This window comes from Ceratotherium simum, chromosome 34 (genome assembly GCF_057802395.1).
Source record: "Ceratotherium simum simum isolate JZ-2026a chromosome 34, ASM5780239v1, whole genome shotgun sequence".
In the NCBI taxonomy this organism is placed as follows: domain Eukaryota; kingdom Metazoa; phylum Chordata; class Mammalia; order Perissodactyla; family Rhinocerotidae; genus Ceratotherium; species Ceratotherium simum.
The window spans coordinates 12,417,462-12,556,630 of record NC_141933.1 but is presented as its reverse complement, the minus strand read 5'-3'; the positions used below and the strand labels follow the sequence as shown (position 1 = coordinate 12,556,630).

Below are 139,169 nucleotides of genomic sequence, written 5' to 3'. Positions count from 1 at the left end.
TGGGTACATGTTTGCTGAGGGGCAGGATAATTACATAGTCTCAAGTATCTGTGCTTAAGATACTTACTGTTGCAGAGACAAATGTGGTAACTTCACAGTGGAGGAAACTGACGACCCCGTCTTACCCAAGTGATCAGGTTATAGGTTATATCAGCAGTCAGAGAACAAACCAGGATGATGAGCCTCCAGATAGAATTCACCGAGAAGGACACAGCATCACTTCTGGGGTATTCCTGCCGGTTATGGATTGAACTGTGTCCCCTCCCCCACTCATATGTTGAAGCTCTAACCCCCAGTATGTCAGAATGTGACTGTGTTTGGAAACAGGGCCTTTAAAGGGGTTAAGTTAAAATGAGGCCATTAGCATGGGCCCTAATCCAATCTGACAGGTGTCCTTATGAGAGGAAATTTGGATACACAAAGAGACACTAGGCATGTGTGTGCATGTGGAAGACCACGTGAGGACACAGTGAGAAGGTGGCCATCTGCAAGCCAGGGAGAGAGGCCTGAGAAGAAACCAGACCTGCTGACACCTTGATCTTGGACTTCCACCCTCCAGAACTGTGAGAAATTCGATTTGTGTTGTTTAAGGCAGCCAGTCTATGGTATTTTGTTATGGCAGCCCTAGCAAACAAACACACTGCCAGAGATGCATAACTCTGGGTCTGAGCAGAAGGAAGCACCAGACAACCCAAATAAGGGCCATTCTGCAAATTGGCCTGCACTCCTCAAATATGTCAAGGGTGTGAAAGACAAAGACTGATAGAGGGAGCGTCCCAGATGGGAGGAGGCTGCAGAAACAGAATCCTGATCTTGGCCTGGATCCTGGACTAGGGAAAAAAAACTTTACCCTTGGCTATAAAAGTCATCCTTAGGAGAACTGGTGAATCGCATAAGGTTTGTAGACAATTGTATTATACCAATGTTAATTTCCTGATTTTGATCATTTTACTGTGGTTACTTGTTTTTTAGTAAATACACGCTGTAGTGTCCAGGGGTAAAGGGGGAATCACTCATGTCTGCAGCCAGCCCTCAAATGGTAGAGAAGAAAGTATGTGCGTGTACGTGTGTGTGTGTGTACAGAGAGAGAGACACAGAGCTAAAACAAATGCAAAAACATGTTAACAAACAAAATTCAACTGAGTAAATATTTACGATCTTATTGGCTTTATTCTACAATTCATAAATAGGCAGCATCCTGTCCAGCAGATGGAAAGGAGCTCCGAGAAGCTGTAGGGAAGGAAAGACTTTTATAGGCAGAAGGGAGCTGGAACAAGGAGCTACACTAGGCAAAAAGCGGGTTGGTTATGGCACGGTCACTTTCCTTTAGGGGACGGCAGGGGTCTCTCAGGCCGATGACCTAACTAGTGCTGATCAGGAGACTCCTGACGGACTAGTGTACGATTCCATGGCTGGGAGAGCTGAAACTGTAAATTAAGTCTTGGTTTGGTGATGTGGGGCTTAGCATAAGCAACTCCATTTTGGGCCGGTTATATGTGCATGTCCGTCCTGTTTTTAACAACAGTTAATATTTGAGGAACCTGGGTGAAGGATGTACGGAAATTCTTTCCAATAAGTCTGAAACTATTTCAAAATAAAATGTTTAAAACCCCCCTTGTCCCTCAGGAAAAATTGACCTCACTAGCCTCTCCCGCCCTCTAGCTGCATCTCCTCCCTGTCCCCACCCAGCTCTTCCCTCTCCGGCAACCCCAGCCAGCTTGAAGTCCACAGTTTCCAGCCCTTTCTATGCCTTTCTCCACCTAGATTCCCTCTGCCTCAGCACAATATCCCCACCACCACCCCTGCACGCACGGCTCCTCACACTTCTGCTCAGGCACCCTTTCCTCCAGAAACACTTCCACAGCCCCCACCCCACTGCTGGGTTCCTGCCTCAACCTGCCCGCCCCCCAGGGCCACCCCGCCAGCATCCCCCGTCTCAGTTCTAGTCACAGTGAAAGTTATTCGTCGCCAAGCAGGAAATCATCACCACATATAATTTATCACACCCACTGTTTGTCACTTGCAGTCTTCTGTCCCCTCTGCGAGGTAAGCATTATCTCCCCCAGTTCACAAATGGGAAACTGAAGGTCAGGAAAATGAGGTGTCTGGGTCACAGCTGGGAAGCGGTCGGGGGGAGTTTGGAACCAGACTCTTCACCACCAAGCCCCATGCTCTCCTGCCGCTGCAGATTATGCTCACCAACGATCACCAACACCTGCTGAGCTGGACTCCGCCAGGCCCTGGACTGAGCGCTTCCAGGACGCGGGGACGGTGACAGCACCTCCCTCAGAGGGTGGCGGTTGTGAGCTAACACGGGCAAGGCCTCCGGACTACGCCTGGCACGTGGGAGGCGCTGCAGACCGGGAGCCAGGCTACTTGGTGTTTTTAATAGACTTTCTAAGGACTGTTCTAGATGTACAGAAAACAGGAGAAGATAGCACCGAGTTGCCACAGACCCCACACTCAGTCACCCCTACAATTACCATCTTACCTTAGGACGGGACATTTATTACAATTAACGAGTCAATGTCGATTCGTTGTTATTAACTAAAGTCCATTTCCTTAGCTTTTACCTAATATCCTTTTCTCGTTCCAGGATCCCATCCAGGAGGCCACGTTATATGTGCGTGTCCATCTTGTTATTTTTTATTAGTAATAGCCAAAGTCCTATTAATCGTTTTAATGCTCAGGAGAGCTAGCTCTTTACTCACCCATCGCCCCCATCCCGCTGCGAGCTGCTAGGGCAGGGGCAGTGTCTCCCTGAGCCCCTAAAGCCCATCCTGAGGGGGGTGATGAAACCTGGCCTGCTGCAGACTGCCATTGTCCTTGCAGCTCCTCGCAGGCAGGGGGCCTGGAGAGCCTGACTGGGCAGGGAGGTGGTGATGAGGGACTTGGGAGACAGGGTGGTGGGCCCATGCCTCCCAGCCGTGGATCCAGCCGCACAGCCCACCTGCAGTCTCCCCTTTCCTAGAAAGCTCCCTCCTCCCCAGCCAGAATCACTCAGCTGATCCAGCATCACCGGCCAGCTGTGAGGCAGGAAGCCAGGGTGAGGGGCAGCTTTCCCAGCAGCCCCTCAGGGCCCCGGGCAGGGAGGGTGCCTTCCCTGGCCATCAGGACAGGAATTTCACCAGAGCCCCTGGTGGCCATACAGGTGCTCCCCCAGGTGGGCCCCCTTCACCCATCGAAGTTTCCACTTGCCACCTCCCCCATATAAGGCCTGGGCCCTCACCTAGTGGTGAGAGGTAGGGACTACGGTAGGATCTGCCGGTGTATCTTATGGCAGGAGCCTCGGCCATGGGCTGGGGTCTCTGCGTGGCCCTGCTGCTGCTGCTAGCGGCCACCCTGGGGCTGGGGCAGCAGCCACACCTTGAGCCTGGTCTCCTAGGCCTATGGCACAGCTACGACTGTGGGATGAGGGGCATGCAGCTGCTGGTGTTCCCTCTGCCAGGCCAGACTGTCCGCTTCAAGGTGGTGGGTGAGTGCCGGCTGAGTCCCGGACCCGCCTCCCAGGGTTGCAGTGGGGAGCTGGGATCCTGCCCCTGCGGCAGGAACAAGAAAAGCAGGGGCCTCCATCCTGCCTGCAGGTGGCTGCGCCCACCCCCTCACCACATTAAGGAGGGGGAGGAGGAGGGCCAAGGCCAGTTCCCCACCTGGATTTCCCTGGCCACCCAGGGCAGCTTCTCCCCGCTCAGCGTGCACAGGGATCTCTTGGCCGTCTTGCTCAGGGGCAGGTCCTGATTCGTAGGGCCCAGACTCTGCATCTGTAATCACGCCCAGCTGATGCCCAGGCTGCTGGTCGAGAAACTCCCTGAGTGGCAGAGCCCTAGTGGAGAAAAGGGGGGTGGGTTTGGAGTGAGGATTTGAATCTGCAGCTTCTAAGCTGTGTGATCTTGAACAACTGACCTGACCTCTCTGAACCTGCATTTCCTTATCTGTAAGATGGGAAAGATGACCCCAACCTCACCATGTAGACTGAACAGGAGCGCAGGGGTTGTGCCCGCACCCAGAGGGGCCCTGGCTGTTCTGGGCTGACCTAGCAGGTGTCCCCAGGTGACGGCAACAGCCAGTTAACCTGGCAGACAGGCTCAGCTCTTTCTACAAAACCTCAGGTTTGAATCCTCATCCTGCCCCTCGTTGTGTGCGCCCGAGAAAGCTCGCCATCTGCGCCTCAGCTGCCTCCTCCACAGAAGGTGATAATTAAGCTTAAATGAACTGGTGTACAAGAGCTCAGTGGCTGAGACCCTACTTATCTTTTCTCCACCATGTGTTCATTCCTGTTTGCTGCTGTGTGCTGGCAGCAGGGAACCATAGCTAGAAAGATCTAAAAGTAGCTAACGTCATTTCCTTACAGATGTGAAAACTGAGACCAGAGAGGGAAAGGGGCTTGCCCAAGATCATACAGCAAACTAGTCGCAAAGCTAAGGCTGGAACCAGTCTCCTGGCCCTGAGTGGGAGGGAGTCTTCTCAGCAGACCCCAGCAGCCTCTGGCTTTACCCTTCAGCACCACTGACCCCTGCCCTCCACCTCTCTTTCCCCTCCCCCCACCCCAGATGAATTTGGGAACCGATTTGAAGTGAACAACTGCTCCATCTGCTATCACTGGGTCACGGCCAAGCCCCAGGGTCCTGTGGTCCTCTCTGCTGATTACAAAGGCTGCCACGTGCTGGAGAAGGTAGGGACTCACTGCTCTGGGGGAGAGCCCCACAGCTGGGAGCCAGCTTGGCCTAACACCGTGTCGGGCTAGGGAGGCCCCTTATGGACCAGGGCGCATCTTTGCTCAAGCCCACTCAGTGAGCTGGTGGGTGAGGGGGACTAAGTCGTGGGCGCAGGCACCTCCTGGGACCCGCCCACAAATCCAGCTCCCTGCCTAAACCCAGCTGGTTCTCGCTGACCCCTCCTCTGCCTGGATGCTGGGTGGCCTCACCCAGCTGCTCTCCTGTCGCCCTCTCCCCTGCAGGACGGACGTTCCCACCTGAGGGTGTTCATCGAAGCTGTGCTGCCCGATGGTCGTGTTGATGTAGCACGAGATGTCACTCTGATCTGTCCCAAACCTGACCACACCTGGACTCTGGACTCCCACCTGGCGCCCCCCACCGCATCCTCACTCTCTCCCCTGCATACTCGTCCCCTCCACCACACCCCAGAGCATGGCTTTGTCCATCCAACTCCTGCCCCGCCATTCCTTGGACCTGGACCCACCCACCCCACCCTGGGTCCACCCCAGTGGGGCACCTTGGAGCACTGGGAAGTTGACAGGCCAGCTTCCATAGGTATGTAGGGCTTCTCTGTGGGTACACTCCGTGTCTGGGGCCTTCTAGGGTATGGGGTGGCCTGATAGCCCTCTACTGGGCTCTGAGAGGCTACCTCCCTCCATTTCCCTGGAAGTCTGCTGCCCACTTGGCTCCTTATGTCACCCCTTGGCTCCCCCGTCTTGTCACCAACCCTAGGTACCCATCTGACCCAGGAGCAGTGCCGAGTGGTCTCTGGGCTCATCCCCTGCAGAGTGAGAAGTAGTTCCAGGGAAGCCTGTCAGCAGGCTGGCTGCTGCTATGACAACAGCAGAGAGGTTCCCTGTTACTATGGCAACACAGGTACAACTTGCCACACCAAGCATGGTCCCCGTCCTCTGAGTCCTGTAGCCATATGAGGGCTTCCTCCCCGACCCACCCCCGACGCTGCAACTCGGCTTCCCACCCTGTTCCGAGGAGAGGCTGATCCCAGAAGGGACTGCAAAAGAGACCTTTAGATGGGCGGTCACACGTCCCAGTTTCCCTGATAATGATTGGCCCAGGGAACAATTAACAGATCTACCTTTACATGTACCCCTACCTTTTAGATCGAGAACATCCCAGTTTGGATGATAAATTAAATAAGATCCCAGAGCATAGTTCGACTGTTTTTTTTTTTTCCATGCATGAGAATCTGGGTTGGCAAAGGGTTTGCTCCACACAAGCGGAAAGTAAGAATCAGGTCTCCCGTCTCCCAGGCCCACACTTAAATATTTACTGTCCCCCAGTCCACCCACCCTGGGTCTGTGCTGCAGGGACACTAAACCCCAAGGCCCTGATCAGCCTCTTTGATCCGCCTTTGTCCCAGCGACTGTCCAGTGCTTCAGAAATGGCCACTTCATCCTGGTGGTGTCCCAAGAGACAGCCTTGGCACACAGCTTCACACTGGCCGATGTCCGCCTGGCTTACGCCCCTGCCAGCTGCTCCCCGACCCAGGAGACGAGGTCCTTCGTGGTCTTCCACTTCCCCCTCACCCACTGTGGCACCACAGTCCAGGTAGGAGCGGGGGCAAAGGGCCGGTGCCCAGGGCTGCCCCCTGGGAGGGCCTCACCCAGCTGTCTCCTCCCACAGGTGGTTGGCAGCCAACTCATCTATGAGAACCAGCTGGTGTCTGATGTGGATGTCCGGGTGGGGCCGCAGGGTTCCATCACACGGGATGGCACCTTCCGGTGAGGGGGAGCCTTCCTCAAACAGGCAGGGCTGTGGGCTTGGGTGGAAGGGAGAACAGGTGCACTTAGAGCAAGCTTTGGAGCCATCTGGGTTCATGCCCAAACTCGACTAGCAGCTGTGTGACCTTAGAAGAGCTCCTTACCTCCTCCCAGCCCACCCTACTAGGCAGAGGGAATGCCCGTTAATCAGGGCTAGTGGGAGCATTAAGTGGGGTCTGCCCACCCGTGGCAAGGAGAAGCCACAGCAGTGCCCGAGAGGGCCAGAGACCTCAAGAACACTTGCCTGTATCTCTCCAAGAACTAAGCTCAGAAACTGAGCACCAAGAATTAAGCTGACAGCTGCCCCTTCCAGGCCCCAGGAAGAAGCCGAGTCTGAGGCTATTGCCGCCCCCTGATCCGAGCTTGCGAAGCCAAGATGAGGCAGAAGACCCCTGGGGCTGCAGCTCTCCGAGGGTGTGGTGGAGGGAGGACCCGAGGGCGACCCCCTCGCAGAAAGGGGCCCCAGGACCTGCTGACTCGGGCAAAACCACCCCAGGTTCCCAGGATGTCAGTGGGGGTGCCCCCGAGGGAATCTGCTGCTCACACCTGCCTTTGAACTCCAGGGGCTGGGCACCCAACCTCAGCCTGTGTACTGTGTCCAGTGGAGTTCATATATGAACATGGGTTGTAGAAATTCTGTGCCTGGATGCCCAGGTGTCCTTCTCACCCCTCTACCTGCCATGAGGGCTGGGGCAGATGCCGGCCTCAGGGTGCAAATGTCTTTTGCTTTAAAATGCCAAGTACCTACTGGCCGGGGGGATGGGGGACAAATCTGTCATGGCTTAGACCCTTGGATTTAAAAGCTTTGGGAGCTAGCAAGAATTCAACACAGCGCCAGGATTCCCAGAGGAAGGGGAGGCCAGAGGAAGGGGAGGCCAAAGGAAGGGGAGGGGGAAGGGAAAGCAACTGCAGCCCATCAGGAGTAAGAAGGAGGGCTCCTCAGACAAAAGGCCTTCGGATTAGGGTGGGATGGCTTATGCCTGCTGGCACCTAGGTTGTGCCAGGCCCCAGGCTCCATCAGCAGCATGCCTTCCCCCAGGGCACCCAGCCCAGGCTCAAACCCAGGGCTCTGTCTCAAGTGGAGGTGGAGGTAGAGTGCTTAGGGGCCGGAGGTGAAGGTGGCTGGGCTAGGGTGGGGTCAGCTACTTTTGCAGAACACCTCCGGGGGTCCGGGCATGGGCCCCCGCTGAGAGTGTGGGGGGATGCTGAGGCTAGTGAGGGACACTAGACCCAGTGGCCGACGAGCTACGGCTGTAAGGACAATGATGACACTGGGGCGCTATCTCGTGACCTCACTCAATCCTCACCTTCGGGGGGAGGGGTCATCACCATCTTACAAAACTGAGGCTTGGGTTAAACCACTTGCTCGTGGTCCCATGGCCAGTAAGTACTAAGAAGATTCAAACCCGGGTCTCTCAGAGGATACAGCTCCCAGACCTGCCTCCAGGCTCAACTGTCAGGCTCCAAGGGAGGGCCTCAAATGCCAGAACAGGGCAGGCAGCTGTCAGCCCCATGGGGTCCCCCCATGTCTCCATCCTGCTGCACCCCTGCACTAGAAGAGGGCCTGGCATGGCAGGCTCGAGCCATCCTGGGAAGATGAGGGGGCAGAGGACAGGCAGGGGTGCGCGTTACCCTAGCAATGGCTCAGGTGGCGTCCATCCGCCATGCTGGACCGCACCCTGTTTGTTGCATCCACATGGCTAGTACCTGGTTTCTTAAGGAAGCAGGATGTGCTGATTCTGTATCTTCTTCCCCATTCTCACGCACCTGGACTTCAGGCTTCACATGCACTGTGTCTTCAACGTCAGCGACTTCCTTCCTCTCCAGGCGTCCATCTTCCCTCCCCCATCACCAGCCGCTGTGAACCAGTCTGGCCCCCTGCGGCTTGAGCTGCGGATTGCCAAGGGTACTGTGTCCCCATACTTTCTCTTCCTGCCCCCACTTCCCAGATGTGCAGCCCACCGAGGCTCACGAGCCCCTCTCCCTGTAGATGAGACTTTCGGCTCCTACTACGGGGAGGAGGACTACCCCATCGTGAGGCTGCTCCGTGAGCCCATCCCCGTGGAGGTGCGGCTCCTGCAGAGGACAGACCCCAGTCTGGTCCTAGTGCTGCACCAGTGCTGGGCCACTCCAGGCGCCAACCCCTTCCAGCAGCCGCAGTGGCCCATCCTGTCGGACGGGTGAGTGGCGCTGGGTGCTCCAGCTTGCCCCATCGCTCCTTCCCCTGCCTCCTCTCCCCTCAGAGTGGCCTCCTTGACTTCTCTCCTTCCCAGGTGTCCTTTCGATGGTGACAGCTACAAGACCCAAATGGTAGCCTTGGACAGGGCAGAGCTTCCCTTCCCGTCTCACTACCAGCGCTTCACTGTTGCCACCTTTGCCCTCCTGGACTCAGGCTCCCAGAGGGCCCTCAGGGGACCGGTAAGACACGCCATGTTCCTCATGTCTGGTCCCCGTCTGTTAAGGGAGATAAGCCAGTCACCGAATCCCTCCAGCACCCTGCAAGCGAACTCAGACAAAGGTCCCCAGACCGGGCTTGGTTTTACCAAGTGTCATGGAGGGTGGTGAGCCCAGGTCCTGCCTCGGATCAGCCCAGAGGTGACCCGTACACACCTCAAGAGGGAGGAAGGAAATGCCGAGGGTGGATGCCATCAACCCTAAATCCGAGGGTTGGTCACGGGGTCCTAGAGTGGCCTTGCTTCTGACTGTGTTCAACGTGATTCTGCTTTGAATGTTTAAAACCCAGCAACTTCTCCAGAAGGTAAATGTGGATAAACTTAGGGTATATTTAGGTTTTCTACATAGCATACCAATGGCACCATAGGCCTTATAGCACTGTCTAACTTTTATTCTACTGAACAATATCTTTCACACTAATACGTACAGGTCTCTGTGTATTTTTAATAGCTGCATGTTATTATGTCAGATATAGACAGGCTTCACTGGTTAGCACCTGTTAGGGTGGCTTCATTCTCATCTCAGCTGTGTGCCTCTTCCTGAGCCGAGAGACCCTACCCTGCTGGATGAAGGGGCATCTGTTGGTCAGGCCTACTGGGTGGCCCAGGTCAGGTCAACTCCTCCTGCTTCTACTGCTTTTGGGAGTTGTCCCCGGCCTTGTGTTCCTGGGAGCAGTGGTAACCTGTCCTCCCCTCTGTTCCCAGTCGCTGATCACAGAGTAAGAGAGGGCAGCAGGCATCTGCTCTCCTGCTGCCTGGTCAAGGCCCACCCCTTCAGAATTCCCTTTCTCTATCAGCTGGGCAGCAAAAGGAGCAGGCCAGCCCTCCCAGGGGGACTCTGCCACCAGCGGCTGCACTGGTGGAGCAGGCCGAGGGCCGGGACTAGACCAAGTGCAGTGGTCCTTGCCTGTAAGGTTCTCTCCTGCAGACTAGGGCCATCAGAAAGGAGGAAGGCACGGGTTCCGAATTGGGAAGCAACACACATGGCTCTGTGCCTCATCGGCAAGGGTTGCTTCTCAGTCTTGGTCCACACGCCCAGATTTCAGCCTGCCTGCCTGGCCGGCAGCAGTGTGGACTTGGCCTGGGTCCTTTATCCCACGTCCCTGCCTCAGTGCTTCCTGCCCAGGGCACCAAGCCAGCCCCACACCTTGACCTGATTCTCTTCCCCCCAGGTTTACTTCTTCTGCAGCGCCTCTGCCTGCTCCCCCTCGGGCTTGGAGACCTGCTCCACCACATGTAGCTCTGGGACTGCCAGTGAGTCTGGGGTGGGGACCGGGCGGGGGGTGTTGTTTGTTCTTTCATATGTCTGCATGTGCGTTCCTGGCTTCTGGGCCACTAGGGGCTGGTGACCAGCCCTAGATGCCACTCCTCCCCTGGGCAGGACTGCGACGATCCTACAGTCACAACGACACTGCAGTGCCCCAGAACATCGTGAGCTCTCCAGGGCCAGTGGGCTTCAAGGATTCTTATGGGCAGGAGCCTACGCTGAGGCCGGCAGGTACCAGAGTCTGTGGAGGGGCCCCCAGGCCTTGTCCCCCACCCTCCACGTGCTAACAAAACAGGGAAGCTCTGGCCTTAGTGAGGGCAGGGGATGGTGTAAGTGTCTTCAGGGGGGAACTAAGCAAAGATAGACACGGTCTACCTTATCTGCAGAAGGGCGGCTTCAGCTCTGCCCGTGTGATTACAAAGGTCTGGTGTGGCGGAAAGTTGGAGGGGGCCTTGCCCAGCCCTGCAGTCCTTCACAGCCCTTCTCTCCGGCAGGCTCCACCAGGAACGCCAACCCGAGGCCTGTCCTCTGGATGGTCCTTTCGCTGGTGGCTGTTGCCCTGGTCCTAGGGGTCGGCGTCTTTGTGAGCCTGAGCCAGGCCTGGGCCCAGAAGCTCCAGGAAGGCAACAGAGGGTGAATGGGCTCAATAAACCATCATTTCAAGCCTACCGAAAGCAGGTGTGGAGAAGCCATTTGTCATGACTAGAACAGAATATTTCTTGTCTTAGAAACTTGTTCCTCAGCGTCAGCTCTGCTCTTTCAGAATTGTGGCCTCTGTTAACAGACACTGGGTGGAGTCCAGTGTCTCCCAGACTGAATTCAGGAGACTCTGCCTCTCAGCAAGGAAAGGTGGGGTTCCAGGCCGAGAAAGCAGGCCAGGCAAAGGCCGAGGACAATAAAATCAGAGCAGAGTCACAGAGAGGCACTAGCTGGGCATTGGGAACCTGGCAGGGCTAATGGCCTGTGAAGGCTGGTCACCTTCCCACGGACACAGGAGTTCTACTGGGCATGCTCAAAGCAGGCTGCTCGGCTGCCGTCGTGGGTAAGGGGAACCCCAAGTTCCAGGGGCCAAAAGCTGTGAACCCAACTTGAAGGAGCTCTTCATAGTCCCGCTCTGGGCCCCCCAGTCTCCCACTAAAGGATGCCGGGCTACGTTTCCGATCACCAGCCTCCCCTCTCCTCCCCTCCCTCGGCCCCCTAGGACTAGTCCACGCGGGAATAGTGGGCACAGGCTGAACAGCAGCCTGCTGGCCCTGATGCTGCCTGCCGCAGCGGGCACGGCCACCAGATGGGTCAGTCCTGGCGCTGGCTGTGCTGCTGACCTTCGTTTGCCCGTGTGTGACAGGGGCCTCCGTCTCTGACTTGGCAGCAAAGACCTTTCCAGACTGACATGTGGGTCTTCTAGGCTGGGAAGGAGTAGCGGCTGCGGGCTGGGGGTGGGTAAGGTTCAGCCTCTGGTGGATAGAGAAGAATCTGGTGGGAAGTCAGAACTTGGCTTCAGACACCTTTCTGAGCCTTTGGCAGGGCATGAACTGAGAGAGCTGGCGCAAAGGGAACTACAGTGGCCTTGACCCTACGATGGGACGGAGTAGCTCCGCCTCCTCCATCTTTTCCGTCTTCAGGACACTGGTCAGCTACGGGGACTCCAGAGCCAGGCTGTGTGAGTTACATCTCTGATAGCCGTGGGATATTGTTACTAAACTTTTCTGAGCCTCAGTTTCTGCATCTGTAAAATGGGAATAATACCCGTCCCCATAGGGGTGTTAGATAAAATGAGTTAAGAGATCAGAATCCTTAGACTAGTGCTTAACAGTTAGCCAACGTTTACTGAATGGTATTAACCACTGGAATTTTTCTTCCCCTTGCCCCTAACCTAATGCTTACCTAACTTTTTTATTGTTGTTATGAGGACAAGTTTACAGCCCAAGATGAGGAGGGGCTAGGGGAAACTGTTGCCTTCAGGATCTTCCAGCTGGATGCAGCAGAACAGAACACTTGGCAGGAAGATCCAGACGCTTACTATGGAAGTTAATAAAATTGCTTCCCCTACTGGAGCCTGTCTTCCCAGCTGTGGCTAGGATGACCAGTCCTGTCCAACTTCCCAGCTTGCACAGGGGGCTCTCGGATCTACTCTTCAGGGTCATGTGAAATCGGTGACCATTCTTAGCTTGGCTGTTGGGAGGAGCCAGGCTGACTTGCTCTTAGGGGTCAGGGTTCTGGTTCCATCCAGCGTCACCTCTTCCTTCTTACCACTGCCTTCATCATACAAACTCATTAAAAGCATTTCAAAAATAGCATGGAAGGGTGGTTCTATGAATGGCAGCGATGAGGTGTTTCAACAAAGCATGAGTCTCTAGATAACCAAATTGGAATCACATTATGTAACTGACTTTTTTTAATACAAAGGTAGACATCTCGTGTCATTTCCTGTCATTTTTTTTTAAGCTTTATTTATTTATTTTTTTGTGAGGAGGATCAGCCCTGAGCCAACATCCATGCTAATCCTCCTCTTTTTTGCTGAGGGAGACCGGCTCTCAGCTAACATCTATTGCCAATCCTCCTCCTTTTTTTTCCCCCAAAGCCCCAGTAGATAGCAGGATGTGCAACTATGACATACAACTAGCTGCTGCATGTGGGATGCAGCTTCAGCATGGCTGGAGAAGCGGTGCGTCGGTGCGCGCCCGGGATCCAAACCCGGGCCGCCAGTAGCGGAGCGCACGCACTTAACAGCTAAGCCACGGGGCTGGCCTCTCCCATCATTTTTAATAGATGCATTCTCCTCCATAGTGTGGTTGAAGTGTAATAAAGTTGATCTCCTTTTGATGGAAACCAAGTCCATTAAGAATAACAAGTGGTGAACACAATTACGTAAGCATGTAATGCTTTGTATACTGTTTCCTTGGAAGAAATTCTTAGGTAGAACTGCTGGGTCAAGCCCTACGCACCTTCTGACTGTCGGGCTCTAGGGAAGTATGGGAGCCTGTCCCCACAGCCTTGCCACCGCAGATCAATATCATTCTGAATCTTTCCTTATCTGAGCATTCTAGGGCAATCAGCATTGCTGATTTAAAATGGACCCCTTGATTAGAAGCCCTGCATCTTTCCAGCCACGTGTCTTATCAATTGCCTCTTTGTGTCTTTTATCTACTCTCTGAAATTTGTTTCTTTCCTTGTCTGTAAAGAGCTTTCACAAGTCAAGGGGTCAACATCCTCACTTATCAATTTCCCACTGAGTTGGCTGTTCGTTTTTCTTTGTGGGATCTTCCATCTTGCTGTTCAATAGGATTATGTAACAATGAGTATTTTTTCCCTCATATTTTTATTTTGGAATATAGCAAAGACCTTCCCCTCCCCTATAGAATCATAAAAGTATCCATTTACTTTTTTGTGATACTCCTGTGACAAGGCAAGTGTTTCTCTCCTACTGGTAGGGTGTATGCAGGTACAAGAGTTCGGATAGGTAACTTTGGCAATTGATATCTAAATGGCATGTAGATTTTGTCGATACTTCTAGGTCAAAGGATTCTGGTTACAGGGCCGGCCCCGTGGCTTAGCGGTTAAGTGCGTGCGCTCTGATGCTGGCGGCCCGGGTTCGGATCCTGGGCGCGCCCCAGGGCACCGCTTCTCCGTCCAACGCGAGGCCGAGTCCCACGTGCAGCACTAGAAACTAGAAGGATGTGAACCTATGACATACAGCTATCTACTGGGGCTTTGGGGGGAAAAAATGAATAAATAAAATCTTTAAAAAAAAAAAAAAAAAGGATTCTGGTTACAGAAACGAATGCACAGAACACATGAGCAGTGAAGGTCATTGCAGCCCTAGGTCCCTTGTGCTCTCCCTGGAGGAAGCAATCGAAGCTTTGACTTTCCTAGATATCAAAATCTAGTCTAAATTTTACCTACCCTAAAACTTCTTCCCTAAAACCACTTCCTAAGCCCTGAGAACAGCCGAGTCAGACCTGATGGGGATGATGATAAACCACTGTTGCTGACCTGTGGCAGGAAGCAGAGCTGCTCCGGGGCCTGTCAGGTTTCCTCTCTTCCTGCCCTTTGAGGAAGGGGGCAGGGGCTGCGGCTGCCACGAGGTGTAAGACCCCATGGGACCCCCTACCTCTCCATCTGCCCCCACGCTCCCTCATCCTTACCCTGAGATCCTGGTGCTTTGCCTGAAATAGAGGAGGAGAATACCTCCCAGCCTTTACTTCAGCTTAAGTAAACTTAACTCCTTGAAGGTGGCTGCATGCCCAGACGTTTCCTACGAACCAGGCGGTTCATAGGAAAGGGCCACTTCTGTTCCAGCAGTAGGAAGACTAGAGACCCAGATCAACCTACTGAAGTAAACGACTGAAATGCCAGATTATTTCATATATAGGCACATTTTAAAAAGATGTTGAAATGACTGCTAACATGGAAAAAGAAAAAAAAGCAGTCACGTAGGCCAAAGACAAAGTAAAAGCAAAATCTCCGGGAAGTAAAACCAGCTTCTATTCTGGGACCTTCCACAGAACCCTGGAGACCTTGACATCCCACTTTGATGAGTACAGGGGACTGAGATCAGTCCCGGAGCTGCCAAAGGGGAGGAATCTGGATGCGGCCTCCTATGGAAGCAGGGACTCCAGAGGGCTTCGTCCTCGGGGCGGAGGGAAGGAGACATAAATCCACTGCCCAGAAGGGGGCTGCAAGGGATGTCGAGTGGACATCAGGATCTTGATCTTGGTGCTGAATGGATGCATGGGAAAAATCTCCCCTGAGAATGAAAAGTGCAGTTTCGACTGGGGCAGGGGTGGGGACTCGGGAAGGTTCAATCTGGAAAAACCTCAAGGGCTGGATTTAATTTAAAATGATCCCAGGGTGACAAAGTGATCTCCGGGCTTCAGGCAAAAGCAAGTGCAAACCCTGTCTGAAGAAATGTGACTTCAGCCGAAGTCGCAAAGAATTCTCCTTGAACAAGTCACAAATAAAACGAGCATTTCACAAGCCAAAACCACAGGACACCATAGGGTGAAAAAACGAGGCGCAATCTGTGAAGATAGCTGCGACCACACGGACCACACTACCCAAAAATATCTATTTTAAAACTGCTATAATCAATAAAAGACAACCCAATTAGGAAAACAGGCAAAGGGCACAAAAGGCATTTTGTAAAAGATAAACTGAAATGGCCTGGAAGGGGGTGAAAAGACGCCCTACCTCACTAGTCATCATGCAGGTGAAAATTAAACTTTGAGACACTATTAGATATCCACCAGATGGGCAAAACTTTAAATGATCAGAAATGACTAAGGGGCGGTGAGGGTATGGAGACAGGAGCACTCATCACTGTTAACCAGAGGGTAAACTGCTACAACCATGTTGAAAAGCAGCCATTACCTATAATATTATCTAGTGAGTAAATCCTCTCCTAGCTTAATATCTCAGGAAAAACTCTTACACCCGAATGTTCACTGGAACATTGTTTTTAATAACAAAAAATTAGCAACCACTCAAGTCCGTTATCAACAAGAGGACATATAAATGGACCTATAATGGAATTCTACAATGAAGGACAGGTAAGGCTCGGCCTGTCAAGGTTTATCCCTCGCAGGCTGGCCTCCCAGAAAAGGAGTTGGCCTCTTACAAGGCTGCAGGGACTGCGGCCATTGCCAAGTGCCTAAGGCACTGATCAATTACAAAGCTTGGGGCTCAGCCCCCTAATTATGTCAGAGGGGCTGGTGCTTCTCCAACCATGAATGCAACGCGGTGGATCCTCCTGCCGGTTAGCTGCAACAGCACAGTTTGGACCCTAGATCCATGATCGAATCAGAGGAAGAGCGGGTGCAGCCCCCCCAAACACACACACTGAGCTGGCAGATGAGGGCTGGAACCTGGGTTCTGCCACATCATGTTGTTATTGGGTCCCTTCCCCTGATGAGAACGAAGGAGGGGCTGTGCTCCCTAATCCTGCAGCTCTAAAGCCCCACAGCCCAGTGCTGGGGACCCCTCTCCCGGAGCGCACTGCCCTGGGGTGAAGGGGCCACGCAGGACCCGCCCGTCTTCACTGCTCCCATCTCCAATGCCTGCTCTTCCAACAGCCTCGTGGGAGTTCTGCTGGACCATTTGCCTTTGTCTGCACAACAGTGAGTGAACCACAGCTACGTGTGTCGATACACATAAACTTCAAGAACATTGAGCAAATGAAGTGAAAGCAAGATGAATGATTTCATTTACATAAAGTTCAAAGATAATTTAAAAAAAAAACCCAGTATAGTGATAAAGCTATAAAGAAGAGCGAAGGAATGATCAACCCCAATTCTAGGGTAGTGGTTTCCTCTGCAGGGGTGAGGGAGGTGTTCACGGAAGAGCACACAGAGGACCTCCAACACTGTCTTTCTCAGGCTGGGTAATATGAGGGTGTTTATTAAACTGAAAGGGTATGTTTTAGACACTTTTGAATGAATGTTTCACAATAAAAAACTTTTTTTTTTTTTTTTTTTTGCTGAGGAAGATTCGCCCTGAGCTAACATCTGTGCCAATCTTCCTTTATTTTGTATGTGAGCTGCCACCACAGGATGGCCACTGACAGAGGAGTAGTGTAGGTCTGTGCCCGGGAACCAAACCCAGGCATGCTGCACTTAACCACTAGGCCACTGGGGCTGGCCCAATAAAAAACTTTTATTTATTTATTTTTTTGTGAGGAAGATCGGCCCTGAGCTAGCATCTGCCAATCCTCCTCTTTTTGCTGAGGAAGACTGGCCCTGGGCTAACAGCCATACTCATCTTCCTCCACTTTATATGGGATGCTGCCACAGCATGGCTTGACATGCAGTGCGCCGGTGCGCGCCCGGGATCCAAATCAGCGAACCCTGGGCCGCCACAGCGGAACACGTGCACTTAACTGCTTGCGCCACAGGGCCAGACCCCTAAACAAACTTTTAAAATGTTAAAGACCTGTTCTAGGGGCGGGCCCCATGGCCAAGTGGTTCAAGTTCCGCACACTGTTTGGGTGGCCCAGGTTCACAGGTTCAGATCCCAGGCACGGAACTACTCCACTCATCAGCCATGAAATAAAAATAAAAAGATCTGTTCCAAATTTTGAAAATCTTCAGGTGAGACCTTAGACTTCACACTGCTGGCTGAGACCAGCTGCCTCCTAACCTGCCCGACTAATCTGTGGGGCACTTCACCAGCCATCTCGCCCCCCCACCCTCCACACTGCCCACTTCCCCTCCTGGCTTTTCCTCGACTCTGCTCTCCTTCCGTCTTGCTTGGGGCTGCCGGGTCCTCTCCTTGCTCCAGCCACTCCTGCTCTGTTCCTCTGCTCCGTGTCCATCTAGTGAGTGTTTACTTCTCCAAGACATGCCTATGTCACCTTTCCCCAGACCCACTTGACTTTCAAACAGCCGCACACGCCATCCCCTGTGCTGCCACCTCCATCAGAACTCTAGTCTAGTCCACACGCCCACCTCCCTGCCTGGGTTGTGTTCCCAACACCTTGTGTCATCAGAACCCTAATGTACATTAGGATTGTGAATGAAGAAGGCAGAGGCAGACCAACCTCTATAACATGGGTCTTGAGCGTCAAGGGCCACCAGGCCCCCTGGCAGCGCCATGGATGCCAGTGCAGACAGAAGCAGGGAAGACAGCAGCCAACTGTGGAGTGCTTCCCCGTACGCATTAGCTCACTGAACCCTCATCAGTCCCATGAAGCAGGCGCCACTCACTCAGTTTCTCAGAAGCAGAAACTGACCCAAAGACACAAGTCAGAGAGGTGCAGAGCTGGGATTCAAACCCGGGCTTCTGGCTCCCAGAGCCCACCCTCAAGCACCACACTACACTCCTAGACACGTGTGGAGCGGGTCATCAGCAGCTGCTTCCCGTCTTAGCTGATCACGGGAGGTCAGCCTGGTCTCTGCAGCCAGACGGCTTACACTCCCAGCTCCACTACTTACTGGGTGGCCTCCAGCCAAGGCCCTCTGGAGCTCGCGTCCTGGCTGTAGAACGGGAGCACAGCGCCTGTCTGGCAGGTTGCCCTGCGGTGCTGAGAGCTGTCCTGGAGCCAGTGTTAGGGGACAGCAGTGTAACGACAGTGCCCCCAGGTGGCTGCCCTGGTCAGCGCTCCAAAGCCAGGCACAACAACGTAGCCGCCCCGCCCCTTCTCATACCCGGAGCCAGACCTTCAATTTGGTACTCTGACTGGCAAATGCTGGAAACTTCTGTGTGTTCCAAACACTGCCTCATTGCCCCACTCTTGGAAAGTTCCCATAAGAACTAACCTAAACCAACAAGAGGCTGCACGCTCCCAGGTGTTCACTGACGCGCTGTTTACAGCTAACACTTGGTATGTTTTCCAAAAGGCGAGTTCATGGACAATTAATAGGGGTTACAGATACACAGAGTCCCCTCATCAAATATTTGAGGAAACCGGGTTAAAAAGTGAAATGGGTTTCTTTCCTGCAAAAGTTTTCAAAGGTTTTACCAGCTAATAAGCATCCTGACCTGCCAAGGGAGATACAGCATCCCCAAACTCACCTCACCGCGAACACCGACCCAGCAGCACACACGTGCAGGTCTTCTGCTGCATCAGTGTGGACCACTGTGCTTTGACCCGCAGCCCCCCTCCAGGTAACACCCTGGTTCTTAGTGCCCCTCCCTGGCACAATTCCTTGTCTACACTCACAGACCCCTACTTTCTCACCTCACATTCTCTTAACCCACTCCATCCTGCCTCCGGCCTCAACACTATGGGGACTGGTGTTGTCACGGGTGCTAATTATCCCCCTGGGCCCCACCCAGCAGTCACCCACCCTCGGCCTCCACACTCCAGCCACACCGGCCTCCTTCCTATCCCTCTCACACCTTGATTGTTCCAGCCTTAGAACCTTCCCTCTGCCTGCAATGCTCCTCTTCCCTTTTAGCTCCTGTCATCCAGACTTCAGCTTAATTCTCACCACCTCAGAAAAGCCTCTCCTGAACCCCAATCTAAAGTAGCCACCCCACCCTACTTAAATTCCCCACAATGCACTTTCGTAATCTGATCTTTTTCATTTACTGTTTATTGGCTGGCTCCCCTGGAACCACCTCTACATCAAATTTTCTTTTTTTTGTTTTTTCCCCCCTAAAACCCCAGTAGATAGTTGTATGTCATAGTTGCACATCCTTCTAGTTGCTGTATGTGGGATGCGGCCTCAGCATGGCCGGAGAAGCGGCACGTCGGTGCGCGCCCGGGATCCGAACCCGGGCCGCCAGTAGTGGAGCGCGCGCACTTAACCGCTATGCCACGGGGCCGGCCCTACATCAAATTTTCCAATGGCAGTGCTACAAAATTCTCTTTTCTGATTTAAGCCAGTTTGGGACACGTTTTCCATCACCTACAACCAAGAATCCTTATAGATATGCTCACAGGTCCTCACCAGCATGAAAAGGCTACTGTCCCCTGCACTTCTCCCTCCCTCCCGGGCTCGTGTGGAAGCCAAGCCCACGTGGCAGGTGGCAGCACCAGTGACAGGAGACCCTATAAAACACAACATCAAGGCCTGCAGGGACATGGAAGATTCATTCTGGCAAATGGCTTGTAGATTTTTTTGTTTTCCTTTATTTCTGTTGTGCAATCAAAAAAAAAAAAAAAAAGCTAAGAGAGCTGTGAGGGGACAAGAATGATGGGCTCTGGGCTCCCTGGGAGCCAGTGTCCCGCTTTGTGCTCCTCCCGGTGACCCACCCAGCTCGGGGGTTCCTGCTACAGACACACACGGGGAGGTGGCTATGTTTATTATTTTCTTTTTTTAATGAAACTAGATCACTGCTTACAAAAACCTGCGTGAGCCCTCATGCCCACCCCTTCACAGTTCCCTGGGCTCAGCCTCTCCCCATCTCCCAAGAACTGAAACAAGCTGGGGGTGGAATGGCCACCACCACCAACTCAGTGACCGAGACGAGGGGAGAGCCCTGGGCTCCGACCCTGAGCCTTCAGAGGGTGGCAGTTCTGCCTCCCATGTCCACTCCCGTCGGGCCTGGAGGCTGCATGGGTGAGGGTGGTCCACACCTCCACGGCTCTCAGGCCACCACCCAGACCAGAGTGAAATGATGTGAATGTCCCGCCCCACAGACCCCCCCCAGTAGTCTCTCCCCTTCCTCCCCCCACCCCAGCCCTAACTCTACCCCACTACTGAGATGAGGCCCAGCTCCTGACAGAAGGGGCAGGGCCTACAGGCTGTAGAACTTCAGGCTCCTGTCCATGCCTGTTGACGCGATGAACTTGGCGTGGTGCCCAAAGGCCACCCCCGTGGTCAGGCCGCTGTGCTCTGGGAAGAGAGACAAGAGGCCCTGGTGAGAAGGCTTTTCCTCCTCTGGATCTGAGCATCGACCCCCGATGATATGCTCCCATCCGTCCAGTCCTTCCCCGGTCAGTGTTGATCACACAGCACGTTACTGCTTATCTGTCTGTTTCCCCAGTTGACCATAAACTCCCGAGGGGAGGGCTCCAGTCTGCCCTGCACCTTCATCTCCAGGGCCTCACTCAGTGCCTGGCACACGCAGACACTCAAGTTTTTGTTAGTGGGCTGAGTGAACAGTGGACTGTCAGAACCCCCTCATCTAAACTTTCAGCACAACTAAAACTCTGCTCAGCTCAAGTCCTAGAAGTGAACGTGAGCTACACAGGGGGCACTGAGAGACAAAGCACAGAGTCCTGTTCTTCCACATGTCACAATCTGCTAAAAAATTTAGCTGAATTTTCAGTTCAGTTTAAAACCTCAGTGCTCAGCTTGCTGGTATAGATTTAGTTCTAACTCCTTGCTTGTAACTGAACAGTCCACTGGCTTGTTCTAGCTCATGGTTCTGACTCTAGGGAACCTGGGACCCTGATACAGGGCAGGGCTGGGCAGAGGAGGCTGGGTAACACTCTTCACTGGACTCTTCATGAGCATCAGTGCAAATTCCTTCTAGGTGAAGGATCACACCTGGAGTCAACCAGCTCCCCCTTATGTTCCAGCCTGCCACTCGACCCAACTCTGCTCCAAATGAGAACGCCAGGGCCCAGTGACGGGTTAAAACCCATGGGCCACACAGTTAGGCCTGGACACCTCTGTATCACACACACTGACCGGGCTCAGGAGAATATGGGGGCAGAGGTATCTTGTGTCCTTCCCACAACCTGCTAATGAGGACAAGAATTTCACCAACAAAGACAGTAGCAGCTGCCACTCATGTAGCTCCTGAGTGTGCAGCAGGCACGCTGTCACCATGCGTGCCACCTCCACGTCACCAGCTGGCACAATGTGCAAAGCTGCGCCAATATGTCCATTTTAAAGAGGGAGAAGCTGCAGCTCTGAAAGGGAAAGGCTCATACCCAGGGCCACACGACGATGAAGAGGTTCACCACCCTGTTATCCACTGTCTCAGCATTTTATACTCTTCCTCTCTAGCACGTACCACTGCAATTAAGTAGCTATTGGGAAGTCACCTTCTACACTGGCTTCCTAAACCTGACTGGAAATCCCATTAGTACAGACTGGATCTGTCTTACTCACTGCTCCAAGCCCACAGCTGACTAAGACACAACACACTGAACAACAACAGCCAATCCTTACTATGCGCCAGACACTGTTCTAACTATTTATGTATAGATTTAGATATATGCATAATATTATATATGTGTTATATATATACAGCTATTTTATGTATATACATATAAATATATATTATGTATAAACATACAAAATACATACGTATTTATTTATATATATAAATATTTATATGTATATATACTCATCTAAACTTCACATCAACCCCACTGGGTATATACTGTTATCATTCCCCAGAGAGGTTAAGGAATCGGCCCAATGTCACACAGCTTGAAGTGACAGAGCCAGCATTTAAAGCCAAGCAGTCTGACTCCTGAGTTCGTTTTCTTAGCCACTAAACTCTACTGCCTCAGGTTGTGATTAAAAGCTGCCTTATAGGCAAATTCATGCCCACCCCTGGAAATTCCTAACCCGGTGATATTTCCCCTCTTCCCTCTGGGCCAGGGCGCCCAGAGATCTCAGGATCCCAGGGCCAGCCTGTACCTGTGAAGTGCAGGATCTCCGTCCACTGTTTGCAGATGTAGATCTGGACGTCTGTGCCGCCAAGGGCCAGGTAGGTACCACTCTGGTCAAAAATCAGTGACTTCACCTGCCAGAACCAGGAGAGAGTCACACGAGGGGAAGAGAAACCATGGGGGAACTGAGGATAAGCAGAAGCAGTTTAGATTAACTCAGTGAATAACCAACAAATGAAGAGGAGAGGCAACCGAGAGAGCTGGGGGGCGGGAGGGGCCACACCTCAAAGTTGTTATCCAGCTGCAGTGTCTTAAAGTTCTTAAGCTTGCGCAGATCCCAGAGCTTGACGGAGGAGTCGTCGGCCGCTGTAGCCAGGTAGTAGCCATTCTCAGAGAAGGCAATGCTGGTGATGGGGCCCGAGTGGCCAGGGAAGTTGGCCACGTTGGTGCGCTCCTACAGTTGGGAGTGGGTAGTAAAATGTCACCCATGAACACAAGTGGGAGAAGACGGAGCTCACCAAACTCCTACCTCCAAGACATCCTCCTCCATCCTTCAGGGAAGGACCGCTGGCAGGAAGCGCAGGGATGGATGGCTAGGCCCAGGGCCCCCAGACCACACCCAGCATGTCACACACACAGCAGCACTGTCTCTCTACCCTTAGGACACCCCCACGGTCAGGGCCACAAGCACTTCATTACACTGTGTCGTCACAAGAGCTCCAACCCTGGGCCTCAGACAGAGGCCACCATGTCCTACCTTCAAGTCCCAGATCTTGATCTGAGAGTCCATGGTTCCTGTTCCAAAAATGAGTCCATCAGGGTGGAACTGTGCACAGGTGAGAGCTGTGGAGAAGGGGAGAGAGACCTGTGTCAGAGCCCACTGGGAGAGACTAAGCACTACAGAAGGTGGGTGCCCTGTTCTTCACATTCCTCACCAGGCCCCGCACAATGGCCAGCACTCAGCAGGTACTGGCAGTAAATGTACTTTTAGAAGAACAAATGAGCAAATAACTCAATAAAACATAAAAGTAAATGATAAACAGTAGATGAAGAGAAAGAGCCCAGCACCTCTGAGGCAACTTACAGCAGCCAGAGGTCTCATCTGTCACCTTGGTGAGCACACGCCCTGTCTGGATGTCAGAGAAGGCCCAGTACTAGAAAAACAGACAACGGAGCCAGTAAGAAAGCAGGTCCCAGGTTCTGGCAGCCCTTCAGGGAGGCAGAGACCCTGGTTCAGCAAACCCTGGCAGAGCCAGCTCCTCTCAGCAGAGAGGAGATGTTCCCCTTGGGGTTCCGGGGACCTAGCTGGGGTAGGTAAGATGTTCCCTCCTCCCAGGATGTTCAAGCTCGGGGACCAGCAGGCCTCTTCAGGGCCCTGGCTGGGACCACACCTGGTCATCAGAGGAGCTCAGGAGATAGTCACCAGTGGCATGGAGGCTGAGGCCTGTCACAGCACTCTCATGGGCCCGAACAACCTGTACACAAGAGGCGTTCGGGACCGACCAAATCCTGATAGTGGCATCTGGGGAGGCGGAAAACACCAGCTCCTACAAGGAAAGCAAAGAGGCAGAATATCAGGGACAGAAGAGACGGACCATGACAATCTTAGAAAAGGGGACTGGGGATGGCCACACCCCAACAATTGCTTCTCCTTTCAGCCTTGCTCTGCCTGGAACCATCCATTCACCCAGTGATGCCTAAGAGGACCAAAGGTACATGCCATTAAAATGGTAAATCAAACAGCATTTGGCCTAGGGGAGGAGGCCTCACCACTCAGTGGTAAAAAGGATAACTGAAGCAAAGCACAATTTCCCACGCCTTGTTTCCAGGACCAGAGAAATGTGGCTAGCGCAATTGAGAAACTGATTTTTTTATTTTATTTTATTTAAATAGCCACGTGTAGCTAATCGCTACCGTCCGGGATGGCACAGGTCTGAACTGTACCAGGTCCGGAAGGGGCTGCAAGGGGATTTTCCAGTGCATCCCACACTTAAGGATTTCGAGGCAAGTTATTTACCAGAAAAATAGGGGGCAGCGAGAGAACTTACATAGTGTCACCAACCAATTATTTGGGTTAGTTATGACATTAAAAACTTTAAGGTAAAACCAACTACCATCTTTCATCAATGCAATTTCATAAGAGAAATAACATATTAACTCCCAGTAAGCAGGAGAGGAGTGCTTTCAATGTGAATAAATTTAATTTACGAAGAATTTACCATGTTATTCTTCCATTTCTAATTTCCTGAAGGTACAGGGAAAAGGCCGGCTGACTGGGAAGCAGGGATCCAGCCACCATCCTCCAGTCCCAGACCCAAACTGTTCTAGACTTACAAACTCAAATCCCACGATGTCATTAATCTGGTCCAACGAGCCGCCACTACCCTCTTAACCAGCAATTCTCCATCTCTTTTAAACCACACGGTTTTCAATAGTCACCATCAAGTTCTGATCCCCTGCCCTGGAGGACCATGGGAATAAGGATACATCTGTCTTTCTCAGATACGTGAGTCAAGATTTTGTTGAGCTTTGTTTACTTGTATTAAACACTGTAGGGTTTTTTCCTTTTCCTAATATGAAATATGTCAATGAATATGCTTTTCTGAGCTATACATTTCCCGTCTCCCTGTTTTTTTCTTTCTTTTTTTTTTGGTCAGGAAGATTGGCCCTGAGCTAAGATCTGTGCCCATCTTCCTCTATTTTGTATATGGGACACTACCACAGCATGGCTTAATGAGTGGTCCTCAGGCCCACGCCTGGGATTTGAACCTGCAAACCTGGGCCCGGAATGCGCGGACTTAACCACTATGCCAGGAGGTCCTAAGTAAAGTGCAACCCCATGACTCTAAACAGAGGCCCCTAAATGCCAACTCTGGAGAATCAGCTCTTTCTCAGGCCCACTTCACTTCACCAAGGAGGCAGCAGGGGACTAGGGGACTGGTTCTGGGACCCTACACCTCTGAAACAGGGCTCAGGAATGAGGGTCTGAGGGTGTCTAGGAGAGCCCCTTACCTGGGAAGGGTGAAACACCACACTGGTGACCTTCTTGGTATGGCCTTTGAGGGTGGCCAGGATTTGCTCAGAACTCTTGTCGAAGACGACGACATTTTTATCCGCCCCACCTGGAGAGAACCCAAATGAGATCCAAAAATGAGTCAGGCCCACCAGGTCCCTTTGCTGAAGAAGGTACTCTTGTCCCCAGCCCACGCTGAGGACAGGAGCATGCACCCTCCCCGCCGCCCTCCCCGTCTTACTCGGCCCGCTGGGCCAGGCCGGCTCTCACCAGTGAGGATCTTGTTGGTGTCGGAGGGGCAGAGGTCCAGGGCAAGGATCCCAGGAATGCTGGCACTGTGCAACCCCTGTGCAGAGAGCGCCACACCAAACCCAATCACGGCCAATAATCAAGGCAGGCCACAAAGCCATGCAACTCCCCCATTCCCATCCCCAGGGAAGGGGAACAAGAGTGACTTCTGTTCCTTATCCATTGTGCTTGGCTTTGTGCCTGGACGCAATAACTCCCTCACTGCATGACTGGGAAAGCCAGGGCTGGGCTGGAAGAGAAGTCCTGACCACTTAGCTGCCACCAAGGCTAGAAACAGGGCCAGGGGTCCTGGATAGCTCTCCACCCACTGCTCTCCATGCTGGCCTGCCTACCCCAGAAACAGCACGGGCCGCCCTTGCCTCCAAGTCAGTGGGGACCAGCCACTCACCACGTGGGAGGCCACCTGCCGGTATTTGCTGAGCTCTTCTGGCTTCACCAGCTCCTCAGGCACCGTCTTCCCTCTCTGAGAAAAAGAAAAAGCCCCGCAGGAAAAATGGCAATGAGTGTAGGATTCACCTGTCTCCCTTTCTCCTAGGGTCAACCGCCTCCCACCAGCCAACTCTCTCCCGGCTCTGGGAGAGGACTCACCTTCTTACGCTCCGTGGTTAGCACAGTAGCCTTGTCTTGAAGCTGGGAAAGAAGAGGGGAACAGGCTCAAGGCGAGACAAATCGTTTGGCCATGACAATGGCACACTGGACACTGGTCACAGCTATGCTTTGAGAGTCAAGAATTCATTATCTGCCAAGTTCTCTGCTAAAGGCTTACGTGCATTCTCTGTTTCTACTTTCACCCCAACCTTCTGAGGTGGGTGATGATGACCTTATTTCACAGAGGAGGCAACTGAGCCTCAGAGAAGTGAAGTCACTTGTCCAAGGCCACAGAGGTGACACATGGCAGAGCGAGGACAGAACGAGGTCTGCAGAGCCCCCAGACCAGGTCTGCTCCACTAAGACGAGAGCTGAGATGCATGTCGACAATCTGAACTGCTGGGAAAAGACACAAACTATCAATTCCTACAAAGGAGGATCTGTGCGTACAACAGAGCACTGGACCCGGAATCAGGGGCCAGCTCTGCCTCTTGTGAGCTGAGCCTCTGAATCTCAGTGTCAGACTCTTCATCTGTAAAATGAAAATGCTAACTCCTGTCACATCTCCCTCAGAGAAAGAAACATGAAGACACGTAATGAAGTGTTTTAATATCTGCAAAGAACCCCAATAACAATAAAAGCTACACAAGTTGCACTTATCAGTAATTAAAATCTTTTCAATTCCTACAAGTCTATAAAGTAGATACCGTTATTCTCATTTTAGAAGCAAGGGACACAAGGCACAGAAGGGTTGGTTAAGGCAGCCCAAGGTCATAAAGCTCCTAAGTGGTGGCAGCAAGATACAAAGCCAGCCAGTCTAGTTTGAGTCTGTGCTGGCACTGCTCTGCTTTATCCTCATATGGATACAATTCTTTTCTTTTTGGTGAGGAAGATTGGCCCTGAGCTAACACCTGCTGCCAATCTTCCTCTTTTCTGCTTGAGGAAGATGAGCTCCAAGCTAACATCTGTGCCAACCTTCCTCTATTTTGTATGTGGAACGCAGCCACAGTATGGCTTGATGAGCAGTGTGTAGGCCCACGCCCAGGATCGGAACCGGTGAACCCTGGGCCGCTAAAGCGGAGCATGCGCACTTAACCACTATGCCACCGGGCCGGCCCCCAGATAGGATTCTTATTCACACTGGACTCAAGGGAGATGGTGAAAAGTGAGGGCCCTCAGCATTCCCATCAAGTGAGAGCAGGACATACCTTCTGGATAATCTCGGGGGTCATTCCCACAAGCTCGCCCAAATCCATTGGCTCGCCTGCACCCTGAAGAGAAGAGAGATGAGGGTAAGAGAGGCATAGACTGTCGAAGACACTTGCACAAGGAGGGCTGCTGGTAGGGAAGGGGGACACACTCACCACGACACTTGGCTGGGAGCTTGGCACAGCCTGGGGCACGATGAGACCCGCCTGCGGCTTCAGGGTAGCCAGAGCTGAGAGAGAAGATAATGTTAGAAAGGGGATATGACAAAGGTGGACCAGCCCAGAGTGGGAGTGACGGGGGAGAGGCTGCACCTTCTCGGGCCGCAGTGACTTCCTTGGTGAGACGGGCAATGACACGGCAGGCGGCATCGTGCTGGTACAGAGCATGGGACAGCTCCTGGCGGGTTGTCTGCAGCTGCTGGCGCAGAGTGAAGCTGTGCAGCATGACCGCATCCTAGGAGAGGGAGACACCAGTGTGAGGGGCTGGGGAGGGGCAGGGAGCATCCAGCAGAAGAGCCTGCCCTTGATAAGAGGACACTGCCTCCTATGCCACAGCCTAGACCAGTATCAGTGATGCAGGCAGCATCTGAGTGACCCTGAATGCCAGTGCTGGCAGCCACTCCCGAGCTCCTAGCTCACACCAAACACCAGGCACACAGACAGGAGTGGGAGCCAACTCTTTTCCATCCCCATCGTCTTTAATTTACCAGCAAACCTCAGATGGCATGCTGTCACCTCACCAAAAGGAAATAATAATGCCTCTGCTGCTATTTATTGAATGTCCTCATTGTGTCAGGCACTGTCCCAGACAGTCCCTCAAGATGTATGCATTCATTTATTCATATTTTAGAGCACCTACTATGTACCAGGCGCTGCTCTCGTGCTGAGGACATATTGATGAATAAAACAAGTCCCTGATGTCACAAAGTTTATACTCTAATCTTATTCTGATTCTCCCAACACCCTAAGAGGTGGGCACTAATCCATGTCACACAGTCAGGAAAATCAAGACTCGGATATGAGGCACATGACCAAGGTCACACGGTAAGGGAGCAATGGAGCTATGCGTGAAACCCAGATCTGTGTGATTTCAACAACCGGGCTCCTCCTCTGCTATCATCCTACCCCTCAAAAAAGAAACTAATGCTCCATCCCTCCCACCCCCTGGTCCTAGTCCAGTGATCCATTCTCTTCGAGTGGGGAAGACATCAATTCTCATCCAGGGACTCACCCACTCATCCTGCAAGGCTTTCAGAATGGCTGGGATGCTGGTAGCTGAGGGAGGTTTGGGCCGGATGGGGTGAGCAACTGCCAAGAGAGGGAAAGCAGGTATGAAGATCCATAACCCGGGGACTCTTCCTCTCCACCAGTCTTTTCTCTTTTGCCTGCATTAACACACAACCATCTCCTCCTCCAGTGCACTGGTACCACCTCCCACCCTCTCAGGCTCTGAGCTAAGATGGCCCTGGACCGAGGCCAGCCACTGGGCACCTTTGATGTCGATGAGCTGCTCCTCGGACAGAGGCTGGTTGTTAATGGGGTCTGTGCCATTCTCTGCAATATACTTCTCAATGAGCCGCCGCTCGTAGACATGGTGAGAGACAGGGGACACGCACGGGTGCTCTGGCACTTCATTGGAGACTGCAGAGAAAAGGCAGGCAGTGAGCAGGGGTGGTGAAAGGGACCTTGGGCCAAAGAGATGCCTCACTCACTACTGGCCCCCCACAAGACCATGCATCCCCACACTCAACTCACAGGAATCAAGACATGACACCAAGCCAGTTTTGTCCTGTCTCCAGAATGCTTTCCAGCTACATAACTGGCTTCTCCATCAGTCTCCTGACACTCAGATAGTCAACAAGTAATTATTGCACAACAACTACGTACGAGACACCTAAAGAGCAGTCAATAACCCTGCCCATCTTGTTTTTGAACAAAGATGCTTAGTCACCCCTTATACTCCAGGACATGGAGATACACATGAAGCCACTCAAATCTCAGTCTAGAGCCTAGATGGATTATTAGACAAAGAAATTACAAAGCAATATGACAAGTGCTATAAGAATAAAAAACATTTACATGGTGTTTACTACGTACCAAGCACGATTGGAAACACTTTCCAGAGATTTAATTCATCCTCACCACAACCCCCAACAGAGGTATCATTTACACGCCTGCCTCAGTAGACTGTGCACCCCTTAGCATAGGGATTACAGCCGGTCTCTGACTTTCAGGACAATGCAGATGCCCAGCAGGCACTGGGTTAACATCTAACATGAGCGAATGAGAGGAAGGATGGTGGTGGGGAACACAAAAGAGAGGTTCTTCAAAATACAAAAGAAACAATGAATGGGAAAATACTGTGCAACCTGTAATTTTTTCAATGCGAAGGTTCCTCTTTCTAGACATCATTTTCCTTCCTTCCTTATTCCCTCCCTTTTTTTTGATTTATGGAGAGGTTCTGAGAAGAGTCAAGGGCTTGACAATTAGGACGCAAATAGAGAAAAGGATGAGAGACCAGTCACGGGATGAAAACAATGAGAACGGAAAACATCTCTATGCCACAATAAAATACCAAAAGGAAAGACAGTACAAGGCATGAAAAAAGCACGGATTCAGGGTCAGAGAACCCAGCTCCATCACCCAGCTCTGCCAATTACTAGCTGTGCAGCTTTAGATAAGCCACACTCTCCTGGAGCCTTACACCCTCATCCGTAAACCCGGCCCGGACCTTTATTCCTGCTTTGGAGAATTCTTGGGAGGATAAAATGAGATCACCGACTTGGAAGTGCGTTGTAAACCAATAAAGGCTTCATAAATGCACGCTGTTTTTATTAGTCGTGCAAGATGAGGTTGGGAGCCGGAGACCTGGCTTCCAGCCCTGTCACTGCCTCCATCTCACTGCGTGACCTTCGCAATCTGCAGAAGCTCTGACTCCAGGGCGGGACCTCAGACAACATCCAGTGCAAAGCCCTCATTTTGCAAATGGGGTAACTGAGGCCCAGAGGCTTAAGCCAGGTCACAAAGCCAATCTGAGGCGGCTCCTGCACCAGCCCTCGGGTTCCCCGATTCCTGCACCAGCTCCCCCCGTCCAGGCCCCAGTCCCCACTGCGTAAACGAGGTGGCTGGCCCCAGGGATGCCTGCGACCATAAACTTGAGGCGTTACGTAAACTGTGAAGCGCTGCGCAAACGCACCCCCAGCTGAGGGGGAGGAGAAGGACCCCCGTGCTGACAGGCCGCCGCCCGGCCTCCCGGGAGCCCTGCTTTCACCTCCGCCCCGACCCCAGATCCTCCCGCTCGGCTCTCCGGCCTCCTGCGACCCGCGATCGGCCGCCGCCGATACTCACTCGAGCAGATCAGGGACATGGCGCCGTCGCCGCGCTCCGAGGCGCCTCGCACCGGGCTCCGGGATTAGCTTCTGAGCCGCCGCGGGCCACTTCCGGTTCCCGGCGGCTTCCGGAACGCTCCGCGGCGAGCGGGGAGCGACCCGCCGAGCGATGCTCGCGTCGCGCTTCACGTGGGACTGCGGCCGGTCGCGCGCCTCAGCCTCCAGCACCTAACGGAAACTGCCCTTTCCCAGAATGCAACCGTGCAGGAAAGGGCCCGCCAGGGAGCACTCGTCTATTTCCGGACTGACTCGGCTCCTTCCGTAAAGCGGTCCCGCGGCGAGGGGAGAGGCGAGCCGAAACTACATTTCCCATGATGCAGTTGGAATTTAAAGCCAAAGCAATGCAGCAACGCTTTTCTGAGACTGGCCCTCTGCCGGGCCATGGGACCCTAGTCTTGCAGTCTTTGGTGTGCGTGAGAATTTCCTAACGAACTTGTTAAAATGCGTATTCCTGGGCCTGCCTTGGAAAGTCTGCATTTTCAGTGCATGCCCCATGTGATTCTGAGACAGGTGTTTCTCGGACTACCCAGGGACACTGCTGGGTGACACGGTGAAGAAAGTACAGATGCAGACAGGTAGAGAAACTAACACGGGTCAAGAAACTGTTCTGGTCCTGCCTTTGCTACCAATTTGCTCTGTGATCTTGGGCAAGTCATCAGCTTCTCTGCCCCTTTCCTACATGGCTTCTAGGTCCCTTCCAGCTCAGATGGTGTGGGATTCTTTGTGGATATCTATAAGTGATAAATAAATGGCAAGCAATAGGATATATTGGAGCATATGAGGAAGCCATTTGGTGTAAAACTAATTAGGCCTGAGTTTGTTTTTCCAAAAGGGCCTGTCACCTTTAAACATGCATTGTGTATCTGCTTTACCATGTCCCAAAGAGAAGAGTAAATGTCCTTAAGATAAAGATGCAACATCCCCCACATTGGCATTTCCTTAAGGATAAGCATTTCTCCTTAGGCTAGGATTTGATTGCTGCACTCATCCTGTGACCACCCAACTTGAGAACAGACCTGCAACCAGCCACGCCCATCGAGACAGCAGACCTGCCACGCTCTGTGTCCATCAATAGCTATTCTGGCAGGGCAATCTGGCAGGGCGATCTTGTGGCTATTGTAAAAGGGACATTGCAATCATATGTGATATGTGCTCTTTGACAGTATATAACTGCTCTGTACACCCCACTTCTCTGGTGCCCTTCCTTCCTTGGGGAAGGAAGGTCCCAGGCTATGGTCCTCAAAAGTTGGCTCGTAATAAACCCACCCCAATTTTGATTTATAGATTGATTACGGATTATTTACATCGACAAAGATAAGATACTTTCAGGAATCATGTACAGAACATGTGGTGTGGGATCCAGACAAAGCAGCAGGAGAGACAGGTGTGGTCAGTGAAGTCTTCTTCGCTGGAGAGGTGTGAACGAGCTGGACTTTGACAGATGGGCAATATTCAGATAGAAGAGAAGGAGAATAGAGGGCAGCTCAAGAGCAGGTACAGCATAAGCAAAAGCTTGGAGAGAAGAAGAAAAGTTGCAGGTATGAAAGGCAGACAGCATAGTGGCTAAAGGCGTGGACTCTAAAGTCGGATTGTGTTCTAACCCCAGCTCCACTCAGCTAGTAAGCTGTGTGAACTTCTCTGCCTTAATTTCCTCATCTGTAAAATGGACGGAGTGATAACAAGGGTTGAATTAACTCACAGGGTTGTTGTGAGGAGTTAATGTTTAAAAAAATGCTTTGAACTAAGCCTGACACATAGTAAGTACAATATAAATATTCATGTTTGTTATCATTATCCCTAAAGCCAAGCAAGATTGTCCAAACTACTATCATCTCTCCCCTGCACCAATAAAATAGCATCCTAATTGGTCTTCTTGATTCCAGCCTGGCCCCCTTCTAATCCACTTTCCTCAGAAGAGCCAGTGATCTACTTTCAATGAAAACTCTATTCCTGATACTCCCCAGGCTTTTCATTCATTCAGCAAATACTGGTTGGGTGCCTCCTAGGTGCCAGGCCGTGTTCTGATAACTGGAGATACAAATGATGAACAAGAAAGACAAGGTTTCTGCTCTCTTGGTGCTTACATTGTGTTTGGGGGGTGGGGGAGCATAGACAATCAGCACATAAGAAGAAAATTCCAGAGAGTAAGTGCTAAGAATAAAACAAATCAGAGTAAGGTGGATAGGAGGTGCTGTGGATCAGAGGGATGGACTATTTTAGGCAGGATATTCAGGGAGGGCATCTCCGAGGAGGTGACACTTTTGCTGAGACCTGAATGAGGGGGAGTGGTTCTGGCAGAGGAAACTCACCCCCACGTCCTGCACCATCTGGCCCATTCTGACCCTCACAGTCTCACCTCAACTTCTCTCCTGCCATACTGGCCTTTCAAGTCCTCAGACTTACCCACTCTGGCTGGTTCCAGTATTTTTGTCTGGAACACTTTCCCCAACTCCCTCCTTTCTTCTCCTCCCCTCCCATCCCCTCCAATGTAAACACCAGTCTCGCCTTAAATGGCACTTCCTCTGGAGCGTTTTTCTTGACCCCTGACTGAAGTTTGGTCCCCACAGCACGCTGTAATTTTCCTCTGGGCCACTCTGGATAACTATAATCATTTAATTATTTACAAGTATCTGTTCGATGTCTGGGTTCTCCATTCAACTGTAAACTCCATGATGGCAGAACCATAGTTGTTCTAGCCACTGTTGTTTCTGAGAGTCTAACATGGTGCCTGACACATAGGAGGAACTTCATAACTATTGTTGGTTGGATGACAGGCTGCCTGACAGGCCAGGCATCTTCCGTACTTGGATATGGTAGGAAATAAAATGGATCCATTTAGGTGGAGCCTTGAACCAGAGGTGGTTAGACTTGATTGGGCTGGCAGCAGAAGAGCAGTTGAGCTATGCAGTGATAACCACACATCCAGAAGATTCCTCTGGAAGACACTCACTGGATGGGTTGGAGGACAGACTGGAAGGAGAGAGATGCAGTGGTTCATTTATTGGACAAATCTTTATTGAGTACCCATTGTGTGCCAGTAAGGCACTGTACTAGGCATTGGGGATTCCACTGTGAGCAAAACCAGAGGAGTGTCCCTATACTGGGGAGCTTATGGCTGTGACAGAAGAATGGAGGAAAAAGGGAGTCCTTTCAAGCCTTCTGAGTTTCAAAGCCAGCCCCTCATGGAATAGAAAGGATTCAGGGCAACTGATTTTGGAGTAAATATTACAGGTAAGAACTCAATCTCAAGCCAGGGCCAGCCCCGCGGCTTAGTGGTTAAGTGCGCACGCTCTGCTACTGGCGGCACCGGGTTCGGATCCCAGGCACACACCCGATGCTGAGGCTGCGTCCCACATACAGCAACTAGAAGGATGTGCAACTATGACATACAACTATCTACTGGGGCTTTGGGGAAAAAAAAAGGAGGAGGATTGGCAATAGATGTTAGCTCACAGCCAGTCTTCCTCAGCAAAAAGAGGAGGATTAGCATGGATGTTAGCTCAGGGCTGATCTTCCTCACACACACACACACAAAAAACCTCAATCTCAGATTTCTCCCAGTCTCCCCCTAGAGGAGATAAAGATTCCCTAGGCTGGGAAGGGAGACATAGGGGATAGCTGTTGGTGGGTCCCCAAGACAGGAACTCTATGCCCTGCTCCCCCCGCCAAGGCTGCTGCTGCTTGGGAAGCAAGGGGACACATTGGCCAATAACCCAGAAGAAGCTCTATTTCCCAGGAAGATTAAATGGCAACCTGTGTGGACAAGTGACGGAGGATCAGGCAGGACGATATAGCTCAAACAACTGACACTGTGGATTCAATGAATTCCCACCCCCACAACCTTGGCCCTAATTAATTTTCCAAAAAGTGTGTACAAGCTGAAAATCAAGGGTAGGAAGAACCCTGAACTATCTGAGGAAGAACCCTGAACTATCTGAGATTGTTTCTACAACACTTAGATGGAAAACAGAGTTGAACAGAAATGAACTCCTTATAGGAAAAAAAGAAAATTATGTTTCTTGCACAGGGAAGTCTGTGATTTGAGATTGGTAGTTCTACAAATCACAAATCTCACAAGCAAATGTAAAGTTGCAACTGTTAGAAAGACTGGAAAGTGAGGCTCAGAATGCTACCAGAGCCTGTTCTGGAACAGAGACCCTTCGCTGATGCAGGAAGTGATGAGGGTCCAGAGGAGGATGGATGTGTCTGAGAAACATCTGAAGGAAAGCAACAACTGGAAGAGGTGACAGACTGGATGCTACTAGAGTGTGCAGTCTGGGAAGAAGGCAGAATTAGAAGGCTGATTCAGGAAGCGGGGGACAAAAGAGTTCCGCTTTAGAGTGTTGGGTTTCAGGAACTGTTTTAACATCAAAGGGGCAGCCTCCCTATGGCAGTCAATGTGATCAAAGCATTCCCAAAGCATCTTGGATGTTTTTTTAAAATGTTCACTCTCGTTATTTCATGAATCTCCACACCTACAGTGGAGCGAAATGGTATTTTTAGAACTTTATAATACTTTATAGTAAAGTTGAAATAACTGAGACCCAGAGAGATGAAGCGGGATGCCTAGAATCACAAAGCAGGCAAGGGATCACCTTTTGCCAAGTCCCTGGTCGTTCCCCCTGGTACTGCTTGCTGCCTTTTTATAGAAATGGGGTCTGGGAGTTGGTTCCTTTTCTTTAAAATTGAGTGAACGTTTGGGAGCTATCTGCAGAGTGCTGGTGTGGAATTGCTCTCAGAAGGAGCAGATGCATTTTCCCAGCGTTGTGTGCCTCTAACTTCTTCTCTAACACCTTTTTCCTTTGTGCCTTTTTAGCGCGAAAAGTTTCTCAAAACACCAGGTCCCCTCTGGCGCCTCTTCGTTAGAACTACATTTCCCACAATGCCCCTGGAGGCATATGTAGCTCGAGAACTACATTGCCCGAAATGCCGAGGGCCTGAAGAGGCGGATAGGCTTCGATCCCAAATTCAAAGATCCAGTTTACTCACTTTACAGCCCAGCTATACAGTAGTCACTTCTTCTCCTTTCCTGCCAGAGACTTCCGTTCCCAGCTCGAAATTCCGATCTCACTCTTCTCTCGGGAGGAATGCTTGGGGGAAAAAAAACGTAATCGAGAGAGTACGGCGCATGCGCCCACTGCCGTGGTCTGAACCGTGGAGGAGGCCGGCGGGTCCTCGGGCTCCTCCAGCCTTGCGCGTGCGCAGACGATAAACCAACGCCCCAGTATTGAGGCGCGGGTTTGGTGGCGCGTTTTAGCGAAGTTGCACGTGAAGGGCAGCAGTAGCTGGAGCCGGGTGAGTGCGAGCCGAGAGCGGCGCTCGGCGGCGGCACGAGGGACGGGGAGGCGGCAGCCCCTGCAGGCCGGAGCAGGGAGATGCCGCGAGGCCCTGAAAGCATGACTGGGGAGGGGTCCTACGTCGGGCGGCGGGGAAACAAACTGGGGACCCGGATCCTCGTTGCTATGCAACAGGGGGCGTCGTTACTAGGTAACAGGGGAGGCATGCGTTTCCGCGGAGAGGAAGGTTCCGAGCGCTGCTCCGAGGTTCGGCCGAGCGGGGAGCGGTTGCCAGACTGGGGGGCGAGATTAGCGCTGAGCCCCTAGTCCCCGCCTCCTGCCCCGCGGCCCAGTCTCCCGTGGCCTTGCTCTGAGCCCTTTGGGGTACCCCGAACCTATGGGCTACGCCGTGTCCCTTTCCAGCGACGCCACCCAGCAGGGCTTGGCAGGGGACACGCTGTTCGAAATAGCACATGCCACTGACACCCTGTCTCAGGGAGGCTGGGCCCTGGGGAGAGCCCGGCGCGGCTGGGAAGCTGCCCCTTTGCCCGTCGCCCTGCCCCCAAACAGTTGCTGGGCAGCAGCTGTCAGGGGTTTAGCGGGGGCCGCCCCCACCTGCCAGGACGCTGACTTTATTCTCCTCAGTGGCAGCATCGCCTCATCTAGGAGCTTCCCTTTAACGCAGCTGTTCTGTTCCGGTGGCCGCTGCATATTTAGATCCACTGTAAAATAAGCCCCCTCTCCCTATCTCTCCATGGCTCCCCATTGCTACCCTCACGGCCTCTTGGCGGACCTGTAATACTCATTTAACAAGCATTTACTAGTCATGGTTCTATGCTAGGCGCTGGGGATTCCAAGAAAAGTTAGTGTCAGCCGGACCAGCAGGTGCTCAGTCTCATGGAGGAGGCAGGCATATAAACTAACTAATGCTACATTGTAATGAGTTAGGTATATTGGCAATTTGTGTACTGCAACGTTTCTATAGATGTTTACAGTTTACAGAGTTCTTGCAGAAACGTGTTAACTTCTTGCAACGACTTTTTGTTTTTTTTTTTTTTTTGGTAACAAACTTTATTCCTATTCCAGCTTGGTATTTTAGAGTTGTTAGCGTCTCATTAAATTAGCTTAGTTTGGTTGTGAAATATTAAGGTTTAAATTCAGTAAATTGTAATATTAATTTCTTTTTTTTTTATTTTTTGTTTATTGCAGTAACTGGTTTATAACATTGTAAAAATTTCAGGTGTACATCATTATACTTCTATTCTTGCAAGGACTCCTAACCTCCTTTTACATTTGAGGAGACTGAAACTCAGGTTAAGTGATAGGCATAAGGTAGTGGCTTCTAGTTTGTGGCGGAATTGAGCCTGGGACGGAAGTGGAGGGTCCTTGGTACACTGCTGCACTTTTATTTTATTTTATTTTTTGACTTTTTTTTTGTGAGGAAGATAAGCCCTGAGCTAACATCCATGCCAATCCTCCTCTTTTTGCTGAGGAAGACTGGCCCTGGGCTAACAACTGTGCCCATCTTCCTCTACTTTATATGGGACGCCACCACAGCATGGCCTGACAAGCGGTGCGTCGGTGCACGCCTGGGATCTGACCCTGGGCTGCCAGCAGCGGAGCGCGCACATTTAACCGCTGCGCCATGGGGCCGGCCCCATACTGCTGCACTTTTAGACCTTTGCCTAAAGTAGACTTTTCCCTGTGCTGCTGATCATTTGTGGCAGCTGTCTGGTTATGCATCAGAAATCCCTGAAGAGCTCTAAAAACAGAAGCCTGAAAGCCCCTCTCTGGGAGAGTCTGAGTAAGTTGGCCCCGGATGCAGACATTCTTGCTTTAACAGGCTCCCCTGGCTGTTCTGATGGGTGACCAGAGCTGAGAACCACTGCTCCATAGGGGCAGCTCTGAGCAATGATGGGAAAATCAGGGCCAGCAGAGGGCACCAAATCAGTTGCCCCTCCTGCCACGTAGTGATTCAGAGTGTGAAAGGAAACTAATCAGAGGAACAAGCCTTGGCAGAGGGTGTGTGGACTGCCCCACCCTGCCCTCTTAGCAAACCACAGCTAAACATATAGTGCCCATCACCACCAGAGTAAGTGAAGCAGGCTCCCCAGCTCAGCCGGTTTCTCCTGGCCCTGCCTGGCCCTACTGCAGCTGCCTGAACAGAAGTGGCAGGTCTCGTCCCTCTTTTTGCTGCCCTCATACCTCTTGGTGCAAAACCATGACCAGCAGGTAGGTCATCTCCTGGTGTGTGGTCTCCTCATGACAGTCTGAATGTCCTCTCCCTTTGAGCTGGTTGATTTGGGGCAGAACCCGAAGCGCCTTGAGGGCAGGGACCATGTCTTATGATCAGCAGCGTGGGGGTGTGGAACAAGCCAAAGGATAAGATTTAGATCCTGGGTTCTGGAGTCAAGTGCCAGTTCTGTTGGTGAACTTGAACAAGTCACTTGATCTCTCTAAGCCATAGTTTTCTGAGTAAAATATGGAGAGTAGCAGTACCTTATAAGATTGTTGTAAGAGTTAAATGAGATGGTGACATAACAAGCACTTGGTAAATTATAAAGCAACACAAAAAATATGTGTGTGTGTGTGTATACACACAATTTGTTGTTGTTGTTGTGTGCATACTATTTGTCCGAGGCTGGGCACTGCGGGAGGTGAAGACCTTTAAGACATACTTCCTCTCAGAGCAGGAGACTGCTTAGCTCTTGACTACATGGCATCTCTTTATGAAAAGTATTTGATTGGGACGAAGTGAGGAGGTGTAATGGCAGTGGGTCAGGTTCTTGCTGCCTGAGATTAACCTGGAAGAAATGAGAAGGAATCCTGTTAAAGAAAACAACTTCAGAAAAACGGACCAGCCAGTAACCTGCACTCTTATCTGCACAGGGCACATTCCAGAATCCTGTTAGATTTGGTTTCCGGTGCCTTTCAGAAGGTCAGCTAGCAGGGCAATGCCAGCCTCACTGTAGAGAGTTATTTCACAGTCCCCCAGCTCCTCTCGACCAGGGCAGATGGCCGCTTAAAAGTTGAGGCTGGCACAGAATGCAGGAGGCTGCCATGGGGGAAGCAGCTCACATCACCCTGACCTTTTAGAATGGAGGAGAAGACATCTGATTCCTCTTGGTGGAGGTCCTTGGATATAGAATCCAGCCCAAGATAGCAACCCTGCTCTTTAGTCCCCAGTGTGGTTATGACCCAGATAGCTCAGGAACTGACCTGTGCTGTCCTCATCGCCGACCACTGGCAGGCAGGAACCATCTGGTTCTTGATTTGTGCCAAAAAAGAGTAGAAGGCTTCTCAGCCTGAGCTCCTTCCACGGGAATTGTGTATTTTGCAGCCCTGCTTCCACGGGAATTGTGTATTTTGCAGCCCTGCTTGATCCTACAGGTCTCTGGAGGGACTTAGAAATCCAGAAAGTGGGGCCGGCCCAGTGGCATAGTGGTTAAATTCACATGCTCCGCTTTGGCAGCCTGGGTTTGCAGGTTCGGATCCTGGGTGCGGACCTACACACCCCTCATCAAGCCATGCTGAGGTGGCGTCCCACATAGAGCAACTAGAAGGATGTACAACTATGACATACAACTACCCACTGGGGCTTTGGGGAGGAAAAAAGGAACATTGGCAACAGTTCAGGGCCAATCTTCCTCAAAAACAAAAAGAAATCCAGAAAATGCCTGAATGTGATATTTTTAGATTCCTTTCTTGGACCTTCGTTCTTCCCACTAAGCAAGACTGGGAACATCTTCTCTTCCGTCTCCTCCATCCTGGTGGTTCCAGATCTCTATCCAACTCCCTAAAGTTGCAAAACTTCAAATACTTGGCTGCTCCTGCCTCTGGGATGGCTTAGCCTCTGATCCTTGGGTCTGAATCATGGAAACTCCCTGGAGCTACAGGTTCCTTTCTGAGCCTGGAAGAGAATAGGAGATTTGCTGGTGCTGTTTGCCATTTCTCAAGCATGGTGGCAAATAGAAGTCGGAATTGAACACATTTTTCTTGGCTGATCCTCATCTGCTTCAATGAGTCCGTACCTGTTGGGTCTTAACTTGCCTATAGCATCCTGTTACAGATGAGGTCAGAGCACAGAGTGGTTAAGTGAATTGTCATCAGTAATTCACAGAGATGATTGGGACATCCCAAGTCTATTTACCTCATGAATAGTCCATTGTATGACTGTCTAAATCATTTCAGAGGCTTAAGTTGGAGATGATACAGCAGTGTGGTGTGTGTGAGGGGGTCTGGCGCCAGAGGCACCTCGATTCAAATCTTGGATTCCTCACTTACTGCTTATCCTGTCTTGGTTTCTCCATCAGTAGAATGGGGGATAATAGCAATACCCACCTGCTGGGTTGTTGTGAGAATTAAATGAGATAGGTGGCACGTGGTTAGCTTTTTATTAACAATATCTTTCCTTAAAGGTTGTGTGTTAACCCTTTGCCTACACTGGGGGCTGGAGAGTTGAGCTCACTCTGTGTCAGTGGGTCTCGACTTTGCACAGTGGCATCACCAGGGAGCTTTTATAGGTCTAAGCCTGGGCCACACCCAGATAGTGACATCTGAGCCTCTGGGCTTGGGACAGAAGCGTCAGTATGTTGTGAAGCTCCCAGATGATTCTAATGAGCAGCCACAGTTCAGCTCCGCTGCATTACTTTCACTCCCAACGAGTATGCGATGGGGAAGCAGAAGTTTGGCTTCAAATTCTGGCTGTTCTCCTTAACCTTGTGACCTTGGCAAACAACTCCTAAGTCTAAGTTTCTTCTCATGTGTACAGTAGGGGCGAGGAGGATAATAGCACCCCTCATGATGGTCCTGCAGAGCAAATGGCATCTGTGCAGTTATAGTTTTGCTGGAGCAGATAACTGAGCACTTTTCTTTACATAGTTATACAGTGGTAATCCTACTTGTGTGCTACTTTTTAGTTTTTTTTTTTTTTTAAGAGGAAGATCAGCCCTGAGCTAACGTCCACGCCAATCCTCCTCTTTTTGCCGAGGAAGACTGGCCCTGAGCTAACATCTATTGCCAATCCTCCTCCTTTTTTTCCCCTTTTTCTCCCCAAAGCCCCGGTAAATAGTTGTATGTCGTAGTTGCACATCCTGCTAGTTGCTGTATGTGGGACGCCGCCTCAGCATGGCCGGACAAGTGGTGCGTCGGTGCGCGCCCAGGATCCACACCCTGGGCCGCCAGCAGGAGAGCGCGCGCACCTAACCGCTAAGCCATGGGGCCGGCCCCTAAGTTGTTTTATATCAGCCTTATCTTAAGTAGGTTATAACCTCCTTGGTGACAAAGCCTTAGATTAGAGTCTTATCATTTTTTTGTGCCCATAGCACCTAAGACACAGAGACGGGCTTTCAGATTTTTAGAACTGGAATAAGCCTTAGAGAGATCTTCTCATCTACCCTAAGGCGTTGAATAATACTAGCTGGCTAATTAATATGCAAGTGGTAAAGAATGTGGAAGAGAAACCCGTGAATCAGATGGTTGTGCCCAGCGTTAGTCACAAGTCCCAGTTCTGCCTTTCTCAGTTAACAGGGTAGGGGAGGACGAAGGTGTTGGAGCAAGTCCTAGCTGGGACAGTGGGTTTCTATGCCACTTCTGGCTCTCTGCTCACTCTGTGCTTCTCTCCTAGCAGACCCAGCCATGGCAGGCACAGGCAGCAGTTCGCCACGGGGCAAGCATCTGTTCAAAGTCATCCTGATGGTCCTAGTGGCCCTCATCCTCCTCCACTCAGCGTCATGCCAGTCCCATCCAGACTTTGTGTCACCAGGCCAGCAGAAGAGGGAGGTCCCGGTTGATCTCTTGAGCGAGATAGGTCGATCTGTGCGGGGAACACTGGAGGCCTGGATCGGGCCAGAGACGGTGCACCTGGTTTCCGAGGTAAGGAGGGTGGTCCTGCTGTGACGACACACACTGAGGAAAGATAAAAGAGGAGACGTTGTTCACGGCCACCCCGTCCTGGCCCCATGTCCTCTGTGTGTCATAACCCCTGGTGCAGAGAGCCCCACATTCCACAGAGGGAAGCCAGACAGTACCTGCCTTTTGCACTCTCGTTGTTTGCATCCTACCCTAGGGCCTTTAGCTCCACCCACATCTTTCCCATGGTCCTGACCTTTCTTTGCCAGAAAGGCTGGGAAATGAGCCATCTTTATAAACCCATGCCACTGGGTGACTACAGAGCCTGACTTTGGTCTAAATCTGACCTTGAGTCTTATTTTAGCAATCAAGACCTGAGTGCATTCCTCCACCTGTCGAGGTGGGGGTGGGGCTGACTCAGGGGCTTCAGGCAGGCCTGTCTCTTCTACCTGATGGCATCCTAAGCATGGTGTCGCATACTTTTGATAGGTTGTACTAAATGGCTGAGCCGATCCTTTATAAAATCCATAATAGAGTAGAGCTGATTAACTCCTTTTTCATTAAAACATCCTAGACAGATTCTTTATAGATCTTTACAGGTGTTACTTCACACACCTCATGATTCCCTTGGAGCCTAGGGGGACCCCAATTTTATAGGGTGACTACTACAGGATTTGATGATTCCCCCCCACACACGTACACCTACTACTACCACCAAAGTATTCTAGCAAATCAGTTGAATGAGGGCCCAGATGTCCTGGGTTCCAGTTGAGGAAGGAGAAATGGCCTGCCATCCATCCCTGTCCCCTGGAAGGTGGCTGTGGAAGGGACCCCTTAGCCAAGCCCGGGTGGGCAAACCTCTGGCTGAGAAGCAGGTGAGACACCTTCCAGCCGAGCCTTGCCTGGGCAGTGGTGGTGAGGCTTGGAGGAGAAGAGCGTCGTTAATTATGAACTCATCTCAGCCCTGCTCCTTCCACAGACCTTGTCTCAGGTGATGTGGGCCATCTCGTCAGCCATCTCCGTGGCCTTCTTCGCCCTGTCTGGGATCGCTGCACAGCTGCTGAGTGCCTTGGGGCTAGACGGTGAGTGGCAGAGAACTGGTTGGGTCGGCTGGAGCTTCGCCGGTCACTTCCTGTTTGTGGGAGTTTATGTTTTCAGGGTCTAGACTTTTCCGCAGCTGCTCGACCCCTCCTGGGTCTCCCCAGAGGCACGCTGGGGAGCAGGCTAATTACCACCACCTCCCAGGCCTTCGCTTCATGTCAGACTAAGCAAGGCACCCGTAGTATCTCATTTAGCTGTTACCACAGCCCAGAGCTTTACCCCCATTTAGTAGATGAAAGAGGCTCAGCCAAGGGAAGTAATCTACCCACAGCTGGCAGGAAGCAGAACTGAGATTCCTGCTCACGTCTCTGTGACCTGTGGGAAGGGGTCTTCCTTTGCAAGGGGGTTAGTTCCTCCCCCTTTTTTGGTTCCTGCCCCCCGGTCCCCTCACTACTCCAGATTGACTGATCCTGCGATTCTCCTCCTTCCAGGAGATCAGCTCACCCAGGGCCTGAAGCTCAGCCCCAGCCAGGTCCAGACCTTCCTGCTGTGGGGAGCTGGGGCCCTGGTGGTCTATTGGCTCCTGTCCCTGCTCCTCGGCTTGATCTTGGCCTTGCTGGGGCGGATCCTGTGGGGCCTGAAGCTTGTCCTCTTCCTGGCCGGCTTTGTGGCCCTGGTGCGGTCTGTGCCCGACCCTTCCACCCGGGCCTTGCTCCTCCTGGCCCTGCTGACCCTCTACGCCCTGCTGAGCCGGCTCCTTGGCACCCGGGCCTCCGCCCACCTTGAGGCCAAGGTGCGTGGGCTGGAGCGCCAGGTAGAGGAGCTGCGCTGGCGGCAGAGGCGAGCGGCCAAGGGGCCCCGGAGCGTGGAGGAGGAGTGAGAAGGCGAAGTGACAACGCCAGCCACCTTGGTTGTACCAAAGAGCTGTGCCGCTTCTGGGTCGCACAGCCCTCCTTCCAGCCCTCCTGCCCTTTTCTTGCCCTCTGACCCTTGAGAACCTTTATCTCTGCGTCAGACCCCCTACCTGAGACAGAGGAAGACCGGTCCCCCTGCTGGTCCTCTGTCTGGGGTTGGTTCTCTTAACCCTTCCTCTGCTCCCAGCCTGTCCCGGCCAGTGAGAGTCGGAGGGGCCTCCCCTCCAGCTTCTGCATCTGCTCTCAGCGAACGAACATCACTGCCATCTCCCGCAACTCCGCCACTGCCTTGCCTTCCTCGGATGGTCTTGCTCTTCTGTCTTCCAGCTCCTCCTCTTTGAAGTCCTCAGTTCCCTTCCTGTTTGTCTCTCTCCAGCCCTGTTCTCCCACCAACCCCCAGTCCCTCAAGGCGTGCTCCTGTCCCCTTCATTGCCCAGCCACGGGGAAGAGGCTTGGGAGCTGAGGGGATGGGAAGGGGGGAAGTTCTCACGTGGGGCTGGGGCCGAGGATGTACACTGAGTCCCTTACAAGTGCCTTAATCCGAGCCAGCGGGGCCCTCCGCTTGCCCGCTCCTGTACTGAATGTAGGAAGGTGCACTGTGGCTGCTTTGTGTCAAGAAGAGAGTGGTCCCTCTCAGAAGCTTGATTCCCCTTCAGCAAAGCAAAAGATGACCGCTTCCTAGGCTTGTGCCGGCAAGTAGGACCCTGCAGTGGCCATCAGATCCCCTGTGGGGGTTTCAGAGACCCTGAAGGAGGAAGGAGGACTCATCTCCTTGTCTGCACAGCTCCAGGCCGTTCTCCACCATCTCCCTCCCTCAGTGCCACCAGGGAGTTGCTGATCAGGACCCACCCCAGTGGCCTAGGAAGCACAGAGCAGACCCACCAGAGATGCGCACACAGCTCTTTCCCTCCACTTGCTCTGCGGGGAGCAGGGGAGCCTGCCGGCTGACCCCTCTCCATCAGGACTCTTATTCTTCCTTTGAGGCTCTGCTGGAGGTGAATGTCCTCCTCTGCCAGGCCCAGCACATGATATGAAGAATAAACGCCCAGTGCTTACTGTTCAGGTTTGACATGGAATCACAGCTACGGTGATATATATTTTTATCAGCGCTTGGTTGGTTTTAAATAAAATGCACGCTATTTTATTATCTTGTTCCGTATAAAATGTATTTACTCAAAGTCCGGATTGCTTTGATTTCTTGCTCTACAGCTAAACCCACTTCTGTGGAGCCGCCTGGCTTTCTAGACTTTTCCCTACATCAGGCAATGTGAAGCTAGGAGAAAGGGGGGAAGGGAGGGAGCACAAAGAAGGCCTCCAGGAGTGAGGAATGAGGAAGGCATGCCCTCATTACAAAACTTTCAGGAACTGACTGGCCCGGAGCTGTTGGAATAGTGTGTATGTGGGGGAGGAAGGTACCCCTTTCACCATTGGAGTGCAGGAGTGTCAAAGGCTGGCCCATAGCCTGGAGACCTGCCTGCCCCCCGCCCCCCAGGAGTTTCCTGCACTGTGGTTCTCAACCAGGCCCATAGATTGGATTGGTTTTGTGGAGGGGCCTGGGGCATGGCTTTTTGTTTTTAAGCTGCCCAGGAGATGCTAATGTGCAACCAGTTGCCTTGCTCTGACCTGTCCCACACTGCCTGGCAGGGACGCTGGGCCTGGAGGCCAGGACCTGGGAGACAGGCCTGCTCTCAGGAGCAGAGACCAGCCCCCACCCTTCCTAGGCCCACAAGCCTCTCCCTGGGATGGGGCTGGACAGGAAACTCCAGCTGCCTGCACCTGGAGCCCTTCCTCCACAGGAGTGGCCCAGGGCTCTGTCAGGCAGGCCCAGGTGGCTGTCACCTGGCCCTTTGGCCCTCTTTCATCCCCTTTACACCCCTGCAGCTCAGTTCCCCATGTCCTTGAGTTCTGGTTCTGATGCGGATGTCAGATGCCTTCATAGGTGAGCTGCTTGTGGGGTGGGAGTGAGGCAGAGGAAGTGGCTTTTTCCTCCTGGGTCAGGAGCCTCCGAGAGGGAGCGAACAGAACCTGTGATGTCTCTCTTGGCAGAGGCGGGTCGGTTGCCTGTTGTTCAGTCCTCAGGGAAGTGGCCTGCTTCCCGACCTTGAGCCTAGGGGTGCTGTGGGGCTCGGGATCCGCAGGGCACTAGGACCCGGCGGGGCGGAGGGGCAGTCCATGTGCGGCGCCCGCTCGCTCCCACCCCTGCTCCGGCTCCGGCTCCCGCTCCATTGTCTGCGAACTGCGGGCGCGGGGCGGGCGGCGGCGCGGACCCAGGCGGCCGGGCGCGGAGAGGGCGCGGGAGATGCCGGGCGGACCGCGGCGGCGTGAGCCGCTCGCCTAGTTCCCGCCTTCCGTGGGAAGGATGTGCGCCCGGATGGCGGGGCGCGCGGCAGCGGCTCCCCGGGGGCCCCGCGGCCCCTGGCTCTGCCTCCTGGTGGCCCTCGCCCTGGACATCGTGAGAGGTCAGCGGGAGGGGTGGGCAGGGGCGGGGCGAGGGGTGACTGGGCGGCCAGGAGGGATGCCCGGAAGCCGGGAACCTGCGGGTTCTCGGACTAAACCCCGAGCGGGTCGCCCCGCAGCGTGCCCCGAGGGCTGGAGAGGTCTCACCCCCGGGATCGTCCCCCAAGCCGCTCGCCTCTGTTGCTTCACTCACTTGCATAACCCGGCAACTCCTTCCTGACCCAGGACCAGCCGGGTCCGCGGGCTCTCACCGCCTTCCTCCCACCCATGCCCGGTCCCGCACCTTCCTTGAGCTTCCCTTCCAGCCGGGGCGTCTAACCCGGCTGCCCTGCCCCGGGCGCACCAGCTCCCTAATCTGCGGTCCATGGAGCTGCACCCCGTATTCTCTTCCCTCCACCATCAACCCACTCCCTACGGGAAGCAGGCCCTTTGCCTGGGAACTGGGAGGTACACAGCCACCCTCCTCCTGCTCCAACGAGGTCTCTGACCTGGGAGTCTCCAGGGATCGCCCCATCCGTGCCTTCCTGAGTCCTTATGGGGATCAGGAAGGAGCAGCGACTCCCCTGTGCCCCGGGTTGGGGGTCAGACCGCCCTTGGCATGGCCTGTGGCTGCTACGTGGACGATGCCACGGAAGAGTGGAGGAGAGTGAGGCATTCTCTCCCGGCCTCACCCCCCACCGCTAGAGCTGAGCTCTGGGTGATGGGAGTCCGTGAGAGTCAGGCCACAGAGCATCTTGTAATTATGGAGGCAATGGAATAGGAGGATGGCAGGCCAGGGGCTGCCCCCACTGAGCCATAGTCACTCACCTGTTGCTTGGGGGGGCGGGATGGATGGAGCATCTCCAATACACGCTCCTTGGTGGAGACGGTCTTCAAGGAGGGTGAAACCATCAAATCCCCCTCCCAGCAGTGGAGCTGAGAGGGAGCTGGCTCTAGGGCTGCTTTCAGCCACCTGCTCCCCTCCCCAGGGGACCTGGCAGGAGCCCTAATAACCCCTTACACAGAGATGAGGAAAGCCTTGTCACATCCATTAGCCAGCAGCAGTAACCCCTCCCCCAGACAGCGCTCCACTGTTTACAAAGCCCTCCCCTGTCCACAGCCTCACTAAATGCCTGTTCTACTCGTGAGGAAACTGAGATGTTAAATGACTGACCCAAGCTTCTTGGACGCAGAGTTAGGACGTAAATGCAGGTCTCCAGGCTCCCCGGACATCCTCTCCAGGGAGAGCTGCCCAGCTTGGGGGATTCTGGAATGAGTAAGACAAGTCCCCCTGTTGATAGATAGGAAGATAACTACTTCAGAAGAGGCAACCAGGGTGCAAAAGACCGAGGGGACTGGTGGGAGGGCAAGCAATCAACGAGGGCTTCCTTGAGAAGGAGGCCGGGAAGGAGGGGAGACCCACAGTCCAGGGACTGAAGGCTACAGGATTACCGTTGCCAGCAGCGCAGAGTGGAGAGAGAGGTGGAGGGTAGAGTAGTGGTTGATGCCTGGGCTCTGACTACCAGCTCCACCACGCTCTAGCCGTGGGACCACAGGCCACTACCTTAACCTCTCAGCCTCACCTTCTACATCCATAAAATGGGATTAATAGTGATACAGCCTAGTTCTCAGAGTTATTACAAAAACTGAAAGAGTTAATACATATAAAGTATTTAAAATAGTAGCCTGCATATAGTTAGTGTTAAAAATTGTTATTATTATTAGAGCTAATTAGTAGTCACTTGGTAGAAACCATGGTCTTAGTGTTCCTTTGTCCTTCTAATTGTTGAATATTTGACTGTTTCCCCAGGCTCATGGTTCCCATCCCCAACCCACCCCCCATCCCACTCTTGCACTCCAATACCCAATTGGGACAGGGAAGAAGGGAGCAAGTTTGGGAAACCAGAGCGAGGTTGCCATGGTGATGATGTAGGGGGAGGGAGGGTGGATGCCCAGCCAAGTTTGGCCAAGGACCCACTGGCAGAGAAAGGGTCTCTACCTGCAGCTCACCTTGTTCTCACCATCTTTTACCATATAGGCCCTGTCTGGGGAGAGCTGTACCCCACAAATGCCTTGGTGTCAGGGGCAAGTAGATAGGAGGCAGGAATGGGGAAGGAGGAGACATGGAGAAGGTTCTGCGGTTCTGCTGGAGGGAGGAAGGCCTGGATCTGTGGGAGGTAGAAGGAATGGCTCGGAAGATGGCATCTAGTCCTGGCCTCAGATTCAAATCCTGGCCCTGTTACATACTCCCTGTGTGAGGCTCTCTGTGCTCCAGTTTCTCGTCTGTGAGATGGGGAGATTCCCCCCACATCCTGGGGGGAGGGGACATGTATAACCCCTCTCTCCCTCCACTGCCCACCACCACTGCCCCAGGATGGCACTCAGCTCAGCCCCTGCTGGCTCTGGAGCTGTCACTGCCTCTACCCCTTCTCCCTCTTCAGTGGACTGTGACCAGGACCCCCTGGACCCCGTCTACCTGCCGGCTGCCCTGGAGCTCCTGGATGCCCCTGAGCACTTCCGTGTGCAGCAGGTGGGCCGCTACCCACCTGCCAACTCCTCTCTGGGCTCCAGATCTGAGACCTTTCTGCTCCTGCAGCCCTGGCCCAGGGCCCAGCCACTTCTCCGGGCCTCCTACCCACCCTTTGCCACTCAGCAGGTAAGGAGGGGCACCAGGGACTCCCAGGCTAAAGGACTCAGAGGTCTGCTGTATGTGGCTCAGGGGCCTTCCGCAGTCCCAGCTGTGCTCCCATCTTCCAGAGGGAGAAACTGAGGCCCATAAAGGCTCTCTCCTGCCTGCCTGGGATGGGAAGCCTGGCGTCCCATCTTCCATCCACCCCCTACTTTGTTGAGCATCCCCATTCTCCCTCCAGGTGGTCCCTCCTCTGGTCACTGAGCCCCACCAACGGCCAGTCCCATGGGACGTGCGGGCCGTGTCCGTGGAAGCAGCCGTCACTCCAGCAGAGCCCCATGCCCGCGTCCTCTTCCACCTCAAAGGGCAGGATTGGCCGCCGGGACCTGGCAGCCTGCCTTGTGCCCGGCTCCATGCCAGACACCCTGCGGGCACTACTCACCGAGCCTGCCGCTTCCAGGTGAGTGGGCCAGCCCCACCTAGGCTGGCCTTGCTTTTGTGCCAGCCAGAGTGTGGTCCTGGGGTAGGGAAGAGAGGGCTCACCACTCCTGGGAAGTTTGAGGTTCACAGACCACCTGACTCCATTCCTGCTCTGCCAGCTTTCACAGGGCCCTATGAAGGGTCATTTAGGGCCCCATAAAGAGTTCAGTCCATTGTATATGACTTTGGGTAAGCTACTTAATCTCTGAGACTCAGTTTCCTCATCTGTAAAATGGGGTAATAACAATTCCTACCTCATATGGAGTTAGAATAAAGAATCAATGAGATGAATGCAAGAATAGCTGTTAGCACAATGCCCTGTACAGAGCAATCCCTCAGCGAGTGTTTGCATTATTGTTCGTATTACTTTCATAATCGCAATTTCCACTGTGTTAGAGCCTAGCACAGGCATCCGCTGGCGAGAGGTATTTCACAGGCTTTGGGATTCTGAGAAAGCTGAGTTGTAGTCTGAGCGGTCCTGAGGCACGGGTAGGGAGGCGTGGGGATTGGCTCACTTTGGAATGAGACTGTCCCCAAAGGTGGAAGAGTGGTCTGTGGACATGTTCTGAGACCTAGCTCCAGCCCTGTTCTAGTTGGCTTTGTCACTCTGCTCCTTGCTGGTCCCGCCTTTCCTGGACCCCTCCAGCTCTGGGTTTCCTGCCATGGATGCTAGCCACTGCCATTGTGTCTTTGCAGCCGTCCCTGGGCGCCTGTGTGGTGGAGCTGGAGTTTCCCTCACAGTGGTTCCCCCAAGGCTCCCCAACACGGGCCGAGCTGGCCTACACACTGGAGCCCGCAGCCGAGGGCCCTGGGGGCTGTGGGCTTGGCGGGGTGGAGGACCCCGGGGAGCAGGCCCTCCCAGTGGGCAGCGTGGAGCTGCGCCCGGCGGACCCCCCACGATACCAGGAGGTGCCCCTGGATGAAGCAGTGACTCTGAGGGTGCCTGACGTGCCCGTGCGGCCCGGACAGCTCTTCAGTGCCACCCTCCTGCTTGGGCACAACTTCACAGCCAGCGTCCTGACCCTGCGGTGAGCACCAGGCCCCTGGGGGTGGTCGGAGGTGGGAACCTCTACAGAAAGACTGGGCGAGTACCTACTCCTCTTGGGGTCCTTACTGGAATCCTTGACCTCTGCAAAACATGGGTCCACCAAGCCCCATCCAGGCCAAGCGCTCTGACTGCCCTGGCAGCAGGCAGGACCGGCGATGAACTTGGAGTCAGAAATAGGAAGCCCCCCCTCCTGGCACCTCCCTGAGACTCCTTTGTGGGGCTAACTATGCCCGCTTCATAGGGCAGCTGCAAGGCTCCAGGGAGGGGAAATAGGAAAGGGCTTAGAAACTGGAAAGTGCAGTACCTGGGGGTGGTTAATGCTCTAATGCCCCAGGACAGATATCTGTCCCAGTCACATTCATCTGCATGTTCTCCCACTTGCCACCCTCGCCACGGGTCCCTAGCCTTTGGACAGGGCCTGCTGCTCCTCACAGGAAGGCCCTCCTCTTTGTGGCCTTTTCTGCAGGAAGTCCCCCCAGAGCAGCCCCCACCCCAATCCCACGGATAAGGATTTGCAGAGTGTGACTTGCCTCTTTCATATTTGGGTTTGTGTGTGTCCTGTCCTGTCTCCCTGTCTCTCCCGCCCTCCTATGCTCACTTGCACACTCATTAGATTTTTCCTGGACATTTAAAATATGCCAAGCCCTGTGTCTCCACCCTGGAGCTACGAGAGGAGCAAGGGTTGGTCCCCATCTGGCACTAAGGGGCCCCCAGGGTAGGGAAGGGAGCTGGATGGGCATGAACTGGATTATATGCTCTGATGAAGGTATAAAGTACTGCGGGGGCTCGGGTTAGGGGGTGGAAGAGGGGGAAATTCATCCTGCCACAGGAAAAGCTTTCTAAAGGAAACAGTGTTTGAGTTCCTGGAGGCTTGAAGAATGGGCAGATGAGGAAAGGAAGGGCAGACCAGGCTGAAGGCACAGCCTGAGCAAAGGCGTAGAGGCATGAATGGGCTTTGTGTATGTGGGGAAGAATTTTGGGTGTAGCTGAAGCCAAGAGAGATGGAGAGACGTCACAGCCGAAGATGAAACTGGACCAGACCCTGGAGGGCCTCCACCGCCAGGCTAAGACTTGACCTTGTGGGCAGTGGGGTGTCATAAGTGATCTTTGAGTGGGGAGAGCTGTATGGCACGACCTGCATTGAGATGGGGTCTTTCTGGGTTGGAGGATGGTGAGGAGGAGATTCAGACCGGAGTAGGGGAGGCTAGACAGGAGGCGTCTTTAACCTCTTGTCTTCCTTGTCCCATCCAGTCCACAGTTCAGTACCCACCTTGACAAACTGGACCTGTGTCCTCTCCCCCAGGATCAAAGTGAAGAAGGGGCTGCATGTGACGGCTGCCCACCTAGCCCAGCCCACCCTCTGGACTGCCAAGCTGGACCGCTTCAAGGGCTCCAAGCACCACACCACCCTCATCACCTGCCACCATGCCGGGCCCACAGGGCCGCACTCCAGGTAGGCAGCTCCCTCCCCTGGTGGGCAGAGGAGGGAGGGCTGGTCCTAGAGTGCTAGTGAGCAGATTGATGGGACCCCAGGGTTGGGGGCTGCCAGGCTGCCTCCATATTCCCATGCAAGCAGGCCCGAGAACAGACTCCTTCAAGGAAGCAGCACAAAGCAGATAACACTGTTCATTCATTCACTCATTTAGCTACTACTGACCCATCCCCAGCCACGTGCCAGGTACGGTGAGTGTCTGTGAGTCTTATTCCAGGGGATGCCAACCTCTCCTGGTCACCCAAAGACAACCCTCACAGCCACTACCCCACCTTTTTCTGGGCCATTAACATTCCCCAAAAAACCCAGCTATAGTTCTTAACATTTGTGAACTCTTCTTATTCACGCTCTAAGCCTGGTCAAGGCCATGGGCTTTGTAGCGCCTGTTTGAATCCTGCTTCGGACACTTTTTGGATGAATAACCTTGGGCAAGCCAGTTAACCTCCCTCCATCCCCCCACACTCCCCACCAGAGCCTCAGTTTCCTCACTTGTAAAATGGAGATGACAATGCATCCCTTAGGGTTTGTGGAAATAAAATAAGATGGCACATAGCAAGCACCCAGGCCAGTTCCTGGCACATAGCAGGTGCTTGATCAAAGGAAGCTGTGAGTGTTATTAATCAGGGGGTCGAGTACCAGTCCCGGGGCTTGGAAGTACATCTTCCTCCTTGGTAGAAATTGACATCAGGTGCTGTATGCCACCTTGATGGCTGTGGAAAGCTGAAGTCCGAGTAGAGGGTCTCAGGAAGGCAGGAGAGCCAGCAACCATCTTGGGGAGTGGGTGGTATTGAAGTGGCTACACGGATCTTGTCAAGGCCAAGAGTGGACGAGAGCTTGGCTCTAGAGCCGGGATGCTTGGGTTCAATCCCAGCACTGCCACTTTTCACTGTGTGACCTTGGACGAGTTATAAAACCTCTGTTTCCTTATCTGTAAAGTGGGGATAACCATAGGACCTATCTCATGAGGACAGGAGGCGCTTACAACAGTGTCTGGCCACTAGCAAACACTCAGTTTCTCTCTCTTCTGGCCAGCAGCCCCCTTGAGCTGTCCGAGTTCCTGTGGGTGGACTTTTTGGTGGAGAATGGCACTAGCGGGGGCGTGGCGGTCACTCGCCCTGTCACCTGGCAGCTGGAGTACCCAGGCCAGGCCCCCGAAGCAGAGAAGGACAAAATGGTGTGGGAGATTCTGGTGTCGGAGCGGGATGTAAGAGCTCTCGTTCCACTGGCCAAGGTAAGGGGTCCCCCCGCTGCCCGGCCGCGTAGGGGGCCAAGTGAGGTGAAGAGCTTGGGGCTCAGCTCCTCCTGCTGCCCCCCCTAGACCGAGGAGCTGGTGAATACGGCGCCACTGACTGGAGTGCCACGGCGTGTCCCTGTGCGCCTTGTCACCGTGGACAGTGGGGGGGCTCTGGTGGAGGTGACAGAGCACATCGGCTGTGAGTCAGCCAACACACAGGTCCTGCAGGTGAGTGTGCATTAGTGTGTGCAGTGATGCCCAGCTTTCCCCCTTCCCCATTTAGGTCTCCAAGAGAACACCTTCTTCTTGACACCAGAAACCTCATGAAGGAACCACAGCTTCAACTTCTTTCCCGCCACCTCTCTCCAGAGTCAAGTGGCAGCCTTGTAACCCTAGTAGCCCCCAACTGAGGCACTTCCATGGTCATTACTGCACTGGCAAATGAACTGACGTGGGAGAGTTAAGAGCATGTACTTGGAGATCAGAAGGTTTTAGTCTGAATCCCATCTTTGTTATTAACTAGCTGTGTGATTGTGGACAATCTCTTAACCTCTCTGAGCCTCAGTTTCTTAAGCTTTAAAATGGGAATCTATTTTAGGGCGGTTGTAAGAATTAAAAGCACCCTAAGACAGTATTTGCTAAAACAACAGCAGCTACTGCCGTTATAATAACAATACAATACAATAATTATATAATGATAAAAATAATGATAATTATTGTTATTGGAGCCTCATAATGACCTGGGAGGTGAAAAAAAGGGCAGGACACCTTTCCATTTTGAAGTTCAAAGAGGGGAAGCCTGGAGCCCGCATTTGCACAAATCCTGGCCACCTGAGTGGAGGAGGTGTCATTCACCACTTGGGGTGGCATATTGCCCCTGTGTAAGTGGTTCCTACCTGAGGGCCCTTGGGTGGGTAGGTTTGCCTTGCCCCTCCACTTCTGCCGAGCTGCCAGTTGCCAGGTGCCTCCAGCACGGAAGTCAGAGCCCAGCACAAAGGAGGAGCCAAATTTGTGGGTTCAAATGCTCCTCTGTCAGGAGAAAGATTTTGCTGTATGCAGATAGCCAGTTTCTCCAACTGAGCCCCAGGTGAACTCAGGGAATGGCTGGTTCCTCCAGGGGGAATGGATCTGGGATGCATGGTGAGAGCTTCTTAATATAAAGACATGCATTACAGTAAGATACAGAACCAAATTTCAGCTGTGCCCCTTCTTATGGCATGGGATCAGGGCTGTCCTCTCCCATCCACACCTGTCTTCTGTGGCTTAGCCCACCCCCTGCCCTCTGCCCTCCCACAGGTGTCCGAGGCCTGTGACGCCGTGTTTGTGGCTGGCAAGGAGAGCCGGGGCGCCCAGGGGGTGCGGGTGGACTTCCGGTGGCGCCGGCTACGGGCCGCGCTGTGGCTGACGGTGTGGGCCCCTCTGCTGCCCCTGCGCATCGAGCTGACCGACACCACCCTCGAGCAGGTCCGAGGCTGGAGGGTACCCGGCCCAGCTGAAGGGTGAGTGGAGGCCTGGGGAAGCGGGCAAGCCCTGGCAAAGTCACTCTGGGACTGAGAGAGGGTACAGGGGACACAGCCATGGGCCCGAGCTGGGATCTGGAAAAGTGCCCAGTTGCTTGCGGTTCCTTCTACCCATCTCCGGCCCCCACCCCCCGCCGGCCTCTGTCCACTTTATTTGAAATTGCCCACCTCCACCCTCCCTCTCCTCCTTCCCTGCTCCTCCCCTACAATGTAAGCCCTTTAAGTCAGGGGTTTTTTATTCTGTTCACTGCTGGGTCCCCAAAGGCTAAGATGCCACCTAGCTCAGCAAATGTTGAGGGGTCCCACCAGAGCCCAAGGGGTGAGGTGGCCTCGGGCCTGGGCAATCTGAGCTCCCAGGCCCTCCAGGGAATAAGCATCCCTAGGTCGCCCGCATCAGAGGGTCTCCTGGCCTCCTCTGTAGCCACAGAGTTCCAATTAGGAGCAAGAGGAGGGCGAGAGCGGCTTGATGGATAGGCACAGGCACCAATCAGAACGGGGCTGGGGCGCAGCGCCGGCAGGTGAAGGGGCCTGACCCCAAGAGGTGCGGCTGTGGGCGGAGTTGGAAGTAGTGCGCGGGTTGGGAGCCCCGGGGGGTCGTCCCCGGTGGCTGGGGGCGGGGCCTGCGCTGACGCCCCGCCCTCGGACCGTCCCTCCCCACAGGGCGCCGGAGCCCGAGGCTGTGGCGGTGGCGGAGGAGGCGGAGCGGCGCGCCCGTGGCTGCCGCCTGCAGTACCAGCGCGCTGGCGTGCGCTTCCTCGTCCCCTTCGTGGCCCACCCGCTGGACGGCGGCCGCCGCCTCACCCACCTGCTTGGCCCCGACTGGCTGCTGGACGTGTCCCACCTCGTGGCGCCGCACGCCCGCGTGCTGGACCCGCGCGTAGCCTCGCTGGAGGGCGGCCGCGTCCTGGTGGGCCGGGAGCCCGGAGTCACCTCCATCGAGGTAAGCAGCCCCACTGAGAAAGGTGTAGGTGGCCCCCAGAATGTTCTTGGGCAGGTGTGAAGAGTGTCGGAAGGGCCCAGGGTGTACCTGGGGAGATATGAGCCCCATAGGATTGGGGATTCGGTGAGAATAGGGTGGCCAGGGTAATAGGGGTATAAAGTTTGGGTATGTGGGGACCAGATCTTGAGAGAGGAGGGATTGTGGTCCAGGTATGTATAGGGCGGATGGTTGGGGTGCAAAGGGTGGGGGAGAGCAGCCTATGTGGATGCTGGGAGCAGAAAGCAGATCTCTTTGTGGGGTGCTGGGGTCTCAGGAGAGGCTGTGTCCACGGTCCCCCCCACCTCCAGCTCCCTCTCACCCTCAGGTGCGTTCCCCGCTGTCTGACTCCATCCTGGGGGAGCAGGCACTGGCCGTGACGGATGACAAGGTCTCAGTGCTGGAGCTGCAGGTGCAGCCAGTGATGGGCATCTCACTGGCCCTGAGCCGGGGCACTGCCCACCCCGGGAAGGTCACAGCCACGTGCTGGGCACAGTCAGCCCTTCCCGCCCCAAAGCAGGTGACAGCTGGGGGTCAGGGGGACGCGGTCAACATCTCCAGATGGGGGCTGATGACAGGGGGATGGGAGGTACCTCGACCCTACACCTTAGAGTTCTCAGAATGAGGACTGACTGCCCTGTAAGGTAGTGAGCTCTCTGCAGCTGGAGGTGATCAAGCAGTGGCTGGCCTGAGTGTGGCAGTGGGAGGTTGATTAGATGGCTCTGAGGACACTCCCAATGACTCAGACCCTGGGGCTGAGGGGCAGACAGGTAATTGACACACGTCCCCTCTCTCCCTGTGTTTTTGTCCATCTGCCTGTGTCTGTGTTCTCTCTGGTCTCTCCTCCTCCGTGTGGCCTGTCTCTGTGGGAGTGGTCTCTGTGTGCATGCGTACGTGCCCTCGCGTGTCTCTTCCTGTGTCCGTGTGCCCCACAGGAGGCTGCCCTCTCCCTATGGCTGTCCTTTTCTGACCACACCCTGGCGCCCGCTGAACTTTACGACCACCGTGACCTGGGACTATCCATCTCCACCGAGGAGCCTGGCGCTGTCCTGCCAGCCGAGGAGCAGGGCGCCCAGCTCAGGGTGGTGGTGAGTGGGGCGGGCACGGAGCGGCTGCCACTGCATGTGGCTCTGCACCCGCCTGAGCCCTGCCGCCGGGGCCGCCACCGTGTGCCTCTGGCTTCTGGCACCGCCTGGCTAGGGCTGCCCCCTGCCCCCACCCCAACCCCTGCCCTCCCATCTAGCCCTGCCCGGAGCTCACCAGCCAGGGAGGCCAGCATGGGTGGTGAGCGCCAGGTGGCGGGCAGTGCGGGGGACAGTGGGAGTGTGAGGGCCAAGTTTGAGCGGGCAGAGGAGGAGGCCAGGAAGGAGACAGAGGCCAGGGAGGAGGAGGAGGAGGAGGAAGAGGAGGAGATGATCCCTGCCCCTCAGCGGGTCACCGACCTAGAGCTGGGCATGTACGCCCTGCTGGGCATCTTCTGTGTGGCCATCCTCATCTTCCTGGTCAATGGTGTGGTCTTCGTGCTACGCTACCAGCGCAAGGAGCCTCCCGAGGGTGCCACTGACCCTGCCTCCCCCCAGCCCCACAACTGGGTCTGGCTAGGCACTGACCAGGAGGAACTGAGCCGCCAGCTGGACCAGCAGTCCCCTGGCCTGCCCAAGGGGGAGGGGAGCTGCCCCTGCGAGAGCGGGGGCAGCGGGGAGGCCCCGTCCCTGACCCAGGCACCCGCTGGGGCCACCACCAGCTCCCCGAGCACCCTGGCCCGGAAGGAAGCCGGGGGGCGGCGGAAGCGCGTCGAGTTTGTGACGTTTGCGCCAGCCCCCCCAGCCCAGCTGCCCGAAGAGCCCGTCAGGGCCCCTGCTGTGCAGTCCATCCTGGTGGCGGGCGAGGAGGACATCCGCTGGGTGTGTGAGGACATGGGGCTGAAAGACCCCGAGGAGCTGAGCAGCTACATGGAGAGGATCCGGGGCAGCTCCTGACCCCTCCCCGCCGGCCTGGTCCAGCGTCGTTGGCCACGAGCCCTGGCAGCCTCCTGCTCATCCTCTGGTGCTTGTTGATCCAAGTCCCCTGCCTGGTCCCTCGCAAGGACTCCCACCCAGGCCCCCTCTGCCCTGCCTCTTGTCACGGACTATGGTCGCGAGGAAGGGCTCATGCCCCTTATTTATGGGAACCGTTTCATCCTAATGTTGGGTACAAAATAAACTGAGAAGGAAACTCCAGCCTGGATTGCTGCTGTCTGTGTGCCGGGGGGCAGAGAGGTGAGGAGGTGGGGTGGGGGCGTGTTCAGCCCCTGTCCCTGCTGGAGCTGCTTTGGGACACTGAGGCCTGAGCCGCCCTCTCATAGCGACGAGCAATCCAGATAAACAGGAGGGCCGTGGCGGCCTGAATGCCGGCCAGCAGGAAGAAGTAGTGGTCCATCTGGCAATTGTTGATATTCCCTGGGGAAAGGAGGGGTTGGCCTTTGGGTCAGGGTGGGGCTCCCCTGGGGCAGGCAGCTGAAGCACTGTGGGCAGTGGGTGGGACCTGGACACTGGGCAGAGAGCCGTCTAGCAGCTGGCTGCCCTGGGTGTCTCCTGTGGTGTCTACCATTCCCTGTGAGCTGGCTGTTCTTTTGAGGGCTTGAAACACAAATACCACAGGGAAAGGTGGCCCTTCAGCTAGAATGGCAGAGTTCCAGAAGCTGGAAGGAGCCTTGGCAGTCTGTTGAGTTCCACGCTTCCTTTTTTTTTTTTTTTTTTTGGTGAGAAAGATTAGCCCTGAGCTAACATCTGTTGCCAATCCTCCTCTTTTTGCTGAGGAAGATTGGCCCTGGGCTAACATCTGTGCCCATCTTCCTCTACTTTATATGGGATGCCATCACAGGATGGCTTGACAAGCGGTGCGACAGTCCGCACCCGGTATCCAAACCTGTGAACCCCACGCCAGCAAAGCGGAGCGCAAGAACTTAACCGCTATGCCTCAGGGCCGGCCCCTCATGCTTCCTTTTTGACAGTTAGGAAACTGAGGCCCAAGGAGGGGAGGCCATGCTGTGGGTGTTTAGCCAAATTTGGGCTAGAACCCCATTCTGAGTCCCGCCTGCTACTTCATTCTGCCTGGGGCCAAAGCCCTTAGCAGTTGCCGCCTCCTTTCCAAGCCTCCCTCCACCTGTGTCCCACCCCCAGGGAGGCTCCCACACTCACCGAAGTCCTTGGGGCAGTACATCCAGCCCCCAGGCAGTGACAGGAATGCCACCAGGCTGGAGCCCAACAGTGAGCCCACGCCCGAGAGGCAGAAGAAGATGCCCATGATGGCGCCCTGCATGGACCGTGGGGCCTCTGAGTACGCAAACTCCAGGCCTGCAGAGAGGGAGTGGGGACAACCCAAGGGGCTGGTGGAGGAGCAGAGAATGGGCCCAGGTGCCAGCCTGTTGGGCCACAGCCCCCACCCTGCTCCACCAAGCCTCCATCCCACTTCCCCTGGATGGCCGCCCACTCCGTTGCCATGACAACACTGGGCACCAATGACCTCTCACCTCTGCCCTGCTCATCCACCTCCTGATGAGCACCTCCACCTGGATGCTCCCACATTGCTGTCTCCCCTCCTCCCCTTCCTCCTGGGTCTCCACCTCTGAGCCATCTTCACTCTCTCTCTCTCCCCTACCCTCTCTGCCCACTTTCAATGTCATCACCAAATCATTCTGATTCAACCTCAGAAATCTGTCTGCCTCCTCTCTGTTCCCTCTGCCCTCGGCCAAACCCCAGGCCTGTCATTTCCTGCCCGGCCCTCGCAAATGCCTCTTAAACTCCCCTGTCTCCTGTCGTCCTCCTCAGACAGCCAGATGGGTCTGTCTAAAGCATCTCTGATGGGGTCCTTTCCCTGCCAAAAACCCCTCGGAGGGGCCCTTGCCCTCAGGAGAAACCTCAACATCCAGGCTGGGCCCACAAGGCCCTGGCCTCTCGCCTCCCCCCCACACTTCCCATAAGGCCTGGGGCTTTGCTTATGCTGTTCCCTCTGTCTGTGAGGTCCTTCCTGCCACCCACTGAATTCTGCCTCTCCAAACTGGCTCACCTGCTCTCTCCCCGCCTTGGGCTTCCCCAACACCCTACAGTCCCTTCTACAGCACTGCCCTGGGTTTATTGTTTGTGGGAACATTTAGCCCCCACCTGAGTGAGTCCCACCCAGCCTAGCCCTGCGCCCCCAGCTAAGTAAGCCTCTGCTGCTTGGCTGATTGACGAGCCGCCCCAGGCCTGCAGCTCTGGCTCATGGCCCAGCGGGGAGGCAAACATATGACTGTATGAGTGCATCATTACAACACAGCAACCTGTGTGCCGCGATAGAGACAAACAAAGGCAGGAGAGGGAGGGCCCCCCTCTGTCCAGGGGCCTTGGAGAGAACCTCAGGGAGGAGATGGCATTTAGGCTAGAACTGAAGGAGACATAGGAGTTCACTTTCACTCTGAAGCAGAGGGAGCAGCAACAGCAAAGATACAGGGCGTGGGGATCCCGGCACAGGGGGAGTACGTGGAAAGTTGGTATGGGAAGTGTCTTGTTCACTTCCAAATCCCCAGTGCCGATCCTAATGCCTGGCACAAACCAGATGCTAATATATCCTCATTGGGTGAATGCAGCCCCACTCAGAAAACCCTGGCTTCCTCCATGAGGATGAGCCCTGGAGGCTGTGCCCGTGACACCCTGGCTTCGAGGCATCACCAGGCAGAGCCCATCTCTGGCACGAGAGCAGGGGAGGTGTCCAGGGATGCAGGTACCTGGGATGCTGGCAAAAATCTCACTGATCCCGATGAGCAGGTACTGAGGGATCTGCCACCAGATAGAGAGGGGTGCTGCGTAGTACACGTTCTCCCCGATCAGCTGGGACACTGTCTGGTTGTTCCTGATGTAGTCTAAACGCTCCATCTCCAGGACTCCTGGGGTGGGGAAGGGAGGGAGACTACATCCAGGCCCGCTCTAGGCAGCTTAGCCCGTGGCAGAGCTTGGCATGTGGTGGGTATTCACTAAGTAGTCAATGATTGACTGGGCAGCAGGTAAGGAAAAGAACACCAGTGGGGGTGAGGTGGTCAAGATTTGAATTCCAACTCTTCCCTTTTTGCCTTGGCTGCTAGGAAGCTCAGAACTAGGTTTTGCACTCAATAACAGTAACAACTCTTATTAGTTGAGAGCCTGTTATGTGCCAGGCATTTCATATGCATTCTTGCAAATGAAGAAAGATCAATTGAGGTTAAGCAACCAGCCCAGAGTCACACAGCTGACAAGTAGTTGGGGCTGGATTTGAGCCCCAGTGGGTCTGGTTTCAAAGCTGGCCCAGTTTCCATGACATCACATGACTCTATTGCAGCATCAAGTATTACAGTAAGGTTTCTAATAATTTTATTTATTTATTTTTTCCCCAAAGCCCCAGTAGATAGTTGTATGTCATAGCTGCACATCCTTCTAGTTGCTGAATGTGGGACACGGCCTCAGCATGACCGGAGAAGCGGTGCGTTGGTGTGCGCCCGGGATCCAAACCCAGGCCGCCAGTAGCGGAGCGCGCGCACTTAACCGCTAAGCCACGGGGCCGGCCCTACAGTAAGGTTTCTAAAAGTTGATTTTATCTCCTTCCCCTTCATTGTTTAGGAGACAGCTGTGCTCTAGAGGAATGAACCCTGGATGTGGAGTTAGGCTTCTTGGGTTCCAATCCTGGCCCTGCCACTGGCTAGCTGTGTGACCTTGGGCAAATCACTTAACCTCTCTGAGACCCAGTTCCCTTATGCAAGAAGTATGAATAAAAATCCCAGGATTATTGTGAGGATGAAATAGGACAAAACCACATAGACAAAAAAGCATCTAATTTGGTTTTCATCCTGGCAACACAATGCTATTTATTGAGCTTTAATTTTTCTGGCTCTTACGGTGCTGGGCGCCTTACAGACTTCATCTCCTTTAATCCTCACAACACTCCTGATGGACTTCATTCCATGAGAGCAGAGCCCGGGCCCTGCACCGGGTCTGAATGAATTATCGTCCTCATTTTAAAGATGACACTCAGAGACTCTAAGTAACTTCAGGATCATTGAGTGAGTAAGTAAAAGGGCTGAGGTTTGTGCAATAGCACAAAAGCCTTCTTTATCAGATCCTTTTTCTATAAGTGGCTTCAAATCCTTTTGAAATGGAAGAAGAAAGAGAATAAGTAACACGTATTTTAAAAAGTCCCCATTTGCCCCTAAGTGGCTATGTGTCTTGGGAAAATTATTTCAACACATTTTTTGAGTGCCCACATGCATGATTCATAGCAGTGAATAAAAAAGAAAAAAAATCCCTGCCTTCAGGGAGCTTTTAGCCCACTGGGGAAAATCATTTTTACTCTCTCGGCCTGAGGTTTCTCATCTGTCAAAACGAGGGGAAGCTAGACTCGAGGAGGAGGGTCTCCTTCTGGGAAGCCAAGACCGGCACCCATGGGTGGAGGGTGTACTTGGCCCAGGCCCACAGCTTCAGCATCAGCCCATGGTAGAGCCAGCCTCCCCTCCCCCTAGACAAAGGCCAGCCTCCCTCCCCACGCCCCTCCACCCAGGCCCACACACCTGCCACAATGACGGACATGAAACCAAAGAACATCCCCAGTGCCATCTTCTGCAGAGCTGAGGGAAGCAGCTTGCACCGCAGCAGTAGAGGGTCAAGCAGGTGGTCCTTCACGGGCACCAGGATCAGCACCATGATGACGTTGGCCAGCAGAAGCCAGGCTTCCGGGATCTGGGCAAGACGGAGCAGAGAGGGGCAGGCTAGCAGAGCAGAAGGACCTCTGGGCTGGTGTCGGGAGACCTGGACTCCAGACTGTCCCCAGGTGACCCAGCATCAGCCCCTTCCCCTCTCCGGAACGCACGCTCCTCGGCTGTGTAACCAGGGGCTGGGAATAGATCAGGGATGGCAAATAGGTTCCTCTAACTTCTACCAATCAGTAGTGGCTGCCTGGAACATTTGTGGGATTAGTGTGAAAGAATGTCGTGATTGATTAGTGATGTCTGCCATGGGCAAGGAAGGGAGGCATAGTAGCAAATACTTCATTTATCTGCTGGCTCTGAAAATCTTTGATTTTATGAGTCTCGAAATGCCAAGTTTCTGGTTTGGAAAGTCCTGGTGAAAGGCAGAGATGTGGGCATGCAGGGGTCCCAGAGAGGGAGGGAACAGAGGGACCTGAGTGTGCCTGATCTGGGGGCCTGGTGCAAATTGGGCAGTGAGGCCTGCTCCAGACCAGCAGCGGGTAGGAGTGAAGCTGGCCTGAATTCTTTTAAGTCGTTGAGCACTGCAGCAGGATGTCTGGGCTGTGGCACAATTCGCCCACCCTCCAGGTGCTTATCCTGTACTCTGAGGACGCCCTGCCGCTGGGGGCGGGGAGTGTGGAGGCAGCTTCATTTCCTCCTCTTCTCACAGGAAGCCCCAGCCCGGCCTGAGGTGGGAGCCGAAGACATGCGCTGTCTCTCACCCTGTAGCTGCTGGCCTGGGCTCCCAGCGCCACGGACCTGTTGGCAGCGTAGCCTGGGAAAATGTTCGGGATGTGGAGGTGAAGGCCTTGCAGGACGTATGTGGACTGCATCTGCCAAGAGAGATGGGGGGGAGGCTGGAACAGAGCTGGCCGCCTCACCTCCAGCCCCAGGAGGCTCCCAGCTCCAAAGCAGGCATTCCTCAGCGTAGCACAGGGCAGCTGGGCAGCTAGCTGTCCCCTCTCCCAGCCTCAGAGGGAAAGTGACCTTCCTACCCTCCTTCCCCCTTGGCAGCTAGGCTTGGCCGGGGGGCTTCCCTGACTCTGCTCCCAGGCCCATAAGCTGTGCATGCAGCCTTATTCCAGAGCGCAGGCACAGCTGGTCTGACTCACATTTGTGTCTCCAGGGCCTGACACAGAGTAGGCATGGATAAATGTTTGTTGACATGGGAAAGATAATGACATGGCTGTCCCCATGGGGAGCGCTCATTTGATACTGAGGCCAAGCTGAATCCCACAGGTTGACACAGCCAGCACTGCATAAGCACTGACCCACCAGCACGGCTGTGGACACAGCAGCAGGAGCAGGCTCCGGGGCCCCACCCTACCAGGCATTACCCCTTCAGTTGCTGGATAATGGAGAGGGACCCAGGAGAGTCCCACAGAAGGGTCTGCCCAGGGGAGGGCACTTGGGTTGCTCAGGGCAGCGGCTGTTTAGCAGCTGAGATGGAAGGATGTCAATATTCTGACAACTGGTATAACTGGGAATCAGCCATGGACACACACCCCGCCCCATGTCCCTGTCCCATCATGGACATCTTCCACCTCTGTGCCACCCCCACGTAGCAGCCTGGCCCTACATGACCCTCATCTGCAGCTTGTAACAAGGTTCCTATGCCAGGCGGATGGGAGGCAATGACCTTGTTGTCTGGGGATTAGGGGCCGGGGTGAGACTGCTGCCTACCCTAGACACACACACACCCACGTGCGCCCAGGCACGTGCATGCACATGCACACAGGCACTCACACGCGCAGCCCGATAACCTTCCCCTTAAGGTGTGGTGGGACGCAGCAGTTCTGAAACCTGCCTGAGCATGAGTATCATCTGAGAAGTTTATTACACCAGAGAATTCCCCCAGCTGTTCTCTGTCAGCAGTCTGGGGTGGGACTTCGGAATCTGTATTTTTTTTTTTTTTTGTGAGAAAGATTGGCCCTGAGCTAACATCTGTGCCCATCTTCCTCTATTTTGTATGTGGGATGCCACCACAGCATGACTTGATGAGCGGTGCGTCGGTCCGCGCCCAGGATTCGAACCTGCGAACCCTGGGCTGCTGAAGCGGAGTGCACGAACTTAACCACTACGCCACCGGGCTGGCCCCTGGAATCTGTGATTTTTAAAAGCTCTCTAGGCAGGTGATTCTGAGGCACAGCTGGGGTAGGGAACCACTGTCGTAAATACTCAATGACTGAGCTTGCCCCTAACTTGCTGTGTGGCCTTGGGCAACCGACACACCTTCTCTGGGCCTCAGCTGCCCAGTGGGAGACTCTGACTGCTGCAGGGCTGTTGGAGCCTCTAGCCTGAGCGGCTCATTTTACACAAGAGGAAACTGAGGCCCAGAGTGATGGGGTGACCTATTCAAGTCACTGTGCCTAAGACCCGTCTCCAGAGTTCCTCGTGCTATACCACCCAAGGGAGTTTCATTCTTTTTTTTTTTTTTTTTTTTAAAGATTTTATTTATTTATTTTTTCCCCCCAAAGCCCCAGTAGATAGTTGTATGTCACAGCTGCACATCCTTCTAGTTGCTGTATGTGGGACTCGGCCTCAGGATGGACGGAGAAGCGGTGCCTCGGTGCGCGCCCGGGATCCGAACCCGGGCCACCAGCATCGGAGTGCGCGCACTTAACCTCCAAGCCACGGGGCCGGCCCAGGGAGTTTCATTCTTGGGATGGCTTTGTGCCGGGCCCCACACCAGCGTCTCCACAGCAGCAGTTCACTTTGTGAACTCTTTTCCCCTTTCCGCACACCCTGGGCTTCTACAGTGAGAGTTCAGACCAGAGAGGGGACTGGGGAGCCAGTCCTCCCAGAGTGGAAGGGCAGGGTGCTTACCTGGAAGTACACCATCCAGTAGGGCACCAGGGTCGCCATGACGGGCAGGATCTTCACCAGCACCTGGAAGTTGGCCATGTCCTCTTGTGGGGAAGGGCCAGGCTGGGCAGACCTCTGGTCAGGCGGCAGCTGGGCGCCTTGAGAGTATCTGTGGGGCCAGGGGGCAGCAGACAAAAGGGCAGCCATCCTCATCACCACCACGGCCATCATTTTCACCTCCACCATCATCCCTAATTCAGTCATCCTCCTCGATCACCAGTTATCACAGCCGTCATCTCTGAAATCACCACCTCATCTCCTGCACTCCACCATTAGCATCACCTTCGCCATCGTCACCATCATCACCAATGCCAGCATCCTTCCCATCATCACCGTTAGTAAGGTGATCACTGTCCCCAAAGCCATCCTCTCCATGAAGTTTTCATTGCTGTCACCATCGTTTTTTTCAGTGCTAACACTGCCACTGTCAATATTATCACTAACATCTCCTTTGTAGCAAAGGTGGCTGATCAGGACCCATTCCCCCCTAGAGCCATGCCCCCTTGGGTCCTGGGGGAAGTAAGACCAGAGATTGTGGCGAGCAGAGTCTTGGGGGATTTTTTAGTGTCAATTTGCCATGGGAACCAGGAAAGCCACACTCCAAGGCTGACTTGGAGAGAGAGGCTGTCACAGATTTGATACACCAAAATTCCCCCTCGTGCTGTCTCCAAGTCCATCCTCCTCCACAGTCAACATGATGGCTCTCTCCCCACATGACAAGGAGGTATGCAGTGGAGAGGTGGGGCTGGAGGGAACATTATTAGGAAGCAGGATAGATCGACCACTTCTGTGACCTTTATCCTTTGCCCGTTGTTCTGAGAGGTTTCTAATCCCTTCCTGCCCAAGAGCGTTGCCTCATCCTTTGAGATTCCAAAAGGGACAATACAGGGTAGTGGTTTCCAAAAATGGCCACCATCAGCTTCTCCCTCCCAGTACGTGACGCTACTCCTCCACCAACAGGAGTTTACCACCCCAGCCCTGAAATGTGGACCAGCCTTGTGACTGTGCTGACCAACAGAAGAGGCAGAAGTGATGCTCTGGGCCTTCAAACCTCCTGAAGGCCTTACGAGGACTGACAGCTTCCGCTTCCTTCCCTTGGGAACATTCGCTCTTGGAATGCTCCCTCCTCCAGCAACCCAGACACCTTGCTGTGAGAAGCTCCAGCCACACGGCAAAGCCACAGGAAGAGGAACTGAGATGCCCTCACTGACAGCCAACATTGATTGCCAGCTGTGTAAGTGAGCCACCTTGGATGTTCTAGCCGCTTTAAATACCCAGATGACTGCAGCCCCCAATGACATCACAAGAAGCAGGAGTGCCAAGCTGAGCCCAGTTACCCACGGAATTGTGAGAGGTAAAAAAAAAGGTGGTTGCTTAATCCACTAAGTTCTGGAAAGGTTTGTTAGGGAGCAATGAATCATTAAAACAAAACCTCCCAGCAGTGCACCAAGCTGGGGGACAGCATGTTCTGCACTTTTTCCATCTAGATCCTACTGACAGGAGCTATAACTAGCTTCAAGGTCTGGAGACAGGTATGCTTAGCATATGTAGCCAATTAACTAGGCAGGAGAGGGGCAAAAGGAAGCCACTGTGCATATGCAAGGCCATTCAGAACATTCCTCTATTGGATGCCAGCTAATGGGAAAGGGAGTCAGTTTGGCTGATTTCTTAGGCTTTCTTATGCTTAATATCAGGGTAGTGTAGAATTATATTATATCCCAACAGCTTTCAGTGGTACCATCATCTCCATATTCACCAGCTCGACTGCCATTGTTATCATCATTACTAGTGTTGATCTTCATTGTAGCTAATAACACCATCATCCCCATCTTTATCACCACTGTCACTGTCAAGACCATTAACATCCTCATACTTCCTACAGTTAGCCCATCACCAATACCACCACCACCTTGACCTCCATCGCATCTTCAGTCACAGTTGGCAGCTCTGGCCCACTGGAGAGCAGGTCATCATAAATGGCTCCCACTGGGGCTGAACCAGAATATCTTCACACTGGACCATGCCTCCCCAGGAGAAGCACGGCGCTTCTCCAGGCTCGGTGGCCCCCTTCACCCAGAGTGCCCTCCTTACCTGGCGAAGTGTCGGCACCACAGCTGGGGACAGCACTTTTGGAGAGCAATTTTAAGCATAGAGGACACTTGGCTGCCCATGGGGGGCTTGGAGATGAAGATGGGAGTGGCGAAGAGGAAGATGAAGAAGGCCAGGCCCACACAGCCCACGGGGATGCTGTAGCCCAGTAGGAAGCTGATGTTCTGTTGGATAAAGGCCACGACCAACAGCGACAGCACAGCACCCACGTTGATGCTCCAATAAAACCAGTTGAAGAAGCGACGGTTGGCATGGCGGCCGAGATCCATCACCTGCCAGCAGGGGTGAGAGTAAGGGCCAGGGAGGACCAGGGGCACGCAGCCATGCCGTACTCTCTGTGCCTGCCCCCCCTTTCCCACAGAGACATTTCTTGTGTCAGCAAGTGGGCATTCCAGCACTTTCCTGGTCCCTGATCATTAAATGGATGCTCAATAAATATTTGTTGAATAAATGAATACACCCTTCTCTTGGGAGTCACTTGTTAATGATCAGGACATTTTGGCACAGCTGTTTTCTCACGCCCATGACACATATTGCTTTTTTATTGTCACCAAGGAGTACACACAACAGAGGTCTCTGATGCCACTTGGTTCATTTCTAGTTGATTTATCCCTTTGTCTTTGACCGAGTAACCTACAGGATACGTCACCTTTATAATCAGAAAAAAGCCAATAAAGATCTCAGGTCTGTTCCACATTATTAAATACGATGTGTGCATATTACTGAAAGAACAGTTAGAAGTCGAATTGAGAATTTCCTCTGCAATTTGAAGATGCAAACGGAGTTTTCCATTGTGGCCCATCCCCTCACCCCTTCCCTCCCTCTGATATATGCCAGTCAAACAAGGTTGGCATTATCAGAGAAAGCAGAGATGGTCCCAGACACAGCCCCAAGAGCGGGTACTGGCCTGGTAAAAAAAAAAAAAAAAATTCAGGCCCCCCAGCAAGGGCAGAAGGGCTGAAAATCTTTACCCAGGATTTGAATCAATCGCAACAGTCAGGCCCCAGGCCCCCTTCTGGTCTGCTGGCTTGGGTCAGCTGTCCTGGCTGCCCCCACCTCCCCCTGACCCTGGTCCCAGATTCTGACTCAGCAGGTCTCGAGAAGGGCCCGGGCATCTGCATTTTAAATTTTATTTATTTTATTTTTTCCCCCAAAGCCCCAGTAGATAGTTGTATGTCATTGTTGCACATCCTTCTAGTTGCTGTATGTGGGACGCGGCCTCAGCATGGCCGGAGAAGTGGTATGTCAGTTCGCGCCCGGGATCCGAACCCAGGTCGCCAGCAGCGGAGCACGCACACTTAACCGCTAAGCCACGGGGCCGGCCCGCATCTGCATTTTAAAAAAGCAGTGTGGCCTCGAGGTCCCTTCTCTAGATAAATGATTTTGTACACCATCACCCCTTCAATAACCCCCCAAATCTCAGAATCCACGGCTCTTCTTCCACCCAGAGATACATATTTCCACTAGCTAAGAAGATTTTGTCAAGCTTCAATTTCTGTAGTTGCTTTGGGAAAAAGGTAAATAGTTTGTTCCTTTTCCAAATGTAAAGCACTAGTCCATAGAGATGCCTTTAAAACCGCATTCCCTCGGAGATGCTGAGGGGTCCTCCTGGCGACGGGGAGGGAGGGGCATGCCCACTCACTGAGAATCCTTGCTGTAGACTTTCAAGCAGAGAACTGAATAAGTCCCATTATGAACGGCCACTTCCATTTATTAACTGGATGTAAATGAATATGACAATTGCAACTCTAAGGGGAAGATCAAGCAGCCTGTTCAGGATATAAATGAGTTCTCCCCAAATGAGCAGACACGTTGTCGAGAGTGATGGATGGCCCTTTCTGAAATCAGCAAGTGTGTTCAACACGCAGCTCCTGGGCATAGCTGTCTACCAGATGGTGCCAACCCCTTCCACCCCCACATCCCCCATCTGACTGCGCCCCCTGAACTCTGCAGCAGCCCCCTCACTGCTCTGACGCACCCGCTCTTGTTACCCCCCATCCACTGTCTACACTGTACCCAGAGCCATATTTATTTTTCTTTATTTTTATTTTTTATTTATTTATTTTTTGTGTGTGAGGAAGATCAGCCCTGAGCTAACATCGATGCCAGTCCTCCTCTTTTTGCTGAGGAAGATTGGCCCTGGGCTAACATCCGTGCTCATCTTCCTCCACTTTATACGGGACGCTGCCACAGCATGGCTTGACGAGCGGTGCGTTGGTGTGCGCCAGGGATCCGAACCCGGGCCGCCAGCAGCAGAGCGCGCGCACTTAAGCGCTATGCCGCGGGGCTGGCCCCGGAGCTATTTTTAAAGAACTCGAACCCAAGGATGTCCATCCCTGCCTCAAATCATTTCAGTGTTTCCAAACTGTCCTCAGGGTCAGGCCCAGACCCCTAAGGCAGCCTTCCAGCCCAACCTTGCCCCGCCCAAAGTCCGTGCTTTGGGAGTAAATGGGAGAATGCTCGGGAGCTATTGTCACCATCGATGCCACTGGAGGATCTGCCTAGTGGCCTAACCTCCGGGAGGCCAGTTCTGTCACCAGCAGGAAGAAGAGATGGGAGGCACCAGATGGCAAGGCCCTCTGAAGGTCAATGAGAGGCACAGATTAAGGGCACCTGGGGGTATAGTGGGATGTCAACACAAGAGCAGAACTAAAGGAATATGAGAGATTTCTATCAACAGATATTGCGGGTCTTCTGGGCTGAAAGAAGGCCAACAGTGGCTGAGAAATGGACAGGGTTGCCCTGGGGACACTGAGTTCCCTGCCTTCAAAGGAATCCAAACTGGCCAGATGACTAATTCCTTGGCAGGGAGACTGGAAACTATATTGGATGATGGATAGTGGATGCCAGTTGGATGCAATGATTCCTTTATGTCCCCTTTATGATCCTAATACATGTAATTAAAGAACATCTGAACAACAGAGACAACAAGGAAAAAAGTACAGTTAGTCCAGTGGCCTGATCACACTGCTGTTACAATTTTTTTCCAGTGTCCCCCTTTAGTTGACACCTAGTCCTTTCACATGGCTGTCATCATACTCTGTACACAGTTCTGCATCGCTTTTGCTCATTAACACTGTATGTGGTTGTTTTCATCGTATCACAAATTATTTAAAATTATTGTCTAATATCTCACTGAGCAGAGCTATCAAAATATAGCTGTGTTGTTAGGCATTTACTCATTCACTTAGCAAATATTTATTGAGTTTCTCCCATGTGTTCGGTCCAAGAGCATACAGAGAAAGGCTCAAAGGTTAAGATAGTTGCCCAAGTGCCCCTGGCTAGTGAGTGCCAGAGTTGGGATCTGAACAAATTGGCCTGACTGAACCTCTGTTTGGCACTCCTGGTAGGAAGAGGCTTGCCCACTCCTAGCCCCCAAATCCCTATAATACGTCAAGCTAGGGCTCATGGTGGGGCCTGAAGTCCAGCTATCCTTCACAGGCTCCTTGACTTGCTCTCTATGGGACCTTGGACAGGTTGATTAATGCTGTGAGACCTCAGTGTCCTCATCTGTAAAATGGACATAATAATACTACCTACCTCCTGGATAGTTAAGAGGATGATACCAGTCAAAATATGGTGGCCTGGCCAACTATGGTTATTATTATTGTTGCCATCGTTATCGTTGTTGGAGTTAGCACCCTGTCCTCTTTCAAATAAGGAAACTGGGGCCGGAGAGGGGAAGTGGTTTGTCCGAGGTCACGCTAGGAGCCTCCTGACTCCGGGGTCTCAGCCTCAAGTCCATTGCTTTCCCACTGCCCTTCCTCGGCCTCCGGATGGGCCGGGCCCTCCTGCCACTCACCTGGTCGGCCCCAAAAGAGGTGAGGTTGCTCCGGACGGAGCTGGCGGCCAGGGCGAGCAGCAGCAGCCCGACGTAGAGGGTGGGCGCGCAGTAGGCGGTGGGCGAGGCGCGCGGGCAGCCGGGTGAGGGGCAGGCGGGCGACAGCGGCGACACGGGCATCTCGCCGCAGAAGGAGCTGCGGCCATCGGGGAAGGCCGTGATGGGCAGCAGGCTGGAGGCGACCAGGTAGAGCAGCAGGCTGAGCACGATGGCGCGGCGGCGGCCCAGGTACACGTCGGCCAGCCAGCCGCCCACGGGCGCCAGCAGGTAGGAGGCGCCCAGGAAGACGAGCGCGGCGCGCGACGCCTGCTCGCCGGCCCACTGGAAGTTGGTGCTGTTGAGATAGAGCACGAGGTTGCCCGAGACGCCGAAGAAGGCGGCGCGCTCCAGCATCTCCACCAGCAGCACCGCGGCGGCCGCCGCCCGCCGCCACCGTCGGGGCCCCCGCGGCCTGCGCGCCAGCAGCGGCCGGAGCTCCCCGGACCCCCGGGGCTCCCCCGGGGCGCGCGGCCCGGGCATCCTGGGCCTCTGCTGCTCGGCTCTACCCCCACTTCCCCCGCGGCCCCACTTTTCTCCTCCCCCACACACTGGCCGCCCTCCTTGCTCACCCCTTTTGGCTCCCCCTTGACCCCTCTCTCCCCTGTCCCCTCTCCCTGTCTTTCTCTCCCCCTCGGGTCCCTCTGCTGCTACCAGATTCTACCCCCAGTCCCTAATTCTCAACTCTCTCCTCTCCCCTCTCCCCCGCCCAAATCTTCCTTTTTCCGCCACTCTGACCCTTTGTCTTCCTCCTCTGTCCTTACTGCCGACCCTTCCTCTCTCCACTTCTCTGCCCCTCCCCCACTTTCCGGTCGTTCTCCCCGGTTGGTCACCCTTTCTTAACTGTTGTCCCCTCCCCTTGTGACACCTGGGGAGAAGGTCTCCCCCTGCCCCCACCGGCCCTGCGTCTCCTCCACCGACTGCGTCCCTGCCTCCCCTCCCGGTCCCCTCTGGCTCTCCCTCCCGGCTCAGCCTCTGTCCAGCTCTCTGCTTCTTGAGAAACTCAGGGCTTCCCTCGCTTCCCCTTTCACGGCTTCTGTGGCCGGGCCGCATCACATGATGCTGTGGGGTGTTTAGGAGAAATGAAAGCCTAGGTCACAGGGTCCCTGCCCGCCCAGCTTTCTAAAAATCTCCCTTTCTCCCCCGCCTCCTAAGCCCGTCCCAACCTCGGACTGTTTTCCCTGAGCCTGGAGAAATAGTTTCCATCTTTCACTTTCATTTATACCTCGATCCCACTTTTGCTGCATCCTCTTCCAATCACAGTTCAAAGCTAGGATGATAGAACTGGAAAGGCACTTGCATTATTTGGTTCCACTCGCCCACTTCATGGATGCAAAGACTGAGGCCCAGTGGAGCGGGGAGGAAGGCAGGTCAGGGGTGGGTGGGGGGAGTGGAGGAGTGGTTGACTGGTTCAGGGTAACTGAACTAGGGGTAAACCACCGCCTGGGCTCCTGAGTAACAGGGGAAGCTCTCAGAATGCAATTCAGATTGGGCAAATGCTACAGTGAGGAAGGAAGTGGGGGCATCTTCAAGAAGCATGTGGCAGCATAGAGGGCCCCCAAGTGAGTCGAGATTGCGAGGGACCTCAGATAAACTCAAGATCAGGCCTCAACACTCTGTTCCTCAGAGCCCTGCAGGACACTTGGATTAAGAGCCAGCCCTCACTCTGACCTAAAAGCCCAGCAAGATCTGACCCCTGCCCTCCTCCAACCTCACCGTGGCCCCAAGTCCACTCAAGTCCAGCCACACCAACCTTCTTTCTGTTCCCCTCCCGTGCTGGGCTCCCTCCTGCCTCAGGGCCTTTGTCTCTGCCGTTTCCTCTGCCAGAACTGCTCTTCCTTCAGATCTTCCCATGGCTGGCCTCTTCTCTTTACTTAGGTTTCAGTTGAAATGTCTCCCCATGATAGAGACCTCCCCTAATCTTCCTATCTAGGTAGATGCCTACTGGATTCTCAGCACCCTCTCTCTGTCACATTGTCCTGTTTTAATGTCTTTGGAACACATAATACTCATTCAATTGTTTGTTTACTGTCTTTCCCAGTAGAATAGAAGTTCTACTGGGTCAAGGACCTTGTCTAACTTTTTCTTTTTTTAAGACTATTTTTTTTTTAGCGCAGTTCTAGGTTTACAACAAAATCGAGAGGAAGGTACAGAGATTTCCCATATACCCACTGCCTGCACACATGCGTAGCCACCCCATTATCAACATCCCTCACCAAAATGGTACATTTGTTACCAAGGACGAACCTACATTAACACATCATAGTCACCCAAGTCCATAGTTTACCTTAGGGTTCACTCTTGCTGTTGTACATTCTATGGGTTTGGACAAATGTATAATAACATATATCCGTCATTATAATATCATACAGAGTATTTTCACTGCCGTAATAGTCCTCTGTACTCTGTCTATTTATCTCCCCACCCCCACTCCCAGCCCCCGGCAACCACTGATCTTTTCATTGTCTCCATTTTTGCCTTCCCGAGAATGTCAAGCAGTTGGAATTATACAGTATGTAGCCTTTTCACATTGCCTTCTTTCACTTAGTAGTATGCATTGAAAATTCCTCCATGTCTTTTCATGACTTGATAGCTCATTTCTTTTTAAGGACTGAGTAATATTCCGTTGTCTGGATGGACCAGTTTATTTATACATTCACCTACTGAAGAACATCTTCGATGCTTCCAGGTTTTGGCAGTTATGCGATAAACATCTATATGCAGGTTTTTGTGTGGACATAAATTTTCAACTCTTTTGGATAAATAACAAGGAGTGTGACTGTTAGATTGTATAGTAAGAGTATGTTTATTTTATTTATTTATTTATTTTATTTTATTGAGGTCATGATAGTTTATAACTGTGAAATTTCTGGTGTACGTTATTATTATTATCAGTCATCATATATATGTGCCCCTTTACCCCTTATGCCCACCTCCCAACCCCCTTCCCCTCTGGTAACCACTAATCTGTTCTCTTTATCCATTTATTTGTTTATCTTCCACCTATGAGTGAAATCATATGGTGTTTGTCTTGCACTGTCTGGCTTTTTTGCTTAACGTCATACCCTCAAGGTCCATCCGTGTTATTGCAAATGGGATGATTTTGTCTTTTTTATTGCCAAGGAGTGTTCTGTTGTATATATATACCACATCTTCTTTATGCATTCATCAGTCAATGGGCACTTGCGTTGCTTCTACATCACGGCTATCGTGAATAACGCTGCTATGGACATAGGGGAGCGTAAATCTCTCTGAATTGTTGATTTCAAGTTCTTTGGATAAATACCCAGTAGTGGGTTAGCTGGATTGTGTGGTATTTCTATTTTTAATTTTTGAGAAATCTCCATACTGTTTTCCATAGTGGCTGCACTGGTTTGCATTCCCACCAGCAGTGTATGAGGGTTCCCTTTTCTCCACATCCTCTCCAACATTGGTTATTTTTTGCCTTGGTAATTATAGCCATTCTAACAGGTGTAGGATGAAATCTCATTGTAGTTTTGATTGCATTTTCCTAATAATTAGTGATGTTGAACATCTTTTCATGTGCCTGTTGGCCATCTGTATATCTTCTTTGGAAAAATGTCTTTTATTATCCTCCGCCCATTTTTTGATGGGGTTGTTTGTTTTTTTCTTGTTGAGTTGCATGAGTTCTTTATATATTTTGGAGATTAACCCCTTGTTGGATATATGATTTGCAAATATTTTCTCCCAGTTGGTGGGTTGTCTTTTTGTTCCTGGTTTCCTTTGCCTTGTAGAAGCTCTTTAGTCTGATGTAGTCCCATTTGTTCATTTTTTCTTTTGTTTCCCTTGCCTGAGGAGACACAGTATTTGAAAAGAAGCTGCTAAGAGTGGTGTCACAGAATGTACTGCTTATATTTTTTTCTAGGATTTTTATGGTTTCAGGTCTTACATTCGTCTTTGATCCACTTTGAGTTAAGTTTCATGTATGGTGTAAGATTAATGGTGTACTTTCATTCTTTTGCATGTGGCTGTCTAGTTTTCCCAACACCATTTATGGAAGAGACTTTCCTTTCTCTGTTGTATGTTCTTAGCTCCTTTGTCAAAGATTAGCTGTCCTTAGATGTAAGGTTTTATTTCTAGGCTTTCAATTCTGTTGCATTGATCTGTGTGTCTGTTTTTGTGCCAGTACCATGCTGTTTTGCTTACTATAGCTTTGTAGTATATTTTGAAGTCAAGGATTGTGATGCCTCCAACTTCGTTCTTTTTTCTCAGGATTGCTTTTGCTCTTTGAGGTCTTTTGTTGCCCCATATGAATTTTGGGATTCTTTGTTCTAATTCCATGAAGAATGTCATTGGGAGTCTGATTGGGATTGCACTGAATCTGTAGATTGCTGTAGGTAATATGGACATTTTAACTGTGTTTATTCTTCCAATCCATGTGCATGGAATATCTTTCCATTTCTTTATGTCATCATCAATTTCTTTCAATAATGTCTTATAGTCTTCATTGTATAAGTCTTTCACTTCCTTGGTTAAATTTATTCCTAGATATTTTATTCTTTTTTGTTGCGATTGTAAATGGGATTGTATTCTTGAGTTCTCTTTCTGTTAGTTTGTTATTAGAATATAGAAATGCAACTGATTGTAAGTTGATTTTGTACCTGCAACTTTGCTGTAGTTGTTGATTCTTTCTAATAGCTTTCTGATGGATTCTTTAGGGTTTTCTATATATAGAATCATATCATCTGCACACAGTGAGTGTTTCAGTTCTTCCTTACCAATTTGGATACCTTTTATTTCTTTTTCTTGCCTAATTGCTCTGGCCAAAACCTCCAGTACAATGTTGAAAAAGAGTGGCGAGAGTGGGCACCCTTGTTTTGTTGCTGTTCTCAGAGGGATGGCTTTCAGTTTTTCCCCATTGAGTATGATGTTGGTTGTGGGTTTGTCATATGTGGCCTTTCTTATGTTGAGGTACTTTCTTTCTGTATCTGTTTTATTGAGAGTCTTTATCTTAAATGGATGTTGGATCTTGTCAAATGCTTTCTCTGCATCTATTGAGATGACCATGTGATTTTTATTCCTCATTTTGTTAATGTGGTGTATCACAATGATTGATTTGCAGGTGTTGAACCATCCCTCCATCCCTGGAATAAATCCCACTTGATCATGGTGTATAATCCTTTTAATGTGTTGCTGTATTTGGTTTGCCAGCATTTTGTTGAGGATTTTTGCATCTACGTTCATCAGCGATATGGGCCTGTAATTTTCCTTCTTCGTGTTGTCCTTGTCTGGTTTTGGTATCAGGGTGATGTTGGCCTCACAGAATGAGTAAAGAAGCGTTCTGTCTTCTTCAGTTTTTTGGAAAAGTATAGATGGATAGGTATTAAGTCTTCTTTGAATGTTTGGCAGAATTATGCAGAGAAGCCATCTGGTCCTGGACTTCTGTTTTGTAGGAGGTTTTTGATTACTGTTTCAATCTCTTTACTTGTGGTTGGTGTATTCAGGTTCTCTATTTCTTCTTGATTCAGTTTTGGGAGGTTGTATGAATCTAAGAATTTTCTATGTCTCCTAGGTTCTCCAATTTTTTAGCATATAGTTTTTCATAGTATTCTCTTATAATCTTTTGTATTTCTGAGGTATCGGTTGTAATTTCTCCTCTTTCATTTCTAATTTTATTTACTTGAGCCTTCTCTCTTTTTTTCTTTTTGAGTCTGGCTAAAGGTTTGTCAATTTTGTTTATCTTCTCAAAGAACTAGCTCTTAGTTTCATTGATCATTTCTACTTTTTTTTTTTTTTGGTTTCTGTTTTATTTATTTCTGCTCTAATTTTTATTATTTGCCTCCTTATGCTGACTTTGACCTTTGTTTATTCTTCTCTTTCTAGTTCTGTTAGATGTAGTTTAAGATTACTTAATTGAGATTTTTCTTATTTGTTGAGGTGGGCCTGTATTGCTATGAATTTCCCTCTTAGCACCACTTTTGCTGCATCCCATAAGAGTTGGTATGATGTGTTTTCATTTTCATTTGTCTCTAGATATTTTTTGATTTCTCCTTTGATTTCTTCATTGATCCATTGGTTCTTCAGTAGCATATTGTTTAGTCTCCACATATTTGTCACTTTCCTAGTTTTTTTCTTGTAGTTGATGTCTGGTTTCATAGCATTATGGTCAGAAAAGATGCTTGATATGATTTCAATCTTCTTAAATTTATTGAGGCTTGCCTTGTTTCCCAACATGTGGTCTATCTTTGAGAATGTTCCACGTTCACTTGAAAAGAATGTATATTCTTCTGTTTTTGGATGGAGTGTTCTATATATATCTGTTAAGTCCAACTGGTCTAATTTTTCATCTAATTCCACTATTTCCGTGTTGACTTTCTGTCTGGATGATCTATCCATTGATGTAAGCGGGGTGTTGAGGTCCCCTATTATTATTGTGTTGCCGTTAATTTCTAATTTTAGGTCTGTTAATAGTTGCTTTATGTACTTTGGTACTCCTGTGCTAGGTGGATATATATTCATAAGTGTTATGCCCTCTTGGTGCAATGTCCCTTTTATCATAATATACTGCCCCTCTTTGTCTCTCTTTGCATTTTTTATTTTGAAGTCTACTTTGTCTGATATAAGTATGGCAACACCTGCTTTCTTTTGTTTTCCATTTGCTTGGAGTATCACCTTCCATCCCTTCACTCTGAGCCTGTGTTTTTCTTTAGAGCTGATGTGTTTCCTGGAGGCAGCATATTGTTGGGTCTTGCTTTTTAACCCATTCAGCCACTCTGTGTCTTTTGATTGGAGACTTCAATCCATTTACATTTAGAGTGATTATTGATATATCAGGGCTCAATCCTGCCATTTTATCTCTTGTTTTCTGGTTGTTCTGTATTTCCCTTGTTTCTCATCCCCTGTATTTCTCCCTGCCATTTCAGTTTGGTGATTTTCTCGGTTGGTTTTCTCAGTTTTCTCTTTATTTATCATTTGTGTCTCTGTTCTGATTTTTTGTTTAGTGGTTACCATGAGGTTTGTATAAAAGAGCTCGTGTATAAGATAGTCCGTTTTCTGATAGCTCATTATCTTTTTAGCCTAAGTAGTTTCCATCCCTTTCCTCTTCACTGTCTGAGTTATTATCGTCACAACTTATTCCGTTTTGTATTGAGTTTGTGATTAAAATGAAGTGATTATAGTTATTTTTGATGCTTTCCTTCCCTTTATCTTTAATATTATAATTAAGTGTTTGCTATCCTGTTCTGATAGAGAGCTGCAATTTTCTGATTTTGTCTATCTATTTATCTCCTTGTTCCAGGCTTTCTAAAACCTTTTCTTTTTTTTTCAGGTATTAGAGCCTTCTTGATCATTTCTTGTAGGATGGACCTTTTGACAATGAACTTCCTCAGCATTTATTTATCTAGGAAATATTTTACTTCTCCATCATAGCTGAAGGATAGTTTCACTGGATAGAGTATTCTTGGCTGAAAAATTTTGTCTGTTAGTATTTTGAATATATCATTCCACTCTCCCCTAACCTGTAAGGTTTCTGCTGAGAAATCCACTGAAAGCCTGAAAGGGCTTCCTTTGTAGGTTATTTTCTTCTGCCTTGCTGCCCTTAGTATTTTTTCTTTGTCATTGACTTTTGCCCATTTTACTAATATATACTTTGGAGAAGGTCTTTTTATATTGATGTAATTAGGAGTTCTGTTGGCTTCATTTACCTATAATTCCAGCTCCTTTCCCAGGTTTGGGAAGGTCTCAGCTATTATTTCTTTGAGCAAGCTCTCTGCTCCTTTCTCTCTCTGGAATACATATAATCCTTATGTTGCATTTCCTAATTGAGTTGGATATTTCTTGGAGAATTTCTTCATTTCTTTTTAGTCTTAATTCTCTCTCCTCCTCCTCCTGAAGCATTTCTATATTTCTTTCCTCTAAATTATTAATTCTGTCCTCCATGATGTCAGCTCTGTTTTTTAAAGCTTCTAGATTGTTTTTTACCTTATTTATTGTGCTCTTCATCTCCAGCCTTTCTGTTTGGTTGTTTTTAGAGTTTCAATCTCTTTCGTGAATAATTCCCTCTGCTCATTAGTTTTATTCCTGAGTTCACTGAACTGTCTTTCTGAGTTTTCTTGTAACTTGTTGACCTTCTTTATGATAAGTATTTTGAATTCTCTGTCATTTAGGTTGTAAATTTCTGTGACTTCAGGATTGGTTACTGGACACTTGTCATTTTCCTCCTGCTCTGGAGTGTTAATGTATTTCTTCATGGTGTTTGATGGTGTGGACCTTTGCTGACGATAGTGGTAGTATCTAGTCACAGATTCCACCTGCCACCGCTGGGGGGTGCAGGAGCTGTATTTTCCACATCTGCTGGCAGTTGTGCTGATAGGGCTCTCTGTGCTTGCCCACTGGCCGCTGCTGCTTCACACACAGAGGCACAGGCGCTCTGGTGGGGATCCCTTGTGCTGCCTGACCCATACATGTGCCAAGTCCCAGATGACCCAGCCTAGAACCTTCATACAGCCCAGTCCATGAACCCAGCCTAGAACCTTCCATGACTAATGAATCCTGGTCCCTCAAGACTTGACCAAGATGTCACCTCTTCCAGAAAGTCTCCCCTGATTTCCCAAGGTTGGATTAGCTCTCAGAGCCCTGCAGTGACTCATGTCATAATTACCTGCTTCTTTGCCTATTTCTTCCATTGGACTAGAGACTTTTTGAGGACAGGGGCTGTATCTTCTTCACCTCTGTGTTCCAGGGCCTGGCACCATGAATGGCACATAGTAGGCACATCCTTTCCGAGGGAATAAACTCTGGTGTTGGACATCTGAGAAAAGGCCCTGTCTTGACCTCTTAAATGCTGTGCGATCTTTGGCAAGTTACTGAAATTCTTCAATTTCTTTAACTGAAGAATGGAGGAGAATAGTATTTACCTTATAGGTTTTTTGCTGAGTACCAAAATGAGATAACCAAGCACTATGGCAGGCATATAATAAGAGCTCAAGAAAAGTCTGCACCTTAATTAACTAATAAATAAATTAAATAAGTTTAAATGTTGCTTACTGTGTGCGGGGCGCTGTTCAAGGTGCTGAGGATGTAACAGTGGACTAAATGGACACAAGTCTCCCCTCATTGAACTGACATTCTAGTGTTTGGAGGAACAGATGATAAACAAATGAAGAGATGAGAAGAGGATGTATTTAATGTCACATATAATAAATGCCATAATGAAAAATAGAGATGGAGATGACAGTGGAGGTTTTTTAGATAGGGTACAATGTAATAATAATTTATTGTAAATCAGGGTTTCTCAACCTCGACACTACTGACACTTTGAACTGGAAATTCTTTTTTGTGGAGGGCTATCCTGTGCATTGTAGGGTATTTAGCAGAATCCCCTGCCTCTATTAACAAGAGGCTAGCTGCACCCCTGCCCCTCAGATGTGACAACCAAAACATCTCCAGACATTATCAAGTATCCCCCAGGGGCAAAATCATCCCCGGTTGAGAACTGCTGTTATAAATAAGTGTCTGCTGTAAGGGGGTGTCGTGGGCTGAATGGGGGCCCCCCAAAAGATATGTCCACATCCTCATCCCTGGAACCTATGAATATTATATGATATGGCAAAAGATGTGATTAAATTAAGAGTTTTGAGAGGAGGCACTTATTCTGGGTTATCCCGGTGGGTCCTAAATGCCATCATAAGTATCCTTATAAGAGAAAGGCAAGTGCTGGTAAGGATGTGGAGAAAGGGAACCCCAGTGCACTGTTGATGGGATGTAAATTGGTGCAACCACTGTGGAAAACAGTATGGAGGGTCCTCAAAAAAATTAAAACTAGAACTGCCATATGATCTAGCAATTCTACTTCTGGGTATGTATTGGAAGGAAATGAAATCACTATCTTGAAAAGATACCTGCACTCCCATGTTCGTTGCAGCATTATTTACAATAATCAAGACATGGAAACAACCTAAGTATCTACTGAAAGATGAATAAATAAAGAAAATGTGGTATGTATTTATGATGGAATATTATACAGCCATAAAGAGAAGGAAATTCTGCCATTTGTGACAACATCGATGTACCTTCAGAGCATTATGCTAAGTGAGATAAGTCAGAAAGAGAAACACAAATACTGTATGATCCCACTTATATGTGGAATCTAAAAAAACTGAACTCATAGAAACAGAGAACAGATTGGTGGTTGCCAGAGGTGGGGGTGGGGGATGGGAGAAATGGGTGAAAGTGCTCAATTTAAAAAAAAAATAGAGAAAGAGGCAGAGGGAGATCAGACAGACCAATATGGAAGAGAAGGCACTGTGAAGACAGAAGCAAAGATTGAAGCGATGTGGCCACAAGCCAAGGAATGCCAAGGAACTCCTGTCACCACAAGAAGGCGGAAGAAGCACGGGACAGAGTCTTGCCTAGAGCCTCTGGAGGGAGTGTGACCCTGCTGACACCTTGATATCAAACTTCTGGCCTTGAGAATAAATTTCTGTTGTCTAAGTCACCGAATCTGTGGTAACTTGTTACAGCAGCCACAGGAAACTAATACAGAAGAGTTACATCATCAGTGGGTAGGGTTTCACTATTGAGCATTATAATCCATGATTCAAATTCCTGTAGGAGAATTTATGAAAGAGGCCTTTGACGTGGGTGAGGGTGACCCTATTTGCAGATTACACAAAGCTGGATAGGTTAGTAAAAACTTTGGCCGTTGGACTTCAGATGCCAGAAGATGTCCACAGGGCAGCTCTATATGGATAAAAGGGACAGATCTGAAGGTCAGGCCCTCTTCTTGGGGCCCTCAGACCCAACTGGAAAGAGCCAGGATGACGTGGCTTAGCTGCAGCAGGACAAAAAAAGCCTTGGGGATTTTCATCAACGGTAAATTCAGGATGAGTCAACATTGTTTGGGGCCACCTGAGGCCACAACATAACAGTGGTTGTCAAGGTGATGAGATAATAGTGGTTCTTATCTTTTCCTAATTTTCCAGAGTTCCTCTAATGTGGTTCTGAGGCTTTATTACACAAAACTCAAATTCAGTATCAGGGTGGTACCAGTCTTCTCAACTCCAGGTTGATCAGGAAGGGTCCCCAAGACCCTTTCAGGGATCTATGAGGTCAAAACTGTTTTCATAACGATATTAAGACAGAATTTGTCCTTTTACTGATGTAATTTTTCTGTTTCAAATGTAGTGATGGCTAAAATTGCTAGTGCCTTAGCATGAATGAGAGCAGGGCCATTAAATGGTACTAGTAGCCAGTGAATTCTTTCTTCATTTTTATTTATACTGAAGTTATACTGGTTTATAACAGCATGTAAATTTCAGGTGTACCTCATTATATTTCAGCTTCTGTATAGACTGCATTGTGCTCACCACCAAAAGTCCAGTTTCCATCCATCACTGTACACATGTGCCCCTTTACCCCTTTTGCCTTCCCCCCACCCCCTTCCTCTCTGGTAACCACCAATCTGTTTTCTTTGTCCGTGTGTTTATCTTCCACATATGAGTGAAATCATACAGTATTTGTCTTTCTCTGTCTGACTTATTTCATTTAATATAATAACTTCAAGGTCCATCCGTGTTGTCGCAAATGGCACAGTTTCATCTTTTTTAATGGCTGAGTAGTGTTCCATTGTGCCCATATGTATATACCACATCTTCTTCATTCATTCATCCATTGATGTGCACTTGAGTTGCTTCTATGTCTTGGCTATTGTGAATAATCCTGCAATGAAAATAGGGGTGCATATACCTTTTTGAATTGGTGTTTTCATGTTCTTCTGATAAATTCCCAACAGTGGAATAGCTGGATCACACGGTATTTCTATTTTTAATTTTTTTGAGAAATCTCCATACTATTTTCCTTAGTTAGCCATTGGATTCTTCACCCCCATGCACTCAGATCAAAAATGGGAAAAAAAATTGCGAGTTTTACTTAAGGGTGTCCTCAGTGAAGGAGTTAAAATTATTAATATTATTAAAGCACAATCCTTGCGTACATGTCTTTTTAATATTCTATGTGACAAAATGAGAAGTATGCACAGAGCACTTCTGCTGAATACCAACTGCAGCACGATGATTGCCTCCGGGAAGAGCATTTGTGCTTTTGTTTGATTTGCCAGCTGAACTAGCTGGGTTGTGGTTTTTTTTTTTTCCATGGAATACTATCTTTACTTGAAACTCTGGTTATTCAGACTTGAGATTTTGGCAGACGATTTTTTGAAAATGAACGACATGAGCCTGTCACTTCAAAGAAAACAACTAACAGTATTTGTTGCCAATGATGAAATTGGAGCTTTTAAGCGAAAATGTGAACTTTAGAAAACTCGTATCTGCTACCATGATCTTGACAGCTTTCTGATACTTAAAATTTTCTGATGAGATTAGAGATGATATTAAGGAATATGATTTTTTGCTATTGTGTAATGAAATATGTCAACATTTGGAAGATCTGCATAACTCCGTGAACCAGTATGTTCCAGAATGATCAATGTGTGTTGTTACAAAATCGTGCATGGACAAAAGATCTATTCAAAGTCCAAGACAGATCAATGGATTTTAATTTAACAGTGTATTAAAGTTCACTGACACAATTTCAGATCACACATTGCAACTAACCTTTAGAAACTATCGCTTGTTGAGCTTCATTGTGGTATCAGAGAAGAATATCTAAAATTATCTCAAAATACTCCTCTTTTTAAAAATTGCATATCATGAGGCCAGATTTTTTCTGTATACTTCAACCGAAACAACATATCTCAACAGATTGAATGAAGAAACAGATATGAGAATCCAAGTGTCTTCTACACAGCCAGACATGAAAGAGATTTGCAAACATGTAAAACAATACTACTCTTCCCAATCACTTCATTTGGTTTGGAATATATAGTAATTTTTCATAAAAGTCTTATTTACATTGACATATAATGAGTTTATTGTTGCTATTTTTAAATGAATTAAATAAATATTTTAAATTTCTCAGTTTAATTTCTAATATGATAAGTATCCATAGATATAACCCACATGAACAAAAGTTCTCTGGGTCCTTGATAATCTTTTTTAAGATTTTATTGAGGTCATAATAGTTTATAACATTGTGAAATTTCAGTTGTACATTATTATTTGTAAGTCACCATATATATGTGCCCTTTTACACCTTATGCCGACCCCCCAACCCCCTTCCCCTCTGGTAATCGCTAATTTGTTCTCTCTGTCCACATGTTTGTTTATCTTCCACATATGAGTGAAATCACATGGTGTTTGTCATTCTCTGTCTGGCTTATTTCGCTTAACATAAGACCCTCAAGGTCCATCCATGTTGTTGCGAATGGGACAATTTTATCTTTTTTTATGGCTGAGTAGTATTCTGTTGTGTATATGTGTATATATATCACATCTTCTTTGTCCAATCATCAGTTGATGGGCACTTGGTTTACTTACACTTCTTGGCTATAGTGAATAACGCTGCAATGAACATAGAAGTGCATAAGTCTCTTTGGATTGTTGATTTCAAGTTCTTTGGATAAACACTTAGTAGTGGGATAGCAGCATCGTATGGTATTTCTATTTTTAGTTTTTTGAGAAATCGTGACCTTGATCATTTTTAAGAACATAAAGGAGTCTTGAAACCAAAAATGTCAAGAACTACTACCCTTTGTGTGCTAAAAGATGGGAGATAAACCCCACTAAGATTTGGGTGGTTGCCATATTGGGGAAGATTTTAGGGATCCAAAGCTCTGGGGCACGCTGGGACACTGCATCCAGGGTAAAGAGCAAAGCTTTTCATCTTGCATCCCCTACCACCAAGAACAGGGCACCGGATGTGGTGGGCCTCTTTGGAATTTGGAGCATGTATTATCCTTGGGAATTCTGTTCTGACCCATTTATCATGTGACTTGGGGAGCTGCCAGTTCTGTGCGGGGTGCAGAGCAAGAGAAGACTCTGTAGTAGGTCCAGGCGATGGCGTAAGCAACTGTGCCACCCTGGCCGGAAGACCCATACAGTCCAGTCATGCCAGAGATACCAAGATGGATAAGGATGCTGTGTGGAGTCTGTGGGAGGCTCTACTGGGGGAGAATTTGCAGCATAAACCTCTACACTCCTGGAGCAAAGCCATGACTCTCATGGCAGGGAACCACTTGTCATTTGAAAATCATCTCCTGGTATGCTACTGGGCCCTGATAGAGACCTGTGCCTGATGATGGGTCACCAAGGACTAGGTGACCTGAGGGCCCGTCATAAGCTGGGTATTACCATACACCAGGTTGTAAGATCTAGGGAGAGAGCAGCAGTGATTCATTGTACAACAGCTCCAGGCCCAAACAGGCCCAGAAGGTGCAAGTAAGTTACACGAACAGATGGCCCCCACCTCTGCTGCATCCATGTTTCTCTTTTAATTCATACTTCTGGCTTCAAGGGGGCTGCCCTTGGTGGAGGAGGAAAACCTCAGTCCTGGTTCACAAATGGGACAGCACAAGAGGTTGTTACTAACTAGAAATGGACAGAAGCTGCATTACAGCCTCACTCAGAGGTGGCCCTAAAGGATAATAGTGAAGAGAAATCCTCCCAGTGGGCAGGGATGTGAGAATACATTTGGGCATCCGCTGCATATGGAAGGAAAAGCAGCTAGAGGTATGGATATCCGTGGACTCCTGGGCAAAAGCCTAGAAGGAGCAAGACTGGAAAATCAGAGACGAGGATATTGGGGGTAGAGGCATGTGGTTGGGTCTGTGGATGTGGGCACAAAGCATGTGGTTCTTTATGTCTTATGTTAATGCCCGTCAGAGAAGGTTTACACAAGGGAGGCCCAACAATCGAGAGGAAGGATGGCTTTTCCTGTGGGCATTAGCCAGCTTCTCTCCTTTGGTCACACCAGTGCTGCTGCAATGAGTGGCAGGAACGGAGGGTATCCATGGGATGGACAGTTCTGAGAACCACTTCGTAAGTCTGACAGGGAGCACTAGCTGCACATGGTGTGGCCACTCCATGGTGCATCCTTCACTGACTTTCCTTCTTTCTTATTTCACTCCTCCTTGTCCCTCTCTCAGTTCGCTGGGATCACATTTGCAGGGCTCTATTTGGGGTTGGGAGGGCAGGCTAAGATACCACCATATTTAAAACTGTAACCCCTTCCTGGCACTCCTAACCCCCCTTACTCAGGGCTATTTCTTTTCTCCATGTAATTTACTTATTTATTGTGTCTACTATTTATTATGTGACTCTCCCACTAGAACGTGAGCTCCGTTAGAACAGGCGTATTTATCTGTATTGTTCAGTGCTGTGCCCCCAGCACCTAGAACACATGATGAAGTTGTGTTCAATGAGTCACTAAGTGATTAGAGCTAATGTATGTACGTGTCATGCTGAATACTTAGACTGTGGTAGAAAACTCTGGACCTCAGGAAACACAAAGGTTGGCTGTGGCTGGTTTGGGGATTGTGGTCCGGGCTGAGGAGTGTCAGGACTCCAGAGACAGGAGTGGGCTTGACCTGGGCTCTGGGCAGGGCTGGTCCAAAGTTTAGGGTCCCATAGAGCCAGAGTCTTTCCTGGAAGGGATGCTGTGCTTCAGCCAAAGTCTTTATGCTTACTCATATTCATCCCTCCCCTTCAAAAGGCTGAATTGCCCGTGGTAAGAGCTCAGGTCTTGGGTCAGGCAGACCTGAGTTCGGAGCCTGGCCTTACTACTTCTTCGCTGTGGGATCTTGAGCAAGCTGCCTCTCTAACATCACTTTCCTTATCTGCAAGGATGTGTTAAGGATGGTACTTATCTAGTTGAGCTGTAGTGAGAATTGGGGTGAAAATCCCATGTAAAGCATTTAGCACAATTAGGAAGTGCTCACTAAGCATCAGTCAGCATTGAACTTTCCTCTATGCCACACGGTGGGGGATGCAGTTCTGGGCCATCCCTTCCTTCCTGCCAGAGAATCAGGCTCCCCTCAATCATGTTGCTTATTTCACGTTGCTGGGCCAAGGCCAGGAGAGAGATACAGTCTGCATGAAAAATGCATGGGATCTCCACAGGATGGAGAAGCAGTAGGTGTCCTTGCAAACTGAATTCAAAAGGTCCCGGCTCCGAGAGTTATAAATAAAGATGAGCTCATTGATTTCAGCATCCAACTGGGTGCATCTTCCAGCTTCCTGTTCAGAGCTTCATGTCCATGAAACGTGGGCTGCTCAAGGTGTATCAACCAATTCCCAGTGATGCTCCCACTGTGCTGTCCTGTCTCTACTCACTCCATGCCCCTTGTCAGGAGCACCCTTCCTGTCACCCACCTCTAACTGCTGAAACCTACGCATTCTTGGGTTTGTCCTGCCTTTCTTATTTCATTTCTTTTCCTTTCCTTTCCTGGTCTTGTAGTGGGCTTTCCCCCTCATTCCACTGTATTGCTCTACTAGTTTAACATGCACATTTAATTTAACAATGTCAAAAGCTAGTCAATATTTTGTGCTCCTGCCAAATAACAGATTTTTCAAACTCTGATCCCTCCTTACCAATTCTTTTGTTACTGTTTTCTGGTTCTTTATTTTTATCTTGTTTTTTTTTCCTAACCCCACAAATTAGACATTCTTATAATGTATTATGCCATCGATGCTTATTTAATTTATCTCCATGTTCGTTTATTTCTTTCCTCATCATTCCCATTTGAATCTTGTACTTTTCCTTCTGGGATTATTTTCCTTGTTCTTGAAGAACATCCTTTAAAATTTCCTTAGGTGAGGGTCTGTTGGTTGTAAATGCTCTCAATTTTTATCTGAAAATGTATCTGTTCAACATCCTTCTTGAAACATATTCAAGGTTGACAGTTACCTTCTCTCAGCACTTTGGGAGGTGATTCCACTGGCTTCTGGCTTCAGTCGTTGATGCTAAGCAGTTAGCTGTACACCTGCTTTGTAGTTCTTCCACCGTCTCTCTAGTGATTAGCAGTTTTCCTACCATAAGTGTTTGGTGTAGATTTCTTTTTGTTTACCATGTAAGGGTTAGGGGAGCTTCCAGGATCTGAGGATTATGTTTTTCATCAGTTCTGGAAATTTTCCATTTCCTTCTGGAACTCCAGTTGGACCTTTTCAAGTCCTTGTTCCATCCTCTGTGTGCTCTGTTTCATATTTTCCATCTCTTTGTCTCTCTCTCCTGCATTCTGGGTAAATTCTTCAGATCTATTGTCCAACTCACTATTCTCTCTTCAGCTATGTTAATCTGCTATTGAATTTGTCCATTGGATTGATATATATATTATATATTTAAAGTTTTTTTCATTTATAGAAGTATTACCTTTTTTTTCAAATCTTTCTAGTCATTTAAAATAGTCTCTTGTTCCTTATCTATACCTTCAATTACCAACTTTTATTTCTTTAAGCATATGAAACATCCTTAGTTTATATTACGTATCCCATAATTCCAATATCTAAAGTTTTTGAAGGTTTGAGTCTATTGTTTATGGCTTTGTGCAATTCTCCCTTAAAGTTCTTTGTTGTTATGGCTAATCTTATGTGTCAACTTGACTGGGCCATACGGTGCTCAGATATTTGGTTAAACATTATTCTGGGTACTTCTGTGAGGGTATTTCTAGATAAGATCAGCATTTGAATATATAGAGTGAGTAAAGCAGATTGCCCTCCCCAATGTGGGTGGGCCTCACCCAACACATTGAAGGCCTGAATAGAACAAAGGAATGATCAAGAGAGACTTGTCCCTTTCCACGTGTCTTTGAGCTAGAACACCTATCTTCTTCTACATTCAGACTTGGACTTGGACTGGAAATTACACCATTGGCTTTCTTGGTGCTCAGGCCCTCAGACTTAGACTAGAACTACACCACCAGCTCTCCTGAGTCTCCAGCTTGCTGATTGAGATCTTAGGACTTCTTAGCCTCCCAAATTATGTGAGCCAATCCTTATAATAAATCTCTTATATATATCCCATTAGCTCTATTTCTCTGGAGAACCCAACTAATAAATTGTGTTTTGCGGTTTATGTTTTTTTTTTGGCATGTGAGCTCATGTTCCTGGGAACTTTTCTGTGGGAATTCTTTGAGGCTTGAGTTTAAGGTAAATTAATTTGGGGAGGAATTTTGCATTTGTTTCTGCCAAGTGCCTAGGGCATTACTATCTATTTTTCTTTAAACTCTCCTGTTGTTTTCATGCTTGTTTGTTGTTTTTGCCACACGCAGGTACTGTGAATTCCACCTCCAGACCCGTTTATGGGTCTACTTGTGGTTAGGAGCATTCAGGGTTGACATTCCTTTTTCTTCCACTCTGAGTCAATGCTGAGTCTAGCAAGTTCTGTGTCCGCTCCCTTTGAGAGGTTTTCCTCTCCTAGTTCACATGTTGTGGGTGTTGTTTTTCATGGTTTTGCTTTAGGTGGGAGGTTTCTGATTTTGTTTTGCACTTTGCGCTGGCTCTAGGTCTTGTCAGGGCCCATTAATCTGAAGTCCTTGGCCACCTGGGATCAGCAGGTACCACAGAGCAACCTTTGCTTCTGCTCTCAAGTGTCTCTTTGGATTTGTGTTTTCTTGTCGTTTTTGGCCTCTGATGATTGTCCTTAATTTCTTGCCACTTCAGCTATGCATTTCTAAAGATGTTTTAAAATACTTTTATCCAGCTTTTTTTTTTTTTTTTTTTGGTGTTTTGTTTCAGGAGAACTTTCAGCATATGCTGTCTACCATATTGCCAGAAGTGGAAGTCTAGCCATCCTTCCCGGCCCATTCAGACATATGTAGGATGCTGCTCATCAGCAGGACACCTCTCATTGTGCTCCTCCTACCCTGTTCTGTGGTTTGCTCCCCTGTGTTTGTAACTACAAGCTCCTTGAGGGCGGGGATGTGGTTTCCTCTCTTTGCCTTCCACAGAGCCCGTCCAGAGTTCCCCACACCAAAGTCTCTCTAAGTGCCAGTTGAATGGAATTGAATGTGGGAGCTGGAGGCACCCATCGGCCACCTGTGCTACCAGTGACCTTCCACAAGAGGGCAGCCTCAGCTGGTGCCAGAGCCCTTCCACCCCACAGGGCTGGGCAGGGTTCACGGTGGGAGGGACCTGGCTCCCTGTGGCTTCAAAACCTGCAACTTCTAATGCCCCCTCGGGACTGGGACCCAATGGAGGAATCCTCCCCATTCCACAGGTGAGGTAATGAAGACAAGCGGGATGAGGGAAGTGTCAGGTCAGAGCAGGTGAATCTGAGACGAGGTCATCAGGGGAAGGACCAAGACAGAACCAGCCTCCTCTGTATTCAATTTCTTCAAAGATTTTGCTTATACAACCAAATTATCTATTCCCTCGTTCACCCAACAACATTTATTCGGCGTCTACTGTAGGCCCCACAGGGGGTCCAGTGGTGAATTAAACACACTTGGTCCCTGCCTCTTTCCCGGTGTCCACTGCAGCCCAACTGGACAACTCAGTGTCTCCCAACCAGCCCTGGGCTTCCTGCCTCTGCCCCTTTGCTCCTGCTGTTCCTTCTGGCCCAGAAGCCTCCCACCATCACTGTCTGCTGAGATGCTGCCCATCCTTCTAGGCCCAGCTCCCACGCCTGACTCCCATGGAGGAATGAACACCCACCCCGGGACCCGGAGGTGAGGGCGCTGGACCCTCCTGTGCCATCTCAGGGGATGGCTTCAACTTGTAGAAGGAGGTGAGGGACAGACCATCTCTCGGGCTCTTCCTGATTAATTATTGTGAGGGGAGGCAGAGTCTCTCCCCTCTCAAAAGTACAAGACCCTGCCCTCCTTCTTCCCAGCCACCATGCACCCAAGGACAAGGTAAACCTTGGGATTTAATCACAGGAGAGCGGGATTCCTTGGAATAGGACAGACAGTGGGTCACTCATTCACTCTTCCAACATATTTTGAATGAGCATCTACTATGTACCAAGTCTCCAGAAATGAGGCATGCCCGCTCCACTTCCCTTTTTCTTAGGAGACCCTTGAGTGTGTGTGCATGTGTGTGTATGTGTGTGTGTGTATCTCACTCTTTGACCCTTGGGGTTCAGCCAGGCTCGGTGGGCTCGCAGCAAAGGCAGCTGGGCTCTCTCTAGCAGCCCCTATAATACCAGCCTGACTTCCTGGAGACCAAACCACAAGTCGAGCACAGAGGCGTGAGAGAGACTCACAGGCTGGGTTTGGTCGCATGTGTGCAAGAGAGAGCAGCAGGGAGAAAGATACAAACAGGAGCAGCAAAGAGCAGAGCGGGTGTGAGGGGCACTCAGCGGCCGTGTCCACCTCCTGGCCCTAGGATGGAGCTTCCTGCTGGCGGGCGTGCGTAGCGGTCAAAGATGGCAGCAGACATGTGGATCTTCTTCGTGATCGCTGGATTGCTGACGGCAGCCATCTCAGGTAGCTCCTCATCCCGCCTCTTGCCATTGTTGCTGAAGGACCTGGGTCCTGCCCTCTTGGCCTGTTGTCTGGTTCTTTTCTCTTGCTCACCTTTTTGGAACCTTTTAGCCAAGTCTGCACTCTGATACCAGGGAGGTGCCAGCCGTGCCAACGGCAATCAGGGCTCGGGAGGGTACAGGAACCCCCTTCAGGGGCTGGGGCTGTGCCTGCACAGTGCCAAGAGGACTCCCGAGGGTGAGATAATGTGGGCAGCATGCGTGGTGTCTTACCAACAGGTTTCCAGGGTCTTAGGAGGGAGACATCTCCCACTTGTAGGCTCAGGAACTCCCGCATCCTCATATCCTACCAACTCTCAGGAGGGAACCGTTCACCTTCTGGAGAGGTAGGACCACTGGCGATTGTATTTTCAACCCCAGTGCTGAGGCTGTGGGCTCACCAGGCTTGGCCCACTCAGAGCAGAGCTGTCGTGAAACAGAACCCTGGAAGCCAAGGGGAGTGAGGCCGGCTGGTCGCTGGTGGCTCTGGCACAACCAGTTGAAGTAGTTTAGGGCACAAGTGAACAGGAAGGTTCTTGAAGGCCACCTGCCCCCATCCTGAGCTCCCCTGGGTGCCAAGGCACCCTCGTCACCTGGGCGCCAAGGCACCCTCGCGACCTGGGCTGGGGGATCAGGTGGCCAGAAGGCTTGGGCACTGGGCTGTGCTCGTCAGATGCTGTTGGCGCCTGCTGAGCGCGGGGTCCAAGCTGGCAGGAGCTGGGTGGGCACCCAGAGATGTGAGAGATTCTGCTGCTGTTGGGCCCTCACATTTGGGGGATTGGGGGACTGGTGTGGAAATAGCATTCTGGGCCGGGAGAGTCTGGGTCCAACTGGCAGTGGAGATGCCAATGCTTTCAGTTTGGTGTGAAGGAGACCCAGGAAGGCCCCATTGGGAGGGGTGTCTGAGCCAGCTAGGAGGACTGGGAGCATTGGGGAGCTATCTGGGGGTGCCTCGTCTCTCTGCCTCGATCTAGAGGCACATGCTCTGAGCCTCCTGACCTCACACTGGTTCAGGGAAAGCCAGTTAGCTCTGGAGTGGCCCTGTGTGGGTCAGCTTTGCCTCTCTGGCTCTACCAGGAGCACCAGCCCCTGAGGTGAGAGAGAAGGTCAGAGTGGTCCTCTCTCTCCCTGTCTCCATCGCTGCCACCCTCTGTTCTCCACGAGGCCTAGCCGCCCGCCTGGGGTCAGAGTTCAGTCTGGGGCCAGAAGGTCTGCTGGCCGGTCCCTGGCACGACAGGCTGCCTGTTCTCTCTCCCCTTCCAGGGCTTCTGATCAGCTTCTTCCGTGGCCTCTGGGCAGGAATGAGTGCCAGAGGCTGAGCTGGACACTGGGTGCCCTTGGTGCTACAGCCGATGAGCAGCCGGCCCCCGGGCCTGGGGAAGTGGCCTTGAACGGTGCCTGAAGGGAGGCAGGAACCCAGGGCCTGGGCAGAGCTCAGGAAGGTGCATCAAAGGGGTCCTGGAGCCAAGCTCCCTGCTCTTCAGTCCTTACATCCTGCCCTGACACCCCTGTCCCCTCCACTCCACTCTCGGTACAGTTAGTTAGTTATGTTTTTAAAACTGCATTTATGTTCAATTGACTCACTTGTTATTACCAATACAAGTTTAGTTTTGAAAGGAAACTCTATTTCACTATTGCAAATGGAAAACTGACATCATGTGCCATAAAATAAAATGTAGAGGTAACATGAAAAGAAATGGTCGTGAAGACCGGTGTCTGGTATGTGCCAGCCGAAGGTCAGACGGACATAAAGGGCCTGAAGCCCCGGCTTGCCCTCTCTGAGACAGGGAGCTGAGGGGGTGACAAGGACGTGCTGGCTCCCAATTGTGATTTTCTTCTTGACTTTTCCGGGGAACTGAAAGCACTTTGAGCAGAGAATATGCCCTTGCTGTGCGATTTAATGGCACTGAATGCTGCTTCCTTAAACCCTCCTGAGGGTCCCCTGTCTGACTGCTGAGAAATATGGCCTGGCAGGAAGGGCATTCCAGGCAGAAAGAAATATGAGCGAAAGCCCCCCAAGAGTGAAGTGGGGGAGGCAGAGGGGACCTGTGTGCGGCCAGAGCCAGCTGACGTGGGGAGGCCCTTCCCCGGACCTGCCCGAGGCGCTCTTCCCCACCGCCCTGGTCCAGCAGGCCCAAACCCCAGCAGGACCTCACCCTAGGAGGGCAAGAGGGGCCCAGATCTGCTTGCGGGATCTCCTGGGCCAAATCAGGGTGTCGGGCAGACCAGGCTGGGGAAAGGAGATTTAAGGCCTCCAAGGAGAAAAGAAAAGGAAAGAAAGAAAACCAAGGAAGAAGAGGGAGGAAAGGGAGCTGGGAGAGCTAGGCCCGGGAGGAAGTTCCAGGGCCTCCACGCCAAGGGCTGTGTGTGAAGTGTGGTGGGGTTACCGGGCTATGCTCTGGGACCACAGGCGGGTGGAATATGGCCCTCCTGGGTCCGGCAGACCTGGCCGTGGCCCTTTGGTGCACGGCGGGCCCCCCTCTCCTGCTCCTCTTGCCAGTCCCAGCTCTAGGTTTCCATCCTGGGCCTCACACAGCTATTTCTCTGGCCAAGCTGGGCTGGTCTCTTATCAGGCCTTGGTTTGTGCTGTTGAACGACCAGGGCAGAGACTGCGGCTTAGGAAGCCATGCTTTCTAATTCTCTGCTGGTGCGCCCAGGAGGCCTGAGTCCACGACCAGTTTGTCCACCTACCCTCCAGTTCTGTGCCTTGGTTTCCTGATCAGCCAACTGGAGATGAAGAGGCAGAGAGAATGAACTAGAAGCCCTTGACTGGGGAGGATGGGGTGGGGTCAGAAGACGGGAACATTGTCCAAGCCCTGCCTTGAACTCACCATGTGCTCCTTCTCCACTCTGGACTCCTGTTTTCCTGTCGGTGGAATGGGGTGCTTTGGTCAGACCACCCCCAAAGGCTCCATCAGATCTGATACTCTGCCTGCGATGCAGTCACAGAGCCAGGCCTTCCCTACCAGGGCAGTGCTGAGGTTGGGGACTCTAATTCCATCTGGACTGTGGTTGACGAGGTCCTCGAGGGCTGCTGTTGTGCACTGATAAAGCTATTTCTGTTTACTTAACAAAATAGTTTCTTAAATGAACAAATTAAAAAAATCTATTTTTTCTTAACTTGTAAGTTCAATATACAAATCTCACTTTATTTATAAGTCCACTAATTTTTTTTTTTTTTTTTTTTTTGCTGAGGAAGATTCACCCTGAGCTAACATCTGTGCCAATCTTCCTCTATTTTATATGTGGGTGGCCGCCACAGCATGGCCGCCAATGAGTGGTGTCGGTCCGTGAAGTGGAGCGTGCCAAACTTCACCACTAGGCCACAGGGCCAGCCCCCATAAGTCCAGTAATTTTTAACAATGACTCTCAAGGGGTCTTTGATTAATATTTGAGCAAATCAGGTTGAATGGAGTGAGCTTCCTTAAATAATAAATACCACTTATAAATGTAGCTAATTAAATTCCCTTAGATCTGTGAGGTCTGATAGAGTAGCCACTAGAATGTGCATTGGAAATGTGGTAGTCTGAATTGAGATGTGTCAGAAATATAAAATACACAGCAGATTTTGAAGATGTGTTCAAAAGATGAATGTAAAATATCTTGTTAATAACTTTTATATGAACTACATGTGAAGATGATAGTATTTAGGATCTGTTGGGTTAAATAAACTTTATTATTACAATTAAGTTTACCTATTCCTTTTTACTTTTTAAAAATATGGCTACTAGAAAATTTAAAATGATGTATGTAGCTCGCATTATATTTATATTGGATAACTGCCTTAGATAGTCTTAACTATATTTAGAAATTTAATGAATTTGATTTTCTTATTGATGATTCAAATACTTCTAAGAAACAAAACTTTCCCAAGGATTTCGAAGAATGCTTATAGATCTAAAAAACTAACTTATAAACAAAGTGAATATTAAGTTCTTGTAAATATTCAATAATGTTTACAGACATTGTCAAATTCTCTTAAATTTTCAACTAAGGTCAATTACTTGCTCACAAACATGAGAAACTGTAGGGACCAAGTGTTCTTTTTTTTTTTTTTTGCTGAGGAAGATTCGCCCTCAGCAAACATCTGTGCCAATCTTCTTCTATTTTGTATGTGGATCGCCACCACAGCATGGCTGCCAAATAGCAGTGTAGGTCCGCACGGGGGAACCGAACCTAGGCTGCTGAAGCAGAGCTCACTGAACGCAACCACTAGGCTGCGGGGCCAGGCCTCCAAATGTTCTTAAACATTACAAATACAGGACTTTATACACCAACACACAGAACTTGATCCAACTTAACACAAATGTACAAATATTGTGGGATTTTTTTTTACTTCATCATCTCTATTTTTTAAATTCTAATCTTCCTGGGCTTAAAAGCCACATACCAAAGAGAAAAGAATTGTACCATTGCAGGTAACTTTGGTTATCCTGAGCAGGTTGGAGTTTCCATCTCAGTGGACTGAGATGAGGTCGGCTTTTTTGTTGTTTTGCCAAAATATAAGATACGATTCTCTTGTGCTGTTGACCACACGCAGTGCCTTCTCTGATAGCCCATGGCCTCCGACTGAGCTGGTCCCTTGACCCGCAACCTCTAGGTCCTCATTGTTAAAAATTACTGGACTTACAGGGGCCGGCCCTGTGGCCTAATGGTTAAGTTTGATGTGCTCCACTTGGCGGACCTACACCACTCATCGGCGGCCATGCTGTGGCGGCCACCCACATACAAAATAGAGGAAGATTGGCACAGATGTTAGCTCAGGGTGAATCTTCCTCAGCAAAAAACAAAAAAAACCCAAAAAAACCCTAATCCTCTGTCTCCTGCCAACCCAGTGGGCTTCACCACTTCATTAGATTAAATTAAATGAATGTGTTTACTATTCTATTCTTTTTCCCCCCCCGCATTCTTCCTGCCTGGCAAGACTACAGCTCTAGATGTATAAATAATGTATGACAGGCATCTGCCTATTTCTCCTGGCTTTGTCTGGCTCTCTGGTCACAGGTCAATGACTTGTGGGGATGGTTAGCATGGCCGTCACCACAGAGGTGACGTGGGACAGGGCAGCTCCTAGGGCTTTGGGGCTGGCACATTTAGCTAATCATAGATGATTACAGAGGGATCTAGAATGAGCGAGAAACGCTGCCCACGGCCTCCCTCATTCAGTCTGCATTTATCGAGGCCAACTTCACACTAGCTTCACTTTCTTATAGGGAAGCTCAGGGGTTAAATTGGGTCCCAGCTGTCAGATTCTGAGGCTGAAGAATCAGCCTTCTCCCTGGGGGACAAGCAGGAATAAGCATGTGGCTCCAACTGACACTTTGGGACGGGGGCTTGGAGGAAAAGACCACCCCCACCCCCACCTCCGCCTGGACCACAGCTGTGAAACCACTAACTATTGCCCATGCCAGGTGCTCAGCCTGGCACTGAGCAGACCCTGGCCTGCTTCCCAAGTCCCGGGGTCCTGCAGACCCTCTGTCCCATGCTCAGCACCAGCCCCCCTGGCCAGGTCAGGGAGAAGTGAGTTACCCAGAGCAGAACTTCCCAGCACCCCTCATTCCCGTCCCTCCCCAGTGTTTGCTAAAGCTGCCATCTACCTAACAATTTACCCCATACTCTTTTCTTAAATGATTTTTTAAAGTGTAAATACATTTATTCTTAGAAAAAAACTTTATATTGCTCCCTTAAAGGGAAAGCCATTGTAAATCACCGTAACGGTAATAATGGTGAAAATAAACATAATGGAAAGAAAACAATGTCATTCAAAGCTAGGCAGATGCGTTGCTGCTTTCCCTTTCTCACACGGGAGGGTTGTAGGTGTCGGAGAGATGTAAGGACTAGTCCCCTGGGAGATTTCCTCCTCCGGTAATCAGGGAGGCTGAAAGGGAAATGAAGGGGCATAATTTCCTTCTGTAATTTGGTGATATTTCATGCCATGTCAGTGACCACCTAAATCATTTCTCAAACCTTTGGGTATGTGCCCCACACTTCAGAAACACTGACCCAGAGGAAGGACAGTGAGGGTGGGCAATCTGCCCTCCTTACAGGATACAGCTTGGGGAAGCCACCTGCTTACCTTCCTGGGGGACACCCTGGACTTAGGCGCCCCATATCAGGCTGTCCCCAGGCCCCTGGGAAGCCCCTGGATTTTCCTGGTGAGCCTTGAAGTTGGGGATGGTGCCCAAACTCATGTCCCCTGATTGAGCTGTGGGAACTGAGTGCTTGCAGTGCGGGAGAAGAGACCCCCGAGGAGGGGTGAGGTGGAGAAGAATTTTTGGAACTCGCTCTGGCTCTGGCTTGCTGGGTAATCTTGGGCAGGTTCCTTCCTTTCTCTGGCCCTCGTTTTTTTCACTGGAAAAATGGGCAAATTAGACACTAAAGACCCAGCCTAAAAGTCCTTACCATCTATGTGTGTTCCTTGAGACTTGACTGGCTGTGGCACAGGGCAGCTGGCTGGGGGGAGCGGAGATCCAGCTGTTGGAAAATAGCCCTAGAATGCACACAACGTGATAACCCAGCCGGCACCCTGCCGTGTGGAATCACAGACCCTGGCGTCAGGGAGACTTGGGCTCCCCATCCCAGCTCTGTAGGAGCCACGGGTTGTTTCTTAGCTTCTCTGTGTGCTAGAGATAAAAACACTTAGCTTACCAAGGTATGGAAATTAATTAGATAATGCATCTGAAAATGCCTAAACATAGCAGTGCTCAAAAAGGTAAGCTTATACATGTTGCACAGCAAGGACAAAGATCGCGTCTATGTGAATACAGGATTTAGTGATTCACAGACTGCTGTTTGCACAATGAGCTCGTTTACCCACATGACGACCTCACTGCATAGATGAGGAAACCCAGTTTTAGCGTGGCTGAGAGATCTGTCCAAAGTCTGTAGCTAGTAAATGCCAGGGCTTGAGCTTAAGTCTCCTGACTGGCAGCTCAGTGCTCTTCCCACCAGGAAAAAGTGGCCGGGCTTGTCTCCTGGCTGGATGCCCTTGGGGCTCCATCCACATATGAGGCATATCCCCCAGATGCTACACCCTCTGGGCTTGCAGCCTCACCACTGCATCCAGGAACAGCCCTGAGGGGCCTCTGGGTCCTGGGCCTCCTGGAAGACTTCTCGGGGACAGATGGGATCAAATGTGGCTGCCTCCCTCCCCCAGGCCCAGCCTTCATGGGGCTTGCAGGGCATTTACCCTGCCCACCCAGGCCAGGAATAAAGCAGGGTGAAGTTAAAGACGCACCACGAGCCAAAGGAAAGCTAGCCTGGCAGGGGGCTCCATTTATTCACATTTATTTAGCACCTGCTGTATACCAGACCCTGTGCTGGCACTGAGATATGAGATACGAAGGTGAGAAAGGTGATAAAACACACAAGAATCAGCTCAGGATAGGTGTGACAACAGATGCAATCAATGACAACCACAACCATCATCCATTGCAGGGGACTTACCATTTGCCAAGCATCAGCTATGCTTATCTTGTCCCACCTCAACATTGGGGCAATTGCCCCCATTTCACATGTGGGGAAACCGAGGCCCAGAATCTATGTATTTTGTCCCAGGGTGGTGGCTGATGCTGAGTATAAATCCATGTCTGTAGGTCTCCAAAACCCGTATTCTCCGTTGCTGGGCTACACTGCCTCCAGGACCTGGGAGTCAGAAGAAGGAGAGCTTGAGCTTCTCGGAAAGAGGGGCATCACTGTCTCAGAGGGGCTGGACGCGAAGGACAAGAGGCTTTTCCATACAGAGAAGGAAGACAAAAACGTCCTAGGCACCAAGACATTTTAAAAAATGAGTACACACAAACCTGGGGAGATAGTCTCACTGTCATGTGCCAATATCAACTTCCTGGTTTTGGTAATATATTCTAGTGACGTACTATGTCACCATCAGGGGAAGTTGGGTGCATGAGACTTCTGCGTGCTATTTTCGCAACTTCTTGTGAATCTATAATTTCCAAATAAAAAGTTAAGAGGAAAAAAGGCATTTCAAGCAAAAGGACCCATTTGAGCAGAAGTCTGGAGACGGGACAGGCAAGGTGATGGCCCAAGAGGGCCTGGCTGCAGGGCAGTGCTGACCAGCCAGGCCTGTTTGGTGCCACAGGGCATGCTGAGCGGGTGGGGCCACAATTCCCAAAGGAGCTGAGGTCCAGGCTCTTTTCCTTCTCCTGACTCACCCGGACTGCCGTGTCATGTGGATTCAATGAGCTTATAGGAAAACGCCGAGCACAGTGACTGGCCCGAAGAAGGAGCACACACAAAACGCACATTTACAAATGCTAGCCGGGCGATCACAAGGATAATGGCCTCCCGGGCAGCACTTTGTAAACTCATAAACCTGCCTTTTCCTCATCTCAGCCCTATGAAGTACAAGTTGTTACCCCCATTTTCCTGATTAAGCCACTGAGGCTCAGAGAGGTGAAGTGACTTTTCCTAGATCCAGCAGCTAATAGACACCGACTAATAGATCTCTATCTTGACCTTATGACTCCACATGCATTGAACATGGGCAGGGTTTGGGCTGTGGATCCCACCTACCTCAAGATTTCTGCAGGAAAGTTCTCCCCATTCTCTGGGGACTTTGCACCTCACCTGTCATTAGCTGGGCTGTCAAGGAAGCTGGGTGAAAAAAATCTTGAAGGTGCTTGAGGGTCGGAAGCCACCTCCTGGCTGAGCATGCACGCTGAGCCTCAGTTTCCCCTGCTGTAAAGCAGGGTCAACAGTATCCTCCAGAGCCCAGGGCTGGGATGAGCCCTCATGAGATGTTGTCTGTGAAGTACTTGGGGAAATATGGGGGCTTCTTAGGGTGCTAAAGAGCTCCTTGGCCACAACTGCTCTTGGGCCTGGGGCCAGAGCAGGAGCTCGTGGGGACGGCAGAGGGAGAACAGAATGAAACCAGGTTTCCGCCCGCCATTTTGTAGAGTCCTGTGGGCGACTGCATTCTGCCTCAAAATGGCAGCGGAGAGAGCCTCCGGAAGGCCAGGCTGGGCAGGGAGGCAGGGCTGATGGGCTGAAGAGGAAGCTCTGGGACGCTTCGGAGATGCTGGACTGGGGTCCCCCTAATGGGAAAGTGATCTTCTTCCTTTGCTCTGCAAAGGGGGGTGCCCTTGGGTCTCCACTGTGTGTTAGAGGGTGGCAGGGCACATTAGAAGCTCCCCCTCATATGTTTCTAGGCCACCCCCAACCACTCCATCATGACCCTGAGCTAGGCCGGGCTCTCCAGGCAGTGCCAGCAGATGCCCAGGGAGTCTGTGCATGGGGCCAGGGACCAGGGCCGTGTGGGGACACGGGCTGTGTGACAGAGGAGGAGCCTCAGAGCTGGGAGCTTCTCAAAGTGTCTTGGGGATCCCATCTGAGCACCCCGCTTCCGATTTGGGAGTCACCTACTGAGCCCTGAGCCAGCGAGGATGCAGAGGTGAGGTCACTGTGTCCTCACAGCTGTGCACAGAGCCAGGCACGGCTCTGTCCATTTTACAGAAGAGCAAACTGGTGCTCAGAGAGCTTGAGCCGTGCAGCCAGTTGCTGACAGCACTGAGACCAGAGTCTTTCTGGTTCAACCCATCCCCACCAGCTTTCTAAATGGGGCTTGGGGGAAGGATTTTACCTACACTTCAGTATAATTTTTGGCTAAGGTGTTCCTCTTCTGGGAAGGGTGCCTGGGAGCTGAGCTTGGCCAAGGGACAGAGGTGGGGAGGCCCCCTGGACCAGGAGGAGGTCCATCCCTACTCTGCTCAGTAAGGCTCACTTTCCCCTCCTTCTTTAGGCTAAACTAAATACTCTTGGCAAATGAATTAAGCTCCTTGGAGAAATATGCTGCACTCTCCAGAGAGGATTCTAGAAATATCATGACAGTATCTGAGCTGGAAGAAACCCCAGAGAGCTGCCAGTCATCTACTCCTATTTTTCAGAGGAAGAAACTGAGGTTCAGAGTGGGAAGTGATGCCCAAGATCACAGAGCAGGGGTGAGAAGCTCAGTCTGCAGACCCTGCCCAGGGCCTCTTCTCACCCTACCCAAAAGGGCGTGGCGTGGGCCCTGTGCAAGCCAGGTGTGTCCTCAGCTCCCCACTGCGATGGGGAGATGACAGAGGAGGGCTGTGGTTTGACGTGATCTGAAGTGACCACAGGTGACCCTGGTTGGTCTCTGAAATGTCAGCTTAATGATGCAAGGAGCTAGCTTCCTGCAGCCGCGCTGCCTGCACCATCTCTGCAGCTCCCGAGTCCTCAGCCGCTGCCTTCTTTTTCTCTCAGGTTTTTTTTTTTTTTTAACATTTTATTTCAGCATCATTTCAGACTTACTGAGAGGTTGCAAGTCCCATATGCTCCTCACTCAGCTTCCCCAACTGTTAACATTCTACCACAATTGCTTTATCATTTTCTTGTCTATTTTTCTCTCTATTACTTTTTTCCTGAACCATTTGAAAGTAGATTGTAGACATAATGTCTTTCTCCTAAATACTTCGAAGTGTCTTTTTTTTAAAAAATAAGAACATTCTCTTACATAATCACAGTACACTTATCCAAATCAGCTAATTAACGCTGACATAATACTATTAGATAATGTACAGACCTTTTTCAGATTTTGCCAGTTGTTTCTAAAATAATATCTTTTAAGGCAATAGAAAATTCCATTTAATGTGCTGCATTTTATTCTCGTGTCTCTTTATTATCCTTTCATCTAGAATAATTTCTCAGACTTTCTTTCTCTTTCATGACATTGATCTTTTTGAAGAGGACAGACCAGTTATTCTGTAAAATGTCCCTCATCTAGTTTTGTCTGAGGATTCCTCATGATTAGATTTAGGTCCTACCTCTTTTGGCAGGAATGTCACAGAAGTGATGTTGCGTCCTTCTCTGTGCGTTGTATCAAGAGGCACATGGTGTCAGCTTGCCCCATCGCTGGTGGCCTAACTTTGATTGCTTGGCTAAAGTGATGTCTTCTAGGTCAAGTTAGTCTTTTCTCATTTCAATTAATATGTATCTGGTGGGCAGGTTCTTTGAGAAGATATAAATATTTTGGTCCCCCTCAAACTTTTACCCACTAGTTGTAACATTCTTGCTGATTCTGGCCTGAATCAGTTATTATAGTGACAGTTTCTTTTTTTTTTTTTTATAATTTTATTTATTTATTTTTCCCCCAAAGCCCCAGTAGATAGTTGCATGTCACAGCTGCACATCCTTCTAGTTGCTGTATGTGGGACACGGCCCCAGCATGGCCGGAGAAGCGGTGCCTCGGTGCGCGCCCGGGATCCGAACCCAGGCCGCCAGCAGCAGAGCGCGAGCACCCAACCGCCAAGCCACGGGGCCGGCCCTATAGTGACAGTTTCTTGATGGTGATGTTATAACTCCATCATTCCTTCTACACCTGTGGTTGCTGACTTGGCTTTCTTTGCTGGCTCAGTGGGCGGGAGCCAGCTGGCTTGGTGCCTTGAAGGCTGGTGCTGATGAGGCCAGCGTGCGAGCTCACCTCAGGCTGTCTCTGAGGGCTGCCATCTTGCCTTGCCTCAGATTTTGGAGCTTGGCTCGGCTCCTCTCTGCTACCACGACCAGTTATCCCTCCACCTTTACAATTCTCGCCATTCCTTTGTTGAGCTCCTGCTGCATCCTGGGCAACGTTTTCAGCCACTGAGGATACGGGACAAAGCCCCAGATTTCAAAGAGTTTATATTCCAATGGGGAAAATAGACAAAGGAGCAACCACATTTTTAAAACAGTATCAGACCAGAGAGGAACATGTGCAACAGGAGAAATAAAGCAATGTAATGAAGACCGAGAGTAACTGGGGTGGGGATCCAGGTAAGGCCTCTGAGGGCATCTGAGCAGAGATCTAAATGATAAGATGAGCTGGGAATGCCAGGATCAGGGAGAAGAACATTCCAGACCAGGGAATGGCAGGTGCAAAGGCCCTGAAGCAGAAATGAGGTTGACAAGCTGGGGGAGATTACAGAGGGAGGGGGTGTGTGGGGAGCTGGAGCTGGAGAGGCTGGCAGGCGTCAGGAAACACAGATCACATAAGGGCTTGGAATTAATCCGAGTGAAATGGGAAATCATTGGAGAGTTTTTTTTTTTTTTTTAATTTTTTGTTTATTGCAGTAACATTGGTTTATAACATTGTATAAGTTTCAGGTGTACATCATTATAGTTCTATTTCTGCATAGATTACATCATGTTCACCACCCAAATACTAACTACAACCCATCACCACACACTTGTGCCAAATTATCCCTTTTGCCCTCCTCCCTCCCCCGTTCCCCTCTGGTAACCACCAATCCAATCTCTGTCTCTATGTGTTTGTTGTTGTTATCATCTACTACTTAATGAGTTTTAAGTATAAAAGGGTGTGATCTGATTTGCCCTTTATGCGTACACAGCTATTTAACAAATATTTTTTACAGTCAGCTCCAGATTTAAGCCTAAATAAGTTTATTTAAACCCAGAAATCTGTCACTATCATATATCTCAAACCAATATTACTCCAATAGAACATATCCATATAAACAAACAGAACACTGAAAACAAAACTGTCATTAACTACCAGCCACCCAAGCCCGAGTCAGCTCTCCCCTTGTTAAAAAGTGTTATGTTTTTTTGTTGTTGAGTTGTATGAGTTCTTTACATATTTTGAAAATTAACCTGTTATTGGATATATGATTTGCAAATATTTTCTCCCAGTTGGTGGGCTGTCTTTTCGTTTTGTTCATGGTTTCCTTTGCCTTGAAGAAGCTTTTTAGTCTGATGTAATCCCATTTGTTAATTTTTTATTTTGTTTACTTACATGAGTAGACATGGTATTCTAAAAGATGCTGCTGAGACCAATGTCAAAGAGTGTATTACATATATTTTCTTCTAGGAGTTTTCTGGTTTCAGGTCTTACATTCAAGTCTTTAATCTATTTTGAGTTAATTTTTGTGTATGGTGTAAGATAACGGTCTACTTTCATTTTTTTGCATGCGGCTGTCCAGTTTTCCCAACACCATTTGTTGAAGAGACTTTCCTTTCTCCATTGTATGTTCTTGGCTCTTTTGTCAAAGATTAGCTGTCCATAAATATGTGGTTTTATTTCTGGGTTTTCAATTCTGTTCCGTTGATCTGTGTGTCTGTTTTTGTGCCAGTACCATGCTGTTTTGCTTACTATAGCTTTGTAGTATATTTTTAAGTCAGGGATTGTGATGCCTCCAGCTTTGTTCTTCGTCCAATTTGCACAACACGGATAGTCCTTGACGTTATAATGTTAAGTGAAATAAGCCAGACAGAGAAAGACAAATACTGCATGATTTCACTCCTGTGTGGAAGACACACAAATACATGGATAAAGAGAACAGATTAGTGGTTACCAGAGGGCAAGGGGGTTGGGGGTGGGCAAAAAGGGTAAAGGGGCACATTTGTATGGTGATGCACAAAAATTAGGCTACTGGTGGTAAGCACAAGGAAGTCTATACAGAAATTGATAAATAATTATGTACACCTGAAATCACACAGTTATAAACTATTATGATCTCAATAAAATAATTGGAAAAAAAAGTGTTAGGTGTTAAATGCTGAGCAGTACCACAGTAAGATTCATAATCCCAAGGACTGAAGAATTGGAAAAGGACTAATTTGCCTACTGTGTGATTCAATACTATCTAATCTTGAATCTTAAATTAATCAGTTTGGGAAACAGTGTGTTAACTGGTGGGAGGATGAGATGGGTGGAGGCAGTAGGGACAGTGGAGGGCTGTACCATGAGGGAGGGAAGCACAGTCTGATCGGCATCCTAAAATCAGAGGCAGTCAGAGGCAATCAGAGGTGACAGAGCCCCCCCTCCATCCACCCCCCACTGCAGTCAGACCCCAACTGGCCCAACCCCTCCATTTTGCCATGGAGAAACTGAGACCCTGAAAAAGGGCAGGGACTTACCCAAGGTCATAATCATGGCTAATCTCAATTCTGCCATCTCTCTCTGTTACTCCCACCCGATTCCAGCTGAAAATTCAGACACGATGTAAACATTAGTCATCCTTATTGTAAAAACGTTATAACAACCACATTAAAAGAAATCTCACCCAGCACCTCACACAACACAGCCTTTCGTTCTTGAAGGAGGGCTTTTGTACATCTCTGGGGCATCATGGGCATTTAGTCTCATCAGCATGAAGATGGGCTTGCTGATGGGCATCATGTTGGTTTTGATGAATATTTGTCATGACGGCTGGGAATACATGGACTCTGGGGTTCGAGAGATCAGCATTTGATTCCAGGGTCAGCCACTTCTTGTGCAATCTTGGGCAAGTTGTCTCTCTGAGGGCAATGGGTATAACCCAAGTGTTAGCACCTCAGTTCTGCACTCTGGATAGTTCCAGCCATGTCAACATAGCCTCGAAACTCAGTCCCACAAAGCACTTGTGGGTTTATAGACTCTGGCGACCCGGAAGTGAAGGAGGGGTGTATCCACCCATCTTGCAGCTTCCCCTCCTCCCTCCCAGAATTCCCTAGAAGCTCCCGTGGGGTCTCCCCAGTTCCTGCCTCTTGGAGGCAACCTTTGTTGCAAGTATGTGTGTGACTTCCTTTCCAAGGGCTGCCGTAACAAAGTACCACAAATTGGTGCATGAACAACAGAAATTTATTGTCTCACCGTTCTGGAGGCTAAGTTCAAGATCAAGGTGTCAGCAGGGTTGGTTCCTTCTGGGGGCTGTGAGGGAGAATTTGTTCCATGCTTCTCTCCTAGCTTCTTGTAGTTTGCCGGCAATCCTTGACATTCCTTGGCTCGTAGAAACGTCGCCCCAATTTCTGCCTTCATGTTAACATGGCATTCTTCCTATGTGCATACATCTGTGTCCAAATTTCCCCTTTTTATGAGAACACCAGACCTATTGGATTAGGGCCCACCCTAATGACCTCCTTTTAACTTGATTACCTCTGTAAAGACCCTCTTTCCAAATAAGGTCACATTCTGAGATCTGGGAAGTTAGGACTCCATCATCTCTTTTTTGGTGGCACACAATTCAACCCATTGCAGTGTGTGTGTGTGTGTGTGTGTGTGTGTGTGTGTCTGTGTCTGTGTCTGTGTATGTGACTCAGGAGTGGAATTTCTGGGTCATGACTATGGAAATGTTTTCTACAGTGGTTGGGCCAACTTTGTTCCCCCCAGCGATGTGTAGAGTTCCTGTTGATCCCCATTCTCACCAACACTCAGTACTACCACACTTCTTAATTGTCGACAACCTAGCGGTTATAAAATAGTATCTCCCTGTGGCTTTTCTTTGTGTTTCTCTGATCACTGTGAGGCTGGATACTTTTCATATGGGTCCTGTGTGTTTCCTCTTCTAGGAGGGGCCTGTTCTCGCCTTTTGTCCGTATTTCTATTGCTTGTCTTTTCCTTACTGATTTATAGAAGAGATTCTTGTCTGAGGAGGGTCTCCATTAAAGAAGGCGAGGAGAGAGGAAGAGGAAAGGCAACTCTTCCGGCCTGAAATTTTGAGAACTGATCCACAACTACTCCTTCATGGGAAATACAGACAACCATTTCAGGTCCTCAATCTCTTTCTGGAATCTCTGGGGCTAGGTGTAATTGAGAATCTAGAATGTTTGGATTTTAGAAAGGTGACATGGTGCATATATTGCGTATCATGGAATGTCTCAGTGGGAGCCTGGTCAGCCGTTAGGATCAAATATTTGAACATTCTTGCAGCAAAACGTATGAGTTTTCACGCCCACAGAATAAACAGACTATGAACAGCCTCACATCAGTTCAAGTCAGATCTTGCCACCAACAGAGTTATGAAAACACTTTCAGTTTGGGGGTGTCTGGGGCTTCAGAACTGCAGTAAGGGATGGTGCAGGGGTGTTGCCAGAATGACTATTGAGAGGCAGGCCCTGTGGTGCTCATTGTCTTTCGTAATCTCTCAATAGCCCCAGGAGGTTGGTATTAACATCACCAATTGTGTGGACAAAGTTCACGGAGGCTCAGAGAGTTTAAGAAATCCAGATCCTGGTATTAAGAGGAAGAGATGGGATTTGAACCCTCGTCAGTCTAACTTCATAGCCCACACGCTTCCAGCTCTGCCCTGGTGCCACCAGCCCTATGGAGGTGGCTTCTTGGCTTTTCTGCTCCCCAGGACTCTGGAATTTGAAAACAAAGTCACCAGCCAAACGAGTGGATTGGGAGGGCGGGATGGGGCTGGCAGTGAGTAGGTGGGAGGTCAGTTGACTGTGCCAGACCCTCATCTCAAAGCAGAGTCTGGGATGCCCACCTCAGACCTCTCCAAAGCTTCCCAAGGGCCTGTCATCCTTTGGCATTGACCAAACTCTCAGTCGGGTCTCTACTTGCTCCAGTTTGAAGGCCTAAAGACTTGGCACCGTGGTGAGAGGCGCTGACCAGAGATCTTAGCCGTCATGGGGGTTCAGGGGCTGAGAAAGCAAAAATGTCTTCCCAGCATTAAATCAGGGCTTGAGCACCTTTGCAAAGAAGGCTGGGGAAGCCCCGTGATGCCAGGCCACTGGCGGGGAGAAAGGGGGGCATACAGAGAGATAGGTCGCTGCCCTACATGATCTCTCCTCCTTGCCCACTCACCCCCAGAAAGGTGCAAGTTAGATCTCCCTGGTTATTTGACAAAGGCTTACCTATCTTCTCTCCATCACTTTCTCATCCCTGAGAACTCCTACTCATCCTCTAAGACTCCTTTCCAATTGTCCTCTGCTTTTTGGAATCAAAGTTATTCCCTCCCACCTCTATTTTCCCCACAGTGCTTTGTTCTGACCCCTGGGATAGCACTTACACTTGATCATAATCAACTCTGAGTACGTCTGTGTCTTCCACTAGGGCAGGGGCATGGCCGAGGGTGAGGAATAAACGAAGGGAGTGAATGAATGGCATCTCCTTGACTAAAGGTTAAGATAGGTGGAACATAAAAGGACTTTGAGCCACCTTGGAAACACTCTAGATGTGGCGTGTGGAGGGGCAAATGGGAAGACCATAAGGCCTGATCACTAAGAATGTGCGATTGGACTTAGAGAGCCCTGAAGTCATATTCCGGCTCTACCTCTTAGTCACTGTGCCCTTGGGCAAGTCATCTCCTTCCTCTGAGCCTTGGTTTTCTCATCTGGAAAGCAGAGACTTCATGGGCCCTGATGGAGATCAATAAGAGAACACAGGCTGGTTGTATAAAGCGGGGCACACCGTAGGCATTACCTCCCTTGCAGGGAACTGAAATTTATTTCCTGAACTTTAACTCATGGGTCCAATTGGCCACCTGGCCGTTGGCAGCTGCCAGCCCCCAGCTGCTAATGACTCAAGGGGGCCATGGAGAGTCAGGCTGAACATCCCCAGTGCCTTCCTAGCTTCCCCTTTGAACCTGGATTGGGGCCTGGCTTTGTTTAAAGAGAGGAGGTGGGCTGTGGGTGGGGAGGGGACCATCAGAGCATGGAGCTGATGGGCACAGGGACGTGCTTGGGTGAGCCGGGGCTGGTCCCCACTCCCCCCAGGAGACGTTCTAGTCCCAGCCTCAAGTGCCACCTGCTTGGGAAGGGCTGTGTTTCCTTCCTAAGATGGACGCCGATGACTTCTGATAGCTTCTGGATGCTTGACTTCAAGGGGGCCCTTCTCTGAAGGGGGCTTCAGGCTACCACAAAAAGGTGTCAGCATCACCCTGGGGGGTTGGGGGATTTCATCCCTTGCCCACACTCAAGCTTCATTCACCCAGAAACTGCTGCTCCAGCAGCTCTCGGAGACTTCGAACCAGAGTCCTTCCTGAGAGCCGGTGGGTGGGGACGGGCCCCCCGGAAAATCCTGTGCAGCCCAGCGGAGTTTCAGCCTCCACTGAAACCCAGAAACCCAGCCCTGCCCTTCGCATGGAGGGCCATGCGCCGGGGGATTTTATTCTTGAATCTCACATACTTGAGTCTCTAGCTTACCACACCAGGACCTGCCCTACCTCCAGGCCTTTGCTCATGCTGTACCCCCTACCCAGAATGCCCTTCTGCCTCCTCACGCTTGTTGAAGCCACCTGATACAGTGGAAAGCGTGAATCTGATGAACGAACATGGATTTGAATTCTGGCTTTGTCAACTCCAAGCTCTGTGACCTTGGGCTGGTAGCTTAATATCTCTGAGCCTCTTTGTCAGTGAAATGGGTTTCATAATAGCACCCTTGTCACGAGGGTTCTGTGTGACAACGGATATAAAGCACTCTGCACAGAGGAAGCCCTCGGTAAATGTGGATCTGCTCCCCCTCCCCCAGAGAGGTGCCCCTGACCGTCAAAGTCTGGCCCAGGGACACCTCCTCCACAGTAACTTCCTGGACTCTCCCTCCTCTGGCTTCCTCCAGCCCATTGTTCATGCTTCTGTCTGCACCTACCACAGAGAGACAGCATTCTAGTCAGCCCTTACACTTGGGCCTCCTGGATGGACACTGGGCTGCAAAGTGGGAGTACTAATAATTTTCCTCTGAGCATTGTGAAGGAGAGTAAAGAATTTAAAACTATTAAAACCCATGTAAGCACACAAGAATCATTGGCGGGGGGCTTAAAGATAATTGGAGCAATTTACAAAGGTAGTTCAAGTATGTTCTCATTTAAAAAACTGTTGTTTTATTTTCATCACTAACATGATATGGAGTACAAATGTTACAGAATTTAGAAAATACAGAAAAACAAAGAAAAAACTTAGTGGTAATGCTACCTTCAAAGATAACTGTTGTTACTACCTTGTTATGGAATCTTCTAGACATTTTGTCAGAAAGAAACGTTGCAAACACACAGAAATGCACTGAGAGTCTTTCAACAACCCCTAGGCATTCCTACCACCTAGATTTAAGAAACGTTTACATTTTTTTGCCATATTTGCTCAGATCTATATTAATAAGAAAGAAAACCATACAGATACTGTTGAAATGCCTTCTCGTCCTTCCCTCCTCAGACCACTCATGCTCGAAGGGTGGTGTGTGTACCCTCCTCTTCCATGTTTTTTTATTTTTATTACACAAAAATGTATCAAGACCCAATAGATAGTATTGGTACCTGTGCTCTATTTTGTATAAATTGTATCATGCTAGACATATTATTCTATGGCTCACTTTTCTCACTCAATATATTATGTTTTCAAGATCTATCCAAGTGGATAGATATGGATCTAGTTCATTCTTTTAACTAAACATTCCAGTCTATAAATATAACAGAGAATCTTTTTTTCTTTTTCTTTTTTTTTGCTGAGGAAGATTAGCTCCCTGAGCTAACATCCATTGCCAATCTTCCTCTTTTTTTGCTTGAGGAAGATTCACCCTGAGCTAACATCTGCACCAATCTTCCTCTATTTTGTATGTGGGTTGCCATCACAGCATGGCTGATGAGTGGTGTAGGTCCACGCCCAAGGTCCGAATCTGTGAACCCGGGCTGCCGAAGCAGAGTGCACGGAACTTAACCACTAGGCCACAGGGCTGGCCCCAACACAGTATCTTTAATTATTTCCTGCTGGCAAACTGTTAGATTGCTTCTAATTTTCTTTTATCACAAACATTGCTGTATACGTCTATGTGTGAACATACCAGAGAATTTTTTGCTAGCATATATATGGAAAGGTATGGTTTAGGGGTCAAGATATGAGCATCTTCAACTTTATAATGTATCATTAGCTGTTTTTCTATACATTATATTTATAAGGATATGATCATTCTGTATATTTTGTTTATAATCTGTTTTTTCCACCTACTATACATATGTGCACACATCTATCACATATATATGTTTGTACTCATTGATTCTGCAAGATCTTCTTGGGTACTTACTGTGGGCCAGATGTTGGGTTTTTCTTGTGGTCTTACTCAGTCTGTGAGGTTGTTATACCTGTGAGGTGAGGAAGGCAAGTCGGGCATATGAAGAGATTCGCCCAAGGTCCCCATAGTAAGGAGGATGCTGGTTTTCAAGCCCAGGCTTGTTCAGTTCCAATCCAATGTTCTTTCTGCTGCCCAAGACCTGGTAGATGGTTCTACCCAAACCAGATGCAAGGGCCCCATCCAAGACCTACTGAATCGGAATTCTAGAGAAGGGACCTGGACATCCACCTCTTGAACTCAGTGGTCTGAATTCTCAAGGGGGATCAAGAAGATGGGGCCTGCGTGTGGCCAGTGTCTGGGGCGTGCTGGGCTCTCTTGGAGCCACATCCTTCCTGTTACACCTTGGGATTTTTATTGAGCTGCTCAGGATCTTCTATGCTTGGTGGTGTCTCGTCTTACCATCTGGTAGCTGCAAAGAAGCTACAGACTGGCACGGGAGCCTGAGCAAGCCTTGGAGCCAGGACCACAGGAGCCTTTGCTTTTAGAGGCGCTCCTGTTACCATGGCAACTGCACTCCGCATCTCATCTCTAACGCTGGACGCCATGTTTGTAGAGCGAGGGAAGGGAGCAGCAAGTTGTGAGCGTGCGGCAGCTCGGATAAGGTTCATAAGAAAGACAGCGAGGGAGGAGAAAAGAACGCAGCCTTTGGGGGACTGAAATTGTCCCTTTGCAGAGAAGGCTGAAGACCCTCAGAGACTCTTTATGCCTGGGATGGAATGTATAATTGATGGCCAGCTGCCCTCCCGTGTTCACTCAGGACTGGAAAAGAGAAAGCAGTTGAAAGCCTCAGGATGAGGGATAATAATGACAGCTGCCATATACCACGTCCTAAGCATTTTACATATATTATCCATGCATCCCTCAAAGCAATCTGATGTGGCCCGTGTATTATGCCCACTGCCAGGTAAAAACTGAAATCTAGCAGGGCTCAGTGACTTTCCCTAGGTTACACAGCTAGTGATCGGCAGAGATGGATTCAGATCACTGTTCTGTCTCCAAAGTCCCCGTTCTAAATCAGGAAAAAAGAATTTCTCAAGTGGTGACTGATAAGCAAATGCACTGGTGCTCAGGGAAGGTTGTGGACTCTCTCCCTCCCAGGATCGTCCCATTTACACTTACTTCTTTAATACTCGCTCCAGTTCGCAGCACGTAGTACACGTTCAGCAAATGTCAATAGAATTGAAAGCAGGTCAGCAATAGACCCATTTCTCAGCTTTCAGGATAATGTCACTCACATGCCCTCACTTTCTTGAGCACGAGAGACAGAGGGGCAGTTCCAGAAATCGAACACACCCCAAAGCCGGTGGTGTTTTGTGATCTTATCTTTGAGTTTCCTTTCAGGGGCAATTGTGAATTGCTGTCTTCACTTCCCCTGGATTAGGTGGTGGAGAGGAGGGGAATTTGATCTGGGCACGCAGGGAGGATGCCATGCAGGTGAACATCCTCTGTTGTGTGACACAGCGACAAAAGAAATTTAAAAAGACTGGATTTCTCTGACATGAGTAATTGAAGTCTTTGGGGGCTGGGATTCTTGAAGCCTTTGCCATCATCTTTCTCTGTGAATCACGTGCTGCCTTGACTCGTGCTGCTATAGCGACATACTGGGTGGCTTAAACACCAAACATTTGTTTCTCACAGTTCTGGAGGCTGGGAAGTCCAAGATCAAGGTGCCAGGGGATTCAGTGTCTGGAGAGGGCCTTCTTCCTGGTTTGCAGACAGCCACCTTCTTGCTGTGTCCTCACATGGTAGAGAGACAGATCTCATGTCTCTTGCTCTCTTTTCCTGTCATGACAGCCCCATCCTCGTGACCTCATCTAATCCTAATTACTTCCCAAAGGCCTCACCTCCTAACACCATCACAGTGGGGTTTAGGGCTTAAGTGAATTTAGGGGAACACAAACATTCAGTTCATAGCATGTGCATTGAGTTTTTTTGTGCCCTCAAGGCCTTCCTAGGTATGATGGAAAAAATGAAAACGAACAAACAGAAATCCTGTAAAATAAGTTAATTAAGATGAACACACCGAATTGCTGACTTTCCCTTGGGTTCTGAGGGGAAAGAAGTCCCTCCAACCTTCTGGGGCTTGGAGAGCCCCATTGGGAACAATCTGGTCTATTCACCATAGCCACCCGACACTTGTCACCTCTGTGAACGAGGACCGTGCTGTCCAACCGAGCCCCCAGGACAGCCTCAGTCTCTGTGACAAAGTAGACTCAGCCCAACTGGGTGTCACAACTTCTCCAAGTCCCATCAAAGACAGAGCACAGCTACCCTCTCTGAATCAAGTTACAGGTTACCGTGTGAGCCAGCACTATGCTTCTTTCCAATTTTAATTGAATGAGAGGTTGTTTCTTTTTTCTTTCCAGTTGTTTCATTGATTGTTCCCCATTAACGACACCAAGGGATTTTTTTTTTGGCTAAGGAAGATTCGCCTTGAGCTAACATCTATGCCAGTCGTCCTCTATTTTGTATGTGGATGCTGCCACAGCGTGGCTTGATGAGCCGCATGTAGGTCCGAACCCGGGATCTGAACCCGCAAACCCAGGGCTGCCAAAGTGGAGCCCACGAACTTAACCACTAGGCCATGGGGCTGGCCCCCAAGGGAGATTTTTAAAGGAAAACATTCACCATAGTCCCACCACCCTCCATCGGGGTTCCTCCTGCTAAACTCCCTGGTTCTATTAGTTGTTAACCCTCCTTTTGCAATTGGCTCGTTTCCCCTCTGGCCTCAGAATGGAAACAAGGGGGTCCAGATGGCGTTCAAGCCAGTCCGTGTCGGAGAGCCAGTGGGGAAGGGGCGAGGGCAGCTCTTAGTTAGGCTGCCATACCTCATCTTGTCCGTGTTGTGAGGGCAGTGGGACAAATGCCATCCCAGGGACCCCTGCCCTGCGGAAGGACGGTCATCTCATTGCTGCTCATCTTTGGAGTGGGACCCATTTGGAAATTAGTCCCTGGGGGTGCGGGCTGACTTGTATCACCATTGGAGGGGCAGGGCTCTCATTTCTAAGTCCAGGGCTGTCTGAGCATTGCAGAGGTGGAAGGAGTTAGGAAGACCACTTGGGTTGTCAGGGCTGTCTGCCCCTTGCTCTTGGGCACTTGGGTTGTCAGGGCTGTCTGCCCCTTGCTCTTGGGGTGGTCGCTGAAGCAGAGGCCAGGGTGTTGGATTCCAGCCTAGCGGAGGAGCAGGTTAAGAGCATAGGCTCTGGAACCAGACGGCCTGGGTTCAAATCCCAGCTCTGCCGTTTTCTAGCTGTGTCATCTTGGGCAAATTACTAAACCTCTTTGTGCGTCAGTTTCCCCACTTTGGGGGCTCGCTGTGAGAATTAAATAGGTTAATTCATCTCAAGTATTAAAAAAAGGGGCCTGGTGTGTAAAAAGGACGGAATAAATGTCAGCTATATCACTGAGCTGAGCTAGGAGGTTGTGATGGGTACTTGGCATGTCTTGGGGCCTCCCCTTTCCCCATCAGAGCAATGGGAAGAATCACAATGTCCTTCTCTTATCTCCCTGCACTTTGGACCCAGGATGCCCAAGATGGATAACTGCTCCCATCAGCGTGGGTTGGAAATAGAACACTAGATGCTCATCTGACTGTTCCCCAAATGTCCACTTGCAAACTGAGACTGGCATCCAGCTGCCCACCCAGTGAAACTCGGGGCCAGGGGCCAGTGGATGTTTCTGGACAGTTCTCTGAACCAGCGCTGCCCCCTTTGACTATCTGGGGCCCGAGCTAGGGCCTCAGAGGGCAGGCCAGCCAGGTTCTCATAGCCTTTGCCCCCTTGCTCAGGACATGAAAGCCTGGTTTGCATAAACGAGATTCATGATGGTCTCCAGACCAGCAGGGCCCACACCTCTCCCAAAGCTTGGGGGCACTGCAGTCCCAGGGGTCTGGTGCTGGTCCTGGAGAGGGGCACACCCAGCCCCTGCCCTGGCAGTGCCCCAGAGCAGCAGCTGGGCTAACTGGGGAGAACGCTGCCCTAGGTGTCCGTAGGGCTTGGGGTACACGTGTGACTCTTAGAATCTAGTGGGACTGATGGCCATTAAACAGCTCATAATTGCATGTGGCAGGGCCACAGAAGAAAAGGCCAGGATGCTATGAGAGGATAGAATAGGGGACTGAACTTGGGCTCCCTCTGGGTCCTGGAAGACCTTCAGAAGCTTAAAACCAGGCTGGAGTGGGGCGAGGGCTGGAGGGGAGAGAGAACTTCGTATTCTGCTTCCATCACTTAACATCGCATCATAAGCTTTCCCCCACATCATTAAAAACTCTTTGTAAATATTGTTTTGCAAATATTTTTAATGTGCTGTGTTTTCCTAACTAATCCTCCAATTGCTTTGAGACAATTCAGCTGTCTCCAGTTTGGGTTTTTTTCACTATTGGAATGACGTGGCCGGAAGCTTTTCATCTCGCACACTGCAGCAGCTCGGAGTACTCCGCTGCACCGAGGGTGCTGAGTATGCCATCTCAGTTAACCCTCACGACAGGCCTGCAATGTGGGCCCTTATTGTTCCCATTTTACAGAGGGAGCAACTGATGCTCAGAGAGGTTAAATGATTTGCCAGGGTCACACAGTTAGAATGTGCTTAGCTGAAAAAAGGAATCTAGAACTTTCCAACTCTGGTGAGAGAAATCTAATTGCTATGTCATATGGTATCCTGGATTGTTTCTTAGGATAGGTTCCCAGAAGTGGAATTACTGGATCAAAAGAGCTTGGTTTGTTGTTGTTGTTGTTTTTAAGGTTGTTGACATATGTACTTGCAAACACTTTACACTGACATTAAACAGAGAAAAATGTGGGGGCCGGCCCTGTGGCATAGTGGTTAAGTTTGGCATGCTCTGTTTTGGTGGCCTGGGTTCGCAGGTTTGGATCCCAGGCACAGACCTACATCACTTGTCAGCCATGCTGTGGGACGACCCACATACAAAATAGCAGAAGATGGGCACAGAGGTTAGCTCAGGGCTAATCTTCCTCAAGCTAAAAAAGGGGAAGATTGGCAACAGATGTTAGCTCAGGGCCAATCTTCCTCAGCAAAAAAAAAAAAGAAAGAGAGAGAGAGAGAAAAAAATATGCTTCTAGCAGGTGACACATGCCACACTCCCCACGGTGGGTTTTTTTGTGGCTTCCTCCCTCCGTGTTTCTGTAGTCCCCCTCTCCACCCTGCCTTACCCTTCTATACAGCATCTCTTTATCCATTGTCCACTCAGTAAGCATTTACTATGCATCTATGTATTTCTCAGCACATCTGAAGGAACCAGGGGCCACAGGTGTCCTCAGCTGTAGCTGGCATTTATCTCACCCCTATATGGGTGTGCTGGGTGTGCCTGGGTGGCATTCCATTGAGCCCTTGAAGGGACCTGAAAGTTTCCCTACTGGCCTTGCTGGCCAGGTAGGGCCTCGGCAGGGAAAACACCCCCCTTTCCTTCAATGTCTATGCCTCCTCCCTCCCCCTGTTCCCCACTTCTCAGAAGCCACTGGGAATCCCTTGGGCCTGGGTGACACAAGAAGAGGACCATTGTCCCATTTCTCAGGTTCTGGGCAAGGTGGCTCTTCTGTGCTTTCATTTTTCCTGTCCTCAGTCTCCTTCATGTCATCCTACCTTGGCATCTTCCTCAGCTACCTTTCTTGAGGTCCTGGCCCACCGGGGAGCTTCCACTTGGGACTGGCCTGGAAAAGCTGCCACCTTCCTGGGCTGAGAGTAGCCCTCCCAACCTCTTTCTTCTCCCGCCTAGAAACCCTCCCCTCCATCCCTTATTTCTCTTGGTCTATAACTTTCGAGAATGCGGGGCACAACTCGAGATGATTTTCTGGGGCACGTAGGATAATTTCAAGTGGTAAATGAATGTAGCGTTAAATAACAGTGAACCACGTGGTAACAAAAGTATTTAATTATTTTACTTTCGATGCTCTGTTATTCTTTCTGATCCTGTCAAAGAGACAGTCTCTGTTTGATGATGATGAGTCTCTTAACATTTCTAACGTGGCTTTATTTTTGGTGAACTTATTTTTGCAATTACCTTCTATTTTAGGCAAGCAATACAAGAAGTCCATTTATGTTTTTATGTTTTCTGATTTTTTTGCATTTCTACCTATGTACCTAATTTTATAAATGGAATCATATCACACATGATTTTTTCTTTTTCTTTTTTTTTTTTTTGGTGAGGAGGACTAGCCCTAATCTAACCTCTGTTGCCAGTCCTCCTCTTTTTGCTGAGGAAGATTGGCCCTGAGCTAACATCCGTGCCCCTCTTCCTCTACTTTATGTGTGGGATGTCGCCACAGCATGGCTTGATGAGCAGTGAGTAGGTCCACCCCCAGGATCCTAACATGTGAATCCTGGGCCACCAAAGCGGAGCACGCAAGCTTAACCACTACGCTACCGAGCTGGCCCCTTTTATACATGATTTTTTTAAGCACACCTTCTTATCTTTTTCTTTCATTGCTTGCTTCGCCTCTCTCTCCCTTCTCCCACTGGCGTGACTCGGCCCCAGGATCAGCTACATAATTTGTAGGGCCCAGTGCAATATGAAAATGCAGGGTCTCTTGTTCAAAAATCATTAAAAATTTCAAGACGGAAATAGCAGAACATTAAACCAAGTCCCAGGCCCTTTTAAGAGCAGGACTCTGTGACTGCACATGTCACATACCCGTGAAGCTGGCCCTGCTCCATCCTTCCCTAAGCCACTTTTTTAATGTACCCATTTTAATAATCTCATGTGTGTTCTTCCACACTTTTCTCCATGCTCATGTAATCATACCAGTCCATAGGAGGGGTTATTTTTGGCCATTGTTTTACAAAAGCTATCTCATATTATATTCTCGTTTCCACATTTTGCTTCCTTACTCAACACAGCGCGGAAATTCCTCCAACTGGTATGAGTCTATTTCCTTCTTTATAAAGGCTGCACGAGACGCCACGCAGTAAATGGACCATAATTTATTCAGCAGTTTCCCCCAATAGATGGGCATTCACTCTGTTCCCAATTGTTTGCTGTTCAAAAAACTGCCATGAATATTTTTATATTCGGGCATCTTAATGCTTGAAAGCCAATTCACAGGAAGGGGTAAAGGTTCCTTTTCAAATAAATTTGTTGCAGCAAAAAAGTGAATCAAATTTAAAGACAAACGTGAAGCACAGGTCCAGGCAAAGGCAGAAACGATGTCTAAGAAGCAACGATCCTGCATCGGGGCCCCGTGAACCAAGGCCTGGATGGAAGGAGGGTGGGAGGTAACTTCTGCTTCTGTTCCTGTAGCACGGAAGTCAGAGAACACAAAAACCAGGCTCCCTTGGGACAGGGGACAGGAAAATGGCACACAGAAAACAAAACCCTTGAGTATATCAAGTATCAATAAACTGGCTTGGCGACAGTAGCCCTTGGAGCTGGCAGCTCCTGCTCACTCGTTCAGTCAGTCAATCAACAAATACTGTGTTGGTTACCCTTGGGGACACAGGGCTGACTCAGCCTTGGGCCCTGACTTCCAGGGTTTTCTGGTCTAGCAGAAAACATGTGTGCCTTTATGCATGAGAAAGTGGTTTGCCAGACCCAGAAACAGATGATACAGACTGAGCTAGAGCCCACCACGTACATACACTTGGACACACTCACGCACACACTCACACATACACACAAAGACATATTCAAACACAATGGTACACACACAGTCACAACCACAGACTCACACACACACCACAGTCACACACACATACACACTGCAGCCAGCATCCCAATCCCCCCACGCCCCCCAGCACACGTAGAAATACTGGAAACCACACTGGATCATTAGGACCGTTGTTATGGGAACCGGGATTCTGAAATCCTAATGTGTGGGCATCTGAATTCTTGTTCTGAATATTACATTAGCATTTGAGTTTATGCTCTGAATTCTGAGTCATTTCCCCTTCAGGGGGACAGGCTGGGCAGCCAACCAGGGAGTTGGTGAGGCCAGACAATTAAAGGCCTGATTACTTTCTCTCTGAGTGATGGAGTGGCCCAGACAGATACTTGTAGGAGAGGTGTGTCTGCAGGGGTGTGTGTGTGTGTGTGTGTGTGTGCGTATACATGCTTATTTGGATATGAGTCCATAGAATGTTCTCAAGTGAGGCTGAGAATGTGTAGCAGTCATGCTCGAGTCTGCAGCCCCTATATCAGTCAGGCCAGGCCAGGCAACAAGAACATCCCAAAATCTTCACGGCTTAACACAATAAAGGTTCACTTCTTGCACAAAATTTGAGTTGGGTCAACATCTGTCTCCATCTTGTAGTTGCGTCCGGAGCCCAGGGCCTCTCATCTGGCCACAGCAGAGAAGAAAGACATGGAGGAGGCTCACAGCCTCTTACCCACATTGGCCCAGCAGTGGGCACACACTCTTCTACCAAGACATCAATGGCCCCAACCTAAGTACAAGAGAGACTGGAAACGTAGAACAGCTCCTTTATGAGCATGAGGAGCTGCCACAGCCTCCCTCTGTGCTTCTGCAAACCAGAATATCATTGCCCAGCTAGAGCTGATTCCTTGAAGACAGTTCAAATCCTGGCTCTGCCACTTGCTGAATGTGTGGCCTCAGGCCATATATCAGTCAGGGTCCCAATAGGAAACAAGTGGCACACTCAAAATAGGAGTTTGAAGGGGGCTTCTTTAGAAAAGGACTATTTAGAAAGGGTAATGCAGTAACCAGGAGCTCGGAGCAGCTGAGCTGTTACCACTCTGGGCCCAAGAAGACAAGACCAGGGAGCTGTCAGTGAGACCCAGAAGGAGAGAGTCAAGGAGAGGTGACCACCTTGAGAGGAATGATGACTTTCAGATGAGGGACACAGCCTGCCCCAGGGATCTCACCGAGAGGGAGCCAGGGGAATACACACCATGACTTCACTCTCCTCCTGCCCTCCTATCTCTGCTGGGGCTCCCCATTGGCTGAGCCAAACAGAAGCCAAAGGGCCCAGGAAGATGCTGATTTAGTCCAAACAGGTCAACCTCCCAAAGCCAAGCAGACAGCGGCTCTGGAGGGACAAATGGCACCTGGCATGGACAACTGATTTCTATTCTTTGAGCATCTCTTTCCCAATTTGTAAAAAATAGATGCTAATATCCAGCTCACTGTGTGGTTGGAAGCAAATGGAATAATATATGCAATGACTTGGCATATAATCGTCCCTCGGCAAATGTTAGTTTCTCAGTGTCTGAAAGCACTTTGCAGTCCAGTGGTTCCCAGCCCAGGATGCGCCAATTACCCTAAAGTCTGGTATGAATTCTTCAAACAAAAATGACTTTCCTATTTTTGGGCTTCTTCTCTATGTCAAGTATTTTACAGGTCTTCTCTCCTTTTATCCTCACAAGACTTTCCTAAGTGTTATTGCCATCAAATTGGGACTCTGGCACAGAGAGGTTAGTAATCTATCCATAATCACTCAGCCAGTAAGCAGGTCTGGTCCCAAAGCCCATGGTCGTTCCTCCCTGCTCTGCTCTGATTTCTGAGGATGTGTGTGCAATTAATAGATGAAGTGGGGGATGCTGTAATTCCAAAGCTTGAGAATTTCCCTACCCTGAAGGGAGGCACAGGCATCCAAGGTCCAGGAGCTCAGCCTGAGCTCACCCACTCACCACGGCTGTTGCTGGTCAATTTCAGGTCACCCATCTCCAGCTCCATCTGGCCAGCACAACACCAGCAGTGCAGACAGCCACACCTCAGAGCCAGGTGAGCAAATAATCTTTCTGAGGTCTACGATCAGCTTTCTGAGACCAAACAGGTGGTCTCCTAGGGTGACAGGAAAGGGAAGTAGACTTTTAGGGCACCAGGGAGGCTGCCTAACTTCAGACAACACTTCTCCTTCCTGACCCCATGACTGAACCTTCACCATTAGACTCACTTTGAGATCTTAGAATTGCTGTCTTTGAGAGGCCACTGATAAAAAGTCACATACACATGGATAAGGTATTCAGCGAGCATTTTATGGGGATTTGTTGAGAACAAGGCAAAGAACTCTTGGTGGAGGTGGTCGGGTTCCATCAGGTGGGTCCTCGATGAACTCAACAGATATGTATTAAGGACCTACTCTGTGCAAAGCTGTGTGATAGCACTGGGGATGCAATCCTGGGCAAAAATAGGCAGGTGATTCCCCAAGAAAGGGCTCTGGGGAAGGGGAAACCACCATCCGCTGAAGCAGCCCATCTTCAACCCCAGTACCACGGCTGTCCTTCAGGGTTCTGGGTCACCATGGCAGCTGCCATGGTAGTACCCTCAGAACAGCAGAGGGGCCTGGGAGGGCAGCATGGCACCCACAGTACCAGGGAGGCTCTGAACGCAGAACTCTGCCCTTTCTTGGTGATAAGGGCAGGGGAGGAGGGTTTATGGGGACTGGACCCCTGGTTCTCTGTGGCCCCAGTCCTAACCCATCCTAACCTTTAGAGTCACCCTCAGCCCCACCTTCTCCTGACTCTAAGGAGAACCAGAGGGTCAGGCCTAAAAGGGGGCTCAGGGTTGAAGCAGCCCAGCCCCGTTTTGCAGACTGGAAGGCTGAGGCCCAGAGCAGGGTGAGGGCATAGGGTAGTGTCCAAGGTCACGCAGCAGATCAGTGGTGGAGCCCCTGGCAGCCCCCCGCCCCCACCCTCATCCCTGGGATAGGCCGAGTGCGAATCCGCCGAGGCCTCAGCTCGCGTCTCGCGCTTCCAGGGGAGTCGCTCAGGGTCCGCCTGGTGAACGGGAGCAGCCGCTGCAGCGGGACGGTGGAGGTCCTGCTCGGGACGGCCTGGGAGCCCGCGTGCGGGGCGCCCTGGGACCGCCGCGCCGCCGAGGCCGTGTGCCGCGCGCTGGGCTGCGGCCGGGCCGGGGAGGCCGGGCAGCCCGCGCCGCCCACCCCGGAGCTGCCGCCCGGTCCGGCCGCCGGCAACGCCAGCGGGGTCCCGAACGCCACGCGGGCCCGGGCGCCCGCCGTCCTGTGCAACGACACGGAGTGGCGGCTCTGCGAGGTGGTGGAAGACGCGTGCAGTAGCGACGGGAGGCCGGCCCAGGTCACCTGTGCAGGTACGAGCGGACCGCCCCGCGCCCGCCCCTGCCTGCCCCCACCTTACCCCCCCTCGCTTTGAGCCACTGCCCCCAAGACCTGTCCTGGACACTGGACCCAATCCTCGCCCTCCGGACTTCCACCCCACCCACCACCGACGCAAACGCAGCCGGTTCCCACACTCAAGGGCTGCAGCATTGTATCATTCCCAGATCTGGGCATTTCCTCAGACCTGGCCTCCAGACCCCTCCCCTACTAGATCTCCAGTTGGCCCACTTGGTCCCCAGTCCGACCCCTTACCGGGTCTCTAGCCTTTCCTTACTGACCCCACCCCCCTCTCGCTTCGGACCTCTATCTCTGCCCCTACCCTCCATGTACAGAATATGCCAGGTTCCCAGGGTCTCTTGGCGTGGTCGCAACCCAGCCCCCAGCCCCGCTCTGTAGGCCCCGCCCACCAGGCCCCTAGCCCCACCCACCGGCTCACAGCTCCGCCCATAAGGTATCCAGCCCCGCCTCCGGGTCTAGTCCTGACCAGTGCCCCTCCTCTGCCCGGCAGGTCCCCAGCTAGAACAGTCCTGCCCCTCTCGCTGGGTTCACAGCCCCGCCCACAACTATCCTGCCCAGTCCTGACCACCCTCCCACCCCCTCCCTTCCTCGTCCTCTTCCCCCCACCCACAAACCTCTTCCCCTCCCAGCCCCAGAGAACCTCACGCTGCGGTTGGTGGACGGTGGCAGCCCGTGTGCGGGCCGCGTGGAGATGCTGGAGGACGGCCAGTGGGGTTCCGTGTGCGACGACACGTGGGACCTGGAGGATGCCCACGTGGTGTGCCGGCAGCTAAAGTGCGGCTGGGCCATCCAGGCCCTGCCTGGCCTGCACTTCGCCCCTGGCCAAGGACCCATCCACCGGGACCAGGTGAACTGCTCCGGGGACGAGGCCAACCTGCAGGACTGCCTGGGGCAGCCGGGAGACGGCTACTGCGGCCACAAGGAGGACGCCGGCGTGGTGTGCTCAGGTCAGTGGGCTGCGTTGCTGAAGCGCTATCCTCCACCAACACTCACCGTAGGCCTACTGGGCGCCAGGCCTGGAGTCAGCACTGCAGAGACCGTTCCTGCCCATGCGGGGGCGTCGTCCAGGAGGGCAGATGAGACCCAGATAAACATGATCCGGGGAGAGAGCAATAGATACCCTAAGACAGGACGCCGGGTGGAGTTTACAAGCAGCAGGTGATCCCTCGCGGGAGGGATAAGCTTGCCCACCTCCAGGAGTAGCTGACGTTAGAGATGAGGCTCTTCCTCAGTGGGGGTCCCCTGGTTCAGAGCAGCAAGGGGACATGGAGTCAGGGAGGCCCCTGAGGAGGCTGTTTGAAGTCCACATGAGGCCAGAAGGTTCCAGTCCAGCCAGTTCTTCTCTGTTATGTGCTCAGGAATGGGGGGAGGGGTCTTTAGTTAAATATAGATTCTGATTCAGTAGGTCTGGGACAGGGCTTGAGATTCTGCATTTCTAACAAGTTCCCAGGTGATACTGATTTTGTTGGTCCACACTTTGAGTAGCAAGGATCTAGAGTCCTGCAGCAGGGTCAGCCAAAGCAGATGGGGCAGAGGAGAGGGGAAGGCAGATGGTGGAGGGAGAGTACACAGATCTGGAGACCTATTGGCTGTGGGGTGTTTGCCTTTGTGGGTCTGGGCTGGTGGGGATTTTGGCCCACAGGATCCTGACCTGACTCTGCATCCCCCCTCCCCCGCAGAGCACCAGTCCTGGCGCCTGACGGGGGGTGCTGACCCTTGCGAGGGGCAGGTGGAGGTACACTTCCGCGGGGTCTGGAGCACGGTGTGCAACAGTGAGTGGTACCCACCGGAGGCCACAGTGCTCTGCCGGTCCTTGGGCTGTGGGACCATGGCCAGAGTGCTCAAGGGGCTGCCCCACTCCCTGTCCGGCAGGATGTACTACTCGTGCGAGGGAGAGGAGCCCGCCCTCTCCGACTGTGTCTGGCGGTTCAACAACTCCTTCCTCTGCAGCCAGTCGCAGGCAGCCAGGGTCCTCTGCTCAGGTATCCCTGCCCCCCTTCATACCCTCCCCCTAGATTTGGACCAGGAATTCCACCTGAATCCGCAGCCTAAGAACTTGGACCACAGCTTGGACTAGATCAGGAACGGCAAATACTGGCATTCAAGGGACCATTGCCCTTACCATGCCCAGGCAGACGTTCCTAATTAATCAGGGCGTTCTTTTCCACAGATCCGCCACTCAACCCCAGAGTCACAAATCAAATATTTATTAAGGCCTTAATATATGCTAAACAGTGGTCTCTGTTGACTGGAATTGGCTCAGGAGATGAAACCAACTTACTATCCCAGGGCTGATGATCACAGTAAAAATAATATTAGGAGATGCTAGTAATATCAGCGACAGGATTTGGAGCCCAAATCGTGTGCTGGGCATTGCCAAGCACTCGGTGTATCTTATTTCAGTTAAGCCTCACATCCATTCTGTGAACTGGGTTCTATGGTATTTCACCAAATCTAAGATGGCATTGCTATGTCACACCGTTATCACCTTAAAGGACAAAAATGCTGTCAAAATTAACTCTTGCCATGTCATCAGTTGTAATGATGAATGCCATCACCCCGATTTCAGAGGTGTTCAAATGTGAAAAATCAAGAGCATTCGACCTGCATTAACACAGTATTAGGGTCTCCATGGGGTTCAAACACCTGGCTATGAATTCCAGCCCTGCCATTTACTAGCCCCGGGCTGCAGTCTGGTGAATATGTGGATGCTGATTCTAGCTGCTTCACAGGGTAGCTGGGAAATCAGATACTCTCCACCAAGGGACTTCATAAGCTTCATCCCCTACCCGTCAAATGATTATGATTAATGACAATAATATCAGCTTCCCATCTCCTGAGACCGATGTGAAGAACAAACCCAAGACTGAACGGAAAAGGGATTTGTGGTCTGTAGCAAATTATACAGAAGGAAGGGCTAATTCTTTTACCAGCCCTTTATTCGAAGCAAAGACCCTTCCCAGCATTTAATCCATGAGAGCATCATTATTTCGGGGGTGGGAGAGGAGGGTGGCCTTAGCTGTGTGCCCCCACGGGAACACGCCCCCCGTTCCAGGTCACTTGTCTGTCTTGTTCAGTTTCTAGCAGGAGGCCAGGCACACAGTAGGTGCTCGGTAATATGCGCTGAGTGAATGAGCACTGCTTTCTGACAGGTTCCCGGAGTTTGCTCAATCTGTCCACTTCTGAGGTCCCTGCAAGTGTCCAGCCGCTCACTGTAGGTGAGTGTCACTGGGTGTGCAGTTTCTCAGAGGAGTGGGTGCGTGCATGCATGTGTGTGTGTATGTGTGTGTGTGTGTGTGTGTGTGCCTGTGTGTGTGGGAGGGGCCTGATGGTTTATCCCCATCCCCCACCTCCAGACTATGGACTTGCTTCCCCCGCGCTCTCTGGGCACTTTACGCTCCTCCCCACTCCCCTCCCTGCCATGTCAGCTCCACAGCTCCCTGAATCCTGGTATTTTGTCCTCTCTCCACTCTCTTGTGGGCTCCTGGAGGGCTAGTCTGACTCCGGCCAGTGGTGGGGATGCCAAGAGCAACAGCCAGAGTGTTTATAATGCTCCAGACACTGGCCCAGAGCTTTATAGTCATTATTTCCCAACCCTTTAATGCTCCCCCAGCCCCATGGGAAGGTCTCATTATAACCTTTACACAGAGGAAGAAGCTCTGGCTCAGAGGGTGAAGTGACAGCCAGCGGGTATTGGCCAGAATTTGCATCCAAGGCCCTAAACTCCAGATCCGTGCTTGGTCTTTCCACGAGCTGTGTGTAACTTGGCGAGCTTTGGGGCAGACTCCCGGGGCTCCAATCTTGGCTGTGCCTCTTCCTAGCTGTGTAATGTTGGGCAATACTTAACCTCTCTGAGCCTCAGATCCCTTGACTATAAAATATAAAAACTCTCTCCTAGCGTTATTGTGAGTCTCCAGTGAAATAATTTTTGTAAAATCTTTATAAGAGGGGCCAGCCCAGTGGTGTAGTGGTTAAGTTTGTGCACTCCGCTTCAGCGGCCCGGGGTTCGTGGGTTCTGATCCCGGGTGTGGACCTGCACCACTCGTCAAGCCGTGCTGTGGCGGCATCCCACATACAAAATGTAGGAAGACTGGCACAGATGTTAGCTCAGGGCTAATCTTCCTCAAGCAAAAAGAGGAAGATTGTCACGGATGTTAGCTCAGGGCCAGTCTTCCTCACCAACAACAACAACAAAAAGAATAACTGATGCCCAGACAGCGCTTACTGTGTATTGTATTATTTAGTCAGACATAGAGCCCCTTAGCAGCCCCGGGATACCCACAGGGGCCGGCCCAGATTCACGGGTCCGCCCCTTGCCCCCACAGCCCAGCCTCTCCCTTGCACTGCTTCCTCCTGCTAAAGCCAGTTCCCACCCTGGCCCAAACTGCCCCCTTTGCAGACAGAAAGGGGAGGAGAAAAAATGAGGACAGGGAGGGGGTAATCTCCCAGGGGGAGCAGACACTGCCCCCAGCCAGGGGGTCAGGATGATCTCATCCCCCCGGCACCCTTCATCTATCCCTGTGCTCTGTACACCCTGGTCTTATGCCCTGAGCAGGAGACGGTTCCTGTCTCTCTGATGATGAGCGTGCCAAGCTCCTGCCTGGTTGCATCTCTATCCATTCTTGTGCTTTGGGTTCCTTTAAGCAGGGGTGAGGCCCAAGAGGGAGGGGCAGGCAGGAAGTCACACCAGAGCTGCAGAGCTGGGAGGTCTGGAATCACGGCTCTCACCCCTGCCCTCAGGGAGTGCATGTCTGGTTAGAAGGATGCGTCTGGGGCACAGAAGGGAGAGCTAGCTCTCCTGAAGGTCTTTTTACTGCCGGGGGTGATGCAGAGTCACCTTCTTTGGGAATCCAGCTTGGTCTTCCCGATAGAGAATTAGAGCCCCATGTAGGACCTCATGCCCCCAGGTCCCTGTCCCTTCCTCCATCACAGCAGGCATCTCACCATATTGGATTGAGTTGACTTGATCTCCCTACTAGACAGAGACCCTCAAAGCCTATGATGCTGTTGTCACATTTGTTTCCCCAGGGTCTAGCATCTGGCACACAGTGGGTGCTCAATAATTGTTGAACCCGTGGGCTGGTGGCCAGGAGAAAGTTTCATTCAGTTAATTAATCATTCAGTGTGCATTTCTTGAGCACCTACTATGTACCAGGCAAAGGAAGAGAGGTGGAGGATAGGTCTAAAAGGGAAGTGGGTCATCTGCAGAGAGGATGGAGAGGCGAGAAGAAGGGCAAGGAGAAGTCTATGTCCATTCCTCCTTCTCTCTGATTTGGGGTTCTTGCTTCTAGAATCTTCTTTGATGGTGAATACAGAGGACTGGGTATCTCGGGAGTTCATGCTCCTCATTCTCTGCATCATTCTGGGAATTCTCCTCCTTGGCTCACTCATCACCATAGCCTTCATCCTCTTGAGAGTTAAAGGAAAATACGGTAGGTGCAGAGTTCTGGGAGCCACTGGGAAGGCCCAGGGATGGGAAGGAGCTGGCCTGAGGGGTGGCCCTCCCAGGGGGATATGAGCCTTGTGGGACCCAAGCGGAAGTGGCAGTGATCCAGCAATGGCCACCCAGCCCTGGCCCTGGGAGCACCTCCTGATGGGAGGGATTTTCCCAGCATGCCCAGCAGAAGTGGTCCATGGGAGGACCAGACTGTGTTTGTGTGTATTTGGAAGGGTGGGTGAGGAGGGAGGTGTCTCGATGAGAACAGAACCTGATAGACTGAGAGAGGGCAAAAAATGACTTGTAGAATCTCTGCCTCCCTTCCCTCAGCCCTCCCCGCTATGGTGAACCATGAACACGTACCCACCACCACCACAGCAGGGATCAATAGCTATCAAGACGTCCCCACCATCATCCCCAAAGAAGGTAGGGTGTCACCCACCCTGCGGGTGGGGAGAGCTGGGGAGGACAGGAAGGGGATACTTTCTGGGGGGTCAGTATTGCTTAGGTCAAAGCAGTGTCCCAGCTGGAGATGGGACCTGGGCCAGGCCACTCGTGGTTATGGGACTCTGAGCATGTCAGGCCTCAATCTGGGCCTTGAGGGGCAGATGACCCTCCAGGGCATCGTTCTGGGTGTCTAGGGCCTTCGAGTTCTGGACCAGTACAGGCCCAGGGCATTTTGGACCTTGGCTGCCTTTGGGAAGCTCCCTCTGCCAATTGGCTAGTAAGTTTGTGGTATCATCGCCTCTTTCCATGGCCTGCTCATCAGCCTCCCTGCAGAGCCACATCAAGACTTTCCTGGAACGTAATTTGATTTCATATTTTCTGAATGAAAAAAAAATTGGATCAGGGGCCTGCCCGGTGGTGTAGTGGTTAAGTTTGCAAGCTCTGCTTTGGAGGCCTGGGGTTCACAGGTTCAGATCCTGGGGAAGGACCTATGTACCGCTTCTCAAACCATGCTGTGGCAGGCGTCCCACATATAACGTAGAGGAAGATGGGCACGGATGATAGCCCAGGGCCAATCTTCCTCAGCAAAAAGAGGAGGATTGGCAACAGATGTTAGCTCAAAGCTAATCTTCCTCACCAAAAAAAAAAAAAAAAAATTGGATCAGTCCTTCATCTTTTATGATACGTGGATTTACACCTCTTGGAAGTCTTATAAAGGAGTTCGAGCTTAATCGCAGTGCATGATGAGTGTATTAAATCACCTTTATTTGAAAGCTTCCAATGACATGAAAACCAATACAAAATTCAGTCAAATATTATAAATATTCTCTGTGCACCGTATCCATCTATTTGAGAAGAGAATTTGAATACAGAACCTAGCACGAGTTAGGCACAGAGCATTTGCTCACTGAAGATTATGCTCTAGAGATTAAGAACCACACTGCCTGCTTTTCTGGGCAAGGTGAGAAACTCGCTGTGCCTCAGTTTCCTCAGCTGTAAAGTGGGTATAATAAAGTACCTACTCACAGACCTGTGATGAGAATTAAATGAGATAATATTTATAAACGTTAGAATAGTGCCCGGCATATAATGACTGCTATGTAAGTTATGTTAAATAAATAAGTGTTATTTAATTCCCCATGTTTGAAATGGGTGGGGGAAGCTTGGAAAACCTAGGCCGGATGGTCTTGTACAAGATGGGCTACCTGGCACCCTTCCTGCCACTGTCTCTGGTCCCTGCCATCCATGCTCTCTGCCATCTCTCCCTGCCCCTTTCTGCCTACCTCTTTGCCATGCGCACCACTCTGTTCTCTCCCCAGTTCCCAATCTGCCTGTCCAGGTCCAGAACCCGCCCCCTGAGGACTCGGACTCCAGCTTGGACTCAGACTATGAACCCTATGACTTCAGCGCCCAGCCTCCCGTGGCCCTGACTACCTTCTACAGTGAGTGCCTGGGCCGGGGCTCCTGAGGGCCCCCCAGCCCGGACCGAGAGAGGAGGTGGAATTTCCCCTTGTTATTACCCACCAGATTGACTGTAGACAGTTGTAGTGGAAGTTTTCAAAGTGCTTTGTGACCCTGGAGACATCTCGATGTCTCGAGGCGATTCCACTCCAACCTCCTTCTCGCCCATGTTTGTCTCTGGCCGTGTCTTAAGACCAGTTCTGGATGTCCACTCAGTGGTGGCTGTGTCTGTGTAACGTACAAGATAGTCCAGGCAAGAGACAGAGTGTGGATGGCTTCCTGCACGCTCACACCCCTTCTGGGGCCCATCCTGCCCCATCAACCTTACCCCCTTCCCTCCCTCTGCTGTGAGCCCGGCTTGCACCTCTTAGCTGGCTTTTCCAGCTCTTCTCTGCCTGCTGGGGATAGGAGGAGGAAAGACAGTGCTTAAGGCAGGGCCCACGCAATGCTGTGAGGCTGAACGAGAGCGAAGAGTCCCACGCCTGTTGTGGAATCCCTTGGGAGCTTGTCAAAAATTCCTGACTCCCACCCAGGACCTACTATATAAGTTAGAGTTTGGCTGCGTGTGACAGAGACCCCCAAATGACAGTGTCCTGAGAAGCTGGCGGGAGTCCAGGCTCCTTCTTTCTTGCTGCTCTGCAGTCCCTAAGATGCTGCCCTCATCAAGTGGCTCATCCCCATGTCCGCATTCTGCTCAGTGGGAAGGGAAGGGAAGGGAAGGTGGGACATGCCCTACCCTGTAAGGCAGGACGCTGGAGATGCCCACGTGGCTGCCACTCATGTTCTGCCGACCAGAACTTAAACCCACCAGCTGCAAGAGAGGCTCTGTCCTGGGCAGCTGTGTGTTCAGATAAAGGCCAGAGGGTCTCCTACTACAGAGGGGAGAATGGATATTGGGGACAGCTAGCCATCTCTGCCCCACCTGCTGAATCAGGGCCTCTGGGAGTGGGACACCAATGATTCCACTTCTGCTGGTCCATGGGAGCCACAGGGATGAAGTGTCCTTAGAACCTGGGATTCTGAGCCCAGGCATATCAGATGCAAGACTGAGAGTCCAAAATCCTAGGACACTGAGACTGAAAGTAAGGGGCACCTGGTTCGGCAGCCCCGACTCCAAGATTCCAGACGCTCAAGTCCTTAAGACCCTGTGAATGTCCTTCTCTCTGATTCGGAAACGAAGGTGCCACAGAGCCTGGGGCGAAGATTCCAGACCCTCCGGTTTCTGCTCTGGGAAGGCTCCTCGAAGCGGCAACGTCTGCCCTTTTTCAGCCCAGGAGAGAACCCAGGACTCTCGATATTTCCCGAAGTAGCAGAAGGGGCAGCTGGGGGCAGGGCGGGCAGGACACAAGGGTCTCTGGCCAGAAGCAGCCTGTCCCCATGCTGGTTTCAGATTGAGATTCGAGGTCTGCATGGACTAGGATGTGAGCCTGGGATCTGATGGGAAAGGCGAAGCCCCCGGTACCCTGGGGTTATCCTCTAGCCCTGATGAGCCTCAGGGGCACCTTCCTGAGCCCCAAGGCACACAGCCCCTCCTGCAGGCCCCCAGGACAAGGCAGTTGATACTCTACCGCTCCTCATCACCGCTCTGCTTCTAGATTCCCAGCGGCACCGGCTCACAGATGAGGAGGTCCAGCAGAGCAGGTTCCAGATGCCCCCCTTGGAGGAAGGTGAGTCGGGCTGGGGAGGGGAGTGGCGGGGGGTGATCGAGATGCCAGCGCTGCCTCCAGATGTAGCTGCTCAGCTGACCTTGAGAAGCACCGGCAGCAACCTCCCTCAATAGGTCCCTCCCGGGTTTCACAATTCCTATTGGCAATAAATTCTTTCTCAAGTCTAACTTAAAGCCTTCCTGCATTGCCGCTTCTTTCCTCACCATTCTCCCTTTCCTGGCTCAGGACTTGAAGAGATGCATGCCTCTCAGGTGCCCCCTGCCAACCCTGGACACTGCATGGCAGACCCCCCCTCCCTGGGCCCTCAGCACCACCCGAGGACTAACAGTGGGTCCAGCACATCCTCCGGGGAAGACTACTGCAATAGCCCCAGCAGCAGGCTACCTCTATGGAACCCTCAGGCGTTTTCTTCAGAGAAGAGCCCCTTCCTAGAGCCGCCCCCGAACTTGGAGCTGGCCGGCTCCCAGACAACTTTTTCTGGTAAGTTGTGCCCAGGAGAATTCTGCGTGTCCCCCAACCTCCCATCCTGTAGCCACCCTGGCTGGAGGAAGCATAGAGCTGGGAGCCCTGAACCAAGCTGAGGTCAGGATTCTTGTCCCAGCTTGGCAGCCATTTGCTGTGTGACCTTGGACAAGTCTCTTCCCCTCTCTGGCCCTTCATTTCCTCCTTTGTCAAGATAGGGACTTGACACTACTGAGTCGTGAGGGCCTCCCAGCTCTAGCAGTGTGTGAACGGGCTGTCTCCTGGCAGAGGGTGATTGGTTCTGGGGGTTTCCAGCAGGGCCCTCGGCTGACGACAGCTCCAGCACCTCATCCGGGGAGTGGTACCAGAACTTCCAGCCGCCGCCCCCGCCCCCTCCTGAGGAGCAGTTGGAGTGCCCAGGTGCCCGTGGCAGGGGAGGGCATCCTGGGAGCGGGGAGGAAGAGGGACTGGGGAGTGGGGGAGCTCTGGACCGGTTGGATATATCAGCCCCAGGGGAAAAGGAGATAAAGGGATGTTTTATTTTAACAAACAAGAATATGAGGAGGCGGGGAAAATGGATGTGGATGGGATGGAGAAAGATTCAAAGAGGATGCCTTGAGAGGGAGTGAGCTCCCAATTAGTGGAGTCATTCAAGCAGGAGCAGCCCGATGGCCCCTTGGGGGAGACTGTGGTAGCATGGGGGCTCCCAGCACTTAGTTGTCCATCACATTTGGTGGCAGTGTGGGGACTACAGCCCTGAAGGCTTTGCCCTCAGGGCTGACACCCTAGCGAGGGAGATGGTGGTGAGCCAGATGATAAGATGGTTTCACGCAGCATCACAGGGGAGGGGGAGGGGAACCCAGACCCACTCAGCTCTGTCCCCTGGGGCAGCAGGGGCAATGACTGGGCCTCTCACTGACCTGAGCCTCCTGGCCGCACAGGATCCCCCAGTGCCCAGTCTGAATCCACCAACAATGAAGACTACGATGACATCAGCTCAGCCTAGACCGGGCCCAGCGAGGCAGCGGGTAGCTCCCTCCCACTGGACTCCTGCTCCACCTACTCCCCTCTCCCACCCCGTCCATCCTCTCAGATGTCCCCCAGGGGGCTGAGAGCCTCCCCCGGAGAGACAAAAAGAAACTCCACACCCCATACTGCTCGGCCTCCATCCATCAAAGAGAACTGCTGGCACAGCCCTGCCCCAGCCCCAAACAGCAGCCCCAGGGTGGAGGGTGCTGCCTGTGATAGGTAGTGAGCTCTCTGTCTCAGGGATGAACAAGCAAAGTCTGGGCCACTTCTTGGCAGGCTGCCTGGAGGAGTCAGACTGGATGACTCCTGAGGCCATTCCGACTCTCGGGGGTCTGGGGCTTTGGTTCCCTGAGTCTCAGACAGCTCAGGGCCCAGAGGTACTGCGAGGAGCCCACAGGCCCTGTCCCAGTGCTGCCTGGGGAGGCCCCAGGTGCAGAGGCTGTCGATCTGACAGGTGGATGCGGGGGTGGGAGTGGCATGGCTGACCAGGGCTTTGCTCAAGTCGGTACCTGCACCTGGGCAGGGAGTCCAGCTGACAGTGGGAGGGACAGCTGCTCCTTCCACCACCAAGGGGCGGAGCCTGAGGCCGGCCCTGCCTCTAGAGACCCTCGGAGCCCATCAGGGGCATAGCCCCGTTCTGCTGTGACTGTCCCCGGACCACAGATCCTCATTCTGAGCTTCCTGCAATTACAAAGATTGTCCCATCCAGCGCCCCCATGACCCAGAGTGGGGGTCCAGTCCCTGTGGGGGCAGAAGCACAGAGATGTCTGCCAGGAGGGGCCCAGGGGCTGCACTCAGACCTGAATCCCCATCTGTCTGCTTGGATCGATGGGTGCCTCCCGGCAGAGTGCACGAACATGCCGTGTTGCACTGAGAGCTGGAAACGTGTCCAGGAAGCCTCCAGAGAGAGGCCCAGGGCTCAGGGCCAGATTCTGGTGTCCTGTTCTGAGTATCCCGAGATTAAACTAATTGCTGAATGAAACCAGGCGTGGAGTGACAAGTCCTTGAACTCACAGAACCCAGACTGCGTGTGCTTGCATGCGTGTGCATGTGCGTGTGTGTGTGCGCGTGTGTGTGTGTGTTGGGTGGGGGCATCTAACCATCGAGGTGGGTGTGTTAGGGGAAACTGGAAAACCTACCATGGTCTGGCACTGTGAAAATGCTGGGGATGCAGGGACAAGAAGATTCACGCCTGCCCGTCTGGAGGAGGTAGACGCCAAGAAAGACACCGTGAGTCGGGCAGCCTCTCCACTCCCTAATCTGCCCCTCACCAGCCCTGGCTCAGTGCAGGCCGCCGGGTGTGCTGCACTGAATAAGTTCTGACCTGGGCCTCCAAAAGCTCCCGAGGCAGGGTAATTCGAGGGGGTTTTATTCTCAGGGCTGCCTGGCAAAGGAATTGACCCCAGGCCCAGAAGGAGCTGGAGACAAGGCTGGTGGATATGGAGGGGACTGTGCAGTGGGTTCATCCGGAGGCTGGGATTTTGCCCAACTGCAATGGCGCATGCCCGGCTATGCCTGTGGGGTAAGGCGGGGCTCAGGTGTCCTCCGAGCTGTGGGTCCTGCCCTGCAGGGCTGAGCAGGACCTGCTTTCCGTTCACCTGTCCCAGAGGTGCAGAGAAAGCTGGCACTCCCCAGGGCAACCGTCACAGGATGTGGTTGCCGCTGTGATGAGCCCCCCTCCTCCTCAGGACCTCTGAACCCTCCCTGCGCCCTGCGGGGGGATTCCTAGGGGAGGAGCCAGCACTGGAGTGGGTGGGGACAGACTCCCAGGGCAGTCTGTGAAAGCCTTTTTTGTCAGACAGACTGGGTTCGAATCCCCGCTGCACCCCATCCTGGCTGTGTGGCCTCTGGCAAGCCACTCAACGTCTCTGAGCCTTTGCTGTCAAGTTTGTCTGTTGAAGTGTACATGGCAGTATAGGAACTAGAGAGGTGGTGGCAAGGGTTAGAGGCTTGGCAATACATGTCCCCTCTCATTGGTAGATCAATCAATAGAGGTGAGAGATCTCTTTAAAAGGAGAAAGGGGAGGAAAAGAGAAAACAGCAATTCGTGGGGTCTTAGCGCATTGGTGCTGGGGGAGGCGTGGAGAACATCTCATCCCACTCTCATTTTACAGATGAGGACGCTGAGGGCTAGGAGGGGAAAGGACTTGTCCACGGTCACTCAGAGAGCTAACAGCCGAGTCACAGTTGCCCCCACTGAGGGGCTCAGACAGGGAGATGGTGACACCCTCTGAGTTCTTCCTCCTTTCTCCCCAGAGCAACCTCCCCCATCGCTGGCCCCTTCCCCCAAGAGCCATCAGTCCAAGAGAAACTGGGAAACCGAGACATGTCTCCCTTGTCCCCTCCCAGCCTCTGGGCAGTCTGGGGTACCAGGGTCACACAGGGCAGGGGACTTTCTGAGGGCCAGGGTCCAGACCCACAAGGCCCCCTGCCAGAGCCGGCTCTTTGGTTGGGTGATGGCTGCTCATGGAGACGGCCCTTCCTCCCCATCTCTATGCCTCCGGGGGACTCGGCCCATTCGTTATTGAACCAGCCCCTGCTGGGACTTGAGAGGCTGAGATGAGTGACATTGACCCGAGGAGCGGGAGCCGCAGGGAACCGCACACCTATGCAGGTGCACTTACCCTCCACTCTTAAGAGACCTAGCACTGTAACACACCTCAAGGATCTGGGAGAGGCAACACCAAGATGTTAAGCGGACGTGGCAGCTGAATCCCTATTTCAGAAGCATTGGTATGGGGAGGGGCCATATCCGAGGACGGAGGCACCGCAGCAATTTTATGGCTCTGCAAGCGCAGTGAGAGGACGGTGCACAGGGAATGTATGGGGCCCAGGAGATCCCTGGCCCAGCCGGAGGGAGGCCATCCAGGAAGGCTTCGTGGGGAGGTGATGCCTCAGCTGGGTCATAAAGGATGAATAGGAGTTGGCTATGGGAGTGGACAGGGAAGGGCATTGCAAGTCAACAGAATGGCATGAGCAAAGACAGAGCAAGAAACCTGGTGGCTCACGAGGTAAAGGGTGGTCCAGCCCAATAAGAGAAGAGGCTGAGGACAGTCAATGCCCCCACCAACTCTATTTCATAGGTGAGAAAACTGAAGCCCAGAGAGGTTAAGTAAAATGCCCGAATCACACAGCTAAAAAGTGACAACGCTGGGATTTCAAAACGTGTTGTCTAGCTTCAGAGTCTGAGCTTTAACCATGACGCTTCCAGTGGAAACCCATTCCCATCCCTGTGCCCACTGGAGCCACACTGCTGGTCACTGCCAGAGCCCCAGCTCAGCTCTGAGATCTGGAGACAGCAGCCTGTCCGTCCCCCAACAGCACAGGCACCCGTGGGTGCTGGGATGCTGGGCTCAGGGCTGGAGAATAACTCATTAGCCTGGGTGCCCGTGTGCAGCTGGGCTCTATGCTGGCCTGGGGCACAGAGAGGAATGAAACCTGGCCCTTCCCTTGGGGAGTTTAAAGTCTCTGGGGGAGACACAGAGACCAGTAACTGCAGTATATCACCATGGGAGTGCTGGTGGTGATGATGATGGTGAAGACGACGATGGTGGGGGGCATTACTATGTGCCAGGCGTGTGTTATTTCATATAATCCACATAAGAGCTCTCTGAGAAGGTATTATCTTCCCTCATTTATAAATAGGGAAACCAAGGTCTGGAGAGGTTAGTAACTAGCCGGAAGTCACACGGCTTGGCACAACTTCTCTACCTACCTCCAAAGCCCCAATATGAAACCACTGCACTGCACGGTGGGGGTGCATCATGGGCATATTTTACCCACACGAACTGAAGTGTATGTGCTCAGCAGCAAAAGAGAAAGAAAAAGAACTGAGCCACTGTCTCCCTTAGTGAACAAACACCTGGGAGGGAGGAGAGAGGTGGGAGCTGGGACCCTCTGTTCCCTCAGATCCCAAGAACCGTTCACTGCGTGGGCATCTTGTGGGCATCCAGTGGGCATCTCCCACCGGAGGGGATCTGAGTTATTAAGAATTCACATTTTTCATACGTGGTGGGCCTGGAACCCAAGCCCATCGCTTCATCTGGGTCATCGAAGGCTGGAGGGAGAAATAGGCAGGTGGAGCCCCCGCAGGACGGACTCAAACACAGGGGGCTTCCCGGGAGAGCTTGCCTTTTCTTTCCCTCCATCCCCATCTCCTTCATTTCTTCCTCCCTCCCTCCCTCTCTTCCTCTTTCTTTTTCTCTTTCTTTCTTTTAAATAGTAAATACGTTCACATGGTTCAAAACTCCCAACAACTCACAAACTCATATCATTAAAATCTTGTTACCCACCCACCTACCCTCTCCCCTCCCTACCCCCTCCCCAGGTAAACACTTGTTCTCTGATAGAAACACAAGCAGATATGAATACCTCTTGTTGCCCCTGCCCCTTCTTATGCAAAAAAGGGCATTCTATCCACACTCCTGGATAGCGGATAGGGCTCCTTGCTTCTTTTCACTTCTCAAGGCATGCCGGAGAACATTCCTAAGGGATTTTCAAAACTAATGTCGACCATATTTGAGTTTGTTCCATGTGCTACCCAAGCGTATAACCTCTGCCTCATATGGGGCCCCAACACTTTGCTACAGAGGGCTGTGTGGACAGAGGGGAAGAAGCCACTAACTCTGCCGGAGTTTGTTGGGGAAAGCATGACAAAAGAGGGAACAAATGAGTCGGCCATTGAAGGATGTGTAGGAGTCTGCTGGATGGAAACAAGAGTAAAGGACATTCCCAGTGGCAACAAGTGCAAGTGTGGTGCGTGTTGGCTGAAGCCTGGGGGGGCAGAGAGAGCACAAGTGGAAAAGACCATTGGGGAGCATCTCAGAGGGTCTGGGTCCCTTGCCCAGGGGTTCTGTCGTTGACTCGGAGGGACTGGGGAGTGGTGAGTAGTTTCTAAGGCAGGGAAGTGATCTGATGAGATGGATGCTCTAGAAAGATCACTGCTGTGAGTGGAGGCTGGTTTGAGGGAGGCCAGTTGGGAGGCAGCCACAGAGCACTGGGGGCCAGGACTGGGGGATGGGGGATTCGAGGGTTTGAGGAGAGATCATATACATGGGAGATGATCTGCCAACACAGCAGCCTCCAGTCACCATGATAATATGACAGTGACATTCATAACCACAGCCTCCACTCCTGAGTACACGCGTCAAGGAACCCTTCTGGGCATATTACAGGGCCTGACCCGTTAATGCTCCCAACAGCCCTGTGGGGTAGTAGTATTATCTCCATCGTACAGTTGAGGAAACCGAGGCTCGGGAAGGTTCAGAGCTTCTCCAGGGCTGTCAGCTCATGGCAGGGTGGCTGGGCCCCAGCTCTCTCTCCACGTGGCCTCCTGAGGTATAAGGTCCCCACTAAAGGCTCCTGTCTGTGCTCACCGATCTGAATGCCCCAGCCAGAGCATCACACCCTTCTTCAGGCCCCACAGTTCATTTGCATCCTCCAGACATCTAGGAGAGCCTGAGGGATAAGGCCAGGAGGAGACTTGGGCGGGATAATCCCACCAGGGTCCCTGTCTCCTGTCTGCTTTCTGGGTCACATCAGTGACGTGACTCCAAGGCTCTGAGGCCACTCTCAGAGGCGCAGTCTCGGGCATCTATGCCCTGGCTGGGCATTGCCTGCTGGTACCCAACCTTTCCCAGTGGAAACCTCACCTCCGAGGCACATCTGCCAAGCTGCCACTCAGCTCCCCATCCCTCCCCAGTGCCCCATCTGCGGTTTCCACTTCCGCCCTCCCTAAGACCCTCTTGACAGTTCAGAAGACAGAGGGGGCTGGAACCATGTGTGGCCACTCAGCGTGGACCCCTCTTGGCCATGGCCCAGGCCTCCGCCCTGGCTTCGTGAAGATGGGATGGAGTCTCCAAGGCGGGGAGGAGCAGGGGAGACCCATCCAGGAAGGGATGAGTTCAAAATAGCCTCAGTGGAAAGTTCATCTCCCACCACATCCTTCAGCTGTTTACCAGTTTGACGGGGTTCTGGCATCCTGACATGAAAAGAGGCTCACCCTTCACCAGCATCATCGAGGAAGGACAGAAATAGCAACAGAGGAAGACAAAGAAGAGAGAGACAAAGGCAGGGAGGAGAGAGTGTGTAACGAGACAGAGAGGACAATAAGCGGGAGGCAACGCGGTACCTGAGCAGACGGCGGAACAGACAGCGAGGCCCACGAAGTCGTCTTTATCGTCCCTTCCTCTGAGCCGGGCACTGTCCTGAATCCCTACACAAGTGGTCTCACTTAATCCTCATACCCTCCCAGGGCAGTCAGGCATCCTAATTTCCAT

At 51.1% G+C, this 139,169-nt stretch overlaps 6 protein-coding genes across 12 annotated transcripts; 4 read left to right on the top strand and 2 right to left on the bottom strand.

Annotated features, from left to right (window-relative positions):
* Positions 1-3,276: 3,276 nt before the first annotated feature.
* ZP1 (zona pellucida glycoprotein 1) lies at positions 3,277-10,877 on the top strand. Its single transcript, XM_004437785.2, has 12 exons — positions 3,277-3,475; positions 4,551-4,672; positions 4,958-5,270; positions 5,448-5,591; positions 6,097-6,284; positions 6,360-6,457; positions 8,275-8,402; positions 8,487-8,676; positions 8,770-8,914; positions 10,122-10,203; positions 10,331-10,447; positions 10,711-10,877. Exons 1-12 carry the CDS (start codon positions 3,277-3,279, stop codon positions 10,851-10,853), a joined length of 1,869 nt encoding a protein of 622 aa, XP_004437842.1. The 3' UTR covers positions 10,854-10,877.
* Positions 10,878-20,331: 9,454 nt separating this feature from the next.
* PRPF19 (pre-mRNA processing factor 19) lies at positions 20,332-30,907 on the bottom strand. The gene is made up of 16 exons (XM_004437436.3): positions 30,696-30,907; positions 28,839-28,988; positions 28,579-28,655; positions 27,660-27,801; positions 27,504-27,577; positions 27,348-27,410; positions 26,140-26,181; positions 25,940-26,014; positions 25,513-25,588; positions 25,242-25,351; positions 23,621-23,776; positions 23,314-23,383; positions 22,987-23,072; positions 22,513-22,683; positions 22,258-22,363; positions 20,332-20,493 (listed from the first exon to the last, which is right to left on the bottom strand). The coding sequence occupies exons 1-16, from the start codon at positions 30,712-30,714 to the stop codon at positions 20,396-20,398; spliced, it is 1,515 nt and encodes a 504-aa protein (XP_004437493.1). The 5' UTR covers positions 30,715-30,907; the 3' UTR covers positions 20,332-20,395.
* A 4,829-nt stretch (positions 30,908-35,736) lies between these two features.
* Positions 35,737-44,995, top strand: TMEM109 (transmembrane protein 109). Of its 2 annotated transcripts, none has more exons than XM_087422852.1 (4): positions 35,737-36,031; positions 41,639-41,886; positions 42,842-42,944; positions 43,395-44,995. In XM_087422852.1, the coding sequence occupies exons 2-4, from the start codon at positions 41,650-41,652 to the stop codon at positions 43,781-43,783; spliced, it is 729 nt and encodes a 242-aa protein (XP_087278978.1). In that variant the 5' UTR covers positions 35,737-36,031; positions 41,639-41,649; the 3' UTR covers positions 43,784-44,995. The 2 variants fall into 2 exon arrangements, with proteins under 2 accessions (XP_087278978.1, XP_087278977.1); XM_087422851.1 differs by having other exon boundaries at positions 35,739-36,031; positions 41,642-41,886.
* A 1,052-nt stretch (positions 44,996-46,047) lies between these two features.
* TMEM132A (transmembrane protein 132A) lies at positions 46,048-57,851 on the top strand. 2 transcript variants are annotated; one of them, XM_004437438.3, is made up of 11 exons: positions 46,048-46,276; positions 48,695-48,909; positions 49,124-49,342; positions 50,059-50,390; positions 51,714-51,863; positions 52,938-53,133; positions 53,221-53,364; positions 54,433-54,635; positions 55,317-55,596; positions 55,961-56,152; positions 56,568-57,851. In XM_004437438.3, exons 1-11 carry the CDS (start codon positions 46,177-46,179, stop codon positions 57,609-57,611), a joined length of 3,075 nt encoding a protein of 1,024 aa, XP_004437495.1. In that variant the 5' UTR covers positions 46,048-46,176; the 3' UTR covers positions 57,612-57,851. The 2 variants fall into 2 exon arrangements, with proteins under 2 accessions (XP_004437495.1, XP_014648353.1); XM_014792867.2 differs by having other exon boundaries at positions 52,935-53,133.
* SLC15A3 (solute carrier family 15 member 3) lies at positions 57,767-72,225 on the bottom strand. The gene is made up of 8 exons (XM_004437439.3): positions 71,139-72,225; positions 67,319-67,608; positions 65,189-65,336; positions 63,085-63,195; positions 62,186-62,354; positions 60,377-60,535; positions 58,812-58,967; positions 57,767-58,070 (listed from the first exon to the last, which is right to left on the bottom strand). The coding sequence occupies exons 1-8, from the start codon at positions 71,694-71,696 to the stop codon at positions 57,916-57,918; spliced, it is 1,746 nt and encodes a 581-aa protein (XP_004437496.2). The 5' UTR covers positions 71,697-72,225; the 3' UTR covers positions 57,767-57,915.
* CD6 (CD6 molecule) lies at positions 71,070-133,873 on the top strand. 5 transcript variants are annotated; one of them, XM_087422846.1, is made up of 15 exons: positions 71,070-71,157; positions 89,801-90,732; positions 91,391-91,491; positions 120,948-121,016; positions 121,992-122,342; positions 123,018-123,335; positions 124,068-124,370; positions 125,541-125,606; positions 127,680-127,820; positions 128,156-128,251; positions 129,592-129,714; positions 131,329-131,400; positions 131,626-131,880; positions 132,178-132,282; positions 132,804-133,873. In XM_087422846.1, the coding sequence occupies exons 3-15, from the start codon at positions 91,431-91,433 to the stop codon at positions 132,866-132,868; spliced, it is 2,025 nt and encodes a 674-aa protein (XP_087278972.1). In that variant the 5' UTR covers positions 71,070-71,157; positions 89,801-90,732; positions 91,391-91,430; the 3' UTR covers positions 132,869-133,873. The 5 variants fall into 5 exon arrangements, with proteins under 5 accessions (XP_087278972.1, XP_087278971.1, XP_087278973.1 ...); XM_087422845.1 differs by having other exon boundaries at positions 89,801-90,791; XM_087422847.1 differs by lacking the exons at positions 71,070-71,157; positions 89,801-90,732 and having other exon boundaries at positions 91,247-91,491; positions 132,181-132,282.
* Positions 133,874-139,169: the final 5,296 nt, after the last annotated feature.

Excerpts from the sequence above, each read along its gene's own strand:
- ZP1 (XM_004437785.2), top strand. The coding sequence starts at position 3,277 with ATGGCAGGAGCCTCGGCCATGGGCTGGGGTCTCTGCGTGGCCCTGCTG. Across the intron at positions 5,271-5,447 it reads TGACAGGCCAGCTTCCATAG|GTACCCATCTGACCCAGGAG; the intron begins GTATGTAGGGCT and ends CACCAACCCTAG. Across the intron at positions 8,403-8,486 it reads TGAGCTGCGGATTGCCAAGG|ATGAGACTTTCGGCTCCTAC; the intron begins GTACTGTGTCCC and ends CTCTCCCTGTAG.
- PRPF19 (XM_004437436.3), bottom strand. Across the intron at positions 28,656-28,838 it reads GCAGCTCATCGACATCAAAG|TTGCTCACCCCATCCGGCCC; the intron begins GTGCCCAGTGGC and ends CTCTCTTGGCAG. Across the intron at positions 23,384-23,620 it reads TGAGCTCCTCTGATGACCAG|TACTGGGCCTTCTCTGACAT; the intron begins GTGTGGTCCCAG and ends CTGTTTTTCTAG.
- TMEM109 (XM_087422852.1), top strand. The coding sequence starts at position 41,650 with ATGGCAGGCACAGGCAGCAGTTCGCCACGGGGCAAGCATCTGTTCAAA. Across the intron at positions 41,887-42,841 it reads CGGTGCACCTGGTTTCCGAG|ACCTTGTCTCAGGTGATGTG; the intron begins GTAAGGAGGGTG and ends CTCCTTCCACAG. Across the intron at positions 42,945-43,394 it reads GAGTGCCTTGGGGCTAGACG|GAGATCAGCTCACCCAGGGC; the intron begins GTGAGTGGCAGA and ends TCCTCCTTCCAG.
- SLC15A3 (XM_004437439.3), bottom strand. The coding sequence starts at position 71,696 with ATGCCCGGGCCGCGCGCCCCGGGGGAGCCCCGGGGGTCCGGGGAGCTC. Across the intron at positions 63,196-65,188 it reads ACTGGATGGTGTACTTCCAG|ATGCAGTCCACATACGTCCT; the intron begins GTAAGCACCCTG and ends CTCTCTTGGCAG. Across the intron at positions 58,968-60,376 it reads GATTTTTGCCAGCATCCCAG|GCCTGGAGTTTGCGTACTCA; the intron begins GTACCTGCATCC and ends CCCTCTCTGCAG.
- CD6 (XM_087422846.1), top strand. The coding sequence starts at position 91,431 with ATGGCAGCAGACATGTGGATCTTCTTCGTGATCGCTGGATTGCTGACG. Across the intron at positions 121,017-121,991 it reads CAGCCACACCTCAGAGCCAG|GGGAGTCGCTCAGGGTCCGC; the intron begins GTGAGCAAATAA and ends TCGCGCTTCCAG. Across the intron at positions 123,336-124,067 it reads CGCCGGCGTGGTGTGCTCAG|AGCACCAGTCCTGGCGCCTG; the intron begins GTCAGTGGGCTG and ends CCTCCCCCGCAG.
- TMEM132A (XM_014792867.2), top strand. The coding sequence starts at position 46,177 with ATGTGCGCCCGGATGGCGGGGCGCGCGGCAGCGGCTCCCCGGGGGCCC. Across the intron at positions 53,365-54,432 it reads CCAACACACAGGTCCTGCAG|GTGTCCGAGGCCTGTGACGC; the intron begins GTGAGTGTGCAT and ends GCCCTCCCACAG. Across the intron at positions 56,153-56,567 it reads CCCTTCCCGCCCCAAAGCAG|GAGGCTGCCCTCTCCCTATG; the intron begins GTGACAGCTGGG and ends TGTGCCCCACAG.